General features: G+C 48.5%; 1 long non-coding RNA gene across 1 annotated transcript; it reads left to right on the top strand.

Moving 5' to 3' along the window:
- Positions 1 to 35,067: 35,067 nt before the first annotated feature.
- Positions 35,068 to 130,599, top strand: LOC140410592 (uncharacterized). Its single transcript, XR_011940695.1, has 2 exons — positions 35,068 to 35,276; positions 129,225 to 130,599. It is a non-coding gene; the product is annotated as an uncharacterized lncRNA (long non-coding RNA).
- Positions 130,600 to 144,179: the final 13,580 nt, after the last annotated feature.

Here is a 144,179-nt window from a genome sequence, read left to right as displayed (position 1 = left end):
GGCCTTGATGACAGTGGTTGTGGTCATGTCTGGGCAGGGGATGGCGAACGGGAACCGGGAGTATTCGTCAATCACGTTGAGGAAGTACGTGTTGCGGTCGGTGGAGGGAAGGGGGCCTTTGAAGTCCATGCTGAGGCGTTCAAAGGGACGGAAGCCTTAATCAGGTGCGCCCTCTCTGGCCGGTAGATGTGCGGTTTGCACTCAGTGCAGATTTGGCAGTCCCTGGTGACTGTCCTGACCTACTCGATGGAGTAGGGCAGGTTGTGGGCCTTAATGAAGTGGAAAAAGCGAATGACCCCCGGGTGGCAGAGGTCCTCGTGGAGTGCTCGGAGGTGGTCCACTTGTGGCACACGTGCCGCGGGACAGGGCATCAGGAGGCTCGTTTAGCTTCCCAGGACGGTACAAGATCTCGTAGTTGTAGGTGGAGAGTTCTATCCTCCACCGCAAGATCTTGTCGTTCTTTATCTTGCCCCGCTGTGCATTATCAAACATGAACGCCACCGACCGTTGGTCAGTGAGGAGAGTGAATCTCCTGCCGGCCAGGTAATGCCTCCAGTGTCGCACAGCCTCTACTACGGCTTGTGCCTCTTTTTCAACCGAGGAATGGTGAATTTCTGAAGCATGGCGGGTTCGAGAGAAGAAGGCTACAGGTCTGCCCGTTTGGTTGAGGGTGGCGGCCAGAGCTACGTCGGATGCATCGCTCTCGACCTGGAAGGGGAGGGACTCGTCGATGGCGCACATCGTGGCCTTTGCAATGTCTACTTTGATGCGGCAGAAGGTCTGGTGGGCCTCTGTCGACAGGGGCAAGGTTGTGGAGTGGATTAGGGGTCGGGCTTTGTCTGCGTAGTTGGGGACACACTGCGCGTAAGAACTGAAAAACCCGAGGTAGCGCTTCAGGGCCTTGGAGCAGTGAGGGAGGGGGAATTCCATAAGGGGGCGCATGCGTTCGGGGTCGGGGCTTATAACTCCATTTCGCACTACGTAGCCGAGAATGGCTAGGCGGTCGGTGCTAAAGACGCATTTATCCTTATTGTACGTTAAGTTAAGGATTTTCGCGGTCTGGAGAAATTTTCGGAGGTTGGTGTCATGGTCCTGCTTGTCATGGCCGCAGATGGTGACGTAATCAAGATACGGAACATTGTGTGTTAGCCGTACCGGTCAACCATTCGGTCCATCTCTCGCTGGAAGACCGAGACCCCATTAGTGACACCAAAGGGAACCCTTTAAAATTGGTAAAGCCGCCCATCTGCTTCGAAGGCAGTGTATTTGCGGTCACGAGTGCGGAGGAGTAGCTGATGGTAGGTGGACATGAGACCCACCGTGGAGAAGACCTTGTATTGTGCGATCCTGTTCACCAGGTCGGCTATACGGGGGAGAGGGTACGCATCCAGCTGCGTAAACCTGTTGACAGTCTGACTGTGGTCAATGACCATCCGATGTTTCTCCCTGGTCTTTACCACCACTACTTGAGCTCTCCAGGGACTGTTGCTAGCTTCAATGACCCCTTCCCTCAGTAGCCTTTGGACCTCTGACCTGATGAAGGTCCGGTCCTGGGCACTGTACCGTCTGCTCCTGGTGGCGACGGGTTTGCAATCCGGGGTGAGGTTCGCAAACAGGGAAGGCGGGTTGACCTTAAGGGTCGCGAGGCCGCAGACAGTAAGGGGGGCTATAGGGCCGCCGAATTTAAAGGTGAGGCTTTGCAAGTTACATTGGAAGTCCAACCTCAGGAGTGTAGCCACGCAGAGGTGCAGCAGGACATAAAGACGGAAATTGTTGAATTTCCTGTCTTGGACAGTGAGGTTTGCAGAACCCCTTTATCTCCACTGAGTGTGACCCGGAGGCCAGGGAGATTCTTTGGTTTACAGGGTGGGTAACAAGTGAACAGCGCCTTACCGTGTCGGGGTGTATAAAGCTCTCCGTGCTCCCAGAGTCGATCAGGCTAGACGTCTCGTGGCCTTTGATGAAGACCGTCGTCGTTGCTGTTGCGAGTGTCCGAGGTCGATTTTGGTCTAGCGTCACCGAGGCCAGATGGAGCATTTGTGGGTTGTGATCGGGCAGCAAGTAGTCGGCTGTGCTGGGGGCCCCATCCAAGATGGCGTCTCCCATGGATCGCACATTGTGGTCGGGGATGGACAAAATGGCGGCGGGAATGGACAATATGGCGGAGCCCATCCGTCCAGCGTGGCGTCCGAGGGGCAAGGTGGCCGTGGGTCGGGCGTGGCCCTAGGATAGGGGGGTGGCGGTGAGTGCTGGCAGCCTGGGGCCCGAAGGGAAGGTTGCCGCGGTGGACTGGAATCGTTGGAGACCGCGGCCACGGCTCGTGCTTGGCAGACCCCCACAAAATGGCCCTTCTTGCCGCACCCTTTGCAGGTGGACGTGCGGGCTGGGCAGCGCTGGTGGGGGTGCTTCGCCTGCCCGCAGAAGAAACAACGGGGCCCAATGGAGTTAGCGGGACGTCTTACAGCGCAGGCCTGCGGGGACACGGGGAAGGTCAGTGGGGCTGCGGCTGCGGGATGCCACGCAGCCCAGGGGGCCGCTGCACAGTCGGGCGCGTAGGACTGCGCGTTTTGGGAGGCAACATCCATGGACCCTGCCAGGGCCCGTGCTTCTCGCAGTCCCAGGGTGTCCTTTTCTAAAAGTCTTGGCGGATCTCTGAAGAGCTCATACCTGCAAGAAGGCATCCCAGATTAGAAGCTCCGTGTGCTCGCTGACCGAAACTTGCGGGCAGCCACAGTTTCTGCCCAGCACCAGTAGCGCACGGTAGAAGTCCTCCAGCGATTCCCCAGGGCTTTGCCGTCTAGTTGCAAGCAGGTGACGTGCGTAGACCTGGTTTACAAGGCATATATAATGTCCCTTTAACAGTTTAATCGCATCGTCATAGTCCTCCGCCTCCTCGATGAGTGAGAAGATTCCAGGGCTTACTCTCGAGTGCAGGAGATGCAGTTTCTGTTCTCCTGAGGAGGTGCCTCCGGCCGTCTCGAGGTAGCCTTTAAAACATGCCAGCCAGTGCTTAAATATCGCAGCCGGGTTTTCCGCGTGGGGGCTGAGTTGTAGACACTCCGACTTGATTCGGAGATCCATTCTTTCAGCTTAAGAGTAGTCTATTAAATTGATGCACGATCAATTATACTCAAAGACGAGGTTGTATCATAACTGAAGGCTTTAATAGACTAGATCTGTTCCCCAGCAGCTTTGGTACAGAATGAGGGCTGCTGGGACGGCACCTGTTCTTATACCCCGCCTGTCAGGGCGGAGCCACATACCAAACAGCCAATGTTAAGCTGCTAGGCTTGCCCAATGGTCTACAGCCTCTCTGGTACTGCAATTCCTGATACTACCACAATAGGGAAGGAAGGAGAGACTGCATGTTACAGTAATAGCAAGGTGTAGAGAAAAGAACAACTTAATGCGAGGTAGGTCCATTCAAAAGTCTGGTGGCAGTAGGGAAGAAGCTGTTTTTGAGTCGGTTGGTCCGTGACCTCAAACTTCGGTATCTTTTTCCTGACGGAAGAAGGTGGAAGAGAGTATGTCCGGGGTGCGTGGGCCCTTAATTATGCTGGCTGCCTTTCCGAGGCAGCGGGAATTATAGAGAGTCAATGGATGGGAGGCTGGTTTGCGTGATGCACTGGCTACATTCACAACCTTTTGTAGTTTCCTGCGGTCTTGTACAGAGCAGGCTCCATACTAAGCTGTGATACAACCAGAAAGAATGCTTTCTATGGTGCATCTGTAGAAGTTGGTGAAGTCGTAGCTGACATACCAAATTTTGGCAAAAAAAAATCAAAAAGCAGACACCGGAGAAGGCAGCAGCGCTGATGCAGGCCGCACACCTTGGAGACCCGTCCGTCCAGCAGGCTGAGGAGAGACCCAGAAGAGAAGGCCAGCAACGGCGCAAGACTGATTGGACACCATGTGACGCAGAAGACTGCATCTCAGCAGAGAGACAGAGCATCACCTGTGTCACATCCTCGCGGGCATGGCATGCTGTGGAGATGGATGACACCCACTCCCGGTGGCCGTGAAAGTCACCGCAGCTCTCAACCTTTGTGGCACCGGGTCATTCCAGACCTCGAGTGAACACCTGTGTGGCTTATCAAGTACTGGAGGAGGAGGTGGGGTGACATGGGGCATTATCTCAGGAGGAGTAGGTGGACCAGGAGAGGGTGGAGGACGAGCCCGAGGGATGAAGGACAGGCGGTGGATAGAATCCGACATGCCAGGAGGACCAACAGGTGCATCAGTAGGTGACGGATGCTTGTATGCCCGAACATCAGATTTTATCACCTTTGAGTTGGACCAGGCCCACCAAGGTGCCCAGGCTGCAGGACTTGCTGCCATTACCAGAATGCCTCAGATCCAGGGGGCAATCAATGGCACACAAGTCACCCTTCAAGTGGGGCATCAGGCAGTACCTTATATTACCAGAAAGGAGTTCCACTCCCTGAATGTTCAGATTGTTTGTGACCACCGCCTCCGTCTCATGCATGTGTGTGCCCCTAGCCAGGGAACATGCATGACATCTACATCCTGGGGTACTCCGAGATCCGTATTTGAGGACCACCCCAGGATGACAGGTAGCTTCATGGGGGACAAGAGGTACCCGCTGAGGCCATGGCTGATGACGCCAGTGTGGAGGCCTGAGACAGAGGCAGAGACCCGATATAATGAGGCCCACGTTGCCACCCGTGCTGTCATTGAGCAGTGCATCGGACTGTTGAAAATGCATTTCTGATGCCTGGACGGCTCTGGTGGTGCACTGCAGTACATCCTCCAGAGGATCTTCGGTTTTGTAGTGCCCTCCACAACTTGGCATATCAGCGGGGTGACATATTGGAGGAGGAGGTGGGGGGACATGGGGAGTCATTTCAGGAGGAGTAGGTGGACCAGGAGAGGGTGGAGGGCGGGCCCGGGGAAGAACCAGGAAATGGAGGACAGGCGGTGGAAAGAATCTGACATGCCAGAAGGACCAGGGATGTCCTCATCATCTTGAGATTCTCATAGGACGAGGCTTCGTCCGTTAGCTCAACACCCCAAACCCCTCCCCCCATTTCCCTCCTTCCCCCCCCCCTATTTCCCTACCCCGTTTCCCTTCTTCCCATCTACCCAATCTCCCTCTTGACCGACCCCCTCAACCCTCCCACCGCCTCCCCCCACAAATCCCTCTTTCTCTCCGACCACCCAGTTCTACTCTTCAAGGGTCTGTGTAACATCACTGCAAGGTGATGGGCTTGTGTTGACACTGGCGGCGGGACACCATACAAGGCAGGTGAGTGATGGCAACCTGCTGTGAGGGAAGCTCTGCTCCTCAGTTTCTGCCAAAGTCGGAGTCCTGTCTTTCCGCTGACAGAGTGCTCACACCCATCCTCTCAGTGGGGTTTGCATCGATAGCTTTTGATCTTGGATCGCTGTGCCTGTGGGGGGAGGGGGGGGGGGATGGGGGGGGGGGGGGGAGATGGGGGGAAGTGGGGGTGGAGAACAACAGGGGTTCGGGATGCAGGCAGGCCCAATGTTTTATCATAGAATTTACAGTGCAGAAGGAGGCCATTCGGCCCATCGAGTCTGCACCGGCTCTTGGAAAGAGCACCCTACCCAAGTTCAGCACCTCCACCCTATCCCCATAACCCAGTAACCCCACCCAACACTAAGGGCAATTTTGGACACTAAGGGCAATTTATCATGACCAATCCACCTAACCTGCACATCTTTGGACTGTGGGAGGAAACCGGAGCACCCGGAGGAAACCCACGCACACACGGGGAGGATGTGCAGACTCAGCACAGACAGTGACCCAAACCGGAATCGAACCTGGGACCCTGGAGCTGTGAACCAATTGTGCTATCCACAATGCTACCGTGAAGATTAACGTGACAGAGGCTTCACATGTATCAGGTATTACATGTTTAATGGTGAACATTTCAAATTTCTGTTCTGCCTTCTACAGATAATAATCTTTATTGTCACAAGTAGGCTTACATTAACACTGCAATGAAGTTACTGTGAAAATCCCCTAGTCACCACACTCCAGCACCTGTTCGGGTCACAGAGGGAGAATTCAGAATGTCCAATTCACCTAACAGCACGTCTTTCGGGACTTGGAGGAAACTGGAGCACCCGGAGGACACCCACACAGACACAGGGAGAACGTGCAGACTCCGGGTCCCTGGCACTGTGAAGCAACAGTTCTAAGCTCTGTGCTACCATGCTGCCACTGAACCTCCCCAGTACCCACTCAGTGCTCCTCTTGATCTTTCGTGTTCTAGTGCTACGTCTAGATCTCCCCAGGATGCACATCAGAAGTAGCAGAGGCTTCTGTTTTCCACACCCTGTAGCCTTTGATGTCCTTGGCAGATGCCCTCTGGAGGGCCTGGAGCCAGAAGGCCCCGGCTGACTTATCAGTGTCACAGGTGTCACTGTGCCATTCTTTTCCACCTGCTGCCCTTGAGATATGTTGTTGTCAGGAGGGGGATTCAGAAGAACTAGAGATCTCCGTTGTCTCCTTTGTAGCAGAACCCTGGTTGGCCTCCCACACGACCTACTCCCTGATGGTGCCTATAGAACCCTGGGGGACTCCATATGATGGAGGAGCAGCTAGCAGCTGAAGGGAGCTCCAGAGGCCTCTAGGTCATTTGGCGTTGCCAGTGCTGGATGCCCCCCATTGCCTAAACCATGGTGTGACCACCCTCAGCGATGATCCTCAATGACTGGGCCATGCTCCAGCAATGTTCACCTGCATCAGGAACATTTCCTTAGTGACTGGGACATGCTGTCAATGCCCTCAGCCATGGTTGTCAGAGACTGAGCAATGCCTTGGGCACAACCACTCAAGTCGCGGATATCGTGCTCCACTGCAAGTGTCAACCTAGCAATGTTGGCCTCAGTGCCATGCAACTCCTGCACCTGGAGCCTTTGGGACTCCTTCAATCAGCTTTCCAGTCACTGAAATTTTGCTGACCCCCCCCTACTGAATGTCACGGCTCTGGCCTGTCACCTGCATCAGCTCTGGGAGAAACTTGTTCAGAGGCTCGGCATCTGACTGGGATCCAGTAGACCTCTGACTGCTGTCTCCCTTGGATGTTCCTGCCGCTACCTGATGTGCATCAGCCACTGTATGTTGCTCACCAGATTGTGCCCCGGACGTCTGCTCACTAATGTCATCCACCGAGGTATCTGTCTGCGCTGGTGGAAGGTGGGTGTGATAGTTGTAACGCCTCGATGGTGGTCTCCTCTGAGCTCTCCTTTGAGGTGCTCTCTTGGGTGGAAACAACTCCGGGTGACTCGGCCTCATCTTATGGAGATCCTGGTCAGTGACAGGGAAAGGTAATTTTGTCTGACATGAATAACTCACTTGAGACAGATCATCTGGGTGGAGGGGCAGTGGATCCTCACCTTTGTGGTGCAGCCAACCTGGCTGTCAGTGACTCTTCTCTCCATGGACAACCCCGCAATTTCCAGGACCCGTTCCTCATTGAAGCTGGACACTATGATCTCTGGCATCACACCACCCTTCTAGGCCCTTTCCCGCTTATTATGGACTATCTTCTTCTGCGGAGACAAGGTATGATGTCCACTCCGGGAGTTTCGGAAGCTATTGGAGCCCCTTGGGTCGTCAGGGACAGGACAGTATACTGGCACTCCCTCTGGCACCCGGGCAGCCTGTCAGTGCGAACCTGGCACCCCATCTGTGCCAATCTGACACTGTCAGTGTGCCAGGATGTCAGGGGTACTCTCCAGATGCCAGGCTGCTGGTGCTACAGAGCCTGGGTGCAAGGTCGTCACTGCCAAAGGTCAGGGCCTGAGGGGGGTACATGCCCATGAAAGTGTGGGTTGAATGGGTGTTATAAAGGATGGAGGAGTGAAAGTGGGTATGAAGGGGCATCATGAATGAAGGAGGTTGAGAGTAGTGAGGTCATGAGTATGGTTTCAAAGTTGCAGGAGTGTACCGGCGGGCAGGAAGGTGTTTTAAAGTATGTCTTCTTCAATGCCAGGAGCATCCGGAATAAGGTGGGTGAACTTGCGGCATGGGTTGGTACATGAGACTTCGATGTTGTGGCCATTTCTGAGACATGGATAGAGCAGGGACAGGAATGGATGTTGCAGGTGCCGGGGTTTAGATATTTCAGTAAGCTCAGGGAAGGTGGTAAAAGAGGGGGAGGGGTGGCATTGTTAGTCATGGACAGTATTATGGTGGCAGAAAGGACGTTTGATGAGGACTTGTCTTCTGAGGTAGTATGGGCTGAGGTTAGAAACAGGAAAGGAGAGGTCACCCTGTTAGGGGTTTTCTATAGGCCTCCGAAAAGTTCCAGAGATGTAGAGGAAAGGATTGCAAAGATGCTTCTGGATTAGAGCGAAAGCAACAAGGTAGTTGTTATGAGGGACTTTAACTTTCCAAATATTGACTGGAAACGCGATAGTTCGAGTACATGAGATGGGTCCGTTTTTGTCCAATGTGTGCAGGAGGGTTTCCTGACACAGTATGTAGATAGGCCAACGAGAGGCGAGGCCATTTTGGATTTGGTACTGGGTAATGAACCAGGACAGGTGTTAGATTTGGAGGTAGGTGCGCACTTTGGTGATAGTGACCACAATTTGTTTACGTTTACTTTAGTGATGGAAAGGGATAGGTATATACCGCAGGGCAAGAGTTATATCTGGGGGAAAGGCAATTATGATGCGATGAGGCAAGACTTAGGATGCATCGGATGGAGAGAAAAACTGCAGGGGATGGGCACAATGGAAATGTGGAGCTTGCTCAAGGAACAGCTACTGCGTGTCCTTGATAAGTATGTACCTGTCAGGCAGGGAGGAAGTGGTCGAGCAAGGGAGCCGTGGTTTACTAAAGCAGTCGAAAAACTTGTCAAGAGAAAGATGGAGGCTTATGTAAAGATGAGACATGAAGGTTCAGTTAGGGCGCTTGAGAGTTACAAGTTAGCTAGGAAGGACCTAAAGAGAGAGCTAAGAAGAGCCAGGAGGGGACATGAGAAGTCTTTGGGAGGTAGGATCTAGGATAACCCTAAAGCTTTCTATAGATATGTCAGGAATAAGAGTAGGGCCAGTCAAGGACAGTAGCGGGAAGTTGTGTGTGGAGTCCGAGGAGATAGGAGAGGTGCTAAATGAATATTTTTCGTCAGTATTCACACAGGAAAAAGACAATGTTGTTGAGGAGAATACTGAGATTCAGGCTACTAGACTAGAAGGGCTTGAGGTTCATAAGGAGGAAGTGTTAGCAATTCTGGAAAGTGTGAAAATAGATAAGTCCCCTGGGCCGGATGGGATTTATCCTAGGATTCTCTGTGAAGCTAGGGAGGAGATTGCTGAGCCTTTGGCTTTGATCTTTAAGTCATCTTTGTCGACAGAAATAGTGCCAGAAGACTGGATGATAGCAAATGTTGTCCCCTTGTTCAAGAAGGGAAGTAGAGACAACCCTGGTAACTATAGACCAGTGAGCCTTACTTCTGTTGTGGGCAAAATCTTGGAAAGGTTGATAAGAGATAGGATGTATAATCATCTGGAAAGGAATAATTTGATTAGAGATAGTCAACACGGTTTTGTGAAGGGTAGGTCGTGCCTCACAAACCTTATTGAGTTCTTTGAGAAGGTGACCAAACAGGTGGATGAGGGTAAAGCAGTTGATGTGGTGTATATGGATTTCAGTAAAGCATTTGATAATGTTCCCCATGGTAGGCTACTGCAGAAAATACGGAGGCATGGGATTCAGGGTGATTTAGCAGTTTGGATCAGAAATTGGCTAGCTGGAAGAAGACAAAGGGTGGTGGTTGATGGGAAATGTTCAGATTGGAGTCCAGTTACTAGTGGTGTACCACAAGGATCTGTTTTGGGGCCACTGATGTTTGTCATTTCTATAAATGACCTGGAGGAGGGCGTAGAAGGATGGGTGAGTAAATTTGAAGATGACACTAAAGTCGGTGTTTTGTGGACAGTGCAGAAGAATGTTACAAGTTACAGAGGAACAGAGATAAGCCTCAGCGCTGGCTGAAAGGTGGCAAATGGAGTTTAATGCAGAAAAGTGTGAGGTGATTCATTTTGGAAGGAATAACAGGAAGACAGAGTACTGGGCTAATGATAAGATTCTTGGCAGTGTGGATGAGCAGAGAGATCTCGGTGTCCATGTACATAGATCCCTGAAAGTTGCCACCCAGGTTGAGAGGGTTGTTAAGAAGGCGTATGGTGTGTTAGCTTTTATTGGTAGAGGGATTGAGTTTCGGAGCCATGAGGTCATGTTGCAGCTGTACAAAACTCTGGTGCGGCCGCATTTGGAATATTGCGTACAATTCTGGTCGCCGCATTATAGGAAGGATGTGGAAGCATTGGAAAGGGAGCAGAGGAGATTTACCAGAATGTTGCTTGGTATGGAGGGAGGTCTTACGAGGAAAGGCTGACGGACCTGAGGCTGTTTTCGTTAGAGAGAAGAAGGTTAAGAGGTGACTTAATTGAGGCATACAAGATGATCAGAGGATTGGATAGGGTGGACAGTGAGAGCCTTTTTCCTCGGATGGTGATGTCCAGCACGAGGGGACATAGCTTTAAATTGAGTGGAGATAGATATGGGACAGATGTCAGAGGTAGGTTCTTTCTACAGAGAGTAGTAAGTGCGTGGAATGCCCTGCCTGCAATAGTAGTGGACTCGCCAACACTCAGGGCATTCAAATGGTCACTGGACAGACATATGGATGATAAGGGAAGAGTGTAGATGGGCTTTAGAGTAGTTTCACAGGTCGGCGCAACATCGAGGGCCGAAGGGCCTGTCCTGCGCTGTAATATTCTATGTTGTATGTAAGTTGGGGGGGTGAAGGGGAGTCCTGAAAAGGAGTGTGTCCTGAATTGGGGGGGGGGGGGGGGGGGGAGAGGGGGGGGGGGGGCCCTCAGTGACTCCATAGTGGGATGTGGCAACTTGTGATAGGAGAGGCCTGGGTAATGCCAATTTCTGTGGGAACTGGCATTGTCTGTGGGTAGTGGGCATGCGGGACCCTCAAGCGATTGGAGAACCCTTTCAAAATGGTACCCCAGTCTCTGAGGAGCCGGTCTCGCTGACGAGTTCAGCTCCCCACTGCTTAAAACATTTTGAAGTGTGGGCTAGACCAAGGAGAAACTCCCCAAGGCCTACGAAAATGACTAAGCGTGATTTAACAAAGAAAACAGAGTCCATTTTCGTGGGAATCGAGGGATCGTTTCTGGCACTTGTAGTGCCAGGAATGACCCTGCTATCTAACGGCACTCTGGTTTTATTCGGCCCACTGCATGGAACGCCGCACCAAGGCCTCACTTAGCTGCTTATCCTGCACTGAGGATCTCCAATAAGCCCGGAACTCCTCAGGGCAGGACGAGATAATGGCGCCCCGATCTTGCTTCCCCCCAACTCATCACCAGACCCACCCAGTGCTCCAACTCACCTGTTTGGGGGTCCCCGAGCCCTGCCCCCACACCCCGCCACATACCGGCAGGGCATCCCCAGGCCTGATCCCCAGACCGGGAAAATGCCAGCTTTGCATCTTGGCATTGCCAGCCTGTTTCCTGGGTGGTACTGTCAGTGCCAGCGTGCCACTCTTCCCAGAAGCCGACCACCCAGGGGCCTCCGATCACCTGGGAGAGCCACCCAAGTGCCATTCTGCCTGGCCCCTGTTTGAGGGGACCAGTGATAAATGGTGCCCAGATGGGGTCCCTTCGGTAAGGCCAGTAGATGCTGGGTGGCCGTTTGCTCCAGCGGCAGCATAGCCAAGTGAGCTTTTAATTCATGGACAGAACCAAATCATGACGTCTTGCGAGATCTCGTTAGATCTCACAAGGCATAACGACCATCGGGGATCCTGGGAGAGGCCTCTCCTGGGATCTACCTGCCACACCCCGCCCCCTTTCGGCGGGACTCGGGTGGTAAATCTCACCCTAAGTGTGGATTAATCCAGGTCTTGATCTCACCCAAATAGCTGACAGGAAACACCCCGTCAAAGGCGCCCAAAATGACACTTAGTCAATTTTTCAGAGAATTGCGCCCTACATATTTTCCTTTTTTAAAAAATATATTTTATTGAAATTTTTTTTCCCTGAGCAACATTTTTCCCGCTTACAAAACAAGCGAAACGATAACAATAACAAAACATAAATGTTTTAACTTTTTAACAATAATAATAATAATAATATACAAGTGACAAAACCTCGTACTCTATTGTCCTATACTCAACTAAACCTCCTCCCCCCCTCCCCCCCCCCCCACCTTCACCCCTAGTTTGCTGCTGCTGGTCATCTGTCTTCCCTCTAACGTTCCCCTAGGTAGTCGAGAAATGGCTGCCACCGCCTGGTGAACCCTTGAGCCGATCCTCTCAGGGCAAACTTTATCTGCTCCAGTTTAATAAACCCCGCCATATCGTTTACCCAGGCCTCCAGTCCAGGGGGTTTCGCCTCCTTCCACATGAGTAGGATCCTGCGCCGGGCTACGAGGGACGCAAAGGCCACGACATCGGCCTCTTTCGCCTCCTGCACTCCCGGCTCTTCCGCAACTCCAAATAGAGCTAACCCCCAGCCTGGTTTGACCCGGGCCTTCACCACCTGCGAAATCACTCCCGTCACTCCCTTCCAATACCCTTCCAGTGCCGGGCACGCCCAAAACATATGTGCGTGGTTTGCCGGGCTCCCGCCACACCTCCCACATTTGTCCTCCACTCCAAAGAACCTGCTCAATCTTGCCCCCGTTATGTGTGCTCTATGTAGCACCTTAAATTGAATCAGGCTAAGCCTGGCGCATGAGGAAGAGGAATTTACCCTGCTTAGGGCATCAGCCCACATACCCTCCTCTATCTCCTCCCCTAATTCTTCTTCCCACTTTCTTTTTAGTTCGCCCACCAACTCCTCCCCCTCTTCCCTCATCTCTCTATAAATCTCTGACACCTTGCCCTCTCCGACCCACACCCCTGAAAGCACCCTGTCCTGTATCCCCTGTGTCGGGAGCCGCGGAAATTCCCTCACCTGTTGTATAGTAAATGCCCTCACCTGCATATATCTCAAGAAATTCCGCCGGGGTAACTTATACTTTTCCTCCAGTGCTCCCAAGCTCGCAAAAGTCCCATCTATGAATAAATCTCCCACCTTCCTAATTCCCAACTGGTACCAGCTCTGAAATCCTCCATCCATTCTTCCTGGGGCGAACCTATGGTTGTTCCTGATAGGGGACCCCACCAGGGCTCCCCGTACCCCTCTCTGTCGCCTCCACTGTCCCCATATGTTCAGTGTTGCCGCCACCACCGGGTTCGTGGTGTACTTTTTCGGTGAGAACGGTAGCGGCGCCGTCACCAGCGCCTCTAGACTCGTCTCTTTACAGGACCTTCTCTCCAGCCTTTTCCACGCCGCTCCCTCACCCTCCATCATCCATCTACATATCATTGCCACATTGGCGGCCCAATAATAATCTCCCAAGTTCGGTAGTGCCAGTCCTCCTCTGTCCCTACTGCGCTGAAGGAACCCCCTCCTTACTCTCGGAACTTTCCCTGCCCACACAAAGCTCGTAATGCTCCTATCTATTTTATTAAAAAAGGTCCTGGTGATTAAAATAGGGAGACATTGAAATACAAATAAGAACCTCGGGAGGACCATCATCTTAATTGCTTGCACCCTGCCCGCCAGCGATAAAGGCTGCATGTCCCACCTCTTAAAGTCCTCCTCCATTTGTTCTACCAGCCGTGTCAGATTAAGTCTGTGCAAGGTTCCCCAGCTCCTAGCGATCTGAATCCCCAAGTATCGGAAGTTTCTTTCCACTTTCCTTAGCGGTAAGCCTTCTATCTCTCTACTCTGGTCCCCTGGATGTATCACATATAATTCACTCTTCCCCATGTTTAACCTATACCCCGAAAATTCCCCGAACCTCCTCAAGATTCGCATAATTTATCCTCCCCCCCGCTGGGTCCGACACGTATAGCAATAGGTCATCCGCGTATAACGAGACTCGGTGTTCTTCTCCCCCTCTAGTCACCCCTCTCCATTTCCTGGAGTCTCTCAGCGCCATGGCCAGAGGTTCAATTGCCAGCGCAAACAACAATGGAGACAGCGGGCATCCCTGTCTTGTTCCCCTATATAATCGGAAATACTCCGATCTATGTCGACCTGTAACTACGCTTGCCGTTGGTGCCCCATAAAGTAGTCTAACCCAGCGAATAAATCCGTTCCCAAACCCAAATCTCCTTAACACTTCCCATAAATACTCCCACTCCACCCTATCAAATGCCTTCTCTGCGTCCATTGCCGCCACTATCTCTGCCTCCCCCTCCACTGAGGGCATCATTATTACCCCTAATAGCCGTCGCACGTTAACATTCAATTGTCTCCCTTTTACGAACCCTGTCTGGTCTTCGTGCACCACCCCTGGGACACAGTCCTCTATCCTCGATGCCTGCACCTTTGCTAGCAGTTTGGCGTCCACGTTCAATAGTGAAATAGGTCTATAGGACCCACACTGCATCGGATCTTTGTCCCTCTTCAAAATTAGCGATATCGTCGCCTCCGACATTGTCGGGGGTAGTGTCCCCCCTTCCCTGGCCTCATTGAACGTCCTCGCCACCAACGGGGCCAACAAGTCCACATATTTTCTGTAGAATTCCACCGGAAACCCGTCCGGCCCCGGGGCCTTCCCTGCTTGCATGCTTCCCAGTCCCTTAATAACCTCGTCCACCTCAATCGGCGCCCCCAGGCCTGCCACCGCCTGCTCCTCCACTTTCGGGAACCTCAACTGGTCCAGGAACTGCCGCATCCCCTCCTCTCCCTCTGGGGGCTGAGACCTATACAGTTCTTCATAAAAGGTCTTAAACACCTCATTTATCTTTCCTGCCCTTCGCACAGTGTCTCCCCTTTCATCCCTAATTCCTCCTATCTCCCTCGCTGCTGCCCTCTTTCGCAGTTGGTGCGCCAACAGGCGACTAGCCTGTTCCCCATATTCATACCTCCGCCCCTGTGCCTTCCTCCACAGTACCTCCGCCTTTCTGGTGGTCAGAAGGTCAAAGACGGTCTGGAGTCGTCTCCTCTCCCTGTACAGCTCCTCCTCCGGGGTCTCTGCAAATTCCCTGTCCACCCTTAAAATCTCCCCCAGTAATCTATCCCTTTCCTTGGCCTCTGTTTTCCTTTTGTGGGCCCCAATAGAAATCAGCTCTCCTCTGACCACCGCTTTTAGTGCTTCCCAGACCACTCCCACAGGGACCTCGCCGTCGTCATTGACCTCCAGGTATCTCTCGATACACCCCCTCACTCTTGCACACACTCCCTCATCTGCCATCAGTCCCACATCTAATCGCCAGAGTGTTCTCTGCTCCCTGTCCTCTCCTACTTCCAGGTCCACCCAATGTGGGACATGATCCGAAACCGCTATGGCTGAGTATTCAGCTTCTTCCACCCTAGAGATCAACGACCTTCCCAAAAAAAAAAAATCTATCCGGGAGTACACTTTATGGATGTGGGAGAAGAAGGAATACTCCCTAGCCCTGGGTCTAAGAAATCGCCATGGATCCACTCCCCCCATTTGGTCCATAAACCCCTTAAGTACCTTGGCCGCTGCCGGCCTTCTTCCAGTCCTTGAGCTGGATCTATCTAGCCCCGGGTCCAGCACCGTATTGAAGTCCCCTCCTAAAATCAAATTTCCTGCCTCCAGGTCCGGAATACGCCCCAGCATCCGTCTCATGAACCCCGCATCGTCCCAATTTGGGGCATGCACATTAACCAACACGACCTCCATTCCCTCCAGCCTACCACTCACCATTACATATCTACCTCCACTATCTGCTACGATGTTCTTTGCTTCAAATGCTACCCGTTTCCCCACCAAAATGGCCACCCCTCTGTTCTTTGCGTCCAGTCCTGAGTGGAACACCTGTCCCACCCATCCTTTCCTTAGCCTAACTTGGTCCGCCACCTTTAGGTGCGTCTCTTGGAGCATAACCACGTCTGCCCTTAGTCCTTTCAAATGCGCGAGCGCTCGGGCCCTTTTTATCGGTCCATTCAGGCCTCTCACGTTCCACGTGATCAGCCTCACTGGGGGGCTAACTGCCCCCCTCCCGTGTCGACTAGCCATTACCTTCTCTAGGCCAGTCCCATATCCCGCCTCCGCGCTCCCGCTCGCTTCCCCAGCACGCATTCCGCCCCCGACCACCCTCTCTTTAGCCATTTTCTTTTGGATTTCCGCAGCAGCAACCCAGTTGTCCCCCCCCTCCCCAGATCCCTATCTAGCTTGATTGTTCCCCCCATATCACTTCCGTAAGTCAGCTGACTTCAACTGACCCCGGCTACTCCTGCTCGCTCCTCGACCCCCCCGGTGTGAGGGAACTCCCATCCGCCTTGCGCCTGTTTTCCCGCCTTATTCTTTCTGGCGCGGGAACATCCCTTTACCTGACCCGCCTCTTATGGCGCAGCTCCCTTTCCCCTCCCCCTCTCCTTCCCCATTCTCCGACTATGTCCCGCCTCTCCCCCCTCACCGGCGCCCACATTTCCCCAGTGACCCCCCCTTCCCTGTTTACTTCTCGATTAACTTTCACCATCCCATTAACAAAAACAATAATAACAACAATAACAGTTCCCTGCAGCATCAGTCCCTCAGTTCCGGTCCAATTTCTCTTCATTGATGAAGGACCATGCTTCCTCCGCCGTCTCAAAATAATAGTGTCTCTCCTGATGCGTGACCCATAGTCTTGCCGGCTGCAGCATCCCAAACTTCACCTTCCTTTTGTGCAAAACCTCTTTGGCTCGGTTGAAGCTCGCCCTCCTTCTCGCCACCTCCGCACTCCAATCCTTACCACCGCATTCTCCCATCTGCTACTCTGCACCTTTTTAGCCCATCTCAGGACCTCTTCTCTGTCCTTAAGGCGGTAGAGTCGCACGATTATCGCCCTCGGTGGTTCTCCCGCTTTTGGTCTTCTCGCCGGGATCCAATTTGCCCACTCCACCTCCATGGGGCCCGCAGGGGCCTCAGCACCTATCAGTGAGCTCAGCATCTTACTTGCGTACGCTCCACAGTCCACTCCTTCCACACCCTCCGGGAGACCTAGTATCCTAAGGTTCTTCCTTCGCGCTCCATTTTCAAGGGCCTCAATCCTGTCAGCACATTTTTTATGAAGTGCCTCGTGCGTCTGAGTCTTGACCGCCAGGCCCAGGACCTCGTCCTCAATACCTGACACCTTCTGCTCCACCACGCGAAGTTCCGTCTCCTGGGTCTTTAAAGTCTCCTTAAGCCCCTCAATTGCCTGTAACAACGGGGTCATTACCTCCTTCTTCAGCAGGTCCACGCACCGTCTCACCACCTCGTCCTGCTCAGGCCCCCATGTCACCTGTGGTTTCTCCGCCGCCATGTTGTTCCACTCCCTCTGACCTTCTGGTTGCCGATTCTTCGGGCTGCAGCCGCCGCCGCCGGTTTTTCCCTCCGTCTTTCGGGGGGGACTCCCTTCCCTCGCGCCTCGCACCGGGTTTTTCGGCCGTCAAAGTCTCCGTTGGGGCTCTTAAAAGAGCCCGAAGTTCCGTCGGAGCTGGAGCCGCCGAAACGTGCGGCTAGCTCATCCCTGCCGCAACCGGAAGTCCCCCTACATATTTTCCTGATGACTCAAGTCAAGCTAATTGACTTTCTTCGTCCTTTCTTCAAAACCAAAAATTCTTTTTTTTAATAATCATGTATGGAATGTCAGAGTTATTTGCAAAGCCAGTAACTATTATACTTTTCTAATTGCCTTTGAAAAAATCATGTGAGCCAGCATCTTTAGCCACTGCTTATGGTGTAGGTACATTCACAGTGCCCTTAGGAATGGAGGTCTAAGATTTTTGACGCAAACTGTGAAGGAATGGTGATATATTTCCAAATCAGAATGCTGTGTGATTTGGAGGGCAACTTGGAGATTCCCTTGGCAATGTTCTCATGTTCTTACTGCCCTCCTTCTAGTTGGTAGAGGTTATGGGTTTGGAGGCAATGTCAAGTTGTTGCAGTGTATCTTGTAGATGATACACACTGCTGCTCACGGTTGGAGGTAGTGAATATTTAAGGTGGTGGATGCATTGCTAATCGGGCAGTCAGCTTTGTTCTGTTTGCTCCTTGAATATTGTTGGAGCTGCATTCATCTAAGTACTCCATCACACTCCTGACTTCTGCCTTCTAGATGGTTTATAGGGTTTGAGAAGTTAGGCGATGAGTTACTTACTGTAGAATTCCTAGCCTCTGATCTGCTGTTATAGCTGAGCCCAGTTAAGTTTCTGGTTAATTGTGACCTCCAGGATGTTGATGGCATGAGAATCAGTGAGGATAATGCCATTGGATTTTAATAATCAAGAGTTAGCCTCTCTCTTGTTGAAGATGGCCATTGCATGGAATTTACATTGTATAAATGTTACTTGCCATTTATCAGTCTGCTCTGAATCTTGCCTAGGTATGGATCTGTGAGCGTGACTTTGTTAGGTTGTTGACTGACTGGTCTGTGGGCCAGCTCTTCCAATGTTGACACGAGTTCCCAGATGTTGGGGACAAATATTTTGGACAGCTGGCTGGCCTGCTTATGCCTTTGCTATGTATGGTGCCAAGCCCAATGCTGGGCTACCCACTCTGGAATCATAAAATCATGGAATGATTCCAGCAGAGGAGGAGGTCATTCAACTCATCATTAACATCCTGGCTCTCTGGAAAAGCAACTTAGTTCATCTCCTTCTCTGTCACCCTGAATATTTATTTATTTTTTAAAATTTAGAGTATCCAATTATTTTATTTTTTTTCCAATTAAGGGGCAATTTAGTGTGGCTAATCCACCTAACCAGCACATATTTCGGCTGTGGGGGCAAAACCCACGCAGACACTGGGAGAATGTGCAATGCCCAGAATATTTTTTCTTTATATGTGTTTATGCAACTTCCTTTCGAAAACCATGAGTGAATCTGCTTCCACCATGCTCCGAAGTAGTGCATTCCAGACCCATCCACTCACTGAAAAAAGATTTTCCTCATGTCGCCTTTAGTTCTTTTGCAATTCACCTTACGTCTGTGCCCTCACAGGGGCAGCATGGTGGAGGGGCAGTACGGTGGACCTGTGGTTAGCATTTCTGCCTCATGGCGCCAAGGTCCCAGGTTCGATCCCGGCTCTGGGTCACTGTCAGTGTGGAGTTTGCACGTTTTCCCCGTGTCTGCGTGGGTTTCGCCCCCACAACCCAAAACGATGTGCAGGGTAGGTGGATTGGCCACGCTAAATTGCCCCTTAATTGGAAAAATGAATTGGGTACTCTAAATTTATAAAATAAAAATAAAAAGCCTGTGCCCTCACATTCTCAACCCTTCTGCCAAAGGGAAGCTTTGCCGATCGCTTTTTGTAGTAGTTTTTATAGGATGATCCTTTTAGGATGGCAAATTTCCTCCCCTGAAGGAGAGTACAGTGAACCAGTACGGTTTTACAATATGATACTCCCTTTTTATTCAAGGTATTATTTAATTAACAGAATTTTAAATCCTCATTTAGGATGTTCAGATTTTAATACATTACTGCAGATCTTTGAATTTCTGACTAATTAACATAACAACTAAGTTACCGTGCCCGTGTCAATTAATGCTTTCATGAAAGAGACACTTTGTACAAGGATAGTGGCGTCTTAAGACAAAAACACATATATCCTTGCCACCAGCCCCTCTTATTCCCATGATTGAAGTCAGAGATATCTGGACGTGCAAGCTGATGTCTCACTGCTCCAGAGAACAGTTTATTAAGGTTTAATTGAAGTGCTCCATTGCACATGATAACCATGCAATCTTAAATCAGTGCTATCAAATTCCCATTTCACAGTTACGAAATCAAATCTGATAAACTGTGATGGACTAACAGCAAGAATCAAAGGCCACATTTCAGGCAGTTGAATCACTGTGTTACTAAGGGAGGTCTACCTTGCTTTTAAATTTCAAAATACTGATTTGTTGTTATCCAGGCAGACAAACAACATCAACGAAGTCAGAAGAAACAGGCAAAAAAATCCTGTGTGTCATAGGTCAGAATTGTCTAGCTAATTTGTCTGCACTTTGCCCCAAGCCTTAAATTAAAGGCAATAGCTTGTTATCTCTGGCGTTTACTGGTAAACTGAGGAAAAAAGTCACAGAACTCTTGTGTGCACATTTCTTCAGAGCTGCAATGATTAAGTTAACATTTGTATCGTTTGGAGAAAATTGTTTATTGATGGAGGAGTAGAGTTTTCTCAGGAATTTTCCCAGCCTCTCATTGTAATTTTGATGAGGATTGGCAGAAATCTCAGAGAAACAGTGTAAAATAAATTCTGGAGTTTCTGTTCATCTTCTGCTGAAATTCGAACAGGAGAATAGGAGAGCCTCATAGAAATTCTAGCCCCTGATACATGTTCCATCTAAAATCAATATGCTAATCTAGAGGTGGGCCCCAAATCTCCAAAGAGGTGACAGGTTGGAAGTAGCAGGCTAAATTGTTCATAGGCTGGACTTTTGCGCAGAATTTAGGCTTCATTTTGACATATTTTGGAAGACCCCATTTACATGGAATAATTTTGAGAAATATTATCCAAGGAATTCCCTTTTGACATCCCTTTGTATGTTGGAGAAAGAAAATGGTGAGCAAGAGGCAATCCATGATAGCATTGGTGGGAGTGACAACTGCAGAGTCCCTGTTTAGATGAAGTACTGTCTTCACACTGAGGATAACGTCCAGTGTGCTGTGTGGCATTGCCACTTGTGCTAAATGGGATAAGCAACTCAAAACTGAACATCCATGAATCGCTGAGTACCATCAGCAGCAGGAGCATTGTATACAACCACAATTTATAACTTTAAAGCCCAACATATTTCTCCACTCTACCATTACAGTCAAGACAGGCGATCAATCCTGGTTCAATGAAAGAAGGACATGTCAGGAGGAACACCAGGCATATCTAAAAATGAGGTGTTAACCTGGTGAAGCTAAAACACCAAGATGACTTGCATGCCAAACTGTGGAAGCAGCATGTGATAAACAGAGTTTTTTAAAAAGTAAATTTAGATTACCCAATTAATGTTTTCCAAATAAGGGGCAATTTAGCGTGATCCTGCACATCTTTGGGTTGTGGGGGCTGTAGCGCACAAAGACTTACGAGAGACGAATAGAGATGAAGTCGATGAGGCTTTATTAAGCGTGACTTGTTCCCCGCAGTTCAGCAACAGACTGGAGCTGCGGGGAGAATTCCTGGTTCTTATACTCCACCTTCAGGGCGGAGCTAGAGGTCAACAGCCAACCAGGACCTGGGATCTGTCAGCCAATGGCATCACGGCTTCACAGTCCCACATGACCCCCTAATGCATACTACCACATTCACCCCTTGTTAAAAATGAACCCGACGGGGTGGTGCTTCGCATCGTGGTAGGGGTTTACAAGGCTGGTCCTGGGAGGGAAAAAAAACTTTTGCATGTCATTACAGTGCCCTACACTGGGCTATGTACAGGGTTTGTGAACTATTTACAATATTCGTAAGAAGAAAAAGAACATTCACGTTAAAGTCCACGACATTCTTGTGTTACACCGATGCCACGAGTCGAGCGGGCGGTCTGGTCTTCCTTGTCGATCGTCTCAGCCCCGGTGGTGGTGCAGTTGCTTGTTCCAGCGTTGTCGTCTCCGGGAGCTCTACGGTTTCTGCTTCAGCTTCACTCCTGGTCGGACCTGGGAGGAGGACCGATCCTCCCGGGAAGGGGGCGGTCGCGGGGTGCGCCGGTGGCAGGGAGGGGGTGATTGGTGTCAGGGGGGTGTGCGTGTTGCCGGCGGGCACCAGGTCTCGCAGGGAGACCGTGTCCTGTCGGCCGTCGGGGTACTCCACGTAGGCGTACTGCGGGTTCGCGTGGAGGAGATGAACCCTCTCGACCAACGGGTCCGACTTGTGCGCCCGCACATGTTTCCGGAGCAAGATGGGTCCTGGGGCCGCCAGCCAGGTCGGCAGCGACGTTCCAGAGGAGGACTTCCTGGGGAAGACAAGGAGGCGCTCATGAGGCGTTTGATTAGTGGTGGTACACAGCAGTGACCGGATGGAGTGGAGAGCGTCCGGGAGGACCTCCTGCCACCGTGAAACTGGGAGATCCCTGGACCATAGGGCCAGTAGGACGGTCTTCTAGGCCGTGCCGTTTTCCCTCTCTACTTGCCCGTTCCCCCGGGGGTTGTAGCTGGTCGTCCTGCTCGAGTCTATACCCTTGCTGAGCAGGAACTGGCTAGCTCGTCACTCATGAAGGAGGACCCCCTGTCGCTATGGATATATGCGGGGCAACCGAACAGTGTGAATATGGTGCTAAGGGCTTTAATAACTGTGGCCGCTGTCATGTCGGGGCAGGGGATGGCGAAAGGGAAACGGGAGTACTCGTCCACCACGTTCAGGAAGTATGTGTTGCGGCCGGTGGAGGGGAGGGGCCCTTTGAAATCCAGACTGAGGCGTTCAAAGGGGCGGGAAGCCTTGATCAGGTGCGCTCTATCCGGCCTGAAAAAGTGCGGTTTGCGCTCTGCGCAGATGTGGCAGTTCCTGGTGACTGTACGGACCTCCTCCACGGAATAGGGGAGGTTGCGGATATTTATAAAATGGTAGAACCGAGTGACCCCCGGGTGGCAGAGGTCCTCGTGGCGGGTTTGGAGACGGTCTATTTGTGCGTTGGCACATGTGCCGCGGGATAGGGCACCGGACGGCTCGATCAGCTTTCCGGGACTGTACAAGATCTCGTAGTTGAAGGTGGAGAGCTCGATCCCCCACCTTAAGATCTTGTCATTTTTAATTTTGCCCCGCTGTGCATTATCGAACATGAAAGCTACCGACCGTTGGTCCGTGAGGAGAGTGAATCTCCTGCCGGCCAGGTAATGCCTCCAATGTCGCACAGCTTCCACTATGGCTTGGGCTTCCTTTTCCACTGAGGAGTGGCGGATTTCTGAGGTGTGGAGGGTTCGGGAGAAAAAGGCCACGGGTCTACCCGCTTGGTTAAGGGTGGCCGCTAGAGCTACATCGGCGGCGTCGCTCTCGACCTGGAAGGGGAGGGACTCGTCGATGGCGCGCATCGTGGCCTTTGCGATATCCGCTTTGATGCGGCTGAAGGCCTGGCGAGCCTCTGTCGACAGGGGGAAGGTAGTGGTCTGTATTAGGGGGCGGGCCTTGTCTGCGTACTGGGGGACCCACTGGGCGTAATATGAAAAGAACCCTAGGCAGCGTTTCAGTGCTTTGGAGCAGTGGGGGAGGGGCAATTCCATGAGGGGGCACATGCGTTCGGGGTCGGGGCCTATTATCCCATTGCGCACTACATATCCCAAGATGGCTAGCCGGTTTGTGCTAAACACGCACTTGTCCTCGTTGTATGTGAGGTTCAAGGCTTTAGTGGTCTGGAGGAATTTTTGGAGGTTGGCGTCGTGGTCCTGCTGATCGTGGCCGCAGATGGTTACGTTGTCGAGATACGGGAACGTGGCCTGTAACCCGTGTTGATCAACCATTCGGTCCATCTCCCGTTGTAGACCGAGACCCCGTTTGTGACGCCAAATGGGACCCTTAGGAAGTGGTATAATCGCCCGTCTGCCTCGAAGGCTGTGTACTTGCGGTCACTTGGGCGGATGGGGAGCTGATGGTAGGCGGACTTGAGGTCCACGGTGGAGAAGACCTTATATTGGGCAATCCGATTGACCATGTCGGATATGCGGGGGAGAGGGTACGCATCTAGCTGTGTGTACCTGTTGATGGTCTGGCTATAGTCTATGACCATCCTTTGCTTCTCCCCTGTCTTTACTACTACCACCTGTGCTCTCCAGGGACTATTGCTGGCCTGGATTATGCCTTCCTTCAGCAACCACGGGACTTCGGACCGAATAAATGTCCGGTCCTGGGCGCTGTACCGTCTGCTCCTAGTGGCGACGGGTTTGCAATCCGGGGTGAGGTTTGCAAGCAAGGATGGGGGTTCAACTTTGAGGGTTGCGAGGCTGCAGATAGTGAGTGGGGGTATTGGGCCGCCGAATTGAAATGTTAGGCTCTGCAGGTTGCACTGGAAGTCTAATCCCAGTAATGTGGGCGCGCAGAGTTGGGGAAGGACGTAGAGCCTGTAGTTTTTAAACTCCCTCCCTTGCACCGTTAGGGTCACTATGCAGAACCCTTTGATCTCTACGGAGTGGGATCCTGCCGCTAGGGAAATCTTTTGCGTACTGGGACGGATGGTCAAAAAACAGCGTCTTATCGCGTTGGGGTGGACGAAGCTTTCTGTGCTCCCGGAGTCGATCAGGCATGGTGTCTCGTGTCCGTTGATCAGCACCGTTGTTGTCGTCGTCTGGAGCGTCCGGGGCCGTGCTTGGTCCAGCGTCACCGAGGCCGGACGTGGTTGCAGTGTTTCAGCGTCTTCTTCGAACCCTGTGGAGCCGTCGATGCTGGGGTCCATTGTTGTCGTCCAAGATGGCGGCGGGGCTGTACAAAATGGCCGCCCCATGCATCGCACGTGGCTGGGGGGTCCCAAGATGGCGGCGTGGGTGGACAAAATGGCCGCCCCCATGCATCGCACATGGCTGGGGGGTCACAAGATGGCGGCGCCCCTCCTCCCCTCGTGGTGGCCGGGACCCAAAATGGTCGCACATGGGGCGCTGGGGGGGTTGGGGAGCGTTTGGGATACGCTGGACTCTCTCTTCTCCGGGGACAGCGACGACCCCCCAGGACCGGCACACGGCCGCGAAATGGCCCTTTTTCCCGCAGCTCTTGCAAATCGCTGCGCGGGCTGGGCAGCGCTGCCGGGGGTGTTTCGCCTGGCCGCAGAAATAGCAGCGTGCCCCCCCGGGATGACCTGGCGTCTGGACCGTGCAAGCCTGTGGGGGGGGGGGGGGGTTTGTCGCGACGGGGGTCCACGGAGCCCAAGGGGCTGCCGCGCAGTCGGGGCCGTACGCGCGGGCGTTTTGCGCGGCCGCATCTAGGGAAGCTGCAAGGGCCCGTGCCTCTGAGAGTCCTAGCGACTCTTTTTCTAACAGTCTTTGGCGGATTTGGGGCGAGTTCATACCTGCCACAAACGCATCGCGAATTAACATGTCCGTGTGTTCAGCCGTGTTTACCGGCGGGCAGCTGCAGGCCCGTCCCAAGATTAGCAGCGCGGCGTAGAATTCATCTATCAATTCTCCGGGACTTTGCCGTCTCGTTCCGTGTTGGTAGCGTGCGTAGACCTGATTCACTGGGCGAACGTAGATGCTCTTTAGTGATGCGAACGCCGTCTGGAAATCCTCTGCGTCTTCTATGAGAGGGTAAATTTCCGGGCTTACCCTTGAGTGCAGGACCTGCAGTTTCTGGTCTTCTGTGATCCGGCCGGGGGCCGTTCGGAGGTAGCCTTCGAAACAAGTCTGCCAGTGTTTAAAAATTGCTGCTGAGTTCACTGCGTGGGGGCTGATCCTCAGGCATTCCGGGACGATCATGAGCTCCATAGTCCTTTAAGTCACGCTTAATAAATTGTAGCGCACAAAGACTTCCGAGAGACGAATAGAGATGAAGTCGATGAGGCTTTATTAAGCGTGACTTGTTCCCCGCAGTTCAGCAACAGACTGGAGCTGCGGGGAGAATTCCTGGTTCTTATACTCCGTCTTCAGGGCGGAGCTAGAGGTCAACAGCCAACCAGGACCCGGGATCTGTCAGCCAATGGCATCACGGCTTCACAGTCCCACATGACCCCTAATGCATACTACCACAGGGGCGAAACCCACGCAAACACGGGGAGAATGTGCAAACTCCTCATGGACAGTGACCCAGAGGCGGGATCGAACCTGGGACCTCGGCGCCGTGAGGCAGCAATGCTAATCACTGTGCCACCATTCTGCCCTGTGATAGACATAGTTAAGTGATCCCACAACCAGATCTAAGCTCTGCAGTTTTGCCGGACCCAGTCATGAACTGTGGTGGACAATTAAACAACTAACTGGAGGAGGCTCAACAAATATACCCATTCTCAATGATGGGGCAGACAAGCTCATCAGTGCAAAATACAAGGCTTAAGCATCTGCAACATACTCAGCCAGAAGTGCTAAGTGCATTATCTATCTCTGCTATTTTTATTCATTTACTGGATATGGTTTTCGCTGCTAGGGTAGAATTTATTGCCCGTCCCTAATTGCCATTCTTGAACCACAGCAGGGGTGATGCAGAATCCCAGGATTTTGACCCAATGACAGTGAAGGAACGGCGATATATCTCTAAATCAGGATGGTGAGTGACTGGAGGGGAACCCCAAGTGGTGATGTTCCCAGGTATCTGCTATTCTTGTCTTTCTAGATGGTAATAGTCATGGGTTTGGAAGGTTCTGCCTAAGGAGCCTTGGTGAGTTCCGGCAGTGCATCTTGCAGATGGTGCACATGGCTGCCACTGTTCATCGGTGGTGGAGAGAATGAATGTTTGTGGATGGGTAGCAACCAAGCAAGGGGTAGTAATCAAATGGCTGCTTTGTCCTGGATGATGTCAAGTTTCTTGAATGTTGTAGGAGCTCGACTGATCCATCACACTTCTTACTTGTACCTTGTAGATGGTGGACAGGCTTTGGCAAATCATCAGGTGAGTTAGTCGCCACAGGATTCCTAGCCATTGTCCTGCTCTTGTAGCCAGAATATTTATATGGCTAGTCAGTTCAGCTTCTGGTCAATGATATGTAGCCACCGAGCAGCCGCAGTAAAATTAGGCACCAGGAAGAAACAGAGCAAGGCCTGTTTCGACAAGACAGTGCATGCGACTGAGTTTGATGTAGGACAGCAGGTCATGCTCTCCATTTACAACCCCAGCACGTTCCTGTCACCTAAGTATTCGGGTCCGTACTCCGTTGCGGACAAAGTAAGCCCCTCCATTTATAAGATTAAGTACCCAACGGGAAGACCGTGTGGTTTCATATTAACCATCTCAAGGCATATAGCTCGCAGTCTAACCACGCACACCACGTCATGCTCGATGCAGCAGACCACACCCCGCCCACAGCCAACGTACCCCTACCCTCCCCCAACATGTCCACCCCATCCACGGACTCAACCTCGACTCCACCCCTGAACTCTAGACTCTGCCTGGGAACGCCCACAGACAGCAGCAGCAGCGACAGCGACTGTGACACAGACGATAGCCACAGCTTGCCTCCCTACTATCCCCATGCAACAGGCCCCACACCCAGCGAATCTGAACATGATTCGAGTGATCCCTTCCTGATCACATTCCTTAACAAACCTCACCAAAGACCACCGCCCTACGATGACGACCCCGACTCCACCCCCACAGAATTAGACACGACTATTTGGCACCGTGACAATTCGTACAGGCTCGTCCAAAGCGACGAGATGGACCCTAAGTCACACCATGCAGCTTTAGCAACCCTCATCCATTCAAGAGTATGGCATCCGGGAGAAGATGATGACATTGAGTCTGACTCCCAAAACGAGAACCACTTTGCGACCCTGTTCGCAACTGATAACTGAGGTGTCCAGATGATGTTTTAAAAGGAACCGCTTGGGAGAAACGGTGTCCTTTCTGATGGAACCTGCACCATGTTTGTTGAATGTTTGTTCGTTAAGGTTAACGTTAAGTGTTGTGTGTAAACTCGAATGTTTTCACGGTCCCACGTCACCACTCCTTTAACGCCCCCGGCTGTTAATGGAACAAGTTTGTCCCAGACAATAGTTCAGAGGAATTAGGATGTCGACAGAAAATTGTTAAAGGTACAAGTTTGTCCCAGACAATAGTTCAGAGGAACTAGTCTGTCGACAGAACCCAACTCATAGTTGCTCTCCTAATCCGAGAGGCAGCCCCTCATGACGACCACATTCTTACCCGTTCTTGCCGGTTGCTCAGGCAGTGGAGAAACGGCATTGGTCCCCGCCCTGCCTGAGGACCCCCCCCTCTGGTCAGCTATGTGCGGGTAGAGCACATACGGCATTGATCACCGTCCTACCCGGGGATTCCATCCAAATCTTACCCGCCGCGGCCCATACGCACCCCATTTTGGCTCGTTACGTTCAAAATTCTTTTGTTTGGTTTTGGCAACGCTAAGGTTGCTTCCCTATGCTATTTACATCCTCAAACACTGGGATGGTAAATCACACAGGCTGCGAGACGGCTCGCAGTACGGCATCTTAGATGTCTTGTCCAAATATTCGGTGTTTTAAAAAATGAGTGACCAATTATAAAGGGAAACTGCCACTAAAAGACAGACATGTTAACGTACAAGATATTAAACAAGATAGTAACAGAAACTATGCTTGATCCACAGAATTCCAGAGGCTCCAGGAAGAGAGAAGAGACGAAAAGGAAGAGAAGAGAAGAAAGAAGAGAACAATGAAGACATCATACGTGTTTTTCGTTATCATTATAATTTGTATTCGGTTACACGCGAACGTGAACCCCCTGACCCCAACCCCCCCCCAGCCATCAATGATTCACTTCCCCATAGCACCCAGAGCCCATTGACAAGTAACAACACACCATCATGGTGTGATAGGTTTATAACGTGGTACTCCCTTTCATATGTAATTGAATCCCTTTTAGCATTGGCGATATTCTGCAGCATCGTGCAGACTATTCGCATGAGAAAATGGCGAAGGAGAGCCTACCGCTCTCGCACCCCGGTATACAGGATAAGATCCCCTATTTTCAGTTTTCACCAAGCCCCTGAACCCCTTGATCTACAATAAAGGACATTCGTTTTGCGTCATTTGTGAATAAAGAAATATGTCTCATTTGCAACTGAGAGATTGTACAACTCTGTGCTTGACCACCAAGCCAGAGGAAAATGTGTATGCTGCTATGATTTTTGTATTGTTAGGAAGTTAGGATGATTGGATGTTTAAGTGAGTGTAGCTTATGGAAGATAGTTAGAGGTACTGTTTTTAAAATATGTTGTACTGCATGTCCCTGTTGTGACTTAGCACCACTTAGAATTGTCAGTTAAAATTTTGTGCATAGTTATGGTCAGTGTAGAGGCCATGGAAGAGTGCTCGCTGGGTCAGGGAATGAAGACGACGCAGTTATGTGATCCATCACGCTTCGCGTTAGGGATCACAAGGAGGGCGTGTACCCACCTGGGTTGGCCACTTCCCGACTGTAAAATGGAGATCCGCTAAGAATGCAGGGAAATTCAGTCAAACGCAGGAAAAACAGCACGTGCAAAGTTTCCTGTATATCAGAACTTGCAGGAACCCAGGCAGCACTGAAACTAACAACCATCTACATATTAATGAGCGATCCCCGGGAACAATTGGAAACAGTTAAGGTAAACAAGGCCAAGCCAGACTCCTCGGCGCCAGCAGGAGCCAAAACAAAGGAAGGCCAACAGATACTTAGGAACTGCCCAGCGATCAGGAAACAGCTCCAGTATTGGAGAAATCGATCCAAGTGATCAGAACTTAGTCCAATCACTTGGAATCAGGTATGGGGTCCACCCCAAATGGTGCGAAGCCCCTGGGGACTATAAAATAGAGTCCCCAAGTTCAATTCGTCCTTCTTGGCAGGGTCTCTCAGCAGCCCGAAACAACCCTTGACCGTGACCTGCCTAGTAGCTGCACCAACCAAGTAAGTCTCCAGTCAACGTACGCTATGAGATAGGCGCTCCTAGCTACCAGTCTATACCTGCTTCGAAGCCTGCAGACTCAGAATCGAACGGAAGGCCATTTGTTCCCCTGACCTGGTGGGCCAGTTCCAAAGCTAAGTATAGGCCTCGTAGTGTTAGAGATAATCTAGTAAGTAGAGTTTTATACATGAGTCGTGATTGACTGTGTGTGATACATGTGTTTTGATTTGAAACTTACTAACTGGTGTATTGAGTTATTGATCAGCACTTGAGCTTGAACCTCGTGGTGGTATCATAAAGATACCTGGCGACTCTAGAGCAAACGTTATAGAAACAGAGCAAATTAAGTAAAGACACAACGAGCAACATTTAAGAGCCAACCAAAAGTTAGCAACAGATAACCCTCCTGATGTTGATCATGGGGGGGATAACTCAATGGTAATGCCATTGAATTTCAAAGGGTGATGGTCAGATCCTCTTTTGTTGGGGATGGTCATTGCCTGGCACTTGTGTTCCACGAATGTAACTTGTCATTTGTTAGCCCAAGCTTGGATATTGTTCAGGTCTTGATACAATTGGACATGAACAGCTTCAGTGTATGGGGACTTGTGAATGATTCTGAACCTTGTGCAGTCACCTGCGAACATCCCCACCTCTGACCTTACGATGGAAGGAAGGTCACTGATGGAGCAGATGCAGATGATTTGGCCTGGTTTACTATCCTGAGGAACTCCTGCAATGATGTCCTGGAGCTGAGATGATTGACCTCCAACCAGCACAACCATCTTCCTTTGTGCCAGGTATGTCTCCAATCAGTGGCGGGTTTGCCCCATGATTCCCATTGACTCCCGTTTTGCTAAGGCTTGGGTGACATGGTGGCCCAGTGGTTAGCACTGCTGCCACACAGCACCGAAGACACGTGTTCGATCCCAGCCCCGGGTCACTGTCCGTGTAGAGTTTGCACATTCTCCCCGTGTCTGCGGGGTCTCATCCCCACAACCCAAAGATGTGCAGGGTAGGTGGATTGGCCATGCTAAATTGCCCCTCAATTTGGAAAAAAAGTAGAATTAGGTACTTTAATTTAAAAAGTTTTGCTAGGGCTCCTTGCTGCTATACCAGGTCAAATGCTATACCAGGTTGATGTCAAGGGCAGGCACTCTCACCTCACCTCTGGAATTCAGCTCTGTTATCGATTTTGAACCAAGGCTGAAATGAGGTCAGGAGCTGAGTGACCCTGGCGGAACTCAAACTGACCGACCATGAGCAGTTTATTGCTGAGTCTGTGCTACTTGATAGCACTATTGATGACCCCTTCCATCACTTTACTGATGATAGAGATGGGGCGGTAATTGACCTGGTTGGAATTTTCCACATTGCCAGGAAGGTGCCAGTGTTGTAGCTATGCTGGAATAGCTTGACTAGGGGTGCAGCAAGATCTGGAGCACATAGAGGAATATTGTCAGGGCACATAGACTTTGCAGTATCCAGTGCCTTCAGCATGATATCATGTGGAGTGAATTGAATTGGCTGAAGACTGACATCTGTGATGCGGGATTTCTGGAGGTGGCAAAGATGGATCATCCACTCAAGACTTCTGGCTGAAGATTGTTGCAAATGCTTGAGCCTTATCTTTTCTCTAATGTGCTGGACTCTTCCATCATTGAGGATGGGGATATTTGTGGAACCTGCTCCTCCAGTGAGTTGTTTAATTGTTCACCACCATTCACGGCTGGGTGTGGCAGGGCTGCAGAGCTTAGATCTGATCTGTTGGTTGTGGGATTGCTTAGCTCTATCACTTGCTGCTTATGCTATTTGGCCTGTAAGCAGTCCTGTGTTGTAGCTTCATCAGGTTGACACTTCATCTTTAAGTTGCCTGATGTTGCTCTTGGCATGCCCTCCTTTACTCTTTATTGAAACAAGATTGATCCCCCGGCTTGCTGGTAGTGGTAGAGTGGGGGATATGCTGTGCCATGATGTTACAGATTGTGGTTGAGTGCAATTCTAGTTGCTCGATCTGTTCGAAGTCTAATCCATTTAGCATGGTGATTGTGCCACAAAAAATGACTGGGGTAACCTCAATGTGAAAATGGGACTTTGTCTTCACAAGGATGTGGTCACTTCTATCGATACTGTCAGGCAGAGATGCATCCGCAGCACGAATGTTGGTCAGGATGAGATCTAGTATATTTTTCCCTCTTGTATGTTCCCTCACCACCTGCCACAGTCCCAGTCTAGGAGCTATGTCCTTTAGGACTCAGCCAACTCAGTCTGTGCTGGTGCTACCGCGCTACTCTTGGTGATGGATATTGAAGTCCCCCACCCAGAGTATATTCTGGACTCTTGCCACCCTCAGTGCTTCCACAAAGTGATGTGCAACATGGCGGAGTACCTATTCATCAGCTGAGGAGGGATGGTACGTGGTAATCAGCAGAAAGTTTCCTTGCCCATATTTAACCTCGGTTCCGAGTCAATGTTGAGGACTCCCAGGCACCTCTTTCCTGATTGCCTGCGACCTCTGCTGGGACTGTCCTGCTGGTGGGACAGGACATGCTCAAGAATAGCCATGGTGGTGTCTGGGACGTTATCTGTAAGGTATGATTTTCTGAGTATGACTGGGTCAGATTGATGCTTGGCTAGTCTGTGAGACTGCTCTCCTGGTTTTGGCACACGCCTCCACATGTTAGTAAGGAGGACTTTGCAGGGTCAACAAAGTTGCTGCTTCTGGTGCCTAGGTCAATGCTGGGTGCAGGTTAGCCTGGTTCATTCCTTTTTGTTGTCTTTGTAGCAGTTCAATAGATCACCTGGTGATAATCAGATCTTGCTGCTGCCAATTCCCTGGTCTTCGGTGTCTCCACAATATCTTAGGTTTGCTCTCAAAGAAGATGCCAAGTGTGCAAAGTTCACTATAACAGCAAGACTCAAGTAGTCTCAATTCTTGTTTATCTTTCTCAGACTATGATGTTTGTGGCAGGACCATGCTTCATTGTCTGTGCCCACTCTTGCGCTTAAATCCTCCAGTAAGCAAAGGTGTTCTGATTTGGGATTCTGTTGATAGCAGTGTCAAGCTCCTCATAGAACTGGTCTTTCGAATTTGTAGTAGAGTATAATGTTTGTGCATAGATGTTCATAGATGAATTGAAAGGCAGCTGGAGCGAACCATTTGAACCACTTAAGACCATAAGACCATAAGACATAGGAGCGGAAGTAAGGCCATTCGGCCACTTGTTGGGGTTCTATCATCAAGAGTACTGAGTTCCTTGCAGCGAAGCCTACATCTTGCTCACACATTTTGTCTGAACACTTCCTCTGCCAGGTAAGGTTTCTCTTTCAGTGACGTGCTCTTGGCAAACCTAACCTCTTTTAGGGGAGCTTTGTAAATATTAAGCCTATTAATGTTGATCACTGCTGACTTGTCAATGTTTCCAACCAGCTGCAAGTCACCCGTCAATCCTGTGCACATGGTCCTGACATTCTAGTTTGCCAATCAAAGAGTCGTCATCTTATTTTTGTTTGTTTGTCTGTCTTGTTGAGGAAAGACTCCAGGTTCCAAGCTTTCATTGAAGAAGATGGAGCTTGGCAGTTCAACACCTTATCAGCCAGGTGATAACCGTCTTGAGGTGGTGGGGGCTGAGGGCGGTGGGGAGGGAGGCTGTGGGCATTGATGACTGGGATGTCTGACCAGTGGGAGATGGTGGTCTTTTCCACAATTGGCAAGTCTTCATGGCGACACATGGAAACTGGCCCAGGCTAAAGCTTCTGGTTGCTCCTACAATCAAAGAAGCCTGATGGGGCAGCACGGTGGCGCAGTGGTTAGCATTGCTGCCTCACAGCGCTTAGGTCCCAGGTTCGATCCCGGCTGTGGGCCACTGTCTGTGTGGAGTTTGCACATTCTCCCCGTGTTTGCGTGGGTTTCGCCCCCACAACCCAAAGATGTGCAGGGTAGGTGGATTGGCCACGCTAAATTGCCCCTTAATTGGAAAAAAATGAATTGGGTACTCTAAATTTATTTAAAAAAAAGACAGCCTGACAGCACTAGGCCTCCATGTCAATTGTGTTGGGCCTATCACTCATAACTGCTGTCTCCCGTGTTGTGTTAACCTTCTGCAGCAAAACTGGAGTGTTCACTCCAGGGAGCAAACCAGGGCAAAATTTAGAGAGAATTCTGCCGCCCAAATGTCAAGGTGCTCCTCTCAGCCTCAGCCCAAAGGAATACAAAGAATTACATTTGGCAATGGCTTGCTTGCAGGAATTGCCAAAAAGATAACATACTTAAACACTAATCTGACTTTGGCTGCCACTCCAACTTTGTTATTTAGGGTTTACTCCCTTAGCTTTCAACTCCCCTGGGGAATCTACTAAAAGGACTGGAGCTATTTGCACATAGCTTGGAGTTTGGTTCAGAAATTTTAAGGTTGAGTCCACATGATGCTGGGCTTCTACAATGCATATCTGGAGGCCAAACCTTGTTGAAGTTTCTCTGAAGCTTTATCCTGGGCCATTTTCCATGTGTCACCATGAAGACTTGTCAATGGAGAAGCTGTTTACTTACAGATTTATTTTACACATTTTGCTCTCCTTTTCACTTTTTGTGTGTCCAACAAACCAATGCGATGTGCATAGTGTGCAGGTGAAGAGAGTGAGCATGCTTTTTGCTTTTGTGTACAGGTATCCTCTTTTTCATTCTAGACCACTGGCTCTCTAATTCACTTAAGTGAATTAAATCATATCAGTTGCTCTGTATGTTCATTGCTGTCATATGAAATAACTTAATGATTCATATCTGCCCACATCTTACAAGTTGTTCTCTTCGTCCGCTTTTGATGAGGCATAAGGTGGCAGAATCAAGAGTTATAGATATCATGCTCGGATCACAAGGCAGCACCATTGTTTGGTCCCTGGGTTATGTATTTGTGTAAGTAGATATTGGACACTGTAAGTTTAGTCTAGTATATAAGTAGTGTGAGATCTACATAGCAAGTGATATCTGAAAAATTATCAACAGAAGGCACAAGTTTGTAACTGTATAAGCCCCACGAGACCCACAGTGATGACCTGATTGATTTCCCCATGAGGCTCTTGGAATACGAGCACGCCCGCTGAGGGGCGGAGGTCTAACAGCAGGCTCATTAAAACCCACTGATAAAATCTAGCCAGGAAGGGAACCAACACCTTTGGATGGTCCCGACTGGGACTAGTTGTACTTCCCGCCGCTTTGCGGCTTTGCTTTGGCCTGTTGAATAAACCTTTTTGTTTGAATCCTTCCCGGGACTCCTGTGATTGTAATAGTAACCAAAGCAAGAGCAGACAAATTGGAAAAAATCTTAAGTTGGTTGTGTCCAGTGAACATTCTGTTTATGCTTAGCACTAGGGGCCAAAACATATCTCTGGTGATGCAAGCTATGCACGTGTTATTGTGTTAAGGTTAAAATTTAGCCCAATGATTGATTGAAAATTTCCTTAATCAAACAAAAGTGCTGCATTCTTTGCTTCTTCACTCATGGAGGCTGATCTGAAACTGATTGCACTGTTATACAAAAAACATCAGTTCTAGAGGCTGTAGCCAAAAGGAGTATTGGAATGATTTGTTTTAGAGAAAGGATCCATCTAAATGTAGTACTAGATTTATTCAGTGTGCTTATATAGATTATCTGCTTACAGCTGGAAGAATTAATTTCCAGTGCTCAATGTGATGTAACCAACTGTTCATCATGATCTGAAGAATTGAAGACTAGTGGTTACATTTTCATTTAAGTCAGTTCTATTTCAGTTACCTGGTAAGTATATTGTACTAAAATAAATCATTGTGTATTGGTTAATACAACAATAGTATTTGATATTATGTTTGCGTATAAAAATAATTATTGTTTTACACTGCTTTAAATATTATCAACATTTTTAAATCCCTGTTTTATTTTTCAAAAATAATTTTTTTTGGCATCACTGAGCTGAACAACTGCAGCATTTTACAAAATGAGGATACATAGAGTTTCTTAGTCCCCAATTATCTATGTGAACTAGATAGATGTTGCAATGGATTATACCATAATATCGAGGGAATGTATCAAGGGAATTATTATAAATACTGAAGATGAGTTTGGGAATGAGACATATATATGGACTTTTCATTATAATTCGCTGGATCCTTTCCATGTTTGCTGTTTTCTTAATTTTGTAAGTTTTCTTTATGTCCATGTAAATTTCAACAAGCATGAAACTAGATGACAGTTGATATATTGGCCTATAAACTGGATCAAGCCTGGTGCAACACATCTGCACATGCTTAATCAGGCCCATGACAAGGTCACAGGAAATTGGTCCGCCAGCCTCATTTATTATTGGTGAGTTGCATGCTCCAGTTGCGGCTCATGAGGCATTTCCAGGAATCAGGAAGATAGCTTGTAATGATAATCTAAGGATGTATGGGGGAAGATACAATCGGATGGGGTAATAACAGTAGTTGACAGAAACCAACAAACCTAATGTGGAACTGGAGGGAATATGACTGCTCCTCGTAGCACCAAACTAAAACGCTGTTGTGTTAGGTATCGGAGGATGCCAACATGGATTATCCATTCGGCACTTATGGCTACAAACACTTCAGCCTGGTCTTTTGCATTGAGGAAGTGAATATTTGTGGAATCTCTTTCATTGGTTAGTTGTTTAACTGTCCACCACTATTCATAACAGGATGTAGCAGGTCTGCAGAGCTTGGATCTAATTCTTTGGTTGTGAGATTGCTGTATTGCATTCTGGCTCTGCTATTAGCATGCATATAGTCCTGTGTTGTAGCTTAAGGTTCATACCTCATCTTTAGGAATACATGCTGCAAATCCTGGCATGTTGTATTGCATTCCTTGTTGAACCAGGGTTTATTCATCTGACTGGGAAAGCAATTATAGTTCCATTTTGGGTTTTACAATCCATTCAACAGCTTGAGCTGACATAGTGTGAATGGCTTTGATACCAATGGAAATGGGTCTCTCAGTGCAGACGTTGTTAGTGGGCAATGGTCTGACTTGGATAGCCACAGTCACAATTAAAGCAGTGGGGATGTTCTATGATGACTGCACGATGTTCAGCACCGTTTGCGAATCCTCAGATACTGAAGCAGCCTATGTCCAAATGCAACAAGACCTGAACAATAGGTCTTGACAAAGACTTTGACAAAGAGTCATCGGACTCAAAACGTTAGCGTTTTTCTCACCCTACAGATGCTGCCAGGCCTGCTGAGATTTCCCAGCATTTTCTCTTTCATTTCAGATTCCAGCATCTGCAGTAATTTGCTTTTATTTAAGACCTGAGCAATATCCGGGCTTGGGCTGACAAGTGGCAAATAATATTTGCTACACAAGTGCCAGCAATGAGTATCTCCAGCAAGAGAGAGTCTGAACATCGCCTCTTGATTACAATGGCATTACCATCATTGAAACAGCTTCATAGAGATTACATTTGACCAGAAACTGAACTGGACTAGCCTTATAAATATTGTGGCTACAAGAGCAGGTCAGGTGCATGGAATCTTGCAACAAATAACTCACCTCCTCACTCTCCACAGCTTGTCCACAAGGCACAATTCAGAAGTGTGATGAAATACTCTTCACTTGTCTGGATTAGTGCAGCTCCAACAACACTCAAAAAGCTCAACTCCATCCAGGACAGAGTATCCTGCTTGATTGGCACCCTATTCACAAATACTCACTTCCTCCATCACCGATGCACATTGGCAGCAGTGTGTACCATCTAACAGATGCACTCCTTAGACAGCACCTACAAAACCCATGACTTTTACCATTTATAAGGACAAGGGCAGCAAATACATGTGTACATCACCACCTGCACGTTCCCCTCTAAGCCACTCACCATTCAAAATGGGGACGAAGAGCCTCTTTCTATGCTGTAAATCCCTATGACTCTATGTGTTTGAGATATATCACTGTTCCCTCCCAGTGAGTTCTCCCAGTGAGCCAGAGAAGACACAGCCAGAGTGAGACAGCAAAGAGTGAGTTTGGGAATTTGAATCTAGGTGGGAATTCGAAGCTTGGGGGGGGAGGAGGTGCTTTTTATCCCTGGTAAGTGACTGGTAAGTAGTTTTTCTTTTCATTGTCTAATTTATTTATTTCTTCTTTCATGTTTTGGAATTGTAGTTGTATAAGTTAACCTAAGGTTTAAGATATGGCAGGATATCCCAGACCCATGTCATACTCCTCGTGTGCGATGTAGGAGCTCAGGGACATGTCCACAGTCCCTGGCCCCTTCACGTGCAAGAAGTGTGTCCAGTTGCAGCTCCTGTTAGACCGCTTGACGGTTCTGGAGCTGCGGATGGACTCACTTTGGAGCATCCACGATGCTGAGGACGTCGTGGATAGCACGTTTAGCAAGTTGGTCACACCGCAGGTGAAAGTTACTGAGGGAGATAGAAAATGGGTGACCAAAAGACAGAGCAAGAGTAGGAAGGCAGTGCAGGTGTCCCCTGCGGTCATCTCCCTGCAAAACAGATACACCGCTTTGGATACTGTTGAGGGAGATGGCTCACCGGGGAAGGCTGCAGCAGCCAGGTTCATGGCACCGTGGCTGGCTCTGCTGCGCAGCTGGGCAGGGCTATAGTGATAGGGGACTCAATAGTAAGGGGAATAGACAGGCGGTTCTGCGGATGCAATCGAGACTCCAGGATGGTATGTTGCTTCCCTGGTGCAAGGGTCAAGGATGTCTCAGAGCGGCTGCAGTCCATTCTGGGCGGGGGGGGGGTGATCAGCCAGCTGTCGTGGTGCACATAGGCACCAACGATACAGGTAGAAAATGGGACGAGGTCCTACAAGCTGAATTCGGGGAGTTAGGAGTTAAACTAAAAAGTAGGACCTCAAAGGTATTCACTGACTGAGGGGAGCTCAGTGAATAGGCCCAGTAATACTGAAAGGAATAAAACGGGAAGTAAAAACATTATTGGTAAGCGACGCGGCAGGTTGTTACATGAAGATATGGGTTCAACGACAAGGAAAATTAGGAGAAAAGTGAAGAGGAAATATAACTTAGGAGAGGTTACTGATCGAGGTGTTAAGATTCAAAACAGGTAAAAATGCCAACATAAGTGTACTTTAACTGAATGCTCATAGTATTCAGAATAAGGTAAATGAGTTGATGGTGGAAATCATTGTGAATGACTATGATTTAGTGGCCATTACTGAAACATGGTTAAAGAATGGTTACAACTGGGAGTTAAATATCCGAGGGTATCAAACTATTCGGAAGGACAGAGTGGATGTTAAGGGAGGTGGTGTAGCTCTGTTATTTAAGGATGACATCCGGGCAATAGTAAGGGATGACATCGGTGCTATGGAGGAGAAGGTTAAATACATTTGTGTGGAAATCAGGAATAGTAAGGCGAAAAAGTCACTGATAGGAGTAGTCTATAGGCCACCAAATAGTAACATTATAGTGGGGCAGGCAATAAACAAAGAAATAACGGATGCATGTAGAAAAGGTACAGCAGTTATCATGGGGGATTTTAATCTACATGTTGATTGGTTTAACCAGGTCGGTCAAGGCAGCCTTGAGGAGGAGTTTATAGAATGTATCCACGATAGTTTCCTAAAACAGTATGCAATGGAACCTACGAGGGAACAAGCAGTCCTAGATCTGGTCCTGTGTAATGAGACAGGATTGATTCATGATCTCATAGTTAGGGATCCTCTCGGAAGGAGTGATCACAATATGATGGAATTTAAAATACAGATGGAGGGTGAGAAGGTAAAATCAAACACTCGTGTTTTGTGCTTAAACAAAGGAGATTACAATTGGATGAGAGAAGAGCTAGCTAAGGTAGACTGGGAGCAAAGGCTTTATGGTGAAGCAGTTGAGGAACAGTGGAGGACCTTCCAAGCGATTTTTTTCACAGTGCTCAGCAAAGGTTTATACCAACAAAAAGGAAGGATGGTAGAAAGAGGGAAAATCGACCGTGGATATCTAAGGAAATAAGGGAGAGTATCAAATTGAAGGAAAAAGCATACAAAGTGGCAAAGATAAGTGGGAGACTAGAGGACTGGGAAATCTTTAGGGGGCGACAGAAAGCTACTAAAAAAGCGAGAATGAAGAGTAAGATAGATTATGAGAGTAAACTTGCTCAGAATATAAAAACAGATAGTAAAAGTTTCTACAAATATATAAAACAAAAACGAGTGGCTAAGGTAAATATGGAGGATGAGAAGGGAGATTTAATAATGGGAGATGAGGAAATGGCTGAGGAACTGAACAGGTTTTTTGGGTTGGTCTTCACAGTAGAAGACACAAATAACATGCCAGTGACTGATAGAAATGAGGCGATGACAGGTGAGGACCTTGAGAGGATTGTTATCACTAAAGAGGTAGTGATGGGCAAGCTAATGGGGCTAAAGGTAGACAAGTCTCCTGGCACTGATGGAATGCACCCCAGAGTGCTAAAAGAGATGGCTAGGGAAATTGCAAATGCGCTAGTGATAATTTACCAAAATTCACTAGACTCTGGGGTGGTCCCAGATTGGAGGATTGGAAATTAGCAAACGTGACACCACTGTTTAAAAAAGGAGGTAGGCAGAAAGCGGGTAATTATAGGCCAGTGAGCTTAACTTCGGTAGTAGGGAAGATTCTGGAATCTATCATCAAGGAAGAAATAGCGAGGCATCTAGATGGAAATTGTCTCATTGGGCAGACGCAGCATGGGTTCATAAAGGGCAAGTCGTGCCTAACTACTTTAGTGGAATTTGTTGAGGACATTACCAATGTGGTAGATAACGGGGAGCCAATGGATGTGGTATATCTGGATTTCCAGAAAGCCTTTGACAAGGTGCCACACAAAAGATTGCTGTTTAAGATAAAGATGCATGGCATTAAGGGTAAAGTAGTAGCGTGGATAGAGGATTGGTTAATTAATAGAAAATAAAGAGTGGGGATTAATGGGTGTTTCTCTGGTTGGCAATCAGTAGCTAGTGGTGTCCCTCAGGGATCAGTGTGGTGCCCACAATCGTTCACAATTTACATAGATGATTTGGAGTTGGGAAGCAAGGGCAATGTGTCCACGTTTGCAGATGACACCAAGATGAGTGGTAACGCAAAAAGTGCGCGGATACTGGAAGTCTGCAGAGGGATTTGGATAGGCTAAGTGAATGGGCTAGGGTCTGGCAGATGGAATACTAATGTTGACAAATGTGAGGTTATCCATTTTGGTAGGAATAACAGCAAAAGGGATTATTATTTAAATGATAAAATATTAAAACATGCTGCTGTGCAGAGAGACCTGGGTGTGCTAGTGCATGAGTCGCAAAAAGTTGGTTTACAGGTGCAACAGATGTTTAAGAAAGCGAATGGAATTTTGCCCTTCATTGCTAGAGGGATGGAGTTTAAGACTAGGGAGGTTATGCTGCAATTGTATAAGGTGTTAGTGAGGCCACACCTGGAGTATTGTGTTCAGTTTTGCTCTCCTTACTTGAGAAAGGACGTTCTGACACTGGAGGGTGTGCAGAGGAGAATCACTAGGTTAATCCCAGAGCTGAAGAGGTTGGATTATGAGGAGAGGTTGAGGAGACTGGGACTGTACTCGTTGGAATTTAGAAGGATGAGGGGGGATCTTATAGAAACATATAAGATTATGAAGCGAATAGATAGGATAGATGCGGGCAGGTTGTTTCTATTGGTGGGTGAAAGCAGAACTAGGCGGCATAGCCTCAAAATAAGGGGAAGTAGATTTAGAACTGAGTTTAGGAGGAACTTCTTCACCCAAAGGGTTGTGAATTTATGGAATTCCTTGCCCAGTGAAGCAGTAGAGGCGCCTTCATTAAATATTTTTAAGATAAAGATAGATAGTTTTTTTGAAGAATAAAGGGATTAAGGGTTATGGTGTTCGGGCCGGAAAGTGGAGCTGAGTCCACAAAAGATCAGCCATGATCTCATTGAATGGTGGAGCAGGCTCGAGGGGTCAGATGGCCTACTCCTGCTCCTAGTTCCTATGTTCTTATGTTCACTGTCGCTGGGTAAAAATCATGGAATTCCCTTCCTAACAGCACTGTTGGTGTACATATATCACATGGACTGCAGTGGTTCAAGAAGACAGCTCATCAGTGCCTTCTGAAAGGCAATTAGGAATGAACAATAAATGCCATCCTAGCCAGCGGGGCTCACATCCCATGGACAAATAAATAAACTCTGGACATTTACCAGGTTACAGTTTGTGATGTTTGCAGTCAACTGGGATGTGCACCAATGAAAGGTAGGGCTGTTGTCAGTTTGCAGAATGTGGAGTGTGTTCCAGTAGGGCATTTGGGATTTTGGACATGTGTGGGGAATTTTTTTGAGGTCCTGCATCAATGGATTAGCTATCAGCTGGTGATGTTCTTTGAGGAGGGTTATTTTCCCTGTGAACCTCAGGAGATTAATCAGCCGAGCTGTTTTGATCTCAATGTCCCAGACCTTCTTGGAGGTGGACATTTACCACATTTGTGTGGCTGTTCCTGAGCCAGGTTCAGCAGCAGTGCTCTGCGGTTGGGTAGGCGAGGGTGAACAAAGCATTGTGTAGCTAATCCAGTTCAGGTGTGAAGCTTCCCAGTTCTCTTTCACCTGCAGCAATTTTGCTGACTGGGCTGACTTCCACAGTCGGAGAGAGAGATATTATTGCAAAATAGTTATTTGCAGGGGTACTGTGAGTGTACTTGCTGGCTTTTACTTCTGTGTCAAAACCTCCAGCATCTGTTCTAACAGAGCACACACAAACTTGGGGCTGTTTTTTAAACCTATTCTTTATATATTTCAAGTGGGAAGGGGAATCCACAAAACTTTGTCTGGGCATTCCAAAGAAAATCTCTTGCAGAGATGGCTATTATGTCACATTGCCTCTACTAAAGATGGAAGTTAGTTTCTCGATGCTTTTACAAATACCTTGTCTGGCAAGAGGATTGGGTCCACTCTTTCTTAGAGGATGGCCTTCCAGCAATTCTGCCAGTGGCTTGTGTGTCCATTTAAAAAAAAACTCAGGTCTTATTGCAAGTCCAATATTTCTGGACAATTTGACGTTTCTTCCTTCATTATTATTACAACTAGGAGCTGTGAAACAACACCAGCAGCACTGATTTTGGGCCACTGGTGTGGTTTCCTGCTCAGATGCTCCCAGGTGGTGCGAGAGTTTCCATACCATTTGGCTTGAAAAGTGTGCAATCAATCTTCTCTGGTCAAAGTTTCCCACCATGAAGAATATTCATCAAGGGACTAGAGGAGTGCTGTTGCCACATAAAAGTCTTCATTTTCCCTGTATTCTTCCAGGACCTGTTCATTTTCCAGGATACGGCAAGGGATGAAAGTTTTCCTGAAGGCCCGAGAAACAAATTTGGTGGCTGCCGGTTTGAAAAGTCGAGTAAAGCGATTGTAGATTTCAGGGTGAGGTGGGATTTGATTAATGGTGGTTTCTGCATGTCTGCTGTAGACATTCCAATTGCCCTTCTGCAGATTCCAGCATTGTATTGACTTTGAATTTATGTATGGTATTTCAAGACCAATCCAAATGAGGGCTGGGCACTATTTTGTTTTTATGTTTGTTTTACACAAACTTACCAATCTCACATACGATTGGTAAACTAGACACAGGTTCAGTTCACTTTACCACACATAGGATGGCTCGGCATACAGATTTACCTTACGGATTCAGCAACTTTAACTTTCAAGGACCATACTACACATGACTGACTGCTCTACATCCTGTGCACTTGGTCATTTGCATATTCCCTTAAAGTGAGACCACAACATGCCCTTTTTTCACCCAAGATAACATTATACAAAAGATAGATTTCTAAGAATTTAAAAAATCTAGAGTCTGTACAATATATGGTGGTTGGCTAATCCTCCCAGATTCCACCGTTTCAGTTTTCAAGTTTGGATGTGTTTTAGATGCACTTGGAGTGTGGCGTGTTCTATAGTTGTACAATTACTTTATCTGGCTTTTGTTTCTTCTAATGTAATTCCATTCACTGTTGTGACCTCATAGGATCTCGGCTCACTTCACACATCGAATATTTCTGCAAGAGACCAAGTTCTTAGGGTAGGAGGCTTGGTCAAACCCTTTTGTCCTATGCACAGTCTAGGCAGTTCTGCACCTGTATGCCAGTCATCGGCTGTCTTTGCTGTCTCTTGTTTTTCACAATAATCTTTTTGCATGTCTGCGAATTAGGACAGGACATGGCTTAGCAAGGTTGTCCTAAATTGCCTTCTGCACATGATTTATGCCAGTGACGATAAGCACATATCCAAAGGTGTTGCTCTTAAGTGTAACATGGCAAAACTTTGTTCTGCTTCCCTGCACTTACGATTAATGTCTTAACTGTGTGAACCATTAGCTCAGCAAGAATGTTGGATGCAGGATAGTGTGTTCAGGCTCTCATGTAGTTTATACCCACTGAACACACATGTCCCCAAAAACACACAAGTCTACTTGTTTCCTTTGACCAATTGTCCTCTATGATCTTTTCAGGTGTATCAAACAAACTGAATATTGCATTCATTGGGGGTGATCTTGCACCTGCCTTAGCCATCAGTGACAATGAAAACGTGGGCGCAAAATATTGCAAGAGTTGGGAAATGTGATTCTTGCCAGTGAGATTGTGTTCCCCGTTTTTCCATGTCCTCGCTGATGACGTAACGAGTTCTCACCCACAAAGGTCAAGAACCTTATTGTAATACATTTGAATACATTTTAATGCAATTAACTAGCCTCACGCCACATGATCTCCCTTCACTTAATATTCATAGCTCGCCAACATGACATCGCAGTCAAGTGGGTACCGCTGGTGACCCTGCGTAGGAACATTCCTGGGCAGTGCCTGGCACTGCCTCTTGGCACAGCTTGGTACAGGCTGCGCGAGATTGACACAAGTTGACACAGGTCAACCTTATCAGTTTGGCACAAGTTGGCACTGTCAGGTTAGCACAGGTTGGCACAGCGGAGAACCCAGTTGCTGGTGCTGTGGTGGGAGGGCTGGTGCCAATGAGGGGAGTCGTCCATGGGGGACATTTACATACTGTGTTGTTAGGGGTGCTCTTTAAAGACGCCACCCGGTCCCTGTAGAGCTGGCCATGCATGGCCATGCCAGCTCTACCAGGACCCGTCGTGGAAGACTTTTTATTATTATTTCTTTATTTTTGTTAAATTTAGAGTACCCAATTTTTCTTTCTCCGAATTAAGGGGCAATTTAAGTGGCTAACCCACCTAACCTGCACATCTTTAAGTTGTGAGGGTGAAACCCATGCAGACACGGGGAGAATGTGCAAACTCCACACAGACAGACCCGGGGGCGTGATCAAACCTGGGTCCTCAGCACTGTAGGCAGTCATGCTAACCACTGCGCAACCCTACTGCTGCCTATTGCAGCAGACTGATGCCGAAAACCACGGCCACTCATTTGTTTTTCAGCGTGCCAGAAAATCTGGTCTAAAAACCTGGCTTTGCAGCTGGAGAGCTACACATCGGGGGGCAAAATTCTCCGTTATCGGCGCAAAATCCGCCGATCGGTGCAAAAAACGGCGCAAATCCGACTTCCGTCACGTCGGAAAAATGGGTCATGGCTGGCCGCCGCTCAGCCCCGAGGTTCGAGTCACGGGATGTGGAGGCGCTCCTGGACGCAGTGGAGCAGAGGAGGGACACCCTGTATCCCGGGCACGGCCGCAGAGTTGCCCCACGCCACAGCCGGCGTCTGTGGAGGGAAGTGGCAGAGGCCGTCACCGCTGTGGCCCTGACACCACGGAGTGCCACAAGAAGGTGAACGACCTCGTCAGAGCAGGCAGGGTGAGCCTCCCCATATCCCCCCTCCCCATATCCTCCCTCCCCCATATCCCCCTCCCCCATATCCCCCCTCCCCCATATCCCCACTCCCCCATATCCCCCCTCCCCCATATCCCCCCTCCCCCATATACCCCCCTCCCCCATATCCCCCTCCCCCATATCCCCCCTCTCCCATATCCCCCATATCCCCCCTCCCCCATATCCCCCATATCCCCCTCCCCCATATCCCCCCTCCCCCTTATCCCCCTCCCCCATATCTCCCCCTCCCCCATATCCCCCCCAATATCCCCCCTCCCCATATCCCCCTCCCCCATATCCCCCATATCCCCCCTCCCCCATATCCCCCCTCCCCATATCCCCCCTCCCCATATCCCCCCTCCCCCATATCCCCCATATCCCCCTCCCCATATCCCCCCTCCCCCATATCCCCCCTCCCCATATCCCCCATATCCCCAAGTGAATCCAGCCCTAACCTTAACCTCTGCAATGCACGCGCAACCGATGGCGTGCATTCATATACCTGCCTAACACTGTTGCGTTTTACCCCTGCCACCACCCCCACCCACCCCCCCCCCCCCACAGGAGAAGCGCGCACACAACAATAGGGAGCATGTGAGGACTGGAGGAGGCCCCGCTGATGAGAGACCACTGACAGAACACGAGGAAAGGGCCCTGGAACTGGCTGGCGGACCTGATGACCGGGAGGTTGCTGATGCAGAGGTCGGGGGCGTACTAGCAAGTGAGCCACCGACAGCCCGTCCCCATATCCCCCTCCCCTACATCCCCCTCCCCCATATCACCTGATCACTGCCTGCGTGTCTAACCATGCATGCTTCATTGTGTATCGCAGGACCAAACGTCCATGCACCCATCCCCGCAGATGCAGACCGCCCGCAGGATGCCCCTCGGAGGCCATGGGAGACAGAGAGACCCGGACCCTCTAGCATGCGACGCCCGCAGGATGCCCCTCGGAGGCCACGGGAGACAGAGAGACCCGTACCCTCTAGCATGCGACGCCCGCTGGAGGCCCCTCGCACACCACGGGAGACGGAGAGACCTGTCACGTGCGGGAGCGACCACCCAGCGACGAGGGGGGCAGCCACAGGCCCCCGTCACATCCGAGCCAGGACACCACTACCCAGGACACCACTACCCAGGACACCACTACCCAGGACACCACTACCCAGGTCACCACTACCCAGGACACCACTACCCGGGACAGCACTGCCCAGGACACCCCTACCCGGGACAGCACTACCCAGGAAGACGAAATACCGGACAGTGACTCAGAGTGGATGGGTGGAGACAAATCCCCACCCCAAAGTGCCATGGACTCAGAGTGGGGCGAAGAGCACAACACAATGCCACTGCTGTCACCAACACCCTCCACCATCGCAGAAACACTCACCTCGGTTGGGCACTTTAGTGATGAGGCGTCTGCTACACTCACTGGTGCGCACAACACAGCCGTCCCGGTACAGCAGGTGGAGGTAGGAGCAGCAGAGGGGCCGGGCAGTCGGAAGGCAGCCCAGCCCAAGCGAACATCTGCCGCCCAGATGGATCCCAGGTTCCTGGAGTTACCACACCCACACATAGATCCGATGCAACCACCGACCCGGAGACGGGCGAAGAGGGTGACGGCCGGCTTGCGGCAGCTGCAGTCGCAGGTGAGGAGTCCACCCGCGTCCAGGAGCTGGAAGTGGTGCCGGTCATACGTGCCTCCCAGGCCGACACCGCACGGGTGGCGTCCACGGTGGAGGCAATGGGTGCGACGGTGTCAGACATGGGGAACGGTTTGCGAGGCCTGGGGCTTTCCGTGCAGGTGGCGTCTGTGGCCCAGGACATGGCTGCCCTCTCACAGGAGGCCATGAGCCAGTGCCAGCGCCAGATGGCAGAGGCGCTCAACACCATAGCCCAGTCTCAGCAGGCCATAGCCCAGTCTCAGCAGGCCATGGCCCAGTCTCTGCAGGCCGTGGCCCAGTCTCTGCAGGCCATCGCTGAGGGCATCGGCGCCAGTGGCCATGTGCGAGCCGGCATCGCAATGTCACAGACAGGGTTTGCCAAACCCCTGGGCTCCATGGCTGCAAACCTGCAGACCCCTGTCGATACCAGCACGGGCCTCCAGGACTGGCAGCGCCAGATGCCGGGGGGGCGTCGGATGGCCAGTCCGTTCACATCCCCCACCCATGTAGAGGCCTGGGGGCCATCGGGCACCCCGAGGGAGGAGGAGGTGGTGTTGTCCGTCCCGGGTCCCCCTGTAAGGGAGGTCCGGGAACACCGCGACACCTCGGACTCCCCCCCCTTCCGTCCCAGGTGCATCGGGTGGGCAACGGGCAGGACAGGCTGGCAGCTTGCCATCCCAGTCGCCCGGGCCACAGCCTGGCCCATCTAGGCCAGGACGCCCCGGGAAACGGCTGCCAAAGGGATCCCGTGTCAGAGGGCAGGAATCACAGGAGTCCACCTCCAGTTCTGCTGTACCGTCTGGGGAACCACGTTTACGTAGTCAAAGGCCCGTAAGGCCAAACAATTAGACACTGAGTAAGTTGGCACGGGTGCAGGGCACAGATGAGTTTTAGGGGCTAGGGCACGTGCATGAACTCGTTTGGTTATTAAAGTCAATGTTACACCTACAGAAGCTGCCTTTGTGCTCTGTCCAAAGCGTGCGGGGGTGTCATGTACGTTGAGCGCAAGTGTGTGTGTGAGGGGTGGTCTTACCTCAGCCCCAGGTGAGTCTGCCCCGTTCCCCCTGGGCCGCCATCAACATCCCCCCGGGCAGAGGACGGGACCGTGCGCTGCAGTGTCACAGCCGCATGCAGGGATGGTCCGGGTGGATGGTGGTACTGTGGCCATGGGTCAGACATAGCCCAATGATGTGGAGCCAGGAGCTCACCACAGGGCGGGTTGTCATCCATCCTCCATGGCCTGCAATAGACACGCGTCCACCCGCAACTGTGTGAGCCCGGCCCCTTGTGCCACAGGTGGATCGGCAATGGGGGGGGGGTGGTGTGCATGCGAGTGGGGTGGCTGGAGTTGGGGAGGGGGTTGAGGGTGCTGGGTGGGTGGATGGGTGGGGGGCGTGGTGGGTCGGCTGTTGCCATGGTGTGCGGTCTGTGGCCATACTACCCGATTCCCACGCCCATCTAGTCAGTTAAGCAGGCGGCTATCAGACTGTCCCGTGCCCGCTGGGCCAGCCGGTAATGGTGGACAGCCACCCGCCTGTGTCTACCCCGTCTGCCCTGACCATTACACCCATCCCCCTCATCTGGGGAGGACTGCGCCTCTTCCTGCTGCTCCTCCACTCCGCCCTCCTCTGCCTACGGCACATCGCTCCTCTGCTGGGCTATGTTGTGGAGGACGCAGCACACCACAATGATGCGGCCGACCCTATCTGACCGATACTGGAGGGCGCCCCCAGAGAGGTCCAGGCACCTGAAACACATCTTCAGCACGCCAAAGCACCTCTCGATCACTCCCCTTGTCGCTACATGGGCATCATTGTAGCGGTTCTCTGCCTCATTGCGTGGCCTCCGTATAGGCGTCATCAGCCACGATCGTAATGGGTAGCCCCTGTTGCCCAGCAACCAGCCCCTCAGCCGGGGATGGCGTCCCTCGGACATGCCGGGGATGGATGACCACGACAACACGTATGAGTCGTGTACACTGCCTGGGTAACGGGCGCAGACGTGCAGGATCATCATGCGGTGGTCGCAGACCACCTGTACGTTCATCGAATAGGTCCCCTTCCTATTGGTGAACACGGCCCTGTTATCTGCAGGTGGCCGCACGGCGACGTGCATCCCATCAATCGCGCCCTGGACCATGGGGAACCCGGCCACGGCAGAGAAGCCCACGGCCCGGGCATCTTGGCTGGCCCGGTCCACGGGGAAGCGGATGTAGCGGTGCGCCATGGCATATAGGGCATCTGTCACTGCCCGGATGCACCGATGCACCGATGTCTGCGATATGCCGGACAGGTCCCACTCGGTGCCTGGAATGACCCCGTTGCATAAAAGTTCAGGGCCACCGTAACCTTGACGGACACGGGGAGAGGGTGTCCCCTGCCAGTGCCACGCGGTGACAGGTGTGCCAGCAGGTGGCAGATGTGTGCCACGGTTTCCCGCCTCATCCGGAGTCTCCTCCTGCATTCCTGGTCCATGAGGTCCTGGTATGACTGCCGGGGCCGGTACACACGGGGCGCCCTCGGGTGCCTCCGTTGCCGTGGGGCCGCGACGTCCTCCTCCCCCTCCTCGTCCTGTCGGTCAGGTGTCCCTCCAGCCTGGGCGGCTGCCGCCTGTCCCTCTGCGGCAGCCTGCGCCGCCTCTCTGGCACGCTCCTCCTCCTCCTCCTCCTCATCCAGGGCAACATAGACATTAGTGGCTTCCGCCACGGCGGCCAACATCGCTAGATGATCGGAAAACATGACGGCCTGGTGGGGGGGGGAGGGGAACGACGACATGTCATCAATGCCCATATCCCCTCCTCCCCCCAGCCAGGTGGCATGGACCGCATGGGTCCAACTGTTGGAGGCTGGCACCTGGCCAGGTGGACCAACTCACTTGCCCTCGCATCCCCCTCCCCGGCACGGATCCCCCAACATCCTCCCCGGCACGGACCCCCCCATTCCCCCTCCCCGGCACGGACCCCCCAAACTCCTCCCCGGCACGGACCCCCCATCCTCCTCCCCGGCACGGACCCCCCAACCTCCTCCCCGGCACGGACCCCCCAACCTCCTCCCCGGCACGGACCCCCCATCCCTCTCCCCGGCACGGACCCCCCATCCCCCTCCCCGGCACGGACCCGCAATCCCCCTCCCCGGCACGGACCCCCCAACCTCCTCCCCGGCACGAACCCCCCATCCCCCTCCCCGGCACGGACCCCCCAACCTCCTCCCAGGCACGGACCCCCCATCCTCCTCCCCGGCACGGACCCCCCAACCACCTCCCCGGCACGGACCCCCCAACCTCCTCCCCGGCACGGAACCCCCATCCTCCTCACCGGCACGGACCCCCCAACCTCCTCCCCGGCACGGACCCCCCATCCCCCTCCCCGGCACAGACTCCCCATTCCCCTCCCCGGCACGGACCCCCCAACCTCCTCCCCGGCACGGACCCCCCATCCCCCTCCCCGGCACAGACCCCCCATCCCCCTCCCCGGCACGGACCCCCCATCCCCCTCCCCGGCACGGACCCCCCATCCCCCTCCCCGGCATGGACCCCCCAACCGCCTCCCCGGCACGGACACCCCAACCTCCTCCCCGGCACGGACCCCCCTCCCGGCACTCCCCCGGAGCCCAGCCCACTCTAACCACCCCCCCCCCGCCGCACACACACACACACATCCTGAGACACACCTCTCCCCACACATTCAGACTGCGGCCACGCCATCGCCTGCCCAGAGCCAACCCCCCAGGCCGTCACTCACCTCCACGCTGGTCGGCGTGAACCTGGAGCACAGGGTCACGCTGATGAAAAGGAGGTTTAATTTACGTCGACGTGAACGGTCATCACGTCGACGGGACTTCGGCCCATCCGGAAGGGAGAATATCGGCAGGCCGAAAATTGGCTGCCTTGCGCAGACCCGTGCCATTCTCCGACGGCAGCGGCGCCATTAACGCCCCACCGACTTTTCTCCCTTCGGAGACTTCAGCAACCGGCGGGGGCGGGATTCACGGCGGCCAACGGCCATTTTCCGACCCGCTGGGGGGTCGGAGAATGACGCCCCGGATTTCAATCAGAGTCTGACACTCTGAAAAAATATGAGAAAATTCTGCCCCTTGTATCTTCCACAGATATACTTGAGGTAGCCTTCAATTGTCTGATGCTTGGAAAATTGGAAAAGTAGCCAGTGACAAGGAGAAAGTCCTCGTCACAGATAGTGAATAAATCTATTGGAATTTTTGACCAATGGTACAATGCAATCTCATGAAGGTGTAATGGTTCTTTGTGTTAATGTAGTTGATGACTCTGGCATGTGTGCACACCCTCACTACCTTCTAAATATTGTTGTTGATCCTTGGCCAATACATTTTTTCTTGCCAGTGCTTTCTGTGCCCATATGTTCCTGGTGGAACTATGGCCATATGTCCTGGCAAAGAGTTTGGGGTATATTCACCTGTTTTGCCTTGAAATACCTAGTACAAAGTCTTACAACACCAGGTTAAAGTCCAACAGGTTTGTTTCGATGTCACTAGCTTTCGGAGCGCTGCTCCTTCCTCAGGTGAATGAAGAGGTCTGTTCCAGAAACTCAGATATAGACAAATTCAAAGATGCCAAACAATGCTTGGAATGCGAGCATTAGCAGGTGATTAAATCTTTACAGATCCAGAGATGGGGTAACCCCAGGTTAAAGAGGTGTGAATTGTACCAAGCCAGGACAGTTGGTAGGATTTCACAGGCCAGATGGTGGGGGATGAACGTAATGCGACATGAATCCCAGGTCCCGGTTGAGGCCGCACTCATGTGTGCGGAACTTGGCTATAAGTTTCTGCTCGGCGATTCTGCGTTGTCGCGGGTCCTGAAGGCCGCCTTGGAGAACGCTTACCCGGAGATCAGAGGCTGAATGCCCTTGACTGCTGAAGTGTTCCCCGACTGGAAGGAAACATTCCTGCCTGGTGATTGTTGCGCGATGTCCGTTCATTCGTTGTCGCAGCGTCTGCATGGTCTCGCCAATGTACCACGCTTCGGGACATCCTTTCCTGCAGCGTATGAGGTAGACAACGTTGGCCGAGTCGCACGAGTATGTACCGCGTACCTGGTGGGTGGTGTTCTCACGTGTAATAGTGGTATCCATGTCGATGATCTGGCACGTCTTGCAGAGATTGCCATGACAGGGTTGTGTGGTGTCGTGGTCACTGTTCTGAAGACTGGGTAGTTTGCTGCAAACAATGGTTCGTTTGAGGTTGCGCGGTTGTTTGAAGGCAAGTAGTGGGGGTGTGGGGATGACCTTGGCAAGATGTTCATCGTCATCAATGACGTGTTGAAGGCTGTGAAGAAGATGACGTAGTTTCTCCGCTCCGGGGAAGTACTGGACGACGAAGGGTATTCTGTCGGTTGTGTCCCATGTTTGTCTTCTGAGGAGGTCGGTCCGGTTTTTCGCTCGGTGGGGGGGGGTGTTCTGTGAGGATTGTGATGGGGTTTAGTCCGGTTATGTTGGAAAAATACTGAACTGCCAAGAAAACTGCGAGCAGGTGCCTTTCACAGGCCGAAAATCCCTGCTCCACAGGATCTAAAAGTCTGGAGGCGTAAGCCACGGGTCTTAATTGTTCGTGCCATTCCTGGAGGAGCACGGCCGAAAGGGTGCGGTAGGTGCTAGCTATCTCTATAGCATAGGGGGAAAGCGGGTCTGGAACTTGTAGTGCGGAGGCTGCAATGAGGGCTCTTTTTAAAGCATCCACAGCATCCGTTTGCTACGGAAGCCATTCCCAAGGGGCTCCTTTCGTTTGGAGTTCCGAGAGGGGTGCTGCCTTGCTGGCGAAACCGTCAATATGGTTTCGGCAGTAGCCAACCAGTCCTAAAAATGACCGGAGGGCTGAAACATTCAGGGGAAGGGGCAATTTGGCAATCGAGTCAATTCTTTTGTGCTCGATCTCGCGTTTACCGTGCGTGATAATCGTACCCAAATATATCACTTTGTTTTCAAAAATCTGGGCCTTTTTGGGGTTTACTTTGCAACCAATTTTCTATAGGTGTTCCAGGAGTTCGGACAGAAGCTCAATGTGCTCTGCCTTGGTGTCTGTCTGCAGTAGTAGGTCGTCCACATACTGGACCAGACATTCGGGGCAAGAAAATTTTGATAATCCATTTGCCAGCTGGCGGTGGAAAATGGAGGGGGAGTTGTGGAATCCTTGTGGAAGGCATGTCCATGTATACTGCTGATTTTTAAAAGTGAAGGCAAATCTGTATTGGCACGCTTTTGCCAATGGAATGGACCAGAACCCATTACTGATGTCCAAAACCGTAAAGTATTGTGAGTTGAGTCCCTGTTTGAGCATGGTCTCGGGACTTGTGGCTACCGTGGGGGTTGCTGCGGGGGTGACTTTGTTGAGTTCACGGTAATCGATGGTCAGTCGCCATGATCCATCGGGTTTTCTCACTGGCCAAACCGGGGCATTATTAGTGGAGGCTACTGATCTGAGTGCGCCCTGCTCTAATAAGCTGTCGATTACCTTTGCGATTTCTCCCTCTGCCTCTTGGGGAAATCCGTATTGCTTTTGGGGTCTAGGGTCAGGTCCTGTGATTTGAACGGAACCAGTCATCCAGCCACAGTCGTGTTTGTGTTTCGCGAATGCTGTCCTGTGCTTCTGCAGAACTGCCCTAACCTGCTTGTCTGTGCTAATCGTGGTCGAGTCAAACCAAAATTCGCCGACTGCGCTAATCTTGTTTGCGTCTTCGCCTATTGTGAGCGTTGCGGGGGCTCTTGCGGATTTTGCCATTTTCCAAACACATTGGTTGACTGGATCAAAGGACAGGTTGTGGGAAATCATAAAATCGATGCCCAAAATGTGTTCTGCTGTGTGGGGTAGATCGACTATACTGTGGGGTGCTCTGTCGTTATATTGCCAATCTGAATGGGTACAGGTGCTGTGATGTGCCCCTGCTGTGAGTGGCCTGTGAAGCAGCTGAGGGTGATTGTGGCTGTAGTGGGCCACGTGTCTTTCTGGAATATGGTGGAGGAATTGATTGTGGTGTGGGACCCTCCTGCGTCCCAGAGAAATTCGTTCGGCTGTCCCCGTATCTTTGCTGCAACTACTGGTCGGCCGGACCTATCCCAAAGGGTGTCGCAGACCCAACTGGGGGAGCCCGAACACCGTCAGTCTGTTCCGTTCAGGTCCGTCTGGTCTGAACGGGTGCTCATACTATGTATGGGCTCTGTCCTATTCTTATTCAGAGTGTCTGCCTGCTGGGCTCTCTGTGGCTTTCGTGGGGCATTGCATTCTCGTGCAAAGTGTCCTAACTGTCCATAGTTGTAACATTCCTGTGGCTTTTGTGGGGGGCTGTTCCTGCCTTCGTTCACCCATGCGGGGTTCTGGTGCGTTTTCACCGCTTGGATGTCTGCTTCTGCCTGCTGTTCCTCGGGTTTCCTAACTGCGGGTTAGTTTTGTACAGACTGCTCCCAGGTGCGGGACAATCTTTTAAAAACCCATTTCTCATTGTGGGCTTCCTCTGAGGGGTCATAATTGGTACAGGCTTTTTGTCCTGCCTCTGTGGCATGGGAGATAAGGGTGCGGGTCCATTTGGCCATACCGGCTTGGGACAAATGGGCACGTTCTAAATTTCCGAAAACTGCTGTGAAATGAATCCACAGGCGTCCAGCAAACACTGTGGGGTGTTCCGTCCTGCCTGCACTTATTCAGGCCTTCTACGGGGTCACCTCTGTTGTAGCCAATCACGTCTAGGATCGCTGTGTGCATTTCTGCAAGGGTACCTCCTCCTACATTCTGTGGGTCGGGAAGGGCTGCTACGACCGAAGGGTCTACACTTAAAACTGTGAGCTTCACGTTCTCACGCTCATCCAGGCCGTACATGGTCGCCTGCTGCTTTACTCTGGCAAAGAAGTGGTGGGGGTCTGAGGTGGGAGGAACGGTGTGATTTTCTCGCACGTGTCCCGTAATTGGGTGACAGTTAAGGGGGTGGTATAAGGAAATTCTGTATCTCCATCCGATGTGACTGTGTGGTGGGTGGTTACTGGATTCATTGGTGCCTGAACTATCTGCTCTGTGGGGGGTTGGGGCGCTTTTCTCTTCTGGGGCTTTCCTTGCGCACATGTTCCCTGAACATATCTATGCGTGGTCTCATTTAATTCTTCCCAATCCGGGCGGTCTTCTGTATCTAACTGGGATCCAAAGGTGCTCTGGAATCCATTCTGAACTGAAAGTAAAGACTGCAGTTCTGCAATCTGCTTCCGGCCCTTCGCATGATCTAATGAGCTTTGACTGTGCTCCGTGGAGTGCTCATAATGCTGCTTTCAGGTCGCTACACTGCCTTTGCAATGCCTCTACCTGTTTCTCTGTTTCCTCTCTTACCAGGACTGCACGTTGCGTGTCCTGATAGGCCTTTTCGTACTGTGTCTGGAAGCTGCTTAGGTGCGCCAGACAAGACTGGTGTGCCCACCTGGCATCATCCACCTCTCCGTCCTTTGCTGCTAACTTCCTTCTCAATTCTATGTTCTCTCTCTCAACCTCACTTACATCGACCTTACTCATTCGATGTACTCCTATCTCTTTACGGAACGTCCGAATGGCCTCCTCTGTGCCTCACAATTGTGCCAAGCAGGACACGATTGCCATCGGCTTGCGAGCTTTTCCCAAGCTTTTCTTATGAATCTCTGACAGGTTCTCCCACCAAGTATGTCCTATACTCCCGGGTCCTGTTTCCTCATTGTCACAGAACTCACTCCAAAGGGGCCATCCCTTCCCTTTGAGATACTACCTGATTTCCTCTTCCCAAACGGGACACTGACCTACTCTACTGCTGGTCGCTGCAACCACGATATTCTTCAGGGTTCATGAGGCATTGCATCGCATGCATTGCCATCTTTCTTCTCTAAATACTCTCTTAAAATTTGGAACGAGGGGTACCAAGGCGGTGCTGTAATTACGGGTACGGCTTTCGCTATTTTCCGAATACAACCTCCCAACAGTTTTTTCGCAACAAAAATCTCTCAGTATTACCTTATAGCCCTGTTAGTTACGCATGCATTAACACACTTCCGAATTATGAGGATTGATCAGAACTGCTTGAACACTTGTGGTTTTTCTGTTCCCAATTGGATTTCTAATTCACATTTTGGGTTCTCCCGGAGTGGTTAAGCCACTTCTAAGTCGGGTCCCGTCAGGATGTCGCCAGTAATATGTTGCTAACTTTTGGTTGGCTCTTAATTCGTAATTTGCTCTGTTTGTTTAACCTTTGCTCTAGAGTCGCCAGGTATCTTTATGATACCGCCACGAGGTTCAAGTTCAAGTAATGATCAATAACTCAACACACCAATTAGTAAGATTCAAATCAAAACACATTTATTATACACAGTAAATGACTACTCATGCATAAACTCTACTTTCTAGACTATTCCTATCACTAAAAGGCCTATACTTAGCTTTGGAATTGGCCCACCAGGTCAGGGGAACAAATGGCCTTTCGTTCAGGTCCTGAGTCTGCAGGATTCAAAAGCTGGTATGGACATGTAGCTAGGAGCACCTATCTCGTAGCGAGCGTTGACTGGAGACTTACTTGGTTGGCGTGGCCGCTTGGGCAGTTCACTCTCAGGGGTTGATTCGCGTTGTTGAGTGACCCTGCCAAGAAGGCTGATTTGAACTTGGGGGCTTTACTTTATAGTCCCCAGGGGCTTCCCGCCCTTCGGGGCAGACCCCTTACCTGGTTCCAAATTATTGGACTGCGTTACGATCATTTGGATCGATTTCTCCAATACTGGAGTTGTTCCCTGATCACTGGGAGGTCCCTAAATGTCCGTTGGCCTTCCTTTGTCTTGGCTCCTGCTGGCACCGAGGAGTCTGGCTTGGCTTTATTCACCTTAAGTGTTGCAATTGTGCCTTGGAATCGCTCATTACTATGCAGATGGCTGCTGGTTTCAGTGCTGTTTGGTTTTTGCAAGTTTCAATACACATGATTTCTGTACTTGCTAGTCTTTGCCTGTGTTGGCTGAATTTTCCTTCAGTCTTTGCGGTTTTCCATTTTAAGTTGGGAAGTGGCCAACCCAGATGGCTACAAAGGAAAGTTTCCTTCCCTAAAGAACATTCGTGAACTGGATGGGTTTTTATGGAAATCAGACTTCTAATTCCAGATTTTGTTTTATTCAATTCAAATTCAAACTCCACCATCTGCCGTGGTGGGATTCGAACCTAAGCTCCCCGAGCAATATTCTGGGTCCCTGGATTACCAGTCTAGTGACAATATCACTCCGCCACGTTTATGTTGACCAAAACTCATCAGGTCAACATTTAGTAAAGCTTCAATAGAATTACATCTCCTCTGAGTGTAGAACAGTATCACCTCTGGAGTTTCCTATGGTGTCAAATCGGTCTGAATATATCTGCTGCAGGTCATAAACTGATTCACAACAATTACTCTTGGCCTCTTTTGCCACACTTGGTATATTGGTGATCTTGTGCATGATAACAATGCTGAGTTCCATACACATTGGTAAACCAGCTGGGCTGCTCGTGCCCACCAGGTAGAATTCTTGTGGTCTCCATGCAAACTTGCCAGAGCTGGATTTCAATGTCAACAATGAATGGGTGACCATTGTCTGCTGTTAGTTTTTTTTGCCATTGCTTGTTTCATTGATTTTCAGTGATCCAGATACATGTCTTTGAGGATCTTGACTGGTAAGATGTTTATACTCGCCCCTGTGTCAACATTGACTGTGAGCATGTGTTTGCTGCTTCTCTTCGGGTCTGTGATGCTGAAAGCCTCGAAGTGGTTGACTTCATCCACATATTGTTCTGCTCTGTAAATTCTATGATAAATTGTGTCATACTTACAATGTGGAAAGCCTGGTCACTTTGTAATTGAAGATTCTTCCATTCTGAATCTTCACTCTTGTTCATATTAGGGGTTCAAACTTTGTCTGTGTACTTGTGTTTATCTGGGTGTCAATGTCATATGCTGCCAGTATGCTGCAACCTTTGTTTGGTTGTATCTTAGTGTATCTGATCACACCTCTGGAACCATAATGCCTGACACAGGAAAGGCGAATGTCCTTTTAAACCACAAGCTTTGCAAAAATCCTGGAATGTGGGACAGATTCGCAGTGCGTGCAGCTGACCGCACTTTCTATATGGCTTGCTTGGTTTCTGCATCCTGGTTACTGCACCAATACTAATAGCAGCACCTAATGCTTCCCAGGTGTTCTTGTCCAGCCACAACGGTTTCATATTTCCTGATTTTTTTTAGCCGTGTGTCGAGCTCATGACCTTTCTTTTTCTCTAAATGGTATTTTTTGCAAGTTTCAATTGGTGTCAAAGCTATAGCCAGCTCCATTATCTCTTAAGGTAGCTCAGCTTTGAAAAATTGCAGACTTTGCCCTTATCACAGAACCTGCTGACAAAATTATTAGTTGGATTCTTATGGCTGTTTCTGTAAGATGACAGCTACAGATAATGAATTATGAACTTCACTTGTAGATGACGCTGATCCTCCAACATGTTGCCTGGCTTAACAGGTTCCTTCCGATCCTCTTCAAACAGGCCTGAAATGTTGACTATGTGCAACCCCTTGTTTCCAGTAGCTACTTTTATTTTCACCACTTGTGTATTCAGTTCTGTGACGGATAAATTGAAAAAGCACTGTTTCATCCTTTGTTTGAAAAGGTTAAATTTGGACCTGTGGCCTTCCAATTGATGCTGGGAATCTTGTGATCATCTTTCTGATGTGTTGGAGATTTGTAATCTCTCTATTCCATGGAGAGACTCACCAATGTAGCTGCTGTTTCTTTCCTTCTGTCTTGTTTTGAGACTGTGGTTCAGGTTTTTCCCCCCATTTCAGATGCTTTCGTTTTTTGCGTGGAACTGTTCACCTGAGGACAATGAAATTATCCCACATGTCAGAACCAGCTTAACAGTACAACTCTAAACCAACTTGTTGCTCCCATTAACTGTCCTGTTGGGTGTTCTGGTTCACAAACAAGCCAACAATGCTGGAAGTGGTGTAACGCTATTTTATTAACTGTTCAACTATGCTAACATACTGTAAATGTGGGTATAAGCAATACCAGCTTAACTGTGGACCCTTTCCTATCACTAGCTATGGTGAGGCACTCGGCACATGGTGAATGTTTGTGATGCAGGCTGTGAGCTCTGTGCTCTGAGCTGGCTGCTGCTAGAATGAGTGGGAACTCTCCTGTCCCCTGTCTTTATAGTGCTTGTGCTCTCACTGGTGATTGGCTGCGGTGTTATGTATGCTGATTGGTCCTACTGCATGTCCATCAGTGTGTGTATGTGATTGCACCATAATGTACTGATGTATATTATGACATTAATCACCGATCTGGCGGGCCCACAATCTAAGTAGCCACTCCAATGCAAAGTACCCTCTGTAGAGGGACTCTACCTCTCATTATTTTGATGTATTGATGTACAACCTCTGCATTGAGTTAAATCATGTTGCGGCTCATCCTGTGGTATTCAAATTCACATCACTGTCATCATGTTGCGTTTCTATGTTTGCCTCACACAATTTTACCAATCTCACGCACAACTGGTGAACTAAATGTAGGTTCAGTTCATTTGATGATCGGGCACAGGATGGCTCAGCAGGCAGATCTTTATGGATTCAGCAAGTATTATTCATGAGGACAGCACAGCTGAAATTCCCACACTGCACTACTAGCTGCTAGTCGCCTGCTGCTCTACAGCCTGGCAACTTGCTCATTCACATAATCCCTTAAAGGTGAACACACAACATATGCTGTTGGGAATGGGGGAAGGTAGGCTGCACTTCTCAGGAGCATATCCGTTGATGGCCATTGCTATTGTAGGTCAAGAATCAAAGGTCAGGCAAGTATGCCTCTTCCAGCTGGTGGAGTGGAATAGGAGGGAGAGAGCAACTTTCGCATGAGCATCCTGTTAAAGTAAGTTTTCCAACTTGAAAATCTGTGAATTCATTCTGTCAAGGTGACTGAAACCAGGCCATTATGCTCCCGATCCAAGCAGCACAAACCCATTGGAACTAGAGTTGATCTCTTGACTTTGTGGCAAGGATAATGAAGGCTATGCTAAGCCATGAGGCTTCTAGTGGTGCACACATTACCACATGGCAGTTTTACGCTGCTAGACCTTTTGTGAATCTATTATTTTTAGGATGTGTTGCTAATTGTGTTCTCTCTTTATTTGGCTCTGTTTAATTACATTTGCTTAAGAGTCGCCAGGTATCTTTCGATACCGCCACAAGGTTCAAAACCGAATACTGATCAGAGACTCGATACACCAATTAGTAAGTTCAAAATCAATGCTTATTTATTTACACACACAGTCAAATATACTCATGCATAAAACTCTAAAACCTAAACTATTAGTACTACTAAAAGCCTATATTTAGCTTCGGGTACCCATTCAGCCAGAGGAACAATGGCCGTTGCTCGGTTCTGAGGCTGCGGGGTTGAGCTGTTTTACAGGATAGCAACTAAGAGCGTCTATCTGTGGCATGCATTGACTTGGAACTTATTTGGTCTGGAGCAGCTTTGGCAGGTCTCTTCTCGCTGAGAGCCAAGGCCAAGAGAGCGATTCTCTCTTGGGGAATCCTTTTTATACCCAAAAGGGCTTTGCGCGCTTTTGGGCGGGCCTTGAACTTGGCCCCAATTAATTGGGCCGTTTCCCAATCGTTCTTATCGATTTTCCTCTAATAGAGGGGTGGGCTCCCTGATTGCTGGGCGTGTCCTAGGTGGCCGTTTGTCTGTTTTGTTTTAGTCTCCTCTGGCGTCGGGATGTCAGTCTTAGCATTGTTTACCTAAATGTTACCCTTTTGTTCCCGGGGATGGTTCCTTAGTACGTAGATGGTTCTGCAGTCTCGGTCTTGTCTGGGAGCTATTGCAGACAAATCTTGCACCTGCTTGCTTTCTCGGTATTGTCCAATTTTCCCTGCATTCTTTGCAAAGTGTCCATTTTGTAATCGGGTGTGGCCATCCCAGATGGCTACACACCCTCCTTGTGATCCTCAATGCGAAACATGAAGGATCACATTACTGCGTTGTCTTCATTCTTTGACCAAACGGGGCACCCATAATCAGGCTCTACTCTGCTCTATCCTATGAAACACAATTTTACCTAAATCATTTTAAACACATCCATTATTATAAAACTCTACAGGGCGCTATGACATTAATGCATGCACTACAGAAAAAAAAAACTGGAACCTCGAACTATCCTCAATAAACTAACCTCACTCAAACAATCCCCAAAATAATCTATAACATCTTAAACTGTACAAAATAGCAGAACGCAAATTTCTCTGGCCTGGCAGTCAGGCACAGAGGTTTACATTTCTTTATTTAACAGAATACCTAAAAAGAAACGGATGCACTTTAATTCATGTCAAGGGGTTCGGGGGATTGGTGAAGTCCAAAAATAGGGGACCTAAATGTGTATACCCAGGTGCTAGAGCGGTAGGCTCTCCTTCACCATTTCCTGACCCGAAGTGTCTGCACGACACTGCAAAGTATCGCCAGTACTAAGAGGGTTTCTACTACATATGATAGTGAGTACCAGGTGATAAACCTATCACACCAGATTGGGGTAATGTTAGCTGTCGCGGGGCTAGCTATCTCGGGGTTCTGTGTATTGCAGGGGTGGGAATCATTCACGGCTTGTGTGGTAGGGGTCAGGGGGGTAGCATCCGCACAACTGAAGGGATCCAGCTAAGATCCAGGTGAAAAAGATGGAGGTCGTCTTCATCTTTCCGTCTTTCTGTCTTCTTTGTCTTCCTCTGGGGTTCCTGAGGTTCCGGAGTTCTGTGAACACAAGCATAATATCTGTTATTATCTTGCTTAAGATCTCGTATGTCTGTCTGTCCTTTGTTACCAATTTCCCTTTATAATTGGTCACCATCTGTGACTCCCTCATTTTTCTTTTTTTTAAGCCAAATATTTGGGACAAGACATCCGAGAGAAATACTGACATAGTGCGAGCTGTCTTGCAGCCTGTGCGATCTACCATCCTAGTGTTTTAGGATGTAAATAGCATACGGAAGCAACCTAAGGGTTGCCAAAACCAAACAAAAGAATTTTGAACTGAAAGTGCCAAATGGGGTGCGTATGGGCCGCGGCGGGTAAGAAATGGGTGGAATTCCCGGGTAGGACGGTGAGCAGTGCCGTATGTGCTCTACCCGAGCGTAGCTGACCAGAGGGGCGTCCTCTGGCAGGGTGGGGACCAGTGCCGTTTCTCCACTGCCTGAGCAACCTGCAAGAACGGGTAAGAATGTGGTCGTCGTGGGGGTTGCCTTGTTGTCTGCTGACAGACTTGTACCTCTAAACTGGTTTCTGTTGACAAACTAGTTCCTCTGAACTGGTCTCTGTTGACAAACTAGTTCATCTGAACTGTTGTCTGGGGACAAACTTGTTCCTCTAACAGGCGTTGGGCGTCAAAGGAGTGGTGACGTGGGGCCATGAAAAACGTTCAGCTTTACACACAACAAACATGTACATTAAACAAACAGACATACAACAAACATGGTGCAGGTTCCATCAGAAAGGACACCATATCTCTCCATCGGTTCCTTTTTTCCATCATCTGGACACCTCACTGCTCAATAGCGAACAGGGTCGCAAAGGGATTTTTTTGGTGGGAGTCAGACTCTAAGTCATCATCTCTCCCAGCTGCCAAACTCTTGACTGTAGTAATCGTGCTAAAGCTGCTTGGGGCGAATTGGGGTCCATCTCATCATTCCGGATGAGCCTGAACGAATTGTCTCTGTGCCAGAAGCGTGTGTCGAGATTGGAGCTACTAGGTTTCAATCCGTAATCGTCGGGCGGTGGGTCTGGGTCAGGGGCTTTGATATATGTAATCTCGAAGGGGTCAGTGGAATCATGCTTGGATTCGCTGGGAGTGGGGCATGGTACAGGGGGATAATCGTAACGTGGTGTGCTGTGGCTATCGTCATCGTGATCGCTATCACTGTCGCTGCTGGTGAAGGAAGGGAGAGGTGGAGTTGTGCCTCTGGGGGTGGAGTTGAAGTTGTGTCTGAGGGCGGGCTGGACTGGTTGGGGGAGGGTAGGAAAACATCATCTGTGGGCGGGGCGTGCTCGTCTGCTGCTGCGAGCAGGATGTGGTCTGTGTGGCTATTCTGCGAGCCATAAGCCATGAGCTGGTTTACATGAAACCACGCAGACATGCCATTGGGATATGTAATCTTTTATACCGAGGGGCTGACTTTGTCCGAAATGGAGTACGGTCCGGAGAATTTGGGGGAAAGGAATGAACTGGGGTTGTATAGGGAAAGCATCACTTGCTGCCCGACTGCAAACTCAGTGGCGTGTACTGTTTTGTGGAAACAAGTCTTGCTCTGTTTCTTCCTGGTCCCAAGTCTCACAGCTGCTGCGAGTTGGGCTGCCTTTGTGTTCTCTATCAATTGTTGTACAGCATTTTCATGCATGAGGGCTGTGACTGCGGGGCTGGCCAAATCCAGTCATAATAAATACTCTGTCCCTTTCATGGCGCATCCGGTCATGAGAGTGTGGGGGGTGTATCCTGTGGACGTGGATACCGTGTTCCTTAGAAACATTAAAGCAAATGGGAGAACTGAAGCCCAGGTGCTGTTATTCTGCTGCACCATTTTCCTGAGGGTGGCTTTTAATGTCCTGTTCATCCTCTCTACAATACCACTTGACTGGGGGTGGTATGCTCTGTGAAACTTTTGTCGAATGCCGAAAATGTGAGGACGTTTTTCATGACACGTCCTGTGAAATGGGAGTCTTGGTCAGATTCTATACTGCGGGTGAGATCCCACCTTGTAAAGATGTGCTGTGTTAGTATTTTAGCTGTTGTCATGGCCGTATTAGTTCTCGATGGAAATGTTTCCACCCATTTTGTGAAGGGGTCGATGACCACCAACACATACTTAGAACCATTTCTGCAAGGGGGTAGGGTCCTATATAGTCTATCTGTAGATTTGTCCAGGCTCCATTAACGGGGCAGGTATGACTAAGTTGAGCCTTTTTCGCATATCTGTCCGGATTGTTCTGGGCACTGCTCAAGCAATTCTCAATGTAGTGGGTAACATCGGCTTTTAAATGAGGCCACCAGCAGAGCAGTCTGAGGTGGGCTAGGATGGGTTCAATACCTTGGTGTCCATGATTGTCATGGAACTGACAAATGATCTGGTTCCTATCCTGGCTGGGAACTACATAAATGCCATCCTTTTAAAATCACACCATCGAACCGACTTCCGGGTGTGGCGATGGCCAGCTGAGTCGCACATTTCGGCAGCTCCCGGTGAAACGGACTTTTGGGCTCTTGATAGGAGCCCCAACGGCAATTTTGACGGCTAAAAACACTGTGCGGTAAACCAGAAGGGAATCCCCCCTGGATACGGATGAAAAAAGGAGGAGAAAGTGGCCGGATTGCAGTGGATCCTTTAGAACAGCGGCAAGGAAGGCAAGCAAAAACCAAGATGGCGTCGGAAGGTGGCAGTTTAACATGGGGCCCTGAACAACAAGAATTCTTGAAATGCTGTGTGGAAGAGCTCAAAAAGGAAATGAAGAAAGAGCTGTTGGCCCCGATACTACAGGCGATCGAAGGGCTAAAGGAGGAACAAAAGACCCAGGAGCGGGAGCTTCGGGTCGTGAAGGCAAAGGCAGCCGAGAATGAGGACGACATACAGGGCCTGGTGGTGAAGACGGAGATGCATGAGGCACATCAGAAACGATGTGTGGAAAGGTTGGAGGCACTGGAGAACAACGCAAGGAGGAACAACCTGAGGATTCTTGGTCTTCCTGAAGGTGCGGAGGGAGCGGACGTCGGGGCATATGTGAGCACGATGCTGCACTTGTTAATGGGAGCGGAGGCCCCGGCGGGTCCGTTGGAGGTGGAGGGAGCATACCGAGTGATGGCGCGAAGACCGAGAGCAGGAGAAATTCCCAGAGCCATAGTGGTGAGATTCCTCCGTTTTATGGATAGAGAAATGGTCCTTAGATGGGCAAAGAAAACTCGGAGTAGTAAATGGGAGAACGCGGTGATCCGCGTTTATCAAGACTGGAGTGCGGAGGTGGCGAGAAGGAGGGCGAGTTTTAATCGGGCCAAGGCGGTGCTTCATAAAAATAAGATAAAATTTGGAATGCTGCAACCGGCAAGACTGTGGGTCACATATCAAGGGAGGCACCACTACTTTGAGACGGCGGACGAAGCGTGGACTTTTATTGTGGAAGAAAAACTGGAATGAGCGGGTTATTAAAAAGAACGTTTGAACAAAGTGGTGGGGCGAATGTGGGGGGCGAAGAGGGGGGTTAAAAAGGGGGGAAAGAGGAGTTTTATGTACTAATCCTGCGATGTGGTAACTTTTCTCTCTTCCACAGGTGGTGATGGGGGGAGGAGGGGAGGTGGAGGAGATGGGGCGTTGGCCATTGGGGGCGGGGCCAAGGGAGAAGCGCGGGCTTGGTTCCCGCGCTATGATAATCATGGCGGGAATAGAGAAGCAGGAAGGAGGGGGCGTCGCACGGTGCGAGACGAGGTCACGGGGGGAAGCCGAGGTCGGCCAGAGTTTGCTGACTTCTGGGAGCAACATGGGGGGAGTAATTACGCTAGCGGGGGATCTAGCGGGGGGGGGGGTGGAAGGGGGGAATTACTGGGTTGCTGCTGCTGGGGAGAGGGGGGAGCTGGTATGGGAGGGGATGGGCGGGGGGGCACCGCCTGGGGGAGATACAGCTGCGTGGGAACCGGGTGAGGAGCTGGAAAAAGGGGATGGCTAATCGACAAGGGGGGGGGTAGGAAGCCCCCCAACCCGGCTGATCACGTGGAACGTGAGATGGCTGAACGGGCCGATAAAGAGGGCACGGGTACTCGCACACCTTAAGAAACTTAAGGCAGATGTGGTTATGTTACAGGAAACGCACCTGAAACTGATAGACCAGGTTAGGCTACGCAAAGGATGGGTGGGGCAGGTGTTCCATTCGGGGCTAGTTGCGAAAAACAGGGGGGTGGCTATATTAGTGGGGAAGCGGGTAATGTTCGAGGCAAAGACTATAGTGGCGGATAACGGGGGCAGATACGTGATGGTGAGTGGCAAACTACAGGGGGAGACGGTGGTTTTGGTAAACGTATATGCCCCGAACTGGGATGATGCCAATTTTATGAGGCGGATGCTAGGACGCATTCCGGACCTAGAGATGGGAAAGCTGATAATGGGGGGAGATTTTAATACGGTGTTGGAACCAGGGATGGATAGGTCGAAGTCCAGGACTGGAAGGATGCCGGCAGCAGCCAAGGTACTTAAAGATTTTATGGAGCAGATGGGAGGTGTAGACCCGTGGAGATTTAGCAGACCTCGGAGTAAGGAGTTCTCGTTTTTCTCCTATGTCCATAAAGTCTACTCGCGAATAGACTTTTTTGTGCTGGGAAGGGCGTTGATCCCGAAGGTGAGGGATAGCCAAGAATTGGGGCACATTGCATAGGTTAAATTTAACGCGGTTGGTGGAACAAATGGAGGAGGATTTCAAGAGATGGGATGTGGTATCCCTGTCACTGGCAGGGAGTGTGCAGGCGGTTAAGATGGTGGTCCTCCCGAGATTCCTCTTTGTGTTTCAGTGCCTCCCGGTGGTGATCACGAAGGCTTTTTTTAAAAGGATTGAAAAGAGCATCATGGGTTTTGTGTGGGCCGGGAAGACCCCGAGAGTGAGGAAGGGATTCTTACAGCGTAGCAGGGATAGGGGGGGCTGGCACTACCGAGCCTAAGTGAGTATTATTGGGCCGCTAATATTTCAATGGTGAGTAAGTGGATGGGAGAGGAGGAGGGAGCGGCGTGGAAGAGATTAGAGAGGGCGTCCTGTAGGGGGACTAGCCTACAGGCTATGGTGACAGCCCCATTGCCGTTCTCACCGAGGAACTACACCACAAGCCCGGTGGTGGTGGCTACACTGAAGATTTGGGGACAGTGGAGACGGCATAGGGGAAAGACTGGAGCCTTGGGGGGGTCCCCGATAAGAAACAACCATAGGTTTGCCCCGGGGGGAATGGATGGGGGATATGGAATGTGGCAAAGAGCAGGAATAACGCAACTGAAAGATCTGTTTGTGGATGGGAAGTTCGCAAGTCTGGGAGTGCTGACCGAGAAATATGGGTTGCCCCAAGGGAATGCATTCAGGTATATGCAACTGAGGGCTTTTGCGAGGCAACAGGTGAGGGAATTCCCGCAGCTCCCGACAGAAGAGGTGCAGGACAGAGTGATCTCAAAGACATGGGTGGGGGATGGTAAGGTGTCAGATATATATAGGGAAATGAGGGACGAAGGGGAGACTATGGTAGATGAACTAAAAGGGAAATGGGAAGAAGAGCTGGGGGAGGAGATCGAGGAGGGGCTGTGGGCAGAGACCCTAAGCAGGGTAAACGCGTCGTCCTCGTGTGCCAGGCTAAGCCTGATTCAGTTTAAGGTATTACACAGGGCGCATATGACTGGAGCACGGCTCAGTAAATTTTTTGGGGTGGAGGATAGGTGTGCGAGGTGCTCGAGAAGCCCAGCGAATCATACCCATATGTTTTGGTCATGCCCGGCACTACAGGGGTTTTGGATGGGGGTGATAAAGGTGCTTTCAAAAGTAGTGGGGGTCCGGGTCGAACCAAGCTGGGGGTTGGCTATATTTGGGGTTGCACAAGAGCCGGGAGTGCAGGAGGCGAGAGAGGCCGATGTTTTGGCCTTTGCGTCCCGAGTAGCCCGGCGCAGGATATTGCTAATGTGGAAAGAAGCCAAGCCCCCGGGGTGGAGACCTGGATAAATGACATGGCAGGGTTTATAAAGCTAGAGCGGATTAAGTTCATTCTAAGGGGGTCGGCTCAAGGGTTCACCAGGCGGTGGCAACCGTTCGTCGAATACCTCGCAGAAAGATAGATGGAATGGAAAAAAGAAGGCAGCAGCAGCAGCCCAGGATCGGGGGGGGGTGGGGGGGGAGGGGGGAGGAGGAACCAGAAGGACTCTCAGGGTTGTTAATATATACTGTATAATATGTATAGGTCGTTGCTACAGATAATTATATATTGGACTGTTAAATTATATTTTTGGAGAGTGTTACTTGTGATAAGGCAGTTGCCAATTAGGGTTAGTTTTCATTTTTGTTATTTATTATTTATTCATTTTCTGTTTATAAAATAGGTCATTGTTATTTGTGTTGTTATAATATTGTGTAAAGGATGCACAATGTACTGTGTTGGTTGACCAAAATTTTTTAATATAATATTTAAAAAAAAAAAAAATCACACCATCATGTTAGTGCATTCTTGTATTTATCATACGGAGCTGGGAAGTTACCCTTTAAAACTTCCCTGAGTTTCTCATCCTCTTTCTGTGCCTTCGCTAGATCCTGAATATTGGTCTGTGAGTCCTGAACTGCGTGTACTGGGGTGCTTTCGGGGGGGCTCCAAAAGTAACCATGCCTGGAGCCTGCCTTCGCTAGGGCGTCTGCTTTAACGTTACCGGGGGGAAGAACGGTGATGACTGCGAACTTTAATTATTCCATATTTTCTCTCCTTCGCTGCCTCTCAGATGTGGCGGAGTAATGGGGCTGAAGGTTGGGGTTTACCGTCCGCGGAAACAAATCCTCTCGTTTCCCACAGGGGTATGAATTCCGTCAAACTATTGCAGACAAACAAGCTGTCCGAATAGATGTCTTATGGGGTCGGGAACGAGTCGGGGTGGTCTACAATGTAAGCGATTGCTGCCAGTTCTGCTGCCTGCGAGCCTAAGTGTCCTGGCAACTTTAGTGAAATTTCATCTAGGGCACGTCCCTGTGCGTCCTCTATGTAAATACCGCAACCGCTGATTCTCTTTCCATTTAACACTGTGGAAGGGCCATCCACATAAATCTTCAGGGGTGCGCACGTGTCTGTGGGCTGGGGTCCCTGGGGTGTACTACCTGTTTTCCCGGGAGGTGTTTTGGGAATAAATGGGCCTGTGTTCTGTTTTGTGGTGATGATCTCACACTCATGAGAGGTGCCTGCATACTGCAAATCATCAGCAAGGATGGGGTGGGTCTTGGTTCTTTTTACTGTAATGTCCCGCCCCTGTAAAAGAAGGGTCCAACGGGCTGCGCGGATTTGGCTGACTGTACCATCCTTAAGTAGACGGCTAACAATAGCTGTGCTGGGGTGTGTTCTGTGAGGATGGTGATGAGGATGAGTCCTGTAATGTAGGCGAAGTACTGTACTGCCCAAAAAACTGCGAACAGGTGCCTTTCATAGGCAGAGAATCCTTGCTCTACAGGGTCTGCGTGAGGCATATGCTACTGGCCGTAATTGGTCATGGCATTCCTGGTCATGGCGTTCCTGGAGGAGCACGGCCGAAAGTGTTCGGTCGGTGCTTGCAACTTCGATTGCCTATGGGGAAAGTGGATCTGGGACCTGTAATGCGGGGGCTGTGCTGAGGGCTCTTTTTAAAGCATCCACGGCATCCGTATGCTGTGGAAGCCATTCCCAAGGTGCCTTTTTCTTGAGAAGGTGGGATAGGGGCGCTGCTTTTGTGGTGAAACCATCAATATGGTTTTGGCAGTAGCCAACCAGTCCTAAAAATGATCGGAGGGCTGAGACATTGTGGGGAAGGGGCAATTTGACGATCGAGCCAATTCTCTTTTGCTCGATCTCGCGTTTACCATGTGTGATCATTGTTCCCAAGTAAATCACTTTCTCTTTCAAAATCTGGGCCTTCTTGGGGTTGACTTCACAACCAATTTCTTTTCGGAGTCCTAGGTGGTCGGTGAGAAGCGAAATGTGCTCACCCTTTGTGTCTGTCTGGAGTAACAAGTCGTCTACATACTAGACCAGACAATCGAGTGGGAAAATTTTGCATGTCCATTTGCCAGCTGTCGGTGGAAAATGGAGGGGGAGTTGTGGAAGCCTTGTGGAAGGCACGTCCACGTATATTGTTGTCCCTGGAATGTAAAGGCGAATTTGTACTGGCCGCTTTAACCAATGGAATGGACCAAAAGCTGTTGCTAATGTCCAAAACCGAAAACATTTTTGACTGGAATCCCTGTTTGAGCATGGTCTCGGGACTTGTGGCTACGGTGGGGGCTGCTGCTGGGGTTACTTTGTTCAGTTCCCGGTAATAAATGGTCAGTCGCCATGATCCATCCATCCGTTTTCCTGACCGGCCAAATTGGTGCGTTGTTTGTGGAGGCTACTGATCTGAGTACGACTTGATCCAACAAACTCTCTATTACAGAGGATTTCTCCCTCTGCTTCCTAGGGAAATCCGTACTGCTTCTGGGGTTTAGGGTCAGGACCTGTAATGTACACAAAGCCAGCCAATTTGCCACAGTCGTGCTTGTGCTGTGCAAATGCCGCTTTGTGTTCCTGCAGGGCTGCCCCAACCTGTTTATCTGCACTAATGGCTCGAGGGTCGAACCAGAAGTCTCCTACTGAGCTAATCCTGTTTACATACTCTCCTACTATGAGCGTGGCGGGGGCTCGTGCTGCCTTTGCCATATTTCATACACACTTGTTAACTGGGTCAAAAGAAAGGTTGTGGGAGCTCATAAAATCGATCTCTAGGATATGTTCTGCTGTCTGGGGCAGATCAACCAAAACTACGGGGTGCTTAGTTGTAATGTTCCCTATTCGTATCGCTACAGGGGCTGTGATGTGTCCTTGTTGTAAATAACCTGTAAAACCGCTGAGTGTGATGGTGTCTGTTGTGGGCCACGTGTCTCATTGAAACACCGTGGAGGAATTGAGTGTGGTGCGGGACCCTCTTGTGTCCCAAATAAATTCTACGGGGTGTCCCCGGACTTTGCCTGCTACTACCGGTCTACCGGACTTGTCCCAAAGGGTGTCGCAGACGCAAGTTGGGGAGCCCGAACACCGTCAGTCGGTGCCGTTCATGTCTGTACTCTCTGAACGGGCACTAACGCTATGGATCGGCTTTGCCCGATTCCTGTTTAGGGTGCCTGTCTGTTGGTTTCTCTGCTGCTTTTGGGGCACGTTGGACTCTTGTGCAAAGTGTCCTAGCTGTCCACAATTGTAACATTCTTGAGCTATGGGCTGGGGTGGGCTGTTCCTGCCCTCATTTGCCCATGCGGGGTTCTGGTGCGCTTTAACTGGATTCATGTCTGCCTGCCCATCATCAGGTCTTATAAATGTGGTTTTGCCTTGGAGTGATTGCTGCCAAGCACGGGACAACCTTTTCAAAACCCATTTTTCATTGTGGGCCTTGTCTGAGGGGTCATAATTTGCGCAAGCTTTCTGTCCTGCGTCTGTTGCGTGAGAGACTAGGATTCGAGTCCATTTGGCCATATTATCTGGGGACAAATGGGCGCGGGCTAGCTCTCCAAAAATTGCTGTGAAGTGTATCCACAAGCATCCAGCAAACGCTGTGGGGTGCTCTGTCTTCTTTTGCCTACACTTATTTAGGCCTTCTACGGGGTCTCCTCTGTGATAGCGATCACATCAAGGATTGCTGTGTGCATCTCTTGGAGTGTGCCTCCTCCTACATTGTGTGGGTCGGGAAGGGCTGCCACGGCTGAAGGGTGGAGGCTTAAAACTGTGAGCTTCACTTGCTCCTTCTCGTCCAGGCCGTACATGGTAGCCTGCTGTTTGACTTTCGCGAAAAATTGGTGGGGGTCTGATGTGGGAAGGAACGGTGTCATTTTTCCACACGCGTCCCGTAATTGGGTCACAGTTAACGGAGTTGTATAAAGGAAATCTGTGTCTCCTTCTGCTGTGGCCCTGTGGTGTGTGGTTACAGGGTTCATGGGGGTGTGTTCTGCCTGTTCGGTTGGGGGTTGGGGCACTTTCCTTTTCTGGGGTTTTTCCTGCATACATGTCCCATGTACATATCTATGGGCAGTCTCGTTCAATTCCTGCCAATCGGGGCCATTTTCCTGATCTAACTGGGGTCCAAATGTGCTTTGAAACCCATTCTGAACGGAAAGCAGAGATTGCAATTCTGCAATTTGCTTCCAGCACTTTGCATGGTCTACTGAGCTCTGCCTTTGATCCGTCGTGGAAGTATGGAGTGCTCGTAGGGCTGCTTTCAAATCATTGCACTGTTTCTGCAATTTCTCAACTTGTTGCTCGGTCTCTTGTCTTACCAAGACCGCACGTTGCGTGTCCTGGTAGGCCTTATCATATTGCGTTTGGAAACTACTCAAATGCGCGAGAGAAGACTGGTGTGTCCTCTTGGCATCATCCACCTCTCTGTCCCTTGCTGCTGACTGTTCTCTCAAATCTCTATTCTCCTTCTCTACTTCGCTCACATCTACCTCACTACTTCTGTCTCTCTCCTCTGTCTTTCTATGGAGCGTCGTCTGTGCCTCGCAATTGTGCCAAACAGGACGCGATTGCCATCGGCTTTCCCTAAGCTCTTCTTAGGGCAGCACGGTAGCACAAGTGGATAGCACTGTAGCTTCACAGCGCCAGGGTCCCAGGTTCGATTCCCCGCTGGGTCACTGTCTGTGCGGAGTTTGCACGTTCTCCCCGTGTCTGCAGGGGTTTCCTCCGGGTGCTCCGGTTTCCTCCCACTGTCCAAAGACGTGCAGGTTAGGTGGATTGGCCATGCTAAAATTGCCCATAGTGTCCATAAGGATTGGGAGGGGTTATTGGGTTGCAGGGATGGGATGGAAGTGAGGGCTTAATGTGGGTCGGTGCAGACTCGATGGGCCAAATGGCCTCCTTCTGCACTGTATGTTCTGTGTGTAACTCTTGTGGATCTCTGACAGGTTCTCCCACCGAATAAACCTATACTCCCGGGACCTGCTTTGTCATTGGTGCAGAATTCACTCCAAAGGGGCCATCCTTTCCCTTTGAGATATTTCCTTATCTCATTTTCCCAAACGGGACACTGTCCTACTCTACTGGTCGCTGCGACCTCGAATTCCTGGGGGTTCATAAGGCGTTCCATTGCCTTCATTGCCATTTTCTCTATCTAGGTTCTCTACTGAATTTGGAACAGGGGGTGATAAAGTGGTGATGTAAACACGGATACGGCTTACGCTAATTTCCGGCCTACAAAACTCCCAACAGTTTTACGCAACAAAATCTCTCAGATTTACCTTATATCCCTGTTAGTACGCATGCATTAATACACTTCTGAATCTCGGAGGTTTGATCAGTATTGTTCTTACACTTGTGGTTTTTCTGTTTCCAGTTGGATTCTCAATTCAAATTTGGGTTCTCTCGGAGTGGTTAGGCCACTTCTAAGTCGAGTCCTACCAGAGTCGCCAGTAAATGTTGCTAATTGTGTTCTCTCATAATTTGCCTCTGTTTAATTACGTTTGCTCAAGAGTCGCCAGGTATCTTTGAGGCTGCTGGGTTGAGCTGTTTACAGGATAGCAACTAAGAGTGTCTATCTCGTAGCGTGCATTGACTTGGAACTTACTTGGTCTGGAGCAGCTTTGACAGGTCTCTCCTCGCTGAGAGCCAAGGCCAAGAGAGCGATTTGCTCTTGGGGAATCCTTTTTATACCCAAAAGGGCTTCGCGCGCTTTTGGGCGGGCCTTGAACTTGGCCCCAATTAATTGGGCCGTTTCTCAATCATTCTTATCAATATTCTCCAATAGAGGGGTGGGTTCCGATTGCTGGGCGTGTCCTAGGTGGCCGTTGGTCTGCTTTGTTTTAGTCTCCTCTGGCGCCGGGGTGTCTGTCTTAGCATTGTTTACCTAAATGTTACCCTTTTGTTCCCGGGGATGGCTCATTAGTATGTAGATGGTTCTGCAGTCTCATGTCTTGTCTGGGAGCTATTGTTCCAATCAACAGACAAACCTTGCACCTGCTTGCTTTCTCGGTATTGTCCAATTTTCCCTGCATTCTTTGCAAAGTGTCCATTTTGTAATCAGGACGTGGCCATCCCAGATGGCTACAGATGGTAGCGGTGACACACAACACAGTAGTGTCCTCAGTGTGAAGACAGTATGGAGAATATTAGATGACGAATGTTCCCTATGAGGGTGGACCTCTCTTTGCACCTGTTGTCACCTCAGCCATTTCGTGACATCTTTGATCACTGGAGGGAACCACCATCTGGAGAACAGCTGGCATCCAATGTTTCATTGTGCCACTGACTGGTTAATGCTACAGACTGTATCAGGCATTCCATGCATTCAGTCGTTTTTTCCTGCATTTATTCTGACCGATTCCATCGCTTGCCATAATGGAGTCCATAAATCCGAAGCACCAAGACATTGTAGAGCACTCGGAATGGATTCCTCCATTCTCATGCCTCAAGTAACGGTACCTCAAGTAACTCCGATATGTGGGTACACAGAGAACCCTGGTTTTCTAGTACAGCAGCCTGTTTTGCGACTCCTGAGACACTGCATCTTTGTCCCAAGCAAGGCTCTGCCACTATTAGAAAAATGCTTCTCTCCCTCACCACTAACAGCTTTTTGTTCACATAAGATCTTGAAGACTGTACTCCAACATCGCTAAGGTTCTGATCATAGACACTGCTGTGCCTGTCTTCCCTATTGTCACACATGAACTTTAGAAAAGTTACAGCATAGAAGGAGGCTAATTGGCCCATCTTGTCCATGCCAGCCCGCGGAGAAACTGGTGCCATTTCTAATCCCATCTTCCTGCACCCGGTCCATATCCCTGTAGCTTAAGCACTTAAGGTGCAGATGCAGGTATTCCACCACCAACTTGGGCAGCAAATTCCAGACATCCACTACCCATTATCCAACCTCAGGATCCCCCACTTCCACTTTGGTAACTGGTGAGCAAGTGGCATGCTTTATCTTTGACACAGCTTTCTAAACCTCAGGTCAATGAAAGGTTTGGCACTTCACCCAGTTCCTCCTAAACACTGCTCTGCTCCTTACCTTATGAGCCACCTCTAGTCATGTCTTATTGGCAAGCTTTGCCATAGGCAGAGGACAGGATATTTCTGTACTTAGTCACCACCCCAGCAGGACCTCTACTGAGGCATCCAAAGAGCCAGAAAAACAGCATCTGCCCGAGCACATGGTGTACGGGGCTCTGCCTTCTCACTGCTCTGCCCTTTCTTCCATTTTTTGGAAGAACAGCATCCTTCGCAATAGCTGTCATCCACCATTTAAATTGTGTCTGCTATTCCTTGGGCGGGATTCTCCGACCCCCCGCCGGGTCGGAGAAACGCCGGGGGACGGCGTGAATCCCGCCCCCGCCGGCCGCCGAATTCTCCGGCACCGAAAATTTGGCGGGGATGGGAATCGCGCCGCGTGGTCGGCGGGCCCCCCCCCCCCCGGCGATTCTCCCGCCCACGATGGGCCAAAGTCATGCTGCTTTCATGCCAGTCCCGCCGGCGTGAATCAAACCACCTCCCTTACCAGCGGGACTGGAGGCGGTGCGGGCTTCGGAGTCCTGGGGGGGGGGGGGGGGCGATCTGGCCCCTGGAGTGCCCCCACGGTGGCCTGGCCCACGATCGGGGCCCACCGATCCGGCAGCGGGCCTGTGCCGTGGTTGCACTCTTTTCCTTCCGCCTCGGTCATAGCCTCCGCGATGGCCGATGCGGAAGTGGCCCCCCCCCGCGCATGTGCGGAGATGACGTCAGCAGCTGCTGAAGCTCCCGCGCATGTGCGGACTTCCGCCGTCCGGCGGAGTCCCTTCGGCCCCGGCTGGCGTAGCGCCAAAGGCCTTTCCCGCCGGCCGGCGGCGCGCCAACCACTCTGGCTCGGGCCTAGCCCCTCAAGGTGATGGCTTGACCCCTAAAGGTGCAGAGAAATCCACACCTTTGGGGCGGCCCAACGCCGGAGTGGTTCCCGCCACTCCATCCCGTCAGGACCCCCTGGCCCTTGTGTCCCACTTCCTTCTTGAATCTACTAATTGGGCTGTGAATGCAACTAACGAGTAAGCCACTTCCCATATTGAAATTGCAAGGTGTGCAAGTTGCAGACATGGTACGAAGTCAAGACGTGAAGGTAACCATGAAGTAAAGTTTCTGACCCTGGAATAGAAATGCTGTTCAATGTCTGGTGTTAAGTCAATCAGTGCAGTGCATAGAGGAAATCAGGGCAGGGAGGATCACCATACTTCTAACAATTTGAATTAAAGAATGGAAAATTGGTTGCCCTTCTTAAAAGCGAGCGATTATTTCAACACATCGGGCGGGATTCTCCCAGCCCTGGGTCGGGCAGGAGAATCCCCGCGAACGGGCCACGCAGACCCGATGCTGGCACGCGATTCTCCGCAGAGCGGAGAATCGATGCCATTGGCGCCGGCATGATTGGCGCGGCGCCGGTCGCAGGCCGCTCTACGCGGTCGGCCCGCCGATTCTCTGGCCCAGATGTAAGAAAAGAACTGAGTCCCGCCGGCGCCGTTCTAACCTGCTGTGGGCTGGTGGGATCTTGGCGTTGAAGGGTTGGGTGGTGGCCTGTGGGGGGGGGGGGAAAGGGGGTGTCCGACCCCAGGGGGAGGCCTCCGATTGCCTGGCCCGCGATCGGGGCCCACCTTTCCTACGCGCCGGCCCCTGTAGTCCTGCACCATGTTGCGTTGGGGCTGGCGCGTTGAAGTAGGCCACTGTGCATGTGCACATTGTGCACAGTTCGCACCGGGATCAGCAGCTGGAGCGGCGCGAACCACTCCAGCGACACGCTGGACCCCTGTAGAGGCCAGAATTAGTCCTGAGAGCGGCCCGTTCACTCCGTCGTAAAATGCGACGGCGTTTACAATGGCGAGGACAATCTGCCATGGGTTTGGAGAATCCCACCCATTATGTCCCAAAATGCTGAAATGAAAATGTTTGTTATCTGAAAACAATTTTGCCCATAAAGTAGTAAGAAATTACTAGAATATAACTTAAAATTACATAAAACTTTCTTACGAATTACGCAGGTCCATGAAAAATATGCTGTCAAATTATCCTTGGCTTGCTGTTTTTGTTGATGCTCTGCTTAGCTCCTTTTCTTTGTACTATTCTGTTTGTTTAATCATTAATTCACAATCCAGAATGATACTTCCTAATATTTTTTCATTTGGAAACAGGATTAGGAAGGACAAACAGGAGAGTTGACAAAATTGTTTCCGAGCTGGAACATTTAGGAGAAATCAGTGCCAGTGGGAATAAGACCTAGGTAACTGGCATTCTGTGTATGTGTACTAATCTTATAAGGAATGCATGTTTATGATAGATAAACAGGATTAATATATTTCTTAACATTAAAAGCTCGTTGATGAAAAAATTCACAGTCAATTGCACAGTATCTAAATGGAGAAGCGATCCAAAATTTGGCACTGCTCGTCATAAGCAAATTATGATCAACCGTGCTTGGTCAAATGTCTGAAAATCCAATGTACTTTTTCTTGTTATCTTTGGCTGATAAAATATAAAGCAAAGTCACTACAAAGAAAAGGTTCACCTATAAACCTATCAGTATGTTCAACGACAGTGGGTGTATTCTGGAAGGCATCAGATGGAATTAACCTGGCACGTCAATGTAAATTCAACTCTCTGAATGCTGCAAATAATTTGTAGACAGTAAAAAAGAGGCAGTTTTGCATTTTCCTGTGCTTGTTCACACTGGATCATCTGGGTGAAATGCAGATAAAAACCAGGCTGCAGAATTGCCTACCTTATTTTCTGACTATTGATCTTAACTAGACAGAAAATTGGATCAGATAAAATTCCTACAGTGCAGAAGGCGACCATTCGGCCCATCTAGTCTGTACCGACGTTCTGAAAGATTACTTTACCGAGGCCCACCCCCCGCCCTATCCGTGTAACTTCATAACCCCACCTAACCGACACATCTTTGGACACTAAGGGCAATTTAGCATGGTCAATCCACCTAACCTGCACATCTTTGAACATAGGAACATTCAACCAAAATCTTTGGTCTCTTTGCCATTTCAGATGTGCACTTAGTTCTCCAAAGGCATGTAGGTCATAGCACATCTCCCTAAACATAGACATATAAAACATAAAAATTAGGAGCAGGAGGAGGACATTCAGATCTTCAAGCCTGCTCTGCCATTCATTATGATCATGGCTGATCATCCAACTCAATAGCCTAACCCCGCCCCCCCCCCTCCCCCATATCCTTCTCCCGAAGTGCTATATCTAACTGCATCTTGAAAACATATGGGGCAGGATGCTCCAATCGGTCAGCTGTGTTTTCCGGCGCCCCCCCCCCACACCGGCAGCAGGATTTCCGTTCCTGCAGCCGGCCAATGGGGTTTCCTAACGTGGCCACCCCACGCCGTCAGGATACCAGTGGGCCTGAATACACCGCTGGCGAATCCGAGGATCCCGCCGATGGAGAAATCCGCTGACAATGTTTAGGCCTTAATTATACTCTGTGGCAACAAATTCCACAGGTTCACCACTCTATTGGTGAAGACGTCTGTCCTAAATGGTCTACCCATATCCTCAGACTGTAACACCTGGTTCAGGATACATTAGGAATCACCATAATGGGGATTTTAAATCCTGTTGCATACATTTCGTTGATGCAGGTGATGCTGGCAAAATGAGGTGTTTAATGGGAAATGTGATAGCATTGGGGAGAGGAAAGAATATTAATTGTACTGTATGTAGTAAGTTAGTTGTTAAAGTTAAAAGATGTTATAATTTATTATAATTTGGATGGCATTTATGAAAACTCATCATGATGGTGCTGACTTTTCATTTAATTTTTAGGGGGAGGTGCTACTATTATGATCTTTCCAAGAATATTATATTTTAGGACAGTGTATTTAAATTTAGGGTCTGTGCAATTAGGTTGTTAAAATTAAAGGAAGGCCTAAATGGTTTACTGGAAGATGAAATGCATTGATTTACACTTGTAGACAATGGTAAAGGCAGCTGGGATGCTGGTGGACAGACTATGAGTTTCCAAGTCCTGAGGGAGTGGTAAGAATGTCAGGTTGTAAATGGGTACCGTTTGAACTATCCTCTCAATTCCACTATACAACAAAGTTGGGGTCTCAAGAATAGCTAATCAGTATTTTTACTTGGATGTAAGGCCGATGTGATTCACTTCATCATGGGGCCAAGTATTGATGAAGTCATTGTAAAAATGGGCGAGATTCTCTGACCCCCCCGCCAGGTCAGAGAATCGCCGGGGGCTGGCGTGAATCCCGCCCCCGCCGGTTGCTGAATTCTCCGGCACCGGATATTCGGCGGGGGCGGGAATTGCGCCGCGCCGGTTGGCGGGCACCCCCCTGCGATTCTCCGGCCCAGATGGGCCGAAGTCCTGCAGCTAAAATGCCTGTGTCGCCGGCGTAGATTAAACCACCTACCTTACCGGCGGGACAAAGCAGCACAGGCGGGCTCCGGGGTCCTGGGGGGGGCGCGGGGCGATCTGGCCCCGGGGGGCGCGCCCACGGTGGCCTGGCCCGCGATCGGGGCCCACCGATCCGCGGGCGGGACTGTGCCGTGGGGGCACTCTTTCCCTTCTGCCTTCGCCACGGTCTCCACCATGGCGGAGGCAGAGGAGACTCCCTCCAATGCGCATGCGCGGGAATGCCGTCAGCGGCCGCTGACGCTCCCGCGCATGCGCCACTCGGAGATGTCATTTCCGCGCCAGCTGGCGGGGCACCAAAGGCCTTTTCCGCCAACTGGCGGGGCGGAAATTCGTCCGGCGCCGGCCTAGCCCCTTAAGGTTGGGGCTCGGCCCCCAAAGATGCGGAGCATTCCGCACCTTTGGGGCGGCGCGATGCCCGACTGATTTGCGCCGTTTTGGGTGCCAGTCGGCGGACATCGCGCCGATACCGGAGAATTTCGCCCCAGATGATTGGTTTTCCCCAAATAACATTGTGAATATCACAGCTCAGTGGGATAGTCTGCCAGCGTCTGGGAGAGAGAGAGCAGCTTAAGGCTGAAAGTCTCTTTGGTTCGTTGCGCCAGACACTCGCACTCAGATTGAAAATAAAAAATTCAAGAAGAATTAAAACAAAGCTATAATATTTGCCTGGGAGGATCTCCATCAATACTCACCATGAAAGATAGTTTTGGGGTGAGAAGTTACCAGGTTGAGAAAGAAAAAGAGCAGAAGTAAATTCTTGGGGACTAATAATTATTTGGACTGACTTTGGGATTGAAGATTTACTTAAATGACTTACTTATAAATTACACCTGCTAGTGGGCTTTACAGTTGTTTTAAAAGTTCTGCTCCAGTCATTTAAAGTATAAGTGTCCTACGAGGACATGGTTTTGTCGATAGTGATTTTCCTCTTTCGTTGCAGTGTTTATCCAAAAATGCAAAATGTTATCACATCATCCTTTCAGTTGTTAATTGGATGGTCAACTTTCTTTTTAAGGGTAGCATGGTGGCGCAGTATGTTATCCCTGCAGCCTCACGGCGCCGAGGTCCCAGGTTCGATCCTGGCTCTGGGTCACTGTCTGTGTGGAGTTTGCACATTCTCCCTGTGTTTGCGTGGGTTTCGCCCCCACAACCCAAAGATGTGCAGGGTAGGTGGATTGGCGACACTAAATTGCCCCTTAATTGGAAAAAATGAATTGGGTACTCTAAATTTTCAACAAAAAACAAAATGTTTTAAATTTCTTTTTAAAAGTCATCGGCCTTTTTGGGGAGCATAGCAAATTAATTTGGCTGATCCACAATCCAAGTTTTATTTCCAAACTCAATATTCACCTGAAACTCCATCTGGATTTTCCTGCTCACCTAAAACAAATTGGCTTTGAGGAAACAGAAATATCCTCAAAAATAATAGCAAACTATTTCTTGCAGGCATATGTGCTATTGCACTGGGGTTTCTGCCTGTCTTTGCCAGAGTTGTTGCAGATGATCAGGAGACCCACCATAGAAGTTCAAGTCCCTTAGCTCCAAAGCATACCAAAGCCAAGTATAAACCAAATCTGTAGCCCTTTGCAACTGCAAACAAAAGCCCTACCTGAACCCGAAGCCCAACTCCAATTGCAACCAAACTCAGAAAGATTTTATTTCATGTGCATTTCCTGTGAAATAAGACAGCACCAAAACTAATGGGGTTAGTGACAAGGTCAACGATGGAGAATCAAGGTCAACGGGGGACCGAATCAAGATCAATCAGAACAGCAAATAGGCTAGCAGTAGCAGAAGATGTTGCAGGCTGGAAGCAAGAAGGCCAATGAAACAGCAAAAACATGACTAGAGAGAAAAAAGGGAAATGAAAAAGTGAAATTAAGTGAAAATCGCTTATTGTCACAAGTAGGCTTCAAATGAAGTTGCTGTGAAAAGCCCCTAGTCGCCACATTCCAGCACCTGTTCGGGGAGGCTGTTACGGGAATTGAACTGTGCTGCTGGCCTGCCTTGGTCTGCTATCAAAGCCAGCATTAGCCCTGTGCTAAACAGCCCCATTTGATGGTATAGTTCAGTAGCATGGTTGGGGATTTATCACTGCAGAATTAAATAAGGAGTGTTCACAACTGAATGGAATTCAGGTTTTGAGACAAAGGGACAAAATAAATTTTACAAAAAGGAAAATTAGTTAGGAGCACCTGGTGACAGAATGATGGTCATGTGGCACATCGGGTAACGTCCCTGCCTCTTAGCCAGGAGCTCTGGGTTCCAGTCCCACCCCAGGACTTTATGGCCATGGAAGATGCATTCACAACACAGTCAAATAGATTCAGTATCAACCTGCAAAATTCTTCCCTCAAGTCAATGGCATATGGTAAGAGCAGACGACACTCCTGGACAGCCATGCTTGATGTGGAATGATGCCTCCTCAAGCTTTAAGACTCTGGCCTCCAGCTTTGGGAACAGATGAAAGTCTGCCTTGTTCACCACTCGATGTGGTAAGACAAACAACAGTGAACAACCTGGCAATAGAACAGAAGGACCAGTACTGAACAGCACCATAAAAATCTTTTCCTAATCTCATAAAGCTAAATAACCAGCTGTGAAAAGATAGCTATACATACGCAGTGAGACAACAACAGACATGGCTCCCTGATTAACATTTAGAAGTTCAGGATCTGAGGCCATCCATTTTCTCTAAAGGATCTGATAACAGATATTTTAATGCGGCTTTTTAATACTTTGGGAACTACCTGAAGGCCTACTAAGCAGTCAAATCCGAATGGTGAATGGTATACTTTCAGCATGGGATGGCCACATGCACAATCTGTCATATTAAATACTCCAATATAAAATAACGCACAGCATGATTGAACTTCTATGCTCTTTTCTTTTGTCGCTTCCTGAACCACATTGCATTCATCTATTTTATGCATTTCTACTTGCAAACAAAACCTTTCTTCATTATTTTTGGTTGCTGGTTTTAATGATACCCTTAAAATCAAAACAAGGATTGGAGTTAGTTTGGGGGTTCTAAGCTTTTAACATTGCTGCAAAGATTTCTAATAAAGCCAACATCATGCAAATAATCTATCAAGTTGTTTTTGGCCTCAAGTCACCACCCTGCCATTTGAAGCTGGTCATGTCAAAGGTTACTTTTCTTGCTAACTCTGGTTAACAAGATCAGTCACTATTGATTTATACAATCTGCTTTGCAATGACCTACAAATATCTGGATCAGAGAAGGCTCTTAACAACAAAATGAAAGTTTACATAAAGCTTTCATGCCAATGGAATCTTCCAAGCCACCTCAGCATGTTAAGTAATGGGTTAAGAGTTAAGTAATGCATTAAGAGACATTGCAATTATTTGTCTCATTTATGTTAAGTATCCAATGATTGACACTGATATGTAAAGGGGCTTCCGGTGGCCCTTGTGTCAGGTGGTGTGTTGTTGGAGTTTTGAGCAGAGGCTGGGGAAGTGAAATAAATGGTGTTTGTTGAAAAGGTTGAGGACTTCTGACTCTTCATACAACGGTAACTAAAACGTATAACAATGGTAGCAGAGGATGGTTACTGTGCAAATGTGAAGGTTTAAAAGATACACCTTTTCCTGATCAAACCAAGGAGTGAGTGAGAAGGAAAAAAAAAAGATACATGGCTGAACCCAGGATAAAGATGGCTGTATATGACTATCCCCCCTTATTTTCTGAAAGGGCAATGTGTCCAAGTTTGCAGACGACACTAAGATAAGTGGTAAAGCAAAAAGTGCAGAGGATACTGGAAGTCTGCAGAGGGATTTGGATCGGCTAAGTGAATGGGCTAGGGTCTGGCAGATGGAATACAATGTTGACAAATGTGAGGTTATCCATTTTGGTAGGAATAACAGCAAAAGGGATTATTATTTAAATGATAAAATATTAAAACATGCTGCTGTGCAGAGAGACCTGGGTGTGCTAGTGCATGAGTCGCAGAAAGGTGGTTTTTCAGGTGCAACAGGTGATTAAGAAGGCAAATGGAATTTTGTCCTTCATTGCTAGAGGGATGGAGTTTAAGACTAGGGAGGTTCTGCTGCAATTGTATAAGGTGTTAGTGAGGCCACAACTGGAGTATTGTGTTCAGTTTTGGTCTCCTTACTTGAGAAAGGAGGTACTGGCACTGGAGGGTGTGCAGAGGAGATTCACTAGGTTAATCTCAGAGCTGAAGGGGTTGGATTACGAGGAGAGGTTGAGTAGACTGGGACTGTACTCGTTGGAATTTAGAAGGATGAGGGGGGATCTTATAGAAATATATAAGATTATGAAGGGAATAGATAGGATAGATGCGGGCAGGTTGTTTCCACTGGCGGGTGAAAGCAGAACTAGGGGGCATAGCCTCAAAATAAGGGGAAGTAGATTTAGGACTGAGTTTAGGAGGAACTTCTTCACCCAAAGGGTTGTGAATCTATGGAATTCCTTGCCCAGTGAAGCAGTAGAGGCTCCTTCATTAAATGTTTTTTAAGATAAAGATAGATAGTTTTTTGAAGAATAAAGGGATTAAGGGTTATGGTGTTCGGGCCGGAAAGTGGAGCTGAGTCCACAAAAGATCAGCCATGATCTCATTGAATGGCGCAGCAGGCTCGAGGGGCCAGATGGCCTACTCCTGCTCCTGGTTCTTATGAAAGGGAATCGTACGACAAATGGAGAAGTGCAGTAGTTATGTGGACTAAGGTCACTGCTTTGGGAAAGAGGAAACACGGTATGGCATTGGCTCTTTCTCTACCTTATGACAGTAAAATCCAAAACAAAATGCTTTCTGAGCTGGAATTGGAAGAGTTAGTCTCAGAAGAAGGTCTGGGGACTCTATTACAATATATGGATAAGATTTACAAGAAAGATGACTTGTTAAGTGCGTATGAAGCCTGGTCGGAATTTGCTAAGTTCCGAAAAATAGAAATTCTCCATGGAAGACTATATAATGGAATTTGGCAGACTATATAAAAGGCTGCAGAAACACAACCTGGAATTTCCACAGTCTGTGTAGGCCTTTAAATTACTTGACTGTGCTAGAGTGAGCAACATGGATAGGCTCCTGGTTTTGACAGGAGTTCAGTTTACGGATGAGGATACCTTATTCGATCAGATGACAAAAGCTTTAAAGAGGTTTCTGGGGAAACATTCAATTCCGATGGCTCTGATGACCCAAATAGGTCAGCCTGCAATAAGGCAGAATATGGAAGATACACTACTAACAGGATGGTGAAATTGTACGGCTACGAACAGGTCCCAAGACTATAGAAGGAGATCGAGACAAGGAAAGTATGAAGTCAGAAACCCAGTTAGAACTTACAATAGGAAGATGAACCCCAGAAATGCACGGGGCATGATAAATCGATCTGACTCTAAATACCATTGTCTTCAACTGTCCAAAACGTTATGATAGAGTATTTGAAGCGACACATGACACGGAAGAGTCAGAAGAGGAAAAAGATAGTGTTCAGAGAGAAGACATTGTCTTATTAACAAGCAGTTTGAGGGTGTTGGTTGCAGAATCTTTAAATTGTGCTGTATTGGACAGTGGCTGCACATCTACTGTGTGTGGAATTGACTGGTTAAAATGTTACCTGGACTCCTTGAATGCTGAAAGTTGCAACAAGGTTAAGGAATTTGAAAGTTCCACAAGTTTCAGGTTTGGGGATGATAAGACTCTGAAGTCGCTGAAAAGAGTGGTGATCCCTTGCAATATTGCCGGAGTGAATCATTTCATTAGCACGGACGTTGTATCAAGTGAGATATCTTTGCTTCAAGTAGAGTGGTTAAGGATGTGTTAATGGCAGTTGAAAATGGGACTTGCGCTGATAAGAAGCTTGTTGTATTAAAATTGCACAGGCAATTTGCACATCCGTCTCCTCGGAGGCTGAAAAATTTATTAAAGGATGAAGGGGTAAGGGATGAAGATTATACTAAACTGACAGAACAGGTTAGCGATTGCTGTCAAGTTTGTAGGAAATATAGGACACCAGCATGACCGATCGTAACCCTACCTTTGGCCAGGGATTTTAACGACATTGTGGCTGTGGACCTTAAGATCTGGGATAAGGCCATTTTTCCGAAAGGACTACTACCAAAAGTTGGTACAAAGGTGACATACTTGCCTGAAGGGCCTAGTCAATGGAAGGATGCAACTGTTATTAGAGCAGGGAAGGCCACTGGAAAGTATAAACATGGGTTGAATGTACAGCATTCAGGGGAGGGAGTTAAGACAATGGATTGGGAACACGAAGTTCAAAAATGGAGGGCACAGAAACACAGTGCCAGTTCAGATAGTACATCATAGTGAACAGGTCCGCAGGAAAAGGTTGAGAATTTTGAAAGGACATCCCACAGCAGATAGGAAAGATCAAGCAGTAGCAGCATAGAACAAGTTACAGGCGGAATAGGGGACGTAGTTTATCAAGGTCTCGGAACATGAGTAAGACTATGAATACTAATAGGAGTAGAAGCCCACATGCACGTGAAATTTTGGTGGTTTCCAATAAATTAGATGAAAAAGTTATCAAAGATGCTAAACAGCAAGAACTGCATCGTTGGAGTGAATTTGGGGTATACACGGAAGTCCTGGATAGGGGACAAAGAGCTCTATCCCACAGATGGATTTGCATAGAAAAGGTTCTTCCAGATGGAATTCATAAGGCAACGACCAGGCTTGTGGCAAGGGGATTTGAAGAAAACTTAGAGGATCAGGATTTAAGGGTAGATTCACCTACAGCAGGAAAGGTTAGTTTTAAAGATCTTCTTTTAACCACAAAGGTATGGGAATGCAAATCTATAGATATGAAAGCTGCCTTCTTGCAGGGGCTGAGCTCCAGAGAGACCTTTTTCTCCGTCCTCCTAAAGAAGCAGCTAACACAGAAGGGGTATTCTGGAAGTTGAACAAATGTGTATGTTGTTTAAATGTTGCATCTAGAGTCTGGTATTTTTCGGTAAGGTCAATTTTGTTAAAGTTAGGCTGTTACCAGTTGAAAGTAGATCCGGTAATGTTTTACTGGCACTATAAAGGGGACCTTTCTGGCATCTTTATGATGCATGTCAAATAATTTTTGTGGGGTGGGACTAGTGATTTTGAAGCTTTTGTAATCTCTGGTTTGGGAATGAATTCAGGGTTGGAAGTCAGGCTTCCGGTGCATTTAAATATATTGGACTGGAAATCGGACAGACTACGTGAGGGGCAACTTTACATCAGCAATCTTATTTGGAAAGCATCAGCCCAATAGCAATTAGTCGTGGCCGGATTTTCACAAAAAGATGCAAGGTTTCAAAGATGGAAAAAGAGCAACTGCAAAGTTTAATTGGGCAACTGAATTGGTTAGGTACACAGACTAGACCGGACGTGAGTTTTGATGTCTTAGAGTTGAGTACAAAAATGAATGATCCCAAAGTGGAAGATATAATAAGAGCAAATAAAGCATTTGGCCAAATGAAAAAAAAAAAGTTTTTAAATGCAGGAGTGTGTTTTGAGGTTCCAGGTTTTAGGTGACCGTAGGCACTTGAAATTCATAGTTTATAGTGATGTGTCCTATGCAAATCAAGCACAGGAACTTTTATAATTTTCCTTTGGGGAACAATGGTAAATGTTGTCCCCTTGTGTGGGAAACAAAGAAAATAAGGAAAGTGGTCGAAAGCACTTTGGCTGCTGAGACATTAAGCTTTGGAGAGGCGGTGGATATGGCCTTTTTATATATCTCAGATATTGACAGAAATGTAACTTTTGGATATTGTTAATGAAGGGCGCCTCTTTCTGTGGGGGGTTTTTTCTCTTAAAAAAAAAAGGGGGAAATTGCGTATGTGTTTTTGAGTTTCTTTCTTTAACTTTTGTTTTCACCTAATTATTTTTTCTCCAAGGGAGACTGTTAAGTAATGGGTTAAGAGTTAAGTAATGCATTAAGAGACATTGCAATTAGTTGTCTCATTTATGTTAAGTATCCAATGATTGACACTGATATGTAAAGGGGCTTCAGGTGGCCCTTGTGTCAGGTGGTGTGTTGTTGAGTTTTGAGCAGAGGCTGGGGAAGTGAAATAAATGGTGTTTGGTGAAAAGGTTCAGGACTTCTGACTCTTCATACAACGGTAACTAAAACGTATAACACAGCAGATATTTGTCACATCAGACAGTCTGAAGTGTGCATATGCATCAAACAAGTGAGAACGGGCTGGATTCTCCGTCCCGCCGCGCCAGATTTCTGGTTCAGCACGAAGGTGGGATGCTCCGTTACGCCGGCTGGTCAATGGGGTTTTCCATTGTGGGGCAGTCCCACATTGTCAGGAAACCCCTGGGCTGCCGGCAAAATGGAGCATCCCAACGGCGGAGAATCCAGCCCGTTGTTTTCAAGAGGCAAACAACTTTGTTACTTTTCTTGTGAAAAGAAGCATCTGCTGCCCACTGAATGCTTTTCTATTAATTCACTCCTCGGACCTGGACATTCTGTTTATGGGGTTTTAGCTTAGGATTTGTTAGCTTCTTACTCTAGAAGAGATGTTGCTGGAGAAAATGGTCTTTTGTCGAAAACATATTTGTTTAAAATCTACAATGGTTAAGCAAGACCAAGACATTGCTGCAGCTTCTCTCTTAAGATGCTTCTTAGTCATCTTCTTTCAGTGTGTGACATCACTGTGACATAACATAATTCCTTATGCACATGGTCAGCAGCTATGATTGGAGCTAACCCTTTAACTGGTTCCCCAAATTGTTAACCTCGAATACTATTTACAGTTTCCATGCAACTCCTATTCCACCAATCGCCCCCAACCTCCAAGTCACCTTTGTCAAAGGTGTCAATCCCCAATAATGGTCTTGGCTCTCTTGGAGGATATGGAGGACATATGTATATTCCTTTGTTGTCTCTTTGGAAGACAAACATGTTGTTGGAGTGGGACTGCAGCTTCTCATGGCAGCTGTGGGCTGTGCCACTTACGATCATAGATTATCATAGAATTTGCAGTGCAGAAGGAGGCCATTCGGCCCATCGCGTCTGCACCGGCTCTTGGAAAGAGCACCCTACCCAAGTTCAACACCGCCACCCTTTCCCCATAACCCAGTAACCCCACCCAACACTAAGGGCAATTTTGGACACTAAGGGCAATTTATCATGACCAATCCACCTAACCCGCACATCTTTGGACTGTGGGAGGAAACCGGAGCACCCGGAGGAAACCCACGCACACACGGGGAGGATGTGCAGACTCCGCAGACAGTGACCCAAGCTGGAATCGAACCTGGGACCCTGGAGCTGTGAAGCAATTGTGCTATCCACAATGCTACCATGCTGCCCGATGATCTAAATGTAAAGTCAGTGAAGACCAATCAAGGAAAACCTGACTCAAGACACAACCCTCCAGCATTTGAACAATCACAACCCCTTGAAAAGGCAGAGAACAAAATGAAATTCTCCCTCTCACCACCTTCTGTGTTGCCCACCAGAGAAAGGTGAAATCACTGGCTTAACAAACTGAGGAACTTTTGGCTCCAATAAAGAACATTGCAGCTGTATCATTCACCACTGTTTTGACAAGAGAGCATTCAATACCTGAATAGAAATATATCTGGTGTATGAAGAGAAAAAAGAGACACACAGGAGACCAAAAGGAGAACTGTTCAACTCCTCGTAGGATGAGTTTCTGTTTCTATAATGTGGAGATAGCCAGCGTTGGACTGGGGTGAGCACAGTAAGAAGTCTTACAATACCAGGTTAAAATCCAACAGGTTTGTTTCAAATCACTAGCTTTCGGAGTACTGCTCAGGTTCACCTGATGAAGAAGCAGTGCTCTGAAAGCTAGTGATTTGAAACAAACCTGTTCGACTTTAACCTGGTGGTGTAAGACATCTTACTGTTTCTATAGGTAGTGATTTCACTTCCATGCGTGCATCAATGGACTTGTTGGAAGTTTGACATCAAGTTGGGTATTTTTACTACAAGTGTCTCAGTAATAATATAGTGTCAGCACTTCTTGTTGATGAGATCCACATGTGGGCTCCAGTTTAATTTGTAGGGATAAATAACCCTGAATTTTCACTATTGGTTTGATCCAATTTGGGGTTCGGCATCTCATTCTCCCTGGATGGCTTTTTGCTAGATGCTAGCAATTATTGTTGCATATTGTCACTGAACTAAGTGGAATAAGCAGAAAAATTCACAATTCTTCAACAAAAGGGTAATTCTCCATAAAAGAGTTAACAAAGACTTCACAATCCTTGGCAGTGGAGTCAAAGGCAGGAAAGTCCAGGATCCCTTCTTCAAACAGATCATCTGCCTCTGGCGGTTTCATTCTCTCGCACTCTTTCCTGAAAGAGCAAACTAAGGTCTAGAATATCAGCTTGTGGGTGGGCAGCATGATCCTTAATCCATCCTGTTCTCATTTCTTCAAGCCTGTCCCTTACGAAAAGTGAACAATTTGCAGTATCCTCCGATGGAGTTGAATAGAGAACGGGTGCAGTGTCAACTTATTCAGCCATAAAACAATGGGTGAGATCCAACGGCCAGGCTGCGTGTAAAAAGCAGCTCGCCACAGTGCAGTGTGGCTATTAGAAGCCAGAAGACTCCACTCCCGGGATCTACCCAGCTCAACACCTGGGAGATCTGACACGACCTTGCGAGACATTGTGACGTAAATGCCGCCCATTGTGGACGGGATCACTTTTTAGCAAATCTGTATATCAAAACGAGGATGCTGGTCTCACTTTAGTGTGCAGATTCCTGAGTTACCCGAGGCATGGGGTCTCTCTCCTTCACCTCAGAGACCTTTGGTGAGCATCGTTCAGCCCTGGTCTTCACAAACGGGGATCAGGCGGCACAGCAGTTGTGGGGTCTCCCATGGGATCAGAGGCTGCCAGGTGCATGCTGTTTGGGCACTGATGGTGCCTACCTGGCAGGGGCACTGCCAGGGTGCCAGGTTGGTACTACCAATGTGCCAAGCTGTCATTTTTTGTGCACTAGAAATTGGGTTGGAGGTGCCTTGGGAGGGGGTGGGGGACTGGGGTCCCTCAATTAGTGTGTTGGGGCCTGGGGGTTCGCATTGGGAACCTTGGAGATCAGGACACAATTTTTATATGGCATCCCAATCTCTCGCTGCACTGAGGAGTTCCGGCGAGTGCACAAAGTAGGATATGTGCAGCATTGGCCACATGTTCCTCAGTTAGGCCCCATTATCTAATGCGGATGCCGTTTTATAGCCATGTGTTTCTCGCTGCAGTGAGCACCTGGAACAAGCGGCTCAACACACTCACTATGGGACTTTGTTCCTTTTTAGTTGAATCGCAGCATTCTTTAGATAACGCTGAAACATCAGCTGCTGTGTCTAGCTTGAATTCAGTAAGATGCCCATCAATATCAGTGCTTCAATACTGGTTTTTGTTTTCCTTGATTGCTCCTAGGAAGATTGCTCCTAGGAAGATTTCCTGGTTGTCTAAGTATTGGATTTCTTGAATATAGGTTCCTTTAGCAGATTTATCCTTCTATCTTATATACATAGAATTTCCTGGAATAAGAGTCCGCTTTAAAATGGCCTAACTTGTCGCAGCCATGGTGCTGTGCAATCTGGGCAGGGCATTCTTCCAATCTGTGGGCCTTCTTCACACTACATCAGAGATATTGGAAAATATGTGCTGGTGCCTTTACAGGGCATTCACTGATTGCTGCCTTGCTATACCTTTGGTTTTACAACCCACAAATTGAATGACTACATGAGACTGTTCTTGGGAAATTTCCCTCACACCTCTGGCAAAAGCCTTATTCTGCCTTTACCCTATGTCCTGCCTGGCCAGTTGTACAGCTTTGTTTAAATTGAAATCTTCCCGAGATTTTAAGAAGTTAGAGAGATTCCCTTTTAAAATGCAAGTCACTATTCTATCTCTGATTCAGTCATCTTCTAACATTCTGTACTTAGGTTTTTTGGCTTGGTGTCCAATTCATCGATGAATGCGTCAATCCCTCCATCCTGTTTTTGATTGAGTCAATTAAACTTTGCCCTCTCAATGACAAACATTTATGGAGACTGAAATATGAGTCAAAGGCTCAGATGACATTCTTGTTGGAAGTGTTCTTTGTTCACACTTTGTTTGACCAGCTGACCCAGCTGCTATGCTTTTCTATGTGTAGAACAAAATGGAAAGTTGATCTTTGTTCTCTTTAATCACAAGACCTGAGGCATTATGGTCCTGGGTAAAATGTCTTTGCACATTGACGATTGCCCAGCTTGTCTAGGGCCTTCTATGTATTAAAATGATTCTGGTAGGGGCAAAGTATTAACCATTCCTCAGCCTGATTTAAGGTTGTCTTTTCCCGAGGTTTTTAACAGGTACAAAGGGAGGAAATCAGCAGAGGAATTAGTGGAGTACAGGAAGTACAGGGTGGAGCTTAAGAAAGCAATTAGGAGAGCACAGAGGGGATATGTAAAAGCTCTGGCTGGTAAAACTTGGGAAATTCCCAAGATATTCTACATCAATGGAAGAGGATAACCAGGGTAAGAGTAGGGCTCATTAAGGACCAAGGGGGAAATCTGTAGGTGGAGCCAGAGGACATTGATAGGGTCATAGAATCCCTACAATGTAGAAGGAGGCCATTCGGTCCATCAATGCTGCACCAGCCCTTTGAAAGAGCACCCTACTTTTAAAAAAAATATATATTTTATTCAAGATTTTTTGGCCAAACATAACAGTACGTAGTGTTTCTTTTAAACAATAAAGCAATATAAATAACAGTGGCCAGTTTTAACAAATAAATAAATAATATAAGAACAGAAACAAAAACCAAACTAAATGGCAACTGCCTGGTCAAAAATAAATACTCTCCAAAGATACAATCCAACAGTCCAATATACATTACCTAAAACAAGTGCCTATACATATACAATAATATCCCTGAGAGTCCGTCCGATTCCTCCCCCCCCCCCCCTCCCCCTCCCCCCCCCCCCCCCCCCCGGGTTGCTGCTGTTGTCTTCTTCTTTTCCATTCCCTCTATCTTTCTGTGAGGTAGTCGACGAACGGTTGCCACCGCCTAGTGAACCCTTGAGCCGAACCCCTTAATACAAACTTAATCCGTTCTAACTTTATAAACCCTGCCATGTCGTTTATCCAGGTCTCCACACCCGGGTGTTTGGCTTCCTTCCATATTAAAAATATCCTGCGCCGGGCTACTAGGGACGCAAAGGCCAAAACATCAGCCTCTCTCGCCTCCTGCACTCCCGGCTCTTCTGCAACCCCAAATATAGCCAACCCCCAGCTTGGTTCGACCTGGACCCCCACCACCTTCGAAAGCACCTTTGCCACCCCCACCCAAAACCCCTGTAGTGCCGGGCATGATCAGAACATGTGGGTGTGATTCGCTGAGCTTCTCGAGCATCTCGCACACCTATCCTCTACCCCAAAAAATGTACTGAGCCGTGCTCCAGTCATATGCGCCCTGTGTAACACCTTAAATTGTATCAGGCTTAGCATGGCACACGAGGACGATGAGTTTACCCTACGTAGGGCATCAGCCCACAGCCCCTCCTCAATCTCCTCCCCCAGCTCTTCTTCCCATTTCCCTTTCAGCTCATCTACCATGATCTCCCCCTCGTCCCTCATTTCCCTATATATGTCCGACACCTTACCATCCCCCACCCATGTCTCTGAGATCACTCTATCCTGCACCTCCTGCGTCGGGAGCTGCGGGAATTCCCTCACCTGTTGCCTCGCAAAAGCCCTCAGTTGCATATACCGAAATGCATTCCCTTGGGGCAACCCATATTTTTCCGTCAGCACTCCCAGACTCACAAACGTCCCATCTACGAACAGATCTCTCAATTGTGCTACCCCTGCTCTTTGCCATGCTCCAAATCCTCCATCCATTCTCCCCGGAACAAACCTATGGTTATTTCTTATCGGGGACCGCACCGAGGCTCCCGTCTTTCCCCTATGCCGTCTCCACTGCCCCCAAATTTTCAATGTAGCCACCACCACCGGGCTTGTGGTGTATTTCTTCGGTGAGAACGGCAACGGTGCCGTCACCATAGCTTGTAGGCTAGTCCCACTGCAGGACACCCTTTCCAATCTCTTCCACGCCGCTCCCTCCTCTTCTCCCATCCACTTACACACCATTGAAATATTGGCGGCCCAGTAGTACTCACTTAGGCTCGGTAGTGCCAGCCCCCCCCCATTTCCCTACTACGCTGCAAAAATCCCCTCCTCACTCTCGGGGTCTTCCCGGCCCACACAAAACTCATAATACTCTTCTCGATTCTTTTGAAAAAAGCCTTCGTGACCACCACCGGGAGGCACTGAAACACAAAAAGGAATCTCGGGAGGACCACCATTTTAACCGCCTGCACCCTCCCTGCCAGTGACAGGGACACCATGTCCCATCTCTTAAAGTCCTCCTCCATCTGTTCCACCAACCGCGTTAAATTAAGCCTATGTAATGTACCCCAATTCTTGGCTATCTGGATCCCCAAGTACCGAAAGTCCCTTGTTACCTTCCTCAACGGTAAATCCTCTATTTCTCTGCTCTGCTCCCCTGGATGCACCACAAACAACTCACTTTTCCCCATGTTCAATTTATACCCTGAAAAATCCCCAAACTCCCCAAGTATCCGCATTATCTCTGGCATCCCCTCCACCGGGTCCGCCACATATAGCAACAAATCATCCGCATACAGAGCTACCCGGTGTTCTTCTCCTCCCCTGAGTACTCCCCTCCGCTTCCTGAAACCCCTCAATGCTATGGCCAGGAGCTCAATCGCCAGTGCAAACAATAACGGGGACAGAGGACATCCCTGCCTCGTCCCTCTATGGAGCCGAAAATAATCAGACCCCCGTCCATTCGTGACCACGCTCGCCATCGGGGCCCTATACAGCAACTGTACCCATCTGATATACCCATCTCCAAAGCCAAATCTCCTCAGCACCTCCCACAAATAATCCCACTCCACTCTATCAAATGCTTTCTCGGCATCCATCGCCACCACTATCTCCGCTTCCCCCTCTGGTGGGGGCATCATCATTACCCCTAGTAGCCTCCGTATATTTGTATTCAGCTGTCTCCCCTTCACAAACCCAGTTTGGTCCTCATGAACCACCCCCGGGACACAATCCTCTATCCTCGTTGCCATTACCTTGGCCAGAATCTTAGCGTCCACATTCAGGAGGGAAATAGGCCTATAGGACCCGCATTGCAGCGGGTCTTTTTCCTTCTTTAGGAGGAGCGATATCGTTGCCTCTGACATAGTCGGGGGCAGCTGCCACCTTTCCCTCGCCTCATTAAAGGTTCTCATCAATAGCGGGGCCAGCAAGTCCATATATTTCCTATAGAATTCAACTGGGAATCCGTCTGGCCCCGGGGCCTTCCCTGTCTGCATGCTCCCAATCCCTTTCACTACTTCCTCCGTCTCAATCTGTGCTCCAAGTCCCGCCCTCTCCTGCTCCTCCACCTTAGGAAATTCCAGCTGATCCAGAAAGCACATCATTCTCTCCTTCCCATCCGGGGGCTGAGCTTCATATAATCTTTCATAAAATGCCTTGAACACTCCATTCACTCTCTCCGCTTCCCGCTCCATCTCTCCCTCCTCATCTCTCACCCCCCCTATCTCCCTCGCTGCTCCCCTTTTCCTCAGTTGGTGGGCCAGCAACCTGCTCGCCTTCGCCCCATATTCGTACTGTACACCCTGTGCCTGCCTCCATTGTGCCTCTGCATTACCCGTAGTCAACAAGTCAAATTCTACATGCAGCCTTTGCCTTTCCCTGTGCAGTCCCTCCTCTGGTGCCTCCGCATATTGTCTGTCCACCCTCAGAAGTTCTTTCAACAACCGCTCCCTTTCCCTACCCTCCTGCTTTCCTTTATGTGCCCGAATAGATATCAGCTCCCCTCTAACCACTGCCTTCAGCGCCTCCCAGACCACTCCCACCTGAACCTCCCCATTATCATTGAGTTTCAAGTACCTTTCAATACACCCCCTCACCCTTAAACACACCCCCTCATCTGCCAATAATCCCATGTCCATTCTCCAGGGTGGACGCTGTTCTTTTTCCTCCCCTATCTCCAGGTCCACCCAATGTGGAGCGTGATCCGAAATAGCTATAGCCGTGTACTCCGTCCCCGTCATCTTCGGGATCAGTGCCCTTCCCAAAACAAAAAAGTCTATCAGTGAGTAAACTTTGTGGACATAGGAGAAAAACGAATACTCCTTACTCCTAGGTCTACTAAATCTCCAGGGGTCTACTCCTCCCATCTGCTCCATAAAGTCCTTAAGCACCCTAGCTGCAGCCGGCCTCCTTCCGGTCCTGGACCTCGATCTGTCCAGCCCTGGGTCCAGCACCGTATTAAAATCTCCACCCATTACCAACTTCCCCACCTCTAGGTCCGGGATACGTCCTAACATACGCCTCATAAAGTTGGCATCATCCCAGTTCGGGGCATATACGTTCACTAAGACCACCGCCTCCCCTTGCAATTTGCCACTCACCGTCACGTATCTGCCCCCACTATCCGCCACTATGGTCTTTGCCTCAAACATTACCCGCTTCCCCACTAGTATAGCCACCCCCCTGTTTTTTGCGTCTAGCCCCGAATGAAACACCTGCCCCACCCATCCTTTGCATAGTCTGACCTGGTCTATCAGTTTCAGATGCGTCTCCTGCAGCATAACCACATCTGCCTTAAGTTTCTTTAGGTGTGCGAGTACCTGTGCCCTCTTTATCGGCCCGTTCAGCCCTCTCACATTCCACGTGATCAGCCGGGTTGGGGGGCTCTTTACCCCCCCCTTGTCGACTAGCCATCTCCTTTTTAAATCCAGCTCCTCACCCGCCCCGACCACCCCACCCCATACCAGCTCCCCCTTCTCCCCAGCAGCAGCAACCCAGTTAACACCCCCCCCCTCCACTAGATCCCTCACTAGCGTAATTGCACCCCCCATGTTGCTCCCAGAAGTCAGCAAACTCTGGCCGACCTCAGCTTCCCCCCCGCGACCTCGGCTCCCACTGTGTGAGGCCCCCTCCTTCCTGCTTCCCTGTTCCCGCCATGATTACCATAGCACGGGAACAAAGCCCGCGCTTCCCATTTGGCCCCGCCCCCAATGGCCGGCGCCCCCAGCTCCTCCTCCTCCCTCCCCCCCACCCCCACGACATGGGGAAGAGAGAAAAGTTACAGGGTCGCAGGATTAACAACTTGGGAAATCATCTCTTCCCCCTTTTCCCCCTCTTCACCCCACATATTCGCCCCACCACTTTGTCCCAAACGTTCTTTTTCTAGCCCGCTTATTCCAGTTTCTCCTCGACAATAAATGTCCACGCCTCTTCTGCCGTTTCAAAGTAGTGTTGTTTCCCTTGATGTGTGACCCACAGTCTTGCCGGCTGCAGCATTCCAAATTTAACCTACCTTTTGTGCAGCACCGCCTTGGCCCGATTAAAGCTTGCCCTCCTTCTCGCCACCTCCGCACTCCAATCTTGATATACGCGGATCACCGCGTTCTCCCACCTACTGCTCCGAGTTTTCTTTGCCCATCTGAGGACCATCTCTCTGTCCTTATATCGGAGAAATCTCGCCACTATGGCTCGAGGAATTTCTCCAGCCCTCAGTCTTCGCGCCATATCTCGATAGGCTCCCTCCACCTCCAACGGGCCCGTTGGGGCCTCCGATCCCATTAACGAGTGCAGCATCGTGCTCACATATGCCCCGACGTCCGCCCCTTCTGGAAGACCAAGAATCCTTAAATTCTTCCTCCTCGCATTATTCTCCAGCACCTCCAGCCTTTCCACACACCTTTTGTGTTGTGCCTCGTGCATCTCTGTCTTCACCACCAGGCCCTGTATGCCGTCCTCATTCTCAGCAGCCTTTGCCTTCACGACCCGAAGCTCCTGCTCCTGGGTCTTTTGCTCCTCCTTTAGCCCTTCAATCGCCTGTAACATCGGGGCCAACAGCTCCTTCTTCATCTCCTTTTTAAGTTCTTCCACGCAACGCCGCAGGAACTCTTGTTGGTCAGGGCCCCATATTAAACTGCCTCCTTCCAATGCCATCTTGCTTTGTGCCTGCCTTCCTGGCCGCTGCTCTAGAGGATCCACCGCAATCCGGCCACTTTCCTCTCCTTTTTCCATCCGTGTCCAGGGGGGATTCCCTTCTGGTTTACCGCACAGTGTTTTTAGACGTTAAAATTGCCGTTGGGGCTCCTATTAAGAGCCCAAAAGTCCTTTCCGCCGGGAGCTGCCGAAACGTGCGACTTAGCTGGTCATCGCCGCACCCCGAAGTCCGAAAGAGCACCCTACTTAACCACACTCCTCCATCCTATTCCTGTAACCCAGCAACCCCACCTAACCTTTTGGACACTAAGGGGCAATTTAGCGTTACCAATCCACCTAGCCTGCACATCTTTGGACTGTGGGAGGAAGCCGGAGCATCTGGAGGAAACCCACAGACACACTGGGAGAAAGTGCAAACTCAACACAGAGTCACCCAAGGCCTGAATTGACCCTGGGTCCCTGGAGCTGTGAGAACATAAGAACTAGGAACAGGAGTAGGCCATCTGGCCCCTCGAGCCTGCTCTGCCATTTAATGAGGTCATGGCTGATCTTTGTGGACTCAGCTCCACTCTCCGGCCCGTACACCATATCCCCGAATCCCTTTATTCTTTAGAAAGGCATCTATCTTTTTCTTAAAAACGTTTAAAGAAGGAGCCTCAACTGCTTCACTGGGCAAGGAATTCCAGAGATTCACAACCCTTTGGGTGAAGAAGTTCCTCCTACTCTCCGTCCTAAATCTACCTCCCCTTATTTTGAGGCTATGCCCCCTAGTTCTACTTTCCCCGACCAGTGGAAACAACCAGCCCGCATCTATCCTATCTATTCCCTTCATAATTTTATATGTCTCAATAAGATCCCCCCGCATCCTTCTAAATTCCAATGAGTACAGTCCCAGTCTACTCAACCTCTTGTCATACTCTAATCCACTCAACTCTGGGATCAACCTAGTGAATCTCCTCTGCACTCCCTCCAGTGCCAACATGTCCTTTCTCAGGTAAGGAGATCAAAATTGAACACAAAATTGAATACTCGAGATGCGGCCTCACCAACATCCTATACAATTGCAGTATAACCTCCCTAGTCTTGAACTCCATCCCTCTAGCAATGAAAAACAAAACTCAATTAGCCTTCTTACTCATCTGTTGCACCTGCACACCAACCTTTTGCGACTCGTGCACCAGCACACCCAGGTCCCTCTGCACAGCAGCATGTTTTAACATCTTACCGTTTCAATGATAATCCATTCTGCTGTTATTCCTCCCAAAATGGATAGCCTCACACTTGGCAACATTGAATTCCATCTGCCAGACCCTAGCCCATTCACCTAACCTATCCAAATCCTTCTGCAGACGTCCGGTGTCCTCTGCACTTTTTGCTTTACCACTCATCTTAGTGTCGTCTGCAAACTTTGACACATTGCACTTGGTCCCCAACTCCAAATCGTGTATGTAAATTGTGAACAACTGCAGGCCCAACACTGATCCTTAAGGGACCCCACTAGTTACAGGTTGCCAACCAGAGAAACACCCATTTATCCCCACTCTCTGCTGTTAGTTAACCAATCCTCTACCCATGCTACCACTTTACCCTCAATGCCATGCATCTTTAGTTTATGCAGCAACTTTTTGTGTGGCACCTTGTCAAAAGCAGCAATGCTAACCACTGTGCCACCGTTGAACACATACTTCATATCTGTTTTCACCCAAGAGAATAAGGATGTAGGTAGGGAATACTACGGTAGTGAGAGAGATTACAAGGTTCTTGAGCAAATTGACATGGGGAGTGACAAGGTATTGGAGGTATTGGCAGGCTTAAATCTCCAGACCTGGAGATTTGTCCAGGTGGAAAAAGAGAACAGTGGCGGGTGTTCAAAAATGAAATGGAGAGGGTCCATCTCTGGATGAATTGTGTCCCAGGCTGCTGTGGGAAGTGAGGGAGGAGATTTCAGGGGCTCTGACCCAAATTTTTAATTCCTCTTTGGCCATGGGGGAGGTGCCAGAGACTGGAGAACAACCATTGTGATTACACTATTTAAGAAGGGTTGTAGACGTAAGACAGGGAATTACAATCCAATGAGTTTCACATCAGTGGTCGGGAAACTATTGGAGAAAATTCTGAAGGAGAGAATCTATCTCTGCTTGGAAAGGCAAAGTTTGATCAGGAATAGTCAGCATGCCTTTGTCAGAGGGAGGTAATGCTTAATAAATTTGAATGTTTTTTTAGAAGCTGATGATGCGTGTAGATGAGGATAGTGCAGTTGATGTAGTTTATATGGATTTCAGCAAAGTCCCACATGGGAGATTTATGAAGGTAAATGCACATGGGGTACAGGGTAATTTGATAAGCTGGATTCAGAATTAGTTTTTTTGTAGGAGACTGAGATTGAAGAGAGAAGGCTGCTTGAGTGACTGGAATTCAGCGTCCAGTGGTGTACCACAGGTATCTATGCTGGGTCCTCTATTATTCATCATTTATATAAACAACGTAGATGACTATGTGGGGAGTAGGATCATTAAATTTGCAGATGACACAAAGATTGGCCAGGTGGTTAACAGTTGAGTGTCTTGGGTTATGGGAAGATATAGACAGGATGGTCAAATGGGCAGTAAGTGTCAGATGAAATTTAATCCTGCAAATTATGAGGTGATAACTTTGGAAGGACTATTTTGACAAGTAAGTATTCACTGAACAGCATGACACTAGGAAGTTCGGAGGAACAAAGGGACCGTGGTGTGTTTGTCCATAGATCTCTGAAGGTAGAAGGGAACGTTAATAGGATGGTGATAAAGGCATATGGGGCACTTGCCTTTATCAATCGAGGCATAGATTACAAGAGCAGGGAGGAATAAAATTTTAGTGAGGACACAGCTGGAGTACTATGTGCAGCCCTGGTCGCCACATTATAGGAAGGATGTGATTGCACTGGAGCGGGTGCAGAAGAGATTCATCAGGATGTTGCCAGGGATGATAAGTTCTGAAGAGAGGTTGGATGGTTGTTTTCGTTGGAGCAGAGAAGACCGAGGGGTGACCTGATCGAGATGTACAAGATTCTGAGGAGCATGGACAGGGTGGTTAGGGAGCAGCTTTTCCCCTTAGTTGAATGGTCAGTCAAATAAACCATCAACTTCAAGATGGTTTCATTTTTCACCTTTTCACTATCCTTTAAGAAATGCACACAGTAAATATACTTCTTCGTTTAAAAAAAAACAACACATGCAAACAGGTACAACAATATAGTCTATTTTTTGTTTTTCTTCCAACTGGAATCCTTCACGATTGACGGTCTCTTTGAACAAGAAGGTCTCTGCATGATCCGTCCATTTCTCTACTCCTCGGCATTTCTCTTTAAAGTCAGATACTTTAGTTCAATCTGATCACAGAGTCCCTTGCAATTCTCCAACACATGAGCATTGGTTATCACAGCTTTCAGGCAGTCAAATGCCTGTTGAAAGTCCGCTGTCCATTGAAATATTCAACGTTTCTTCAGCAAGTCCATCAGTGGAGCAATCACACTACAAAGCGTTTGTACAAATGTTCGATCAAATCCACTCATGCCAAGAAATCGCATTATTTCCCTTTGCCTCAAGGGTATTGAAAACTCCTCAATAGCTGTTGGTTTCACATCCCGTGTGACTATTGGACCCTGTCCAATTGTATGGCCAAGGAAAGTGACTTGGGCTTTTTCAAATTCACTTTTGGCTAGGTTTATCACCAAACCCGCCTTCTGAAGTCAATCAAATAACTCCATCAGACGTTTTCAATGTTCTTTCCATGTCTGGCTGAAAATTACCAGATTGTCGATGTATGCCGCACAATTAAGTAATCCTGAAACAACTTTGTTAGTTAACCGTTGAAATGTGGCTGGGGTGTTTTTCATGCCAAATGGCATAACTTTGAATTGGTATATACCATCTGGAGTCACAAAAGCTGAAATTTCCTTCGCCTTTTAGGATAAAGGTACCTGCCAGTAACCTTGAAGTAAATCCAGTTTGGAAATAAAAGCTGATTGTCCCAATTTCTCAATGCAATCCTCCAAATGTGGGATAGGATAAGAGTCCGTTCTTGTTGTTAAGTAATGGGTTAAGAGACATTGCAATTAGGTGTATCATTCATGTTAAGTATCCATTAATTGACACTGATATGTAAAGGGGCTTCAGGTGGCCTCTGTCAGGTGATGTGTAGTTAGAGTTTTGTGCAAAGCCTGTTGGAATGAAATAAATGTGTTGGTGAAAAATGAACAGAACTTTAGACTCTTCATATCACAGCAACTGAAATGTCTAACAATTGGTAGCAGAGGATGGTTGCTGTGTAAATGTGAAGGGTTGAAAGATACAACTGTTCCAGATCAAACCAAGGAGTGAGTGAGAAAAGAAAAAAAAAAGGGATATATGCTGAACCGAGGATAAAGATGGCTGGATATGACTATCCTCCCTTATTTTCTTAAAAGGAATCGTACGACCAATGGAGAAGTGCAGTAGTTATGTGGACTAAGGTAACTGCTTTGGGAAAGAGAAAACAAGGTATGGCATTGGCTCTTTCTCTACCATATGGCAGTAAAATCCGAAACAAAGTGCTTCCTGAGCTGGAATTGGAAGAGTTAGACTCAGAAGAAGGTCTGGAGACTTTATTACATTATATGGATAAGATTTATAAGAAAGATGACTTGTTAAGTGCGTATGAAGCATGGTCGGATTTTGATAAGTTCCGGAAAATGGAGGATATCTCCATGGAAGACTATATAATGGAATTTGGCAGACTATATAAAAGGCTGCAGAAACACAACCTGGAATTTCCACAGTCTGTGTTGGCCTTTAAATTACTTGACTGTGCTAGAGTGAGCAACATGGATTGGCTCCTGGTTTTGACAGGAGTTCAGTTTACTGATAAGGATACCTTATTCGAACAGATGACAAAAGCTTGACAAAGGTTTCTGGGGAAACATTCGATTCCGATAGCTCTGATGACCCAAATCTGCCTGTAATAAGGCAGAATATGGAAGATACACTACTAACAGGATGGCAAAATCGTATGGTTACGAACAGGGCTCATGACTATCGAAGGAGACCGAGACAAGGAAATTTTGAAGACAGAAACCCAGTTAGAACCTACAATAGGAAGATGAACCCCAGAAATGCACGGGGCATGATAAGTCGATGTTTTCGATGTGACTCTCAATACCATTATGCTTTCAATTGTCCAACTCGTTATGATAGATTTGAAGCGACACACGACACTGGAGAGTCAGAAGAAGAAGATAGCGACCAGAAAGGCATTGTCCTATTGACAAGCAGTTTTACGCCTGTATTGAGGGTGTTGGTTGCAGAATCCTTCAACTGTGCTGTATTGGACAGTGGCTGCACATCTACTGTGTGTGGAATTGACTGGTTAAAATGTTATCTGGACTCCTTGAATGCTAAAAATCGTAACAAGGTTAAGGAATTTGAAAGTTCCACGTGTTTCAGGCTTGGGGATGATAATGCTCTGAAGCCGCTGAAAAGAGTGGTGATCCCTTGCAATATTGCCGGAGTGCAGCATTTCATTAGCACGGATGTTGTATCAAGTGAGATACCTTTGCTTCTGAGCAGACCATCGATGAAGAAAGCACACATGAAACTGGATATGGAACATGATAAGGCAACAGTTTTTGGAAAGACGGTGGACTTACAATTTACACAGTCGGGACACTATTGTATTCCATTACTGACAAATATTATTTCAAGTAGAAATAACACGTGGTTAAGGATGTGTTAATGGCAGTTGAAAATGGGACTTTAGCTGATAAAAAACTTGTGGTATTAAAACTGTATAGGCAATTTGCACATCCGTCTCCTCGGAGGCTGAAACATTTATGAAATGATGCAGGGGTAAGGGATGATGACTATACTAAACTGATAGAACAGGTTAGTGATCGCTGTGAAGTTTGTAGGAAGTACAGAAGGACTCCAGCACGACCGATAGTAACGCTACCTTTGGCCAGGGATTTTAACGACATTGTGGCCATAGACCTTAAGATATGGGATAAAGCAAATAATATATTTATTTTGCATTTTGTAGATTTAGCAACCAGATTTAGTCAATCAACGATTGTACAAAGTAAAGAAAAGAGAGTAATTCTGGATCAAATCGTGGAAAAATGGATCGGGACAGGAATGGGTCCACCGGCAAAATTCCTCACGGACAATGGGAGAGAATTTGCGAATGATAAGTTTAGGGATATGTGTGAAAACGTGAATATCCGAGTTATGAATACGGCTGCAGAAAGCCCATTTAGTAATGGTGTCTGTGAAAGAAATCATGCTGTCATCGATGACATGCTTCGGAAATTTTTGGCAGATCAACCAAATTGCAGGCTAAATACAGCTTTAGCATGGGCGGTACATGCAAAGAATTCATTGCAGATGATTGGGGGCTATAGTCCTTATCAATTAGTGTTTGGTAGAAATCCTAAAATTCCACCCATTTTGGATGACCAGCCTCCAGCTTGGGAGGGGACTACAATTAGCTCTGGTTTTGCTGAACATTTAAATGCAGTACATAGCAGTAGAAAAGCTTTTTTGGAAGCAGAAGTCTCTGAAAGAATTCGCAGAGCTTTAAGACATAACGTACGGCCATCAGATGCCGTTTTTCAGCAAGGAGGCATAGTATACTATAAGAGAGACAATTCTAATGAATGGAAAGGCCCAGGGAAGATCATAGGCATAGATGGCAAAACAATTATTTTGCAACATGGTAATCAAACTGTTAGGGTACATTCATCAAGAATAATGGGTACAGATTACAAATTTTCAAACTTAGACAGAGCAGACAGACATGACGAGGAACCAGAGTCATCTGGTACGCATGTGTTACAGAACTATGAGGACCAGTTAACTGAAATAGATAGGGTTTCTGTAGAGGAACACAACACGTCTGATGAATTAGAACAGGCCATTTTTCCAAAAGGGCAACTGCCAAAAGTTGGTACAAAAGTGACATACTTGCCTGAAGGGTCCAGACAATGGAAGGATGCAACTGTTATTAATAGAGTAGGGAAGGCCACTGGAAAGTATAAACATTGGTTGAATGTACAGCATTCAGGGGAAGGAGTCAAGACAATAGATTGGGAAAACGAAGTTCAAGAATGGAGGGCACAGAAACACAGTGCCAGTTCAGATAGTACATCATAGTGAACAGGTCCGCAGGAAAAGGTTGAGAACTATTGAAAGGACATCCCACAGCAGAAGGGAAAGATCAAGCAGTAGCAGTACAGAACGAGATACCAGGCGGGAGAGGGGACGTAGTTTATCAAGATCTCGGAACATGAGTAAGACTATGAATACTAATAGGAGTAGAAGCCCACGTGCACGTGAGATTTTGGTGGTTTCAAATAAATTAGATGAAATAATTATCAAAGATGCTAAACAGCAAGAATTGCATAGTTGGAGTGAATTTGGGGTATATACGGAAGTACTGGATAGGGGACAAAGAGCTCTATCCCACAGATGGATTTGCATGGAAAAGGTTCTTCCAGATGGAATTCATAAGGCAACGGCCAGGCTTGTGGCAAGGGGATTTGAAGAAAACTTAGAGAATCAGGATTTAAGGGTAGATTCACCTACAGCAGAAAAGGTTATTTTAAAGATCTTCTTGGCTCTGTTAGCCACAAAGGCATGGGAATGCAAATCGATAGATATAAAAGCTGCCTTTTTACAGGGGCATCAGCTCCAGAGACATTTTTCTCCGTCCTCCTAAAGAAGCAGCTAATACCGAAGGGGTACTCTGGAAGTTGAACAAATGTGCATATGGATTAAATGATGCATCTAGAGTCTGGTATTTTTCGGTAAGGTCAGTTTTGTTAAAGTTAGGCTGTTGCCATTTGAAAGCAGATCATGCAATGTTTTACGGGCGCTATAAAGGAAATCATTCTGGCATCTTTATGATGCATGTCGATGATTTTTTGTGGGGTGGGACTAGTGATTTTGAAGCTATTGTAATCTCTGGGTTGAGGAAAGAATTCAGGGTTGGAAGTCAAGCATCCGGTGCATTTAAATATATTGGACTGGAAATCGGACAGACTAAGTTAGGGGCAACTTTACGTCAGCAATCTTATTTGGAAAGCATCAGCCCAATAGCAATAGACATGGCCGAGTTTCACAAAAAGACGCAATGGTTTCAAAGATAGAAAAAGAGCAACTGCGAAGTTTAATTGAGCAACTGAACTGGTTAGGTAGACAGACTAGACTGGACGTGAGTTTTGATGTCTTGGAGTTGAGTACAAAAATGAATGATCCCAAAGTGGAAGACATAATCAGAGCAAATAAAGCGTTGTCCAAACTAAAAATGCAGGAGTGTGTTTTGAATCTCCCGGTTTTAGGTGGTGTTCGGTACTTGAAACTCATAGTTTATAGTGATGCGTCCTATGCAAATTAATGTGATGGGGTTTCAAGCACAGGTTTTATAATTTTCCTTTTGGGGAACAATGGTAAATGTTGCCCGCTTGTGTGGGAAACAAAGAAAATAAGGAGAGTGGTAAAAAGCACTTTGGCTGCTGAGATGTTAAGCCTTGTAGAGGCGGTGGATATGTCCTTTTATATAAGTCAGATATTGACAGAAATTAGGGGATTTGGGTAATATACCTATTGACTGTCACGTTGACAATAAATCCCTGTGGGAAAATGTGCACTCTGCAAAAAGTGTCAATGAAAAGAGGTTACGGATAGACATCGCAAGTTTGAAGCAGATGTTGGACATAGGGGAAATAACAAAAATTAAATGGGTCGACAGTCGCTATCAACTGTCAGGCTGTTTTACGAAAAGAGGGGCGAGTTCACAGAAACCTTTGGATATTGTTAATGAAGGGCGCTTGTTTCTGTGACCGTTTTGTTTTTCTTTCTCGTCCAAACAAATAAAAACTTTTTTTTGGGGGGGGCGGGGGGGGGAATCATGTGTGTTTTTGAGTTTCTTGAAATTTTGTTTTCCCCTAATTATTTTTTTTGTTCCAAGGAAGGGGAGACTGTTAAGTTTTTGGTTCAGAGACATTGCAACTAGTTGTCTCATTTATGTTAAGTATCCATTAATTGACACTGATATGTAAAGGGGCTTCAGGTGGCCTCTGTCAGGCGATGTGTAGTTAGAGTTTTGTGCAAAGTCTGTTGGAATGAAATAAATGTGTATTGGTGAAAAAGGAACAAAACTTTAGACTCTTCATATCACAGCAACTAAAACGTCTAACACTTGTAACTACATTAACCTTTCTAAAGTCCACACACAACCGTTAGGTACCGTCTGGTTTTGGTACCATCACTATGGGTGAGTTCCATTGGCTACACCCCACTTCAATTATGCCATTTTTAAGCATACTCTCAATCTCTTTTTTAACCTGTGCCAATTTTAAGGGGTTAAGTCTGTATGGATGTTGTTTGATTGGAACAGCATTTCCCACATCTACATCATGTATAGCCATTTTAGTACTTCCCAATTTATCTCTACAAACTTGCCCACGTGATATCAATAACTATTTCAGGTTAATCTGTTTTTCCTCTGGAAGGTAACTCAACAATTTATCCCAATTTTTAAGAACATCCTCATTTTCCAATTTAATTTGAGGTATATCAAATTCACAGTCATCTGAATTTGGTTCATCACTTTGAATTAGAATCATTAAAACCTCCACCTCTTCCTCTCCTTCCCTTTCAAAGTACCTTTTAAGCATATTCACATGACACACTTGATTAGTCTTCCTTCTACCTGGTGTTTGTACCACATAATTCACCATAAAAGTCTTGTAGCTGTGTCCTGGGGCTGAGATGATTGGCTTCCAATAACGATAACCACATCGCCAATGCAACGTGTGGCTGCACAGTAGTGCAACTTAGAGGTATGGTTCCTCTTGGTGCAATTCAAACCGAGCATTGGTGAACAGGTTATTGCATTTGAGAGCACTGCCAATGACACCTTCCCTCATTTTGCTGATGACTGACAGTAGATTGATGGGGTGGTAATTGGTCTTTTGATGTTTATCCTGGGTTTTTTTTCTGGATGGAACCTATAAAACATATACCTGGACAAGTTTCCACTTGGTCATGTAAATACCAGGGTTGTAACTGCACTGTAACACCTTAGCTAAGGGTGTAGCTGATTCTGGAGCATAAATCCTCAACATTACAACCAGGATATTGCCATGTCTTTGCTGTATCTGGTGCTCAGCCAATTTTTGATATCGCAATGAATGAATCAAATTGGCCAAAGACTAGCAATCAAGATGGTGCAGATCCAAAAGTAAGTCAAGATGAGTCAGTTATGCAGCATTTCTAGATAATGTTGGTTGCAGGCGTTTCAGCCTTGTCCTTTGTACTGAGGTATTGGACTCTGCCATCAGTGAAAATGATTTGCTTAAGTGCAAAATGTCACAACGACCATGTTAACAACATGAACCCCCAAAATCAAATGAACAGCAGTTTGCACACCATTAATATTTGGATGCCTTCCGACAATAGATAAACAGTTCTTCACGTTAATGACCATCATCTCAGGAATAGCCATGACTCTCTCATTATGCAGCAATTCATGGTGTCCCCATTTTTGGAAGTAGTCCTCTTTCTCTCGCTCTTTGCATCCATGGTTGCTGACTCCCTGTGAAGCCAACTGGCAAGAGAAAAATACCTTTGCATGTACATCTTAGCATCTGTTTACTGCTTTCAGTTGCCACCTTCGTCTTCAGGAATAGTCTGTCATGCAATTTATATGCAATAAGAGTTTTCGTGTTTGTGCTGAAAACTTCAAATCATACCTCCCACATGACCTTTCAGTTCTCAAACTTGGAGAAATCTGTTCAAAAACTATGAATATACTCACTTTTTTTTTGACAAGAAACTTCTTCCTGATTTGTAACCACAAATGCCCCAGGCAAACTGATCAATACCCTTATTTCATCCAGCTGGTCATAGAATTTACTCTTCAGAAGGAGACCATTCCGCCCATCAAGTCTGCATCGGCCTTTGGGAAGAGCGCCCTACTTAAACCCACGCCTCCACCCTATCCCCATCACCCAGTAACCCCACCTAACATTTTGGACACTAAAGGCATTTTAGCATGGCCAATCCACTTAACCTGCACATCTTTGGACTGTGGACTGTGGGATGAAACCATCGCAGGGAGAACGTGCAGACTCCGCACTGACAGTGACCCAAGCCGGGAATCAAACCTGGGACCCTGGAGCTGTGAAGCAATTGTGCTAACCACTGTGCTACCATGCTGCCAGTGTTTGTGCTCTTACTGGAAAGTGGTCTTCATGCCCAAATTAGACCAACCTTCTTTGGAAAATAACCTGCAGAGTGAGCTCCAAATCTATAGCATCAGAAGCAGTGTTGCTCAGATGTTCAGTAGGCAAAGAAAAGAATTCCTGCCAACATCACAGCTTCACCTTTTCTGATGAGCTGAACCCTTTTAAGAGCTACTTTCAGCTTTTGATGGAAACTTTGCCTGTGCTTTATAGCCAGTGGAAAGATTGCAAAATTGAGTATAACCCGCCCCACAGGCTGTACACCAAGTATGGTTACACTAAGGCATACAAAGTCACACATTTGCTAGGATTGCAAAATTCAGCTTCAGTGTCCGCACCAAGCATTTCCAAGTTAGGTTAAGGAAGGTACACGTAATTAGAACTCCAGTAGCTGCACTATCTTCCCTTTATCTTTATACTCACCCTGAAATAACAACATAGGTAAAAATGGATCCAAAAATGAAAGGACCCATTATCTGCTAAATTATGATGTCAGCTAAAAACACCCTGGGCTTAAACTGCTGTTGTGATACATATGAACATTGGTGTACTTTTTCACATAATACACGCTGCTCACAGTTATTTCTTATCATTTACAGCTCCAGCATATATTACGTCACAGTAACACCAGGGATTGTAGTCCAGCAATTAAAAAAATTAGTGCACTAATATTTCAAGACAAAGTTCCGAGTACCATTCTAAGCTTTGTATTTTAGATGAAAGGTCTGAAGGTGGATAAGTCACCTGGACCGGATGGACAACACCCCAGGGACCTAAAAGAGATAGCTGAGGAAATTGTGGAGGCATTAGTGATGATCTTTCAGGAATCACTGGAGGCAGGAAGGGTCCCAGAGGACTAGAAGGTGGCTAATGTAATACCACTGTTTAAGAAGAGAGGGAGGCAGAAGATGGGAAATTATAGGCCGGTTAGCCTGACTTCGGTCATGGGTAAGATTTTAGAGTCTGTTATTAAAGATGAGATCACAAAGTACTTGGAAGTGCATGGTAAAATAGGACTGAGTCAGCACGGCTTTGTCAAAGGGAAGTCGTGTCTGACAAATCTTTTTAGAGTTCTTTGAGGAGGTAACAAGGAGGTTAGACAAAGGAGAACCAGTGGACGTGATTTATTTAGATTTCCAGAAGGCCTTTGACAAGGTGCCGCATGGGAGACTGTTAAATAAGTTAAAAGCCCATGGTGTTAAGCATAAGATCCTGGCATGGATAGAGGATTGGCTGACTGACAGAAGGCAGAGAGTGGGGATAATGGGGTCTTTTTCAGGATGGCAGCCGGTGACTAGTAGTGTGCCTCAGGGGTCTGTGTTGGGACCACAACTTTTCACAATATACATTAATGATCTGGAAGAAGGTACTGAAGGCACTGTTGCTGAGTTTGCAGATGATACAAAGATCTGTAGAGGGACAGGTAGTATTGAGGAAGCAATGGGGGGCAGAAGGACTTGGACAAGCTAGGAGAGTGGGCAATGAAGTGGCAAATGAAATACAATGTGGAAAAGTGTGAGGTTATGCACTTTGGAAGGAGGAATTTAGGCATAGACTATTTTCTGAATGGGAAACTGCTTAGGAAATTAGAAGCACAAAGGGACTTGGGAGACCTTGTTCATGATTCTCTTAAGGTTAATGTGCAGGTTCAGTCGGCAGTTAAGAAGGCAAATGCAATGTTAGCATTCATGTCAAAAGGCTAGAATACAAGACCAAAGATGTACTTCTGAGGCTGCATAAAGCTCTGGTCAGCCCCCATTTGGAGTATTATGAGTAGTTTTAGGCCCCGTATCTAAGGAAGGATATACTGGTCTTGGAAAGGGTCCAGAGGAGATTCACAAGAATGATCCCTGGAATGAAGAACTTGTCGTATGAGGAAAGTTTGAGGACTCTGGGTCTGTACTCGTTGAAGTTTAGAAGGTTGAGAGGGGATCTTATTGAAACTTTCAATATACTGCGAGGCCTGGAAAAACTAGAACCAGAGGACACCATCTCAGACGAAAGGGACGATCCTTTAAAACAGAGATGAGGAGGAATTTCTTCAGTCAAAGGGTGGTGAATCTGTGGAACTCTTTGCCGCAGAAGGCTGTGGAGGCCAATTCACTGAGTGTCTTTAAGACAGAGATAGATAGGTTCATGATTAATAAGGGGATCAGGGGTTATGGGGAGAAGGCAGGAGAATGGGGATGAGAAAATATCAGCCATGATTGAATGGCGGACCAGACTCGATGGGCCGAGTGGCCTAATTCTGCTCCTATGTCTTATGGTCTTATCTCAGTCCTCAGTGACTTGCCCCTTACTCTGAAACTGTGGTTCTAGATCCCCCCCAGCCAGGGAAACATCCTTCCTGCATTTACCTTGTCGAGCCCTGAAAGAATTTTGTATGGTTGAACAAGGTCACCTCTCACTCTTGTAAACTCTAGAGAATAAAGGCCCAGTCTATTTAATCCATCCATATCAGGAATTAATTGAGTGAACCGTTGCTGCACTCTCTCTATGGTAAGTATACCTTTCTTCAGGTAAGGAGATCAAAACTGCACACACTACTCCAGGTGCAGTCTCACCAAAACTCTACATAATTATAGTGGGATATCTTTACTGTAATACTCAAATCCTCTTGGAAAAAAGGCCAACACACTATTTTCTTTCTTAATTGTTTGTGGCACCTGCATGTTAGCTATCAGTGACTCTTGAACAAAGCCACCCACGTCCCTTTAGAGGGACACTTCCCAGCCTCTCAGCATACCAGTGGATGGATTCACATTTTCCCACATTATATTCTATCTCCATAGAATCCCTGCAGAGTCATTAGGCCCATTGAGTCTGCACCAAATCTCCGAAAGCGCACCCAACCTAGCTCACACACGCATGCTATCCCCGTAACCCCATCGAACCTGCTCATTTTTGGACATTAAGGGGCAATTGTAGCATGGCCAATTCATCTAACCTGCACATCTTTGGAATGTGGCAGGAAACAGAGCACCAGAGGAAACCCACGCAGACACAGGGAGTGTGTGCAAATTCCATATCGATAGTCACTCAAGGCCGGAATCGAAGGCAGGTCACTGACGCAGTGAGGTAGAAATGCCAACCACTTTGCCACTGTGCCACCCTCGACGATCTAGTTGTATAGCATAGGCATGGGAGTTAGGCACTTGTAGATAGTGTTCACCTCTGTAAATAAGCTCTCACTTATTACAGCCTCTCTATGGCTCCCTGTTCTGATGAGATGTCTTTCTGTAATGCTGCTCAGACACTATGACCGGGATTCTCCTTTCTGGGGACTAAGTTCCCATGCCGGCGGGAGAAACGGCGCCAACCACTCTGGCGTCAACAGCCCCCCAAAATGCGGAATTCTTACCACTTTCAGGGGCTAGGTGGACGGCGGAGGGGTTGGCGCTGCTCAAGCCGGCACCGAAGGGACGGTGCGAGTTCGCGCATGCGCCAAAAGGCCGGCGTGATCTCGCGCATGCGTGGAACTGCTGTGCGTGGTTCCACGCATGCGCAGACCAGCCGGCATATTTTGGTGCATGCGCGGGAGGTTCTCTTCTCCACGCCAGCCATGCCGGAGCTCTAGAGGGGCCGACGCGGGAGAAAGAAGTGCCCCCATGGAACAGGCCCACCTGCAGATCGATGGGCCCCGATCGGATTCCCCCGTGCCCCCTCGAGGACCGTCCCCGCCGACTTACCTGCCAAATCCTGCCGGTATGTTAATTGAGTGATTCACACCTGCGGGACTGGTCAAAAATGGAAGGCCACTCTGCCCATCAGGGCCTGGAGAATCGCCGGGGGGGGGGCCTCTGCCAATGGCCCCCACCGGCGTGGCGTGAATCCTGCCCCCGCCCAAAAAAAGGCACCAGAGAATACGGCAGCCGGCGTCGGGGCGTGATTTGCGCCTCCCCCCGGGGATTCTCCGACCCGGCAGGGGGGCGGAGAATCTCGCCCACGTTCCTGTCGCACAGAAAGGCATGGTGCTCAGTCCAGACCTTCCTCCATGTATTCTCTGCAAGGTTTCCAGCACATTAGTGGCATCCCTCACAGGGACTGACCGTATCAGTCATGCTTGTTTCTCGTAGGTAGAGAAGATGTCTCCCACAATTTATAGGGTTACCATCACTCATCCCAGTCATTGGCAATGTGTGCTCTCTGAACATTGTTCCTTGCTGCTTGACCCAATAAATGCTCACCTAATCCTCCATTGTCACTGAAACTCAAGGGCACTAAGGAGGACCTTAGATCAGGAGAGGTAAAATTGTCCATGTGACATAACCATGACATGACCCTGGTCACTGAGCTGCCTTTAGCCAGACAGGATTCAGACATTCGCAGTAGCTCTTTGAGTATCAATGCACTATTCCTACTGTAAGTCGTAATCACCTTCCTCAACGTGAAGACTATGGACAACTGTTCCTTCCCAATGACACAAGCCTTATCTGTGAGGATGTGCGCTGCCAGCAATCAGTTGGAGAGCCATGCTCATAGAAGGGACATCATCACCCTTCATGAATTGGGCAGCCCGAGTTCACCTGTCCCATTTAGCCATTATCACTGTCTCATGGCCAACATACTCGCCATTCAGGACCTCCTCTTCATCGTCCGATTTGATGTCCTCCTCATCCGAGGAAGCATGCTGGTCTTCCATCTTCTCCTCAGGCAGTCACCCCCAGCATTGAAGCGCCAGATTTTGAAAGGCACAGTAGATGAGCATGATACACTACACCCTCTGCAGATTGTACTGCAGGGCTCCACCAGACTGGTCCAGACACCAGAACATCATTTTCAGCATCCCGATAGTCTGCTCTATTATAGTTCAAGTAACAACATGAGCCTCTGCTGCTCCCTCCTTGCCCTTGTCGGTACCCTCGCTTCCCTGATTCAGCGGTGCACAGTGGCGGAAAACCCGTTACATCACTGGTTAAATCACAATGCGATTTTGGGTCTCTGGCGGGATTTTCCACTCCTGTCAATATCCTACCTAATAGGAATGGGAGCGGAAAATCCCAGCCATGATTTTTATTCTGTTTCTCACTGTCGGGTAAGTTACTTTATCGTTTCTTCCTGTCAGGCTACAAGCAGATTTATTTGCTATTTTAGCCATATTCATCCATTGGTTGGTAACCCATTCCTCACTGGGTTTGTGCCGGTGCTTAGGCGTTGCTTGCAGGGTACATTCTGATATGGCTGCCATTTCCATTCCTATCAACCATCATTTGAATTTGACAGGTGGCTTGCCAGCTTGATGAAATTCCTGGCGCTGTAAGCAGTTTTGAGGATGGCGCAGAGGTGGGGTCTGCAGATAGAGGTCATTAAAAAAAATTAAGCATTGGTAACTAATTAAACATAATTACTTAATTATAATTTAGAGGGGTATCTAAGCCAGAGATCGGAGAGTACTATATTTAGCTTTCACATTTACAGTAGAAATCTAGTGCTAGGAAACAGATAGTTAACAGTAACTTAAATTTTTTTTTTAAACTTTTAACTTTAATTTACTAATTAATTGACGCAATGTCAGTTAGAGGGGTGCAGTGCTCTGACTGTGAGATGTGGCAGGTCCGGGAGGCTTCCAGCATGCCGGGTGGCTTCATCTGTAGAAAGTGCACCCAACTGGAGCTCCTCACAGACCACATGGTTCGGTTGGAGCAGCAATTGGATGCACTTAGGAGCATGCAGGTGGCGGAAAGCGTCATAGATAGCAGTTATATAAATGTGGTCACACCCAAGGTGCAGGCAGAGAAATGGGTGACCACCAGAAAGGGCAGGCAGTCAGTGCAGGAAGCCCCTGTGGTTGTCCCCCTCTCGAACAGGTATACCCCATTGGATACTGTCGGGGGGGGGGATAGCCTATCAACAGCCAGAGCAGTGGCACCACGGCTGGCACTGATGTTCAGAAGGGAGGGTCAAAGCGCAGAAGAGCAATAGTAATAGGGGACTCTATAGTCAGGAGCACAGATAGGCACTTCTGTGGATGGGAAAGAGACTCCAGGATGGTATGTTGCCTCCCTGGTGCCAGGGTCCAGGATGTCTCCAAACGGGTAGTGGGCATCCTGAAGGGGGAGGGCAAACAGGCAGAGGTCTTTGTACATATTGGTACTAACGACATAGGCAGGAAGGGGCATGAGGTCCTGCAGCAGGAGTTCAGGGAGCTAGGCAGAAAGTTAAAAGACAGGACCTCTAGGGTTGTAATCTCTGGATTACTCCCTGTGCCACGTGCCAGTGAGGCTAGAAATAGGTAGATAGAGCAGCTAAACACGTGGCTAAACAGCTGGTGTAGGAGGGAGGATTTCCGTTATCTGGACCACTGGGAGCTCTTCCGGGGCAGGTGTGACCTATATAAGAAGGACGGGTTGCATCTAAACTGGAGAGGCATAAATATCCTGGCCGCGAGTTTTGCTGGTGTCACACGGGAGGGTTTAAACTAGTATGGCAGGGGGGTGAGCACAGGAGCAATAGGCCAGAAGGTGAGAGCATTGAGGGAGAACTAGGGAATAGGGACATTGTGGCTCTGAGGCAGAGCAGACAGGGAGAAGTTGCTGAACACAGTGGGTCTGGTGGCCTGAAGTGCATATGTTTTAATGCAAGAAGTATTACGGGTAAGGCAGATGAACTTAAGTACTTGGAACTATGATGTTGTTGCCATTACAGAGACCTGGTTGAGGGAAGGGCAGGATTGGCAGCTAAACGTTCCAGGATTTAGATGTTTCAGGCGGGATAGAGGGGGATGTAAAAGGGGTGGTGGAGTTGCACTCCTGGTTAGGGAGGATATCACAGCTGTACTACGGGAGGACACCTCAGAGGGCAGTGAGGCTATATGGGTAGAGATCAGGAATAAGAAGGGTGCAGTCACAATGTTGGGGGTTTACTACAGGCCTCCCAACAGCCAGTGGGAGATAGAGGAGCAGATAGGTAGAGAGATTTTGGAAAAGAGTAAAAACAACAGGGTTGTGGTGATGGGAGACTTCAACTTCCCCAATATTGGCTGGGACTCACTTAGTGCCGGGGGCTTAGACGGGGCAGAGTTTGTAAGGAGCATCCAGGAGGGCTTCTTAAAACAATATGTAGACAGTCCAACTAGGGAAGGGGCGGTACTGGACCTGGTATTGGGGAATGAGCCCGGTCAGGTGGTAGAGGTTTCAGTAGGGGAGCATTTCAGGAACAGTGACCACAATTCAGTAAGTTTTAAAGTGCTGGTGGACAAGGATAAGAGTGGTCCTAGTGTGAATGTGCTAAATTGGGGGAAGGCTAATTATAACAATATTAGGCGGGAACTGAAGAACCTAGATTGGGGGCGGATGTTTGAGGGCAAATCAACATCTGACATGTGGGAGGCTTTCAAGTGTCAGTTGAAAGGAATTCAGGACCGGCATGTTCCTGTGAGGAAGAAGGATAAATACGGCAATTTTCGGGAACCTTGGATAACGAGAGATATTGTAGGCCTCGTCAAAAAGAAAAAGGAGGCATTTGTCAGGGCTAAAAGGCTGGGAACAGACGAAGCCTGTGTGGAATATAAGGAAAGTAGGAAGGAACTTAAGCAAGGAGTCAGGAGGGCTAGAAGGGGTCACAAAAAGTCATTGGCAAATCGGGTTAAGGAAAATCCCAAGGCTTTTTACACGTACATAAAAAGCAAGAGGGCAGCCAGGGAAAGGGTTGGCCCACTGAAGGACAGGCAAGGGAATCTATGTGTGGAGCCAGAGGAAATGGGCGAGGTACTAAATGAATACTTTGCATCAGTATTCACTAAAGAGAAGGAATTGGTAGATGTTGAGTCTGGAGAAGGGTGTGTAGATAGCCTGGGTCACATTCCGATCCAAAAAGACAAGGTGTTGGGCGTCTTAAAAAATATTAAGGTAGATAAGTCCCCAGGGCCTGATGGGATCTACCCCAGAATACTGAAGGAGGCTGGAGAGGAAATTACTGAGGCCTTGACAGAAATCCTTGGATCCGGACTGTCTTCAGGTGATGTCCCGGATGACTGGAGAATAGCCAATGTCGTTCCTCTGTTTAAAAAGGGTAGCAAGGATAATCCAGGGAACTACAGGCCGGTGAGCCATATGTCAGTGGTAGGGAAATTACTGGAGAGAATTCTTTGAGACAGGATCTACTCCCATTTGGAAGCAAATGGACGTATTAGTGAGAGGCAGCATGGTTTTGTGAAGCGGAAGTCGTGTCTCACTAACTTGATAGAGTTTTTCGAGGAGGTCACAAAGATGATTGATGCACATAGCGCAGTGGATGTTGTCTCTATGGACTTCAGTAAGGCCTTTGACAAGGTCCCTCATGGTAGACTAGTACAAAAGGTGAAGTCACACGGGATCAGGGGTGAGCTGGCAAGGTGGATACAGAACTGGCTAGGTCATAGAAGGCAGAGAGCAGCAATGGAAGGATGCTTTTCTAATTGGAGGGCTGTGACCAGTGATGTTCCGCAGGGATCAGTGTTGGGACCTTTGCTGTTTGTAGTATATATAAATGATTTGGAGGAAAATGTAACTGGTCCGATTAGTAAGTTTGCAGACGACACAAAGGTTAGTGGAATTGCGGATAGCGATGAGGACTGTCAGAGGATACAGCAGGATTTAGATTGTTTGGAGACTTGGGCGGAGAGATGGCAGATGGAGTTTAATCCGGACAAATGTGAGGTTATGCATTTTGGAAGGTCTAATGCAGGTAGGGAATATACAGTGAATGGTAGAACCCTCAAGACTACTGAAAGTCAGAGAGATCTAGGTGTACAGGTCCACAGGTCACTGAAAGGGGCATCAGAGGTGGAGAAGGTGGTCAAGAAGGCATACGGCATGCTTGCCTTCATTGGCCAGGGCATTGAGTATAAGAATTGGCAGGTCATGTTGCAGCTGTATAGAACCTTAGTTAGGCCACACTTGGAGTATAGTGTTCAATTCTGGTCGCCACACTACCAGAAGGATGTGGAGGCTTTAGAGAGGGTGCAGAAGAGATTTACCAGAATGTTGCCTGGTATGGAGGGCATTAGCTATGAGGAGCGGTTGAATAAATTTGGTTTGTTCTCACTGGAACGACGGAGGTTGAGGGACGACCTGATAGAGGTCTACAAAATTATGAGGGGCATAGACAGAGTGGATAGTCAGACGCTTTTCCCCAGGGTAGAGGGGTCAATTACTAGGGGGCATAGGTTTAAGGTGAGAGGGGCAAGGTTTAGAGTAGATGTACGAGGCAAGTTTTTTATACAGAGGGTAGTGGGTGCCTGGAACTCGCTACCGGAGGAGGTGGTGGAAGCAGGGACGATAGTGACATTTAAGGGGCATCTTGACAAGTACATGAATAGGATGGGAATAGAGGGATACGGACCCAGGAAGTGTAGAAGATTGTAGTTTAGTTGGGCAGCATGGTCGGCACGGGCTTGGAGGGCCGAAGGGCCTGTTCCTGTGCTGTACATTTCTTTGTTCTTTGTTTGTTCTTAACATAGTCAGCACTTATTGCTCATCATTAAAAATGTTAACCCTAAAAATTATCAAGGCGCATGAATGAACTTGACACCAATTTGACAAATGATTTCTTGCAGAGCTTGGAGTTCATCCTTTCCAGCATGAATAAGTGGCGAACATGCATTTGCACACTTGTTGATCCAACCATGATGCAAAATCTGATACATGATGCCACAGCTTCCATCGCAGCACAGGTAGCAGCCATCCAATGTCTGAGTGCTATTGAGTGGTATTGGCTGTGGATTAGGCAGGAAGGTGGTGGTGGGAGGTGTGGAGCAAAAAGGGGGCAAGGTATTTGGCCATAAAGATTAATAATCTTTATTACTGTCATATGTAGGCTTACATTATCACTGCAATGAAGTTACTGTGAAACAATAGTTGCAACACTCCGGCGCGTGTTCGAGTACACTGAGGGAGCATTCAGAATATCCAATTCGCCTAACAAGCACATCTTTCGGGGCTTGTGGGAGGAAACCGGAGCATTCAGAGAAAACCCACAGACATTGGGAGAAAGTGCAGACTCCGCACAGATAGCGACTGTAGCCATCTGGGATGGCCACTTCCCGATTACAAAATGGACACTTTGCAAAGATTGCATGGAAAATGGACAATGATGAGAAAACAAGTAGGTTCAGAGCTTGTCTGTATATTGGAGCCGCAGCTCCCAGACAAGACCAAAACGGTAGGCCACTTAGCACACGAATGGCCCATCTCCGGGAACAAAAGAGTAACATTTGAGTAACCGATACTAAGGCAGACACCCCAACGCCAGAGGAGACCGAAACAAAGCAGGCCAACGGCCACCTAGGACACGCCCAGCCATCAGGGCAACCACCCCTTTATTGGATGAAATCAATATGAATGATCAAGAAACGGCCCAATTGATTGGGGCCAAGTTCAAGGCCCGCCCAAAAGAGCGCGAAGCCCCTTTGGGTATAAGAAGGAGCACCCAAAAGAGAATCGTTCTCTTGGGCTTGGCTCTCACAGCGGAGAGACCCGTCCACCAGCTGCACCAGAAGCAAGTAAGTCCAAGGTCAACGCTCGCTACCAGACAGATGACCTTAGCTGTTCCCCTGTACCAGTTTGACGCAAACAGCCTCAGAACCGAACAACGGCCATTGTTCCTCTGACTGAGTTGGCGCCGAAGCTAAGTATAGGCTTTAGCAGTAGAGATAGTTTAGTCTGTAGAGTTTCGTGCATGAGTATATTTAACTGTGTGTGTAAATAAATAAGCATTGACTTTGAACTAACTAACTGGTGTATCGAGTCTTTGATCAGTATTCGGTTTCGAATCTTGTGGCGGTATGGAAAGATACCTGGCGACTCTAGAGCAAACGTAATTAGAATTAAGGAAGGCGAACATATTCAGAGCCAACCAAAGAGAGCAACATTTACTGGCGACCTCTGACAGGACTTGACATAGAAGTGGCCTAGTCACTCTGAGAGAACCCAAATTTGAATTGGAATCCAATTGGAAACAGAAAGACCGCAAGTGTGAGAACGATACTGATCAAACCTCCGAGATTCGGAAGTGTGTGAATGCATGCGGACTAACAGGGATATAAGGTAAACCTGAGAGATTTTGTTGCGTAAAACTGTCATTTTGTAGGCCAGAAAATAGCATAAGCCGTACCCGTGTTTACATCACCACTTTATCACCCCCTGTTCCAAATTCAGTAGAGAACCCAGAGATAGAGAGAAAATGCAATGAAGGCAATGGAATGCCTTATGAACCCCCAAGAATTCGAGGTCGCAGCGACCAGTAGAGTAGGACAGTGTCCCGTATGGGAAGAAGAGATCAGGAAATATCTCAAAGGGAAAGGATGGCCCCTTTGGAGTGAATTCTGTGCCAATGACGAAACTGGTCCCGGGAGTATAGGACGTACTTGGTGGGAGAACCTGTCAGAGATTCATAAGAAGAGCTTGGGGAAAGCTCGCAAGCCAATGGCAATCGTGTCCTGCTTGGACAATTGCGAGGCACGGAGGAGGTTGTTAGGACGCTCCGTTGAGAGATTAAGGAGAGAGACAGAAATAGTGAGGGAGATGTGAGAGAATTTGAGAAGGAGAATAAGAAGTTAAGAGAACATTTAGCAGCGAGGGACAGAGAGGTGGATGATGCCAAGGGGGCATACCAGTCTTGTCTCGCCCATTTGAGTAGTTTTCAGACCCAGTACGATAAGGCCTACCAGGACACGCAACGCGCGGTCAACAGGTAGGGCAATTGCAGAAGCAGTGCAATGATTTGAAAGGAGCCCTACGAGGGCCCCATACTTCCACGACGGAACAAAGGCAGGGCTCAGTAGATCACGTAATGTGCCAGAAGCAAATTGCAGAATTGCAATCTCTGCTTTCTGTCCAGAATGGGTTTCAAAGTACGTTTGGACCCCAGTTAGACCAGGAAAACGGCCCCAATTGGCAGGAGTTAAATGAAACTGCCCACAGATACGTACATGGGACATGTACGTAAGAAAAATCCGAGAAAAGGAAAGCACCCCAACCCCCGACTGAACAAGCAGAACACACCCCCAAGAACCCTGTAACCACACACCGCAAGGCCGCAGCAGAAGGAAACGCAGATTTCCTATATACAACCCCATTAACTGTGACCCAATTACAGGATGTTTGTGGAAAAATTACACCGTTCCTTCCCACATCAGACCCCCACCAGTTTTTCGCTAGAGTTAAACAGCAGGCTACCATGTACGGCTTGGACGAAAAGGAGCAAATGAAGCTCACTGTTTTAAGCCTCGACCCTTCAGTCGTGGCAGTTTTTCCCGACCCACAGAATGTAGGAGGAGGCACACTCCAAGAAATGCACACAGCGATCCTGGATGCGATCGGCTATAACAGAGAATCATAGAAGTTTACAGCATGGAAACAGGCCCTTCGGCCCAACCAGTCCATGCCGCCCAGTTTTTTACCATTAAGCTAGTCCCAGTTGCCCGCACTTGGCCCATAACCCTCTATACCCATCTTACCCATGTAACCATCTAAATGCTTTTTGAAAGACACAATTGTACCCGCTTCTACTACTACCTCTGGCAGCCCATTCCAGACACTCACTACCCTCTGAGTGAAGAAATTGCCCCTCTGGGCCCTTCTGAATCTCTCCCCTCTCACCTTAAACCTATGCCCTCTAGTTTTAGACTCCCCTACCTTTGGGAAAAGATGTTGACTATCTACCTTATCTATGCCCCTCATTATTTTATAGACCTCTATAAGATCACCCCTAAGCCTCCTACGCTCCAGGGAAAAAAGTCCCAGTCTATCCAGCCTCTCCTTATAACTCAAACCATCAAGTCCCGGCAACATCCTAGTAAATCTTTTCTGCACTCTTTCTAGTTTAATAATATCCTTTCTATAATAGGGTGACCAGAACTGCACACAGTATTCCAAGTGTGGCCGTACCAATGTCTTGTACAACTTCAACAAGACGTCCCAACTCCTATATTCAATGTTCTGACCAATGAAACCAAGCATGCCGAATGCCTTCTTCACCACCCTGTCCACCTGCGACTCCACCTTCAAGGAGCTATGAACCTGTACTCCTAGATCTTTGTTCTATAACTCTCCCCAACGCCATACCATTAACTGAGTAGGTCCTGGCCTGATTCGATCTGCCAAAATGCATCACCTCACATTTATCTAAATTAAACTCCATCTGCCATTCGTCGGCCCACTGGCCTAATTGATCAAGATCCTGTTGCAATCCTAGATAACCTTCTTCACTATCCACTGTGCCACCAATCTTGGTGTCATCTGCAAACTTACTAACCATGCCTCCTAAATTCTCATCCAAATCATTAATATAAATCACAAATAACAGTGGACCCAGCACCGATCCCTGAGGCACACCACTGGTCACAGGCCTCCAGTTTGAAAAACAACCCTCTACAACCACCCTCTGCCTTCTGTCGTCCAGCCAATTTTGAATCCAATTGGCAACCTCACCCTGGATCCCGTGAGCTTTAACCTTCTGCAACAACCTACCATGCGGTACCTTGTCAAAGGCTTTGCTAAAGTCCATGTAGACAACGTCTACTGCACTACCCTCATCTACCTTCTTGGTCACTCCCTCAAAAAACTCAATCAAATTTGTGAGACATGATTTTCCACGCACAAAGCCATGCTGACTGCCCCGAATCAGTCCTTGCCTCTCTAAATGCTTGTAGATCCTGTCTCTCAGAATACCTTCTAGCAACTTACCTACTACAGACGTTAGGCTCACCGGTCTGTAGTTCCCAGGCTTTTCCCTGCTACCCTTCTTAAACAAGGGCACAACATTCGCCACTCTCCAATCTTCAGGCACCTCACCTGTGGCTGCCGATGATTCAAATATCTCGGTTCGGGGACCCGCAATTTCCTCCCTAGCCTCCCACAACATCCTGGGATACATTTCATCAGGTCCCGGGGATTTATCTACCTTGATGCGCTTTAAGACTTCCAGCACCTCCTCCTCTGTAATATGCACACTTCTCAAGACATCACTATGTATTTCCCTTAGTTTCCTAACATCCATGCCTTTCTCCACCGTGAATACCGATGAGAAATATTCATTCAGGATCTCACCCAACTCTTGTGGCTCTGCACATAGATGCCCTTGTTGATCCTTAAGAGGCCCTACTCTGTCCCTAGTTACTCTTTTCCCCTTTATGTATCTGTAGAATCTCTTTGGATTCTCCCTTGCATTATTTGCCAAAGCAATTTCATGTCCCCTTTTTGCCCTCCTGATTTCCCTCTTAACTCTATTTCGACAATCTCTATACTCTTCAAGGGATCTACTTGATCCCAGTTGCTTATGTACGTCATATGCCTCCTTCTTCTTTTTGACCAGAGTCTCAATATCTCGAGTCATCCAGGGTTCCCTACTTCTACCAGCCTTGCCCTTCACTCTAAAGGGAATGTGCTTACCCTGCACCCTGGTTAACACATTTTTAAAAGCCTCCCATTTACCAGCCGTCCCTTTGTCTGCCAATAGTCTCCCCCAATCTACCTCTGCAAGTTCCTGTCTGATACCATCAAAATTGGCCTTGCCCCAATTAAGAATTTTAACTCTTGGGCCAGACCTATCATTCTCCATAGCTATCTTAAAACTAATGGAATTATGGTCACTTGTCCCAAAGTGATCCCTCACTAGCACTTCTATCACTTGCCCTTCCTTATTTCCCAAGACGAGGTCAAGTTTTGCCCCCTCTCTAGTCGGTCCATCCACATACTGAATGAGAAATTCCTCCTGAATACACTCAACAAATTTCCCTCCATCCAAGCCCCTAATGCTATGGCTGTCCCAGTCAATGTTGGGAAAGTTAAAGTCCCCTACTACTACCACCCTATTATTCTTGCAGCTATCTGTAATCTCCTTACATATTTGCTCCTCAATTTCCCGCTGACTATTTGGGGGCCTGTAGTACAGTCCTACCAAGGTGATCTCTCCCTTCTTATTTTTCAGTTCCACCCATATAGACTCAGTGGGCGAACCCTCGGATATATCCCCTCTAAGTACTGCCGTGATGTTCTCCCTAATCAAAAACGCCACTCCCCCTCCTCTCTTACCTTCTGTTCTATCCTTTCTATAGCATCTGTACCCCGGAACATTGAGCTGCCAGTCCTGCCCCTCCCTTAGCCATGTTTCAGTCATAGCTATAATATCCCAGTCCCATGTGCCCGTCCATGCCCTGAGTTCATCCGCTTTGCCCGTCAGGCCCCTTGCATTGAAATAAATGCAGTTTAATGTAGACCTTCCTTGCTCTCTGCCCTGCTTTCTCTGGTCATGCTTTACACACTCTCCCTTCCTGCCTTTTGTTTCTGTCCCCACTGACTTCCTACATTGGTTCCCATCCCCCTGGCACATTAGTTTAAACCCTCCCCAACTGCACTAGCAAACACCCCCCCCGAGAACAGAGGAGACCCCTTAGAAGGCCTAAAGATGTGTAGGCAAAAGAAAACAGAGCTCCCCACAGCATTTACTGGATGCTTGCGGATACATTTCACAGCAGTATTTGGAGAGTTAGCCCACGCCCATTTGTCCGCGGATAATATGGCCAAATGGACTTGAATCCTAGTCTCTCATGCGACAGAGGCAGGACAAAGAGCTTGTGCAAATTACGACCTCTCAGACGAGGCCCACAATGAGAAATGGGTTTTGAAAGGATTGTCCCGCACTTGGGAACAATCCTTCAAAGGCAAAAGTGCATTTGCAAAACCAGAGGAACAGGAGGCAGACATGCATCCAGTTAGGACGCACCAGAACCCCGCATGGATAAATGAGGGCAGGAATAGCCCACCGCAGCCTAAATCCCAGGAATGCTACAATTGTAGCATGCACAAGAGTGCAATGCGCCCCAAAAGGAGAAACCGACAGTCAGGCACCCTAAATAAGAACAGGGCACAGTCAATCCATAGTGTTAGCGCCCGTTCAGAGAACGCAGACATGAACGGCACCGACTGACGGTGTTCGGGCTCCCTACCTTGGGTCTGCGACACCCTTTGGGACAAGTCCGGAAGATCGGTAGTAGCAGGCAAAGTCCGGGGACACCCCGTAGAATTTCTGCAGACACAGGAGGGTCCCGCACCACACTCAATTCCTCCACCATGTTTCAGTGAGACACGTGGCCCACAACAGACACCATCACACTCAGCGGCTTTACAGGTCATTTACAACTAGGACACATCACAGCCTCTGTAGCGATACAAATAGGGAACATTATGACAAAACATCCCGTAGTTTTGGTCGATCTACCCCAGACAGCTGAACACATCCTAGGAATCGACTTTATGAGCTCCCACAACCTCTCATTTGATCCGGTAACTAAATGTGTATGGAAAATGGCAAAGGCAGCACGAGCCCCCGCCACGCTCACAGTTGGAGAGTAAGCAAACAGAATCAGCGCAGTAGGAGACTTCTGGTTCGACCTTCGAGCCATTAGTCAGGACAAACAGGTTAGGGAAGTCCTTCAGCAACACAAAGCAGCATTTGCACAGCACAAGCACGACTATGGCAAGATAGCTGGCTTAGTGAATATTACAGGTCCTGACCCCAAACCCCAAAAGCAGTATGGTTTTCCCCAAGAAGCAGAGGGAGAGTTCTCCAAATAGAGAGTTTGCTTGATCAAGGTGTACTCCGATACCAGTAGCCTCCACAAATAACGCACCAATGTGGCCCGTTAGGAAACCCGATGGATCATGGCGACTGACCATTGATTACCAGGAACTGAACAAAGTAACCCCAGTAGCAGCCCCCACCGTAGCCACGAGTCCCGAGACCATGCTCAAACAGAGACACCAGTCAAAATGTTTTCCGCTTTTGGCCATTAGCAACGGCTTTTGGTCCATTCCATTGGATAAAGCGTGCCAATACAAATTTACATTCCTTTACATTCCAGGGACAATACACGTGGGCGTGCCTTCCACAAGGCTTCCACAATTCCCCCTCCATTTTCCACCGAAAGCTGGCAAATGGACTAGCAAAATCTTCCCGCCCCGATTGTCTTGTCCAGTATGTAGATGACTTGCTACTACAGACAGACACAAAGGGAGAGCACATTTCGCTTCTCGCCGAACCCTAGGACTCCTAAAACAGATTGGATGTAAAGTCAACCCCAAGAAGGCCCAGAGTTTGCAGGAAAAAATGATTTACTTGGGTACAGTAATCACACATGGTAAACAGCGAGATCGAGCAAAAGAGAATTGACTCGATCGTCAAATTGCCCCTTCCCCATAATGTCTCAGCCCTCTGGTCATTTCTAGGACTGGTTGGCTACTGCAGAAACCATATCGACGGTATCGCCACAAAAGCAGCGTCCCTATCCGACCTTCTCAAGAAACAGCACACGGATGCCGTGGATGCTTTAAAGAGAACCTTCAGCACAGCCCCCGCATTACAGGTCCCAGATCCACTTTCCCCATACGCAATCAAAGTAGCAAGCACCGACCGAACCCTTTCGGCCGTGCTCCTTCAGGAGCGCCATGACCGATTAGGCCCCGTGGCATACGCCTCAAGCGTGTTAGATCCTGTCGAGCAAGGATTTTCTGCCTGCGAAAGGCACCTGCTCGCATTTTTTTGGGCAGGACAGTACTTCGCCTACATTACAGAACTCAACCCCATCACCATTCTCACTGAACACACCCCAACACAGCTATTATTAGACGGTTGACTTAAAGGTGGCACAGTCAGCCAAATCCACGCAGCCTGTTGGACCCTTCTTTTACAGGACGGGACAATACAGTTAAAAGAACCAGACCCACACTTTCCTAGCCGACAATTTGCAATATGCAGGTACCCCACATGAGTGTGAGATCATCACCAGAAACCATAATTCAGGCCCATTTATACCTAAGTCAGCTCCCAGGAAAGTAGGTATTACACCCCAGCCCACAGACATGTGCACACCCCTGAAGATTTATGTGGATGGCTCCTCCACAGTTTTGAATGGAAAGAGAATCACCGGTTGCAGCATTTATGTAGAGGACGTGCAGGGACGTGCCCTTGAAGAGATTTCATTAAAGTTGCCAGGACATCTAGGCTCGCTGGCAGCAGAACTGGCAGCCATAGCTTACATTGTTGATCGCCCTGACTCGTTTCCGACCCCAGCAGACATATATTCGGACAGTTTATATGTCTGCAGTAGTTTAACAGAATTCCTACCCCTGTGGGAAACTAAAGGATTTGTTTCCGCAGCCGGAACGCCCCTACCCTCAGCCCCATTACTCTGAGGTTCGCAGTCATCACCGTTCTTTCACCCCTGGTAACGTTAAAGCAGACGCCCTAGCAAAGGCAGGTTCCAGACATGGTTACTTTTGGACCCCCCCCCCCCCCCCCCCGCCCCCCCCAAGAGCACCCCAGTACATGCGGTTCAGGTCTCACAGACCAACATTCAGGATCTAGCAAAAGCCCCAAAGGAAGATGAAAAGCTCAGGGATGTTTTAAAAGGAACCTTCCCAGCCCCGTACGATAAGCTTAGGAAAGCAATAACCACACATGACGGTGTGATTTTGAAAGACGGCATTTATGTAGTTCCCAGCCAGGACAGGAACCAGATTATTTGCCAGTTCCTTGATAACCATGGACACCAAGGCATTGAACGCACCCTAACCCACCTCAGACTTCTCTGCTGGTGGCCTGATTTAAAAGCAGATCTTACCCATTACATTGAAAATTGCTTGATCATGCCCAGAACAGATATGCACGAAGGGCTCAGCTTAGTCACACCCGCCCCGTTAATGGCCCCTGGAAGAATTTGCAGATAGATTACATAGGACCCCTACACCCTGCAGAAATGGTTTTAAGCAGGGGGTAGGGGTCCTATGTAATCTATCTGTTGGTGGTCATCGACATCTTCACAAAATGGGTGGAAGCTTTTCCATCCAGAACAAATACGGCCAAAACAGCTAAAATCCTAACACAGCACATCTTTACAAGATGGGGCTTCCCACGCAGTATAGAGTCCGATCAAGGCTCCCATTTTACACAACGAGTAATGAAGAACGTCCTCACAATTTTCGGAATTAGGCAGAAGTTTCAATAGCATACCACCCCCAGACAAGCGGCATTGTAGAGAGGATGAACAGAACTCTAAAAGTCACTCTCAGGAAAATGGTGCAACAGAACAACAGCACCTGGGATTCAGTTCTCTCATTTGCTTTAATGTTCCTACGAAACACGGTATCCACATCCACAGGATGCAACCCCCACACCCTCATGACCGGACGCCCCATGAAAAGGACAGAGAATTTATTAGGACTAGATTTGGCCAGCCCCGCAGTCACCGCCCTCACGCATGAAAATGCAGTACAGCTGCTTATTGAGAATATAAAAGCAGCCCAGCTCGCAGCAGCTGTGAGACTCGGGACCAGGAGGGAACAAAGCAAAGCTTGTTTCGATAAAATGGTACACGCCACAGTGTTTGTGGTAGGACAGCAAGTGATGCTTTCCCTATACAACCCCAGTTCATTCCTTTCCCCAAAATTTTCCGGACCGTACTACATTTCAGACAAAGTCAGCCCCTCAGTATACAAGATCACATATCCCAACGACAAGTCTGCGTGGTTTCACATAAACCAGCATAAGGCGTTTGGCTCGCAGAACAACCATGCACACCACATCTCACTCGCAGCAGCAGACGAGCATGCCCCGCCCACAGATAACGCATTCCTACCCTCCCTCAGCCAGTCCAGCCCGTCCTCAGGCACATCTTCAACTCCACCCCCAGAAGCATGACTCCGCCTCTCCCTTCCTTCAACCAGCACCAACAGCGACAGTGATAGCGATAGCAATGACGATAGCCACAGCACACCACGTTATGATTATATCCCTGCACCAGACCCCACTCCGAGTGAATCCGAGCATGATTCCAGTGACCCCTTCGAAATCACGCACATCAAAGCCCCAGACCCAGACCCAGCGCCCGACGATTACGGATTGAAACCTCGTAGTTCCAACCTCGACACACGATTCTGACACCGAGACAATTCGTTCAGGCTCATCCGGAATGATGAGATGGACCCCAATTCGCCCGAAGCAGCTTTAGCCAAACTACTCCAGTCAAGAGTATGGTAGCCGGGAGAAGATGATGACATAGAGTCTGACTCTCACCAAACGAATCCCTTTGCGACCCTGTTCGCTACTGAGCAATGAGATGTCCACATGATGGTAAAAAGGAACCGATGGAGAGATATGGTGTCCTTTCTGATGGAACCTGCACCATGTTTGTCGTATGTTTGTTCGTTTAATGTACATGTTCAATGTTGTTTGTGAATTTAAAAGTTTTCATGGTCCCACGCCACCACTCTTTTCACGCCCACTGGCAGTTAATTGAACAAGTTTGTCGATAGACAACCGTTCAGAAGAACTAGTTTCATCATAAGAGGCAGCCCCCACGACGACCACATTCTTGCCGGTCGCCCAGGCAGTGGAGAAACGGCACTGGTCCCCGCCCTGCCTGAGGACCCCCCTCTGGTCAGCTACGCTTGGGTAGAGCACAAATGGTACTGATCACCGTCCTACCCGGGGATTCCACCCAATCTTACCCACCGCGGCCCATACGCACCCCATTTTGGCACTTTTAGTTCAAAACTTTTTTGTTTGTTTCTGGCGATCCTTAGGTTGCTTCCGTATGCTATTTATATCCTCAAACACTGGGATGGTAGATTGCACAGGCTGCGAGACGGCTCGCACTGTGTCAGTATTTTTCTCGGATGTCTTGTCCAAATATTCGGTTTTTTTTTTTAATTTAAATGAGGGATGGTGACCAATTATAATGGGTAATTGGCAACAAAGGACAGACAGACAGACATACGAGATCTTAAGCAAGATAATGACTGATATTATGCTTGTGTCCACAGAACTCCGGAACCTCAGGAACCCCAGAGGAAGAAAAAGAAGCAAACAAAAGGAAAGATGAAGACAACCTTCATGTTTTTCACCTGGATCTTAGCGGGATCCCTTCAGTTGCGCGCGGACGTTACCCCCGACCCCTACCACACAGGCCGTGAATGATTCCCACCACTGCCATACACAGTGCCCCGAGATAGTTACCCCCGAGACAGTTACCGACACCCCGACCTGGTGTGACAAGTTTATCACCTGATATTCACTATCTTACATCGTAGAAGCACTCTTAGTACTGGCGATACTCTGCAGTGTCGGGCAGACACTTAGACTCAGAAAGTGGCGGAGGAGAGCCTCCCGCAACCGCACTCCGGTATACACATTTAGATCCCTTATCTTCGGACTCCAACCCCTTTAAGTGAATTAAAGTGCATCCGTTTTTTTTGTGTGTTTTGTTCGTTTAATAAAGAAATGTAAACCTTTGTGCTTGAATGCCAAGCCAGAGAGATTTGTGTTGCTGCTATTTGTACAGTTTAAAATGTTGTAGATTATTTTTGATTGTTTAAGTGAGAATAGTTTATTTAGGATAGCTGGCGGTTCCATTTTTAAAAATTTTGTAATGCATGCCTGAATGTCATAGCGCCCCGTAGAATTTTATAATGATGTATGTATATAAAATAATTTTAGGTAAAGTTGTAATTCATAGGACAGAGCAATGTAGAGCCTGTGAAGTGCTTATGGGTGCCCAGCTTGGTCAGAGAATGAAGATGGCGCGGTAATGTGATCCTTCACGCTTCGCGACTTTAGAGCAAACGTAATTAGAATTAAGGAAGGCGACCATATAGACCGCCATATTCAGAGCCAACCAAAGAGAGCAACATGACCCAAGCGGGAATCAAACCTGGGACCCTGGCACTGTGAAGGAACAGTGCTAACCACTGTGCTACCATGCCATCCATGGATGTAGCCACCTAAAGGTTTCTGTGTTAGGATGGGGGATGAATTTCTCTAGTGTTTGGGAATGGTGAAAATTGTTCCAAATATTCCTCGATCTTGTGCAAAATGGTGCCTATTGCTAAATGAAATAATCACTAATCCTCTGTTGTTGGTTATGAAGTGATATTCTGGCACATATGGTGAGTGATTCACCTGATTGGCAATCCAGGGCAACCTACCCAGAATGACAATGTATCATGACTGACTGGAATTGCCAGCTGGACCAAGTGCTGTAACAATAGCGACAAACTCAAAAGCAAATTCTAGCCAGTGTGTTTCTTGTTTACTGCTTGCCCATTGTAAAGCTGCATATGAATTTACACTCCTTTGTTGCATCTCATACTTTAGTACAGATCAACTTATAATAAAACATTCAATATGTTGGACATGCAAGAGCAGTGACACTGTCTACTTTCAGAAATTAACCAACATGCTGACATTCGGCATGCATGGCATGCTATTCAGTGGGAAATTTAATAAAATGCAGGCAAAGTTGGACAGCAGATATTTCACATTTTTAATGCATATGTAGTCATCACATTATGTGTGATATTACATAGCTGGTCAGAAATAAACCATAAACGTAATAATTGAGGACGGTATCTCACCACTGTGGTAATTTTGCTGCCAGTTTCAATGCCACAGATATTTTGAGTTGTTACTCAAAAGTAAATTGAGAAGTTGCCCAAGGGTCAATGACAAGTCATTCTGATAAAGATTTGCTTACCGAGAAAAATGAAAATATCCCATCAGAAATGAATATGGGTCAAATTTGTAACCTCTTTTAGAAGCTTTTAAATACAAATATATATTTTTTAAAGGCTGAGGGCAGGGAAATGGGTCTAAAATGAAAACTCTTAAAGAGAACCAACGCAGGCGTGATTGCACAAATAGATCTTTGTACTGAAAACATATATTATAAGAGAGATAATTATGCAATTAATCAATTAATTGTCTTCGGAAGCAGTCTGAACTCTTCAGCTCGATCCTTCCGGAGATGGGTACACCAAATCTCAGTGGGCAAAGTGCTCACCAATCTTATGCTGGGTGCTTTGAAGCTGAACAAATTGGAACTCCCAGCATAGGCAGTCACCATCCTTAGCTCCACCCCCTCAGCGTCAATGGCCTGCTATGGTCGGGTAAAGTCACCACCTCAAATCAAGGCTGCTGGAGTCTCACTCGTCTAGGATATGGTATAGCTAGAACCCGAGTTACAGTGACATTCTGCTTAACTGGCCAGAAAAATATATCAACACCTTTATGTACAATGCCTAAATCACTGAGATACCAAAATAACTTGAGCTTGGGGTACCTTATTGAAGGCATGGGAAATATCTGGAAAATATAGTTTTATTGATGGTTGTCAATAAGAGGGATATGATTAAATTGGAATCATAGCACCTCTACAGAAATATTTATTGTTCTTATCTAACCAGCTGTAAAATTGCCCTTAATCAGAGTACATTGGTCTGAACAATCAGGCAGTGATATGTATGTGTAATGCACAGGTCACAAACTATGGGACTTTGCACATGAATAATCCAGGTTGGCTTAAACTTTGAACAAGATAATAAAATGCATATGCGTGGCAAGAATTGGTGATAAATGCAGCTACAAATACAGTTTAAAAGATTTGTCATCTTCGTTTAAATATGATGTTTTTTCATTGAAACTATTTATACATAGTTTCTCTCAGTTGGGTTTGGTGGGTAACGTTCTACAAAACTGCATTTACTTCCTCCCCCTTAATGAAATTATCTAGAACCTAGAGCTTGGAATAATATGAAAATGGCACACTAGGTCTTTCAGTGGTCCTTTAAAATTACGTTTTTGATCTTTAAAACCGCAAGCAAAACCCAGCTCTATTCAAAACCTGAAACATAATAAGATTAGACAACTAGTTTGAACTGCAACCCTTCCAAGTGGCATCCATATCTTGTAATAATGTTTCTGTCAGTTTGCCATGAAGCTTAAAGTTTTTGATTGTCAGAATGGTCTTTTCATAAGATTGTAATGTACTTACAAAGCTGTTCAACCGATCTATTTTAAAAAGGTAGCAGGTGGATGTCCATTGAACAACTATTGTTTCCAATATTACATGCTATATTGATTCATATTGTCACAACGCCCTGGGCAATGCGCGGTCAATTCCAGCCCCAATTGGCCCGGAGTCGCAACACAGGTGAATTAGGATTTTATTTAAAATATCCAAGGTCCTTGATTGAGCCCAATAAACTTCAACCACCAGGTTTGTAACTTTAAAGCAAGTAACCTTTTATTATGTACAGTATTAGAATTAAACAGATAGAAAATGTAACTATCTAATACTCCTTTCCCAAGCCCCCCCTTCCTAACTACTGCGACACACACACAGACAAACAGAAAAGAGGGGCAAGGGAAGAAAATATTATAAAAATAAAAGAATAAGAATCCTTGATGCGCTGGGGTGACTCCCAGTCTGTGTCTTTCTAAAGTTCTGCTTTCGTTTTGATACTTCTTTCTTCCAGGCTTGAGATGGTTTTCTCTGGCAAGGTTGTCTATCTTCTATGCAGATTCTGCATCATTCCGGGTTCATAGCAAAAGATGCGCTGGGTAATCACTGCTTTCAGAACAAAAAAGCAGTTCTTTCACTTCAGCAAGCAGGAGATAGAGAGCATTCTTTTTGCTTCCAAGGTCTAAACACTTCTGCCCAGTTCTCTTAGAAAGTAGTATGCATGAATCAATCACTGACTATCGTCAGCAGAACATTGTCCCTGGCTGTGAAGCCACAGTGCTAGGGGAAGGGGAAGCAAAGAGGGAGTGATTGTTTAAAATGGTTGGGGCGCTGATCAAGGAGGCTGCCTCATCTTGGATCGTGTTGAGCATTTTCATTGCTGTTGGAGTGCCACTCATTCAGGTAATTATAGAGAATTCCATCAGCCATGGCATGGTAGCACAGTGGTTAGCACTGTTGCTTCACAGTTATCCAGGATCCCAGGTTTGATTCCCAGCTTGGGTCACTGTCTGTGTGGAATCTGTGCATTCTCCCTGTGGTTTCCTCCGGGTGCTCCGGTTTACTCCCACAAGTCCAGAAAGACGTGCTTTTAGGTGAATTGGACATTCTGAATTCTCTCTCTGTGACCCAAACTGGCACTGGAATGTGGCGACTAGAGGCTTTTCACAGTAACTTAATTACAGTGTTAATGTAAGCCTACGTGTGACAATAAAGATTATTATCCTCCCGACATATGCCTCTTAGATGGTGAACAGGCATTGGAGAGTCACAAGGTTAGTTAATTGCTGCAGAATTCTCAGTTTCTGATCTACTCTTGTAGCCACAGCATTTTTATGATTGGTCCAATTAAGTTTCTGGTCAATAGTCCTGTCTCATCTTCCTCATCCTTAAGTACACTCTGAGAGCTTGGTGGCAAGGATTGCATGTTAGTAAGTTGAAGAGGATGCAGGAGGCATTGGCAAACTTTAACATATGCTTTAATGAGTAACACAGGGTAGTTGAGCCATTTCCTCATGTCACAAATGTCCAGAATGCTCCTGGTTTCTGCATGACTCTTGTTAGATGTTTATTGTCGTCATGTGGTCATCAGCCAAATGTACTGTAAGTATTCCTTGTCACCAATAAACCAGACTGTTTCTTCATGATTGCACAAAGATAGTTTTATTGCTGATTGCCGTAGTATGAAGGCCTTATGGTTGCTGCTAGCATAGCAGTATTCACCAAGAAGATCTAGTCATCATCGGACACCAGGTGTACATTAATCTAGTGGGAGCACTTGTTGGTAAGGAACATCTCCCAATAACAGAGTCAGATGCATGTAGCTAATTGCAACCTGTGTCATTGTGAATTCCTTCAGCAGGCAAATCCACCTGTTCACTCCTACTTCTCCAGGTAGTGGGTAGATGATGAAGTCCCCTCTCTGCCTATGTACCTCCTCTGTCACCTCCATGAAGCAGTGATGCATGGAAAACCGTGGGATGTTGCTGATATCACCAACTCCTACCAGGAAGGATCTGATCACATAGGATTTGAGAATGGTGATGACCTTGACAGCCACCAGCACTTTTCTTATTTTGCAGTGAGGTTGCAGGTTGGGTCACAGTTTGGCGGCCACCACCTTGTTGAAAAGCAGACACTTGGCTATGGTTGAATGAGGAGCAGTGCTCGCTAAAGACCATCAATGGGTAGGGCCTTCTTTTGAGAATTCTGCTTCTCATTCCTCTGAGCACTGCTTCCTGTCACTGCTGCCTCTCCAAGTCATGTTGTAACCCATTACAACAGCAGACATTCTCCTGACACAACAAATATTCTGACCTCTGTTGCTCGTTTTAGCCTTAGTTTAATTGCTCTTGTTCTATCACCTTTGCTCTTGAGTCGCCAGGTATCTTTCTGATACCGCCACGTGGTTCAAGTCCGAGTAATGATCAATAATCCAACACACCGCTTAGTAAGAGTTAAATCAATGCACATTTATTATATACAGTAATCAATACTTATACATTCATTCTACTTCCAAGCTACTTCCAACAACTAACAGGCCGATACTTAACTTTGGAAATGGCCCACCAGGTCAGGGAAACGAATGGCCTTTCGTATGGGTTCTGAGCCTGCGGGATTCGAAGCTGGTACAGGTCGATAGCCAGGAGCGCCTATCTCGTAGCGAGCGTTGGAGTAAGACTTACGATTCTAGCGGCTGTTGTAGAAGGTCAGCAGAAGGGTCTCGAAGGGTGCGGAGAGGAGAAGAAGGGAAGAAGGGTCGATTTGAACTTGGCCCCTATACATATAGTCCCCTGGGGCTTCCCGCCTCTCGGGGCGGACCTTGTACCTGGTTCCAAGTGATTGGACTTGGTCCCAATCACTTGGTTCTATATTCTCCAATGCTGGAGTGATTCCTTGATCGAGGAGTGGTCATTCACCTCTCTTTGTGTAAGCTCCTGCTGGCGCCGAAAAGTCTGGGTCGGCTTTGTGTTACTAATTTGTAGCATATTGTTCCCGGGATTGCTACTTACTATGCAGGTGGCTGGTGTGTTGTTGTGTTGATGGCTGCAGCTATCGATTCTGTCTGGCTTCCCCAGAGGCGAATACACTGTTTTACCTGCAGCTGCCTGTTTGAGTCCTGTTGGCTGATTTTCCCATCAGCCTCTGCCGTTCGCCATTTTAAATTGGGGTTTGGCGATTCTAATCGGGAGTTAGCCATTTTACATGGCTATATACCCTCCTTGTGATCCTAACGCGAAGCGTGAAGGATCACATCATAATTGTTATTTTCCATTCCCGGACCGGGGGGGACACCTCCTACATGGCCTCGGCACTGACCATAGCTATGCACAAAAAGTTTTAACTAACAATTCTAAGGGCGCTATGTCAGACAGGGACATGCATTACAAAACAACAAACTTGGAACCTCTAACTTATCCTTAATATACTACACTCGCTCAACATTCCATTATCCTTCCTTCCTCAATCATACAACAAAAATCACAGCATTTCATACAGTCTTTCCTGGCTTGGCAGTCAAGCTCAGGATCATATAAAAAAAAATTTTTTCATGAAAAAGTTTTTTACATCTCTTTATTTACAACAACAATAAACGCAAGTGAATGAACTTTATTATTTTATAATAGATCGCGGGGGTCTGGGGTCTGGTCGTAATCGAACATAGGGGGATCTGATCCTTTTTACCGGGGTTCGAGCGCGGTAGGCTCTCCTCCATTTTCGTAGACGCATAGTCTGCACTACACAGCAGAGTATCGCCAACGCTAATAGTGTTTCGATCACATAGGACAGGGAGTACCAGGTTATGAATCTTTTTTTAAAAAAATAATTTTTATTAAAGGTTTTCATAAAATATCAATAACAAAATGAGAAAGAAAAAAGAACCCAACAGGGGTAAGTACAAAACACAATCTGAAAAAAGCAAACCCCCAAACCCCTCCCCCCCGTACCTAAATAATAAATTAACATTAACACCCCGACTTAAGACAACAGGTGTATACACCCCCTCAGACCCTTCCAGTGTAAATAACATAAACAAAAATAAAGTAAACCCCCACCCCCCGAGCTGCTGCTGCTATTGACCAATGTCTAGCGTTCTGCCAGAAAGTCTAAGAACGGTTGCCACCGCCTAAAGAACCCTTGTACCGACCCTCTCAAGGCGAATTTCACCCTCTCCAATTTAATCAACCCTGCCATATCGCTGATCCAGGATTCCACACTTGGGGGCCTCGTATCTTTCCACTGAAGGAGAATCCTCCGCCGGGCTACCAGGGACGCAAAGGCCAGAATTCCAGCCTCTTTCGCCTCCTGCACTCCCGGCTCCTCTGCCACCCCAAATATTGCGAGCCCCCAGCCCGGTTTGACCCTGAATCCTACCACCCTCGACACCGTCCTCGCTACGCCCTTCCAAAATTCCTCCAGCGCTGGGCATGCCCAGAACATATGGGTGTGATTTGCTGGGCTCCCTGAGCACTTAACACACCTGTCCTCACCCCCAAAGAACCTGCTCATCCTTGTCCCGGTCATGTGTGCCCTGTGCAGCACCTTAAACTGTATGAGGCTGAGCCTCGCGCATGAAGAGGAAAAGTTCACCCTCCCTAGGGCATCTGCCCACGTCCTCTATTCGATCTCCTCTCCCAACTCCTCCTCCCACTTACCTTTCAACTCCACCACCGAGGTCTCCTCCTCCTCCTGCATCACCTGGTAAGTTTCCGAGATCTTCCCCAATCCCACCCACCCCCCCGAGAGCACCCTGTCCTGTACTGTGTGTGGCAGTAGCCATGGGAATTCCACCACCTGCCGTCTGGCAAACGCCCTTACCTGTAAGTACCTGAAGGTGTTCCCCGGGGGGAGCCCGTACTTCTCCTCCAGCACACCCAAGCTCGCGAACGTCCCGTCCACAAACAGGTCCCCTAACCTTCGTATTCCTGTCCTGTGCCACCCCGAAAACCCTCCACCTGTTCTTCCTGGGGCGAAGTACGGGTTCCCCCGTAATGGGGTCCACCCCGAGGCCCTAACTTCCCCCCTATGCCGCCTCCACTGCCCCCAAATTTTGAGGGCCGCCACCACCACCGGGCTCGTGGTATACCTCCTTGGAGGGAGCGGCAGCGGCGCCGTTGCCAGTGCCCACAGACTCGTACCCACACAGGACGCCGTCTCCAGCCTCTTCCATGCAGCCCCCTCCCCCTCCATCACCCACTTGCGCACCATTGTCGCATTGGCGGCCCAGTAGTACCCACAGAGGTTGGGCAGCGCCAGCCCCCCCCTATCTCTACTCCGCTCCAGGAACACCCTTCTCACCCTCGGAGTCCCTCGCGCCCACACAAACCCCATTATGCTCCTGTTAACCCGCCTGAAAAAAGCCTTCGGGATAAACACGGGGAGGCACTGGAACAGGAACAAAAACCTTGGGAGCACCGTCATTTTGATTGACTGCACCCTACCCGCCAGGGACAGCGGCAACACGTCCCACTTCTTGAACTCCTCCTCCATTTGCTCCACCAGCCTTGTAAAGTTAAGCCTATGCAGGGCCCCCCAGCTCCTGGCCACCTGGACCCCCAAATATCTGAAACTCCTCTCCGCCTTTTAGTGGGAGCTCGCCAATCCCCCTCTCCTGGTCCCCTAGCTGAACTACGAACAGCTCACTCTTCCCCATATTGAGCTTGTACCCCGAAAAGTCCCCGAATTCCCTCAGCATCCTCAATACCAGTCAAAGAGATCTAGGAGTACAGGTCCACAGGTCATTGAAAGGGGCAACACAGGTGGAGAAGGTAGTCAAGAAGGCATACGGCATGCTTGCCTTCATTGGCCGGGGCATTGAGTATAAGAATTGGCAAGTCATGTTGCAGCTGTATAGAACCTTAGTTAGGCCACACTTGGAGTATAGTGTTCAATTCTGGTCGCCACACTACCAGAAGGATGTGGAGGCTTTAGAGAGGGTGCAGAAGAGATTTACCAGAATGTTGCCTGGTATGGAGGGCATAAGCTATGAGGAGCGATTGAATAAACTCGGTTTGTTCTCACTGGAACGAAGGAGGTTGAGGGGCGACCTGATAGAGGTATACAAAATTATGAGGGGCATAGACAGAGTGGATAGTCAGAGGCTTTTCCCCAGGGTAGAGGGGTCAATTACTAGGGGGCATAGGTTTAAGGTGAGAGGGGCAAGGTTTAGAGTAGATGTACGAGGCAAGTTTTTTACGCAGAGGGTAGTGGGTGCCTGGAACTCACTACCGGAGGAGGTAGTGGAAGCAGGGACGATAGGGACATTTAAGGGGCACCTTGACAAATATATGAATAGGATGGGAATAGAAGGATACGGACCCAGGAAGTGTAGAAGATTGTAGTTTAGTCGGGCAGTATGGTCGGCACGGGCTTGGAGGGCCGAAGGGCCTGTTCCTGTGCTGTACATTTCTTTGTTCTTTGTTCTTTGTACCTCTGGCATTCCTCCCACCGGGTCCGCCACATACAGCAGCGGGTCGTCCGCATAAAGCGACACCCTGTGCTCCTCCCCACCCCGCACCAACCCCCTCCAGTTCCTCAACTCTCTCAGTGCCATAGCCAGGGGTTCAATCGCCAGTGCGAAGAGCATTGGGGGGGAGGGGACACCCCGTCTCGTCCCTCGGTGCAACCAAAAGTACTCGGACCTCCTCCTATTTGTGGCCACACTCGCCATCGGGACCTCGTACAACAGCCTAACCCACCTGACAAACCCCTCCCCAAACCGAACCTCTTCAGCACCTCCCACAGGTACCCCCACTCTACCCTATCGAAGGCTTTCTCAGCGTCCATCGCCACTACTATCTCCGCCTCCCTCGCCGGCATCATGATAACGTTCAAAAGCCTCCGCACATTCGCGTTCAATTGTCTCCCCTTCACAAACCCCGTCTGGTCTTCATGGATGATCTGCGGCACACAATCCTCAATCCTCGTGGCTAAGACCTTCGCCAGCACCTTGGCATCTACATTTAGCAAGGAAATCGGTCTGTAAGACCCACATTGCAGGGGCTCCTTGTCCCGCTTCAGGATCAAGGAGATCAGTGCCCGGGACATCGTCGGGGGTAAAGCTACCCTCTCTTGCCTCATTAAAGGTCCTAACTAACAGCGGGCCCAACAGGTCCATATATGTTTTATAGAACTCGACCGGGAAACCGTCCGGCCCCGGTACCTTCCCCGCCTGCATGCTTCCTATCCCTTTGATCAGCTCCTCCAGCCCAATCGGGGCCCCCAGTCCCGCCACCAGTCCCTCTTCCACCTTTGGAAACCTCAATTGGTCCAGGAAACGGCCCATCCCTCCCTCCTCCCGTGGGAGCTTGGATCGGTACAATTCCTCGTAAAAGTCCCTGAAGACCCCATTGATGCCAACCCCACTCCGCACACCGCTCCCTCCCTTGTCCTTAACTCCCCCGATCTCCCTAGCTGCGTCCCGCTTCCGAAGCTGATGCGCCAGCATCCGGCTTGCCTTTTCCCCATACTCGTAGACCGCCCCCTGGGCCTTCCTCCACTGCACCTCCGCCTTCCTGGTGGTCACCAGGTCGAATTCGGCCTGGAGGTTGCACCTCTTCCTCAACAATCCTTCCTCAGGTTCTTCCGCATACCTCCTGTCCACCCTCACCATCTCCCCCACCAGCCTCTTCCTCTCCCCCCGCTCCCTCCGCTCCTTGTGGGCCCTGATGGAGATCAGCTCTCCCCTCACCACCGCCTTCAGTGCCTCCCATACCATCCCCACTCGGACCTCCCCGTTGTCGTTGGTCTCCAAGTACCTCTCTATACTTCCTCGGACCCGCTCGCTCACCTCCTCGTCTGCCAACAGCCCCACCTCCAAGTGCCACAGCGGGCGCTGGTCCCTCTCCTCCCCCATCTCCAAGTCCACCCAATGCGGGGCGTGGTCCGAAATGGCTATTGCTGAATACTCGGTATCCTCTACTCTCGCTATCAGCGCCCTACTCAAAATGAAAAAGTCGTTTCGAGAATAAGCCTCATGGACATGTGAGAAGAATGAAAATTCCCTAGCCCCCAGCCTTGCAAATCTCCAAGGGTCCACCCCTCCCATTTGGTCCATAAATCCCCTCAACACTCTAGCCGCCGCCGGCTTCCTACCCGTCCTAGACCTGGAGCGATCCAGTGCAGGATCCAACACCGTGTTAAAGTCTCCCCCCATTATCAGGCCCCCCACTTCCAAGTCTGTGATCCGACCCAATATACGCCGCATAAAACCCGCATCGTCCCAGTTCGGAGCATACACATCAACCAGTACCACCCTCTCTCCCTGCAACTTACCACTTACCATTATGTAGCTACCGCCATTATCTGCCACAATGTTCGACGCCTCGAATAACACCTTCTTTCCCACCAAGATCACCACCCCTCGATTTTTGGCATCTAGCCCCGAGTGAAACACCTGACCTACCCACCCTTTCCTCAGTCTTACCTGGTCTGCCACCTTCAGGTGTGTCTCCTGGAGCATAACCACATCTGCCTTGACCCCTTCAGGTGCGCGAACACGCGGGCACGCTTAACCGGCCCATTCAGTCCCCTTACATTCCAGGTTATCAGCCGGATTAGGGGGCTACCCGCCCCCCTCCCCCGCCGACTAGCCATGACCCCTCCTCGGCCAGCCACGCGCCCGCACCCCACACCCGGCCCGTTCCCCACAGCGGCATACCCCCATCTTGACCCACCCCACTCGCTCCAGCTCCTCCTTGATCTTAGCAGCAGCAACTCGATTCCCCCCCACCCACCCCCCCCCACCCCCTCCCCCCCCCGGCTAGGGCCCATCCTAGCTGGTTTACTCCCCCCATTGCACCTCCGCAAGTCAGCTGACTCCTGCTGACCCCGGCCACTCCCGCCTCCCCTTCGACTCCTCCCATTGTGTGGCACACCCTCCTCTCCCGCTCCCCATTCACAGGCTCTCCCCCTCCATTTTAAGTGCGGGAAACAATCCTCGTTTCCCCGCCCCGGTCCCGTCCCCCCCAGTCTTCGGCGCGGGAAAAAAAATCCCGCGCTCTCCACCTACCAGGCCCCGCCACCAACCAAAACAGTGCCCAACCCGCCCCATCCACCCGCCCCAACCCGAAAGAGAAAAACACAGAGAAAAAGAAACCCAAAACAATACAAAGGCCCCCGAACCAAAAATAGGCATAACATATCCACCGCAGTCCCCAATCGCCCATCCCGACCCTCAGTCTGTGTCCAGCTTCTCGGCCTGAACAAAGGCCCACGCCTCCTCCGGAAACTCAAAATAATGGTGCCGGTCCTTGTAGGTAACCCACAATCGCGCCGGCTGCAACATGCCAAACTTCACCCCCTTCCTGTGCAGCACCGCCTTCGCTCGATTGTACCCGGCCCTCCTCTTCGCCACCTCCGCACTCCAGTCCTGATATATCCGAACCTCCGCGTTCTCCCACCTGCTGCTCCTCTCCTTCTTGGCCCACCTGAGCACACACTCCCGATCGACGAACCGATGGAACCGCACCAGCACCGCCCGCGGAGGCTCGTTAGCCTTGGGCCTCCTCGCCAGCTCCAGGGGCCCCTGGAAGGACCCCGCTCCCATCAGCGAGTTTAACATGGTGACCACATAGGCCCCCACGTCCGGCCCCTCCAGCCCCTCCGGGAGGCCCAGAATCTGCAGATTCTTCCGCCTCGACCGATTCTCCATCTCCTCGAACCGCTCCTGCCATTTCTTGTGGAGCGCCTCGTGCGCCTCCACCTTTACCGCCAGGACTAAGATCACGTCCTCATTGACAGAGATCTTTTGTTGAGCCTCTCGGATCGCCACCCCTTGGGCCGTCTGTGTCTCCAGCAGCTTATCAATAGAAGCCTTCATCGGCTCTAGCAGGTCCTTTTTAATCTCTCTGAGGCAGCGCTGGATACCCTCCTGTTGCTCCTCCGCCCACTGCCTCCACGCTGCCTGGTCTCCGCCGCCGCCATTTTGTCCTTCTTCCCTCCCTTCTTCTGGTCCACCACCACCTTTTTTGTCACCCCGCTCCTAGTTAAAGCCATATACTGACGGGGAACTATTATTAACTCCTTCCCACACCGGGAAACGTCGAGAAAGTGCCCTTGGGGGCCCTGAAAAGAGCCCAAAAGTCTCGAGAGGGAATCCTTTTGGCAGTATTCGCTTCACCAATCTGCCCTAAAATGTCCGTGGAAACTCCTGAAAAAAGTCTAAGTGTCCGTTCCAGACGGGAGCTGCCGAATGCGTGACCTACTCCTCCATGGCCGCCACCGGAAGCCTCGTCCCCGCTTCTTCAGTGGCCCTGGTGAGATCTTTTCACAGTTGTTCCCTCTGCTGTTAGAATTCACTTTTGATAAAGGTCCTCAGGACTGTTTGCAGCTTTAAGCTTGCCCTTCCCCCACTTGCATGCTGCAAACTGCTGCAAATGCAGTTTATCCTGTTGCTGCCAAATCTTCCACTGCTTCTGCCGGGCCTGGCAGCCAAAATACACAACACTCCTGGGGGACACCGTCAGGGGAGTGTTGCAGCCCTCTTGCCACACCGGGAAATGTCAAACAAATGCCGTGGGTGCCCTGCAAAAGAGCCCAAAAGTCCGTTCCAAGCGGGAGCTACCGAATATGCGACCTAGCTCTGCATAGCCGCACCCGGAAGTCATTCCAGGTTATGAACCTGGCACACCAAGAAGATGTAGTGTCGCTGGTGACTGGGCTCTGGGTACTGCGGGGCAGTGAAACATTAATGGCTGAGGTGTTTGAAGTCATGGGGTTCGCGGTCACATGCAACCAAATGTTCATTGTCCCAAGGGTGATCCACTTGAAGGAAGTCCTCATGGCTGTTCTCGGTCCTTTTCTTTCTTTGTGTTCTCCGGTCCTGGAGCTTCTGGAGTTCTGTAGAAACAAGCATAGTGTCTGTAACTATCTTTGTTTAATATCTGGTATGCTACGTGTGCCAATTTGGTGCCAATTATTCCCTTTATAATAGGCCACTACGTGTGACTCCCTCATTTTTTTTTTCAAAAAACAAATTTTAGGACACGGCACACTTCCCAATCATGAACCAATGCTGATTTACCATCCAAATGTTCCAGGATGTAAATAGCAGATGGCCGGCAACCTAAAGGTTACCTAAACAAACAAAACTTTTTGAAATCAAAATGCCGAAATGAGGTGCGTATGGGCCGCGACGGGTAAGATTTGGATGGAGTCCCCGGGTAGGACGGCTACCAATGCCGTATCTCTCCTACCTGAGCCTGATTGACCAGCGGGGGGTTTCCCAGGCAGGGCGGGTCTCAAGCCGTTTCTCCACTGCCTGAGCAACCGACAAGAACGGGCAAAAATATAGTCATCGTGGTGGGGTTGCCGTAGTGGTTATATCCTTCGAACCAGAAGGACAGTTACGAGCGGGCGTCTGATACTTGAACAAGTATCAGCTGAAAAGCTAGTTCCTCTGAAAAAGCGTGTGACAATGGTGGGTCTCTGAGGGCAAGTGCTCAGAGGTTTCTGCTGAATGGGCGTGTGGCAGTGAGAAAAGTTCTCCTGTCGGACATACAACATGTGACAAACTTACAAACAACATAAAACATTCTGCAGGTCCCATCAGAAAGGGCAACACTTTTCCCACTCGGTTCCTTTAAAACATCATCTGGACACCTCAGTTCTCGGTTGCGAACAGGGTCGCAAAGGGGTTGGCGGTTTGGGAGTCAGACCCAAGGTCGTCCTCTTCTCCCGGGTGCCAAACTCTGGAGTGGATTAGGGCTGAAAAGGCTGCATGATGTGAGTTGGGGTTGCTCTCGTCGTTGCGGACGAGTCGGTATGAGTTGCCACGGTGCCAATAATTGGTGTCTAGTTGGGTGGGGACAAAATCGGGGTCGTCAGTGTGGTTCGGTGGTCGGTGGTGGGGTTTGTTCAAAAAAGTGATCAGGAAGGGATCACTTGGATCGTAGTCGGAGTCGCTGGGTGTATATCCGACTGCTTCTTCTAAATTTGGAACAGGGGGCTAAGGCGGTGTTGTAAATGCGGGTACGGTTTT

This window comes from Scyliorhinus torazame, chromosome 4 (assembly GCF_047496885.1).
Source record: "Scyliorhinus torazame isolate Kashiwa2021f chromosome 4, sScyTor2.1, whole genome shotgun sequence".
NCBI lineage: Eukaryota > Metazoa > Chordata > Chondrichthyes > Carcharhiniformes > Scyliorhinidae > Scyliorhinus > Scyliorhinus torazame.
Note: the sequence above shows the minus strand (reverse complement) of the source record. Positions and strands in the feature narration are given on the sequence as shown.